The sequence below is a fragment of the Lycium ferocissimum genome, chromosome 5 (assembly GCF_029784015.1).
Source record: "Lycium ferocissimum isolate CSIRO_LF1 chromosome 5, AGI_CSIRO_Lferr_CH_V1, whole genome shotgun sequence".
Taxonomy (NCBI): domain Eukaryota; kingdom Viridiplantae; phylum Streptophyta; class Magnoliopsida; order Solanales; family Solanaceae; genus Lycium; species Lycium ferocissimum.
Window position 1 is genome coordinate 7,402,785 of NC_081346.1, and position 127,042 is coordinate 7,529,826.

At 35.3% G+C, this 127,042-nt stretch overlaps 9 protein-coding genes and 1 pseudogene across 12 annotated transcripts; 4 read left to right on the forward strand and 6 right to left on the reverse strand.

Moving 5' to 3' along the window:
- The first annotated feature begins 5,360 nt into the window (after positions 1 to 5,360).
- On the forward strand, positions 5,361 to 32,144 carry LOC132055738 (pre-mRNA-splicing factor ATP-dependent RNA helicase DEAH1-like). 2 transcript variants are annotated; one of them, XM_059447699.1, is made up of 27 exons: positions 5,361 to 5,604; positions 15,515 to 15,614; positions 15,686 to 15,819; positions 15,929 to 16,123; positions 16,246 to 16,323; positions 16,428 to 16,514; positions 17,608 to 17,641; positions 17,757 to 17,811; positions 19,194 to 19,253; positions 19,392 to 19,463; positions 20,087 to 20,150; positions 21,748 to 21,827; positions 21,965 to 22,032; positions 22,122 to 22,179; positions 22,387 to 22,444; positions 22,543 to 22,611; positions 23,610 to 23,678; positions 23,792 to 23,881; positions 24,504 to 24,590; positions 24,749 to 24,864; positions 24,952 to 25,018; positions 25,591 to 26,637; positions 27,173 to 27,235; positions 28,051 to 28,275; positions 31,181 to 31,243; positions 31,348 to 31,420; positions 32,047 to 32,144. In XM_059447699.1, the coding sequence occupies exons 2-27, from the start codon at positions 15,521 to 15,523 to the stop codon at positions 32,088 to 32,090; spliced, it is 3,150 nt and encodes a 1,049-aa protein (XP_059303682.1). In that variant the 5' UTR covers positions 5,361 to 5,604; positions 15,515 to 15,520; the 3' UTR covers positions 32,091 to 32,144. The 2 variants fall into 2 exon arrangements, with proteins under 2 accessions (XP_059303682.1, XP_059303683.1); XM_059447700.1 differs by lacking the exons at positions 5,361 to 5,604; positions 15,515 to 15,614; positions 15,686 to 15,819 and having other exon boundaries at positions 16,040 to 16,177.
- Positions 32,145 to 42,014: 9,870 nt separating this feature from the next.
- Positions 42,015 to 45,251, reverse strand: LOC132055739 (UDP-glucose 6-dehydrogenase 5-like). Its single transcript, XM_059447701.1, has 3 exons — positions 44,918 to 45,251; positions 42,999 to 44,116; positions 42,015 to 42,569 (listed from the first exon to the last, which is right to left on the reverse strand). The coding sequence occupies exons 2-3, from the start codon at positions 44,094 to 44,096 to the stop codon at positions 42,225 to 42,227; spliced, it is 1,443 nt and encodes a 480-aa protein (XP_059303684.1). The 5' UTR covers positions 44,097 to 44,116; positions 44,918 to 45,251; the 3' UTR covers positions 42,015 to 42,224.
- Positions 45,252 to 48,164: 2,913 nt separating this feature from the next.
- LOC132055740 (diacylglycerol kinase 1-like) lies at positions 48,165 to 55,393 on the reverse strand. Its single transcript, XM_059447702.1, has 8 exons — positions 55,186 to 55,393; positions 52,879 to 54,398; positions 51,830 to 52,196; positions 51,604 to 51,680; positions 50,237 to 50,356; positions 49,737 to 49,901; positions 49,245 to 49,382; positions 48,165 to 49,126 (listed from the first exon to the last, which is right to left on the reverse strand). Exons 2-8 carry the CDS (start codon positions 54,052 to 54,054, stop codon positions 48,977 to 48,979), a joined length of 2,193 nt encoding a protein of 730 aa, XP_059303685.1. The 5' UTR covers positions 54,055 to 54,398; positions 55,186 to 55,393; the 3' UTR covers positions 48,165 to 48,976.
- Positions 55,394 to 59,793: 4,400 nt separating this feature from the next.
- Positions 59,794 to 61,809, reverse strand: LOC132055741 (small ribosomal subunit protein eS19x-like). The gene is made up of 4 exons (XM_059447703.1): positions 61,652 to 61,809; positions 60,684 to 60,774; positions 60,401 to 60,584; positions 59,794 to 60,096 (listed from the first exon to the last, which is right to left on the reverse strand). Exons 1-4 carry the CDS (start codon positions 61,733 to 61,735, stop codon positions 60,024 to 60,026), a joined length of 432 nt encoding a protein of 143 aa, XP_059303686.1. The 5' UTR covers positions 61,736 to 61,809; the 3' UTR covers positions 59,794 to 60,023.
- A 9,783-nt stretch (positions 61,810 to 71,592) lies between these two features.
- On the reverse strand, positions 71,593 to 73,246 carry LOC132055743 (uncharacterized). The gene is made up of 2 exons (XM_059447706.1): positions 72,103 to 73,246; positions 71,593 to 72,023 (listed from the first exon to the last, which is right to left on the reverse strand). The coding sequence occupies exon 1, from the start codon at positions 72,987 to 72,989 to the stop codon at positions 72,309 to 72,311; it is 681 nt and encodes a 226-aa protein (XP_059303689.1). The 5' UTR covers positions 72,990 to 73,246; the 3' UTR covers positions 71,593 to 72,023; positions 72,103 to 72,308.
- A 3,700-nt stretch (positions 73,247 to 76,946) lies between these two features.
- Positions 76,947 to 78,518, forward strand: LOC132055742 (expansin-A4-like). The gene is made up of 2 exons (XM_059447704.1): positions 76,947 to 77,176; positions 77,839 to 78,518. Exons 1-2 carry the CDS (start codon positions 76,960 to 76,962, stop codon positions 78,456 to 78,458), a joined length of 837 nt encoding a protein of 278 aa, XP_059303687.1. The 5' UTR covers positions 76,947 to 76,959; the 3' UTR covers positions 78,459 to 78,518.
- A 13,581-nt stretch (positions 78,519 to 92,099) lies between these two features.
- On the forward strand, positions 92,100 to 94,495 carry LOC132055744 (expansin-A22-like). The gene is made up of 2 exons (XM_059447707.1): positions 92,100 to 92,984; positions 93,719 to 94,495. The coding sequence occupies exons 1-2, from the start codon at positions 92,822 to 92,824 to the stop codon at positions 94,336 to 94,338; spliced, it is 783 nt and encodes a 260-aa protein (XP_059303690.1). The 5' UTR covers positions 92,100 to 92,821; the 3' UTR covers positions 94,339 to 94,495.
- A 643-nt stretch (positions 94,496 to 95,138) lies between these two features.
- On the forward strand, positions 95,139 to 97,767 carry LOC132057524 (expansin-A23-like; annotated as a pseudogene).
- Positions 97,768 to 97,963: 196 nt separating this feature from the next.
- On the reverse strand, positions 97,964 to 100,413 carry LOC132055745 (uncharacterized). 2 transcript variants are annotated; one of them, XM_059447708.1, is made up of 3 exons: positions 100,246 to 100,413; positions 98,657 to 98,731; positions 97,964 to 98,557 (listed from the first exon to the last, which is right to left on the reverse strand). In XM_059447708.1, exons 2-3 carry the CDS (start codon positions 98,705 to 98,707, stop codon positions 98,216 to 98,218), a joined length of 393 nt encoding a protein of 130 aa, XP_059303691.1. In that variant the 5' UTR covers positions 98,708 to 98,731; positions 100,246 to 100,413; the 3' UTR covers positions 97,964 to 98,215. The 2 variants fall into 2 exon arrangements, with proteins under 2 accessions (XP_059303691.1, XP_059303692.1); XM_059447709.1 differs by having other exon boundaries at positions 98,657 to 98,728; positions 100,246 to 100,406.
- A 4,320-nt stretch (positions 100,414 to 104,733) lies between these two features.
- LOC132055746 (uncharacterized) lies at positions 104,734 to 121,024 on the reverse strand. 2 transcript variants are annotated; one of them, XM_059447711.1, is made up of 9 exons: positions 120,871 to 121,024; positions 117,656 to 117,981; positions 114,987 to 117,571; positions 114,755 to 114,897; positions 112,365 to 114,251; positions 112,171 to 112,219; positions 111,841 to 112,085; positions 110,791 to 110,898; positions 104,734 to 105,412 (listed from the first exon to the last, which is right to left on the reverse strand). In XM_059447711.1, the coding sequence occupies exons 2-9, from the start codon at positions 117,843 to 117,845 to the stop codon at positions 105,181 to 105,183; spliced, it is 5,439 nt and encodes a 1,812-aa protein (XP_059303694.1). In that variant the 5' UTR covers positions 117,846 to 117,981; positions 120,871 to 121,024; the 3' UTR covers positions 104,734 to 105,180. The 2 variants fall into 2 exon arrangements, with proteins under 2 accessions (XP_059303694.1, XP_059303693.1); XM_059447710.1 differs by having other exon boundaries at positions 110,791 to 110,901.
- Between the last annotated feature and the right edge of the window lie 6,018 nt (positions 121,025 to 127,042).

Consider the following 127,042-nt stretch of genomic DNA (forward strand, 5'->3'; position numbering starts at 1 on the left):
ACATATCATGCACTTCAACCTAAACAATAGGCAACTTAATCATACGCTTGGTACTTTTAAAGGCCACTCAACATATATTGTGATCTAGATAATGAGTGGCTTAACTTTGAGCTTACATGGCAATATCGATGCAATGTAATTAGCAATGCATTGTATTAAATGCTCAACTCTAATGTGATGATATTTAATAGGGATATAACAAGGATTTGATGTTAATGCAATAAGATATAATATATTGATGTAATGAGGTGCTCCGTGTTGGTGCAATGAAATGTGATTGATGTTGATGCATGATGCTCGATAATGTACGATGCAATTTTATATGTGTGTATCAATATAAACTGCTAATTTCCAATACATTGTGTTTTAAAGGGAAAAGGCATAAAATCCTCCTCCCCCAAAGTTGTCCCCAAAATTCATTTTAGGATTGTAACTTTACAGGCATATTTTCACCCCCCCCCCCCCCCCCGAAATCTCGTTCAATGTGTAATTTATACCCCATTAATAGATGACTGCATTCTCTTATGAGAGGAAAAAATGAAGCTTAGAACTGACTAACTTGTCCGCATGTCATTTTCTAGTTGATCATGATACAATTAAGTATACTTGGTATCGAACATTTACCTTTTTTAGCATTTCTTTTTTATTTGTCCCTTTTTGTTTTCTCTTTTTTTTTTCCTCTTTCTTCTCCATGTTTTCACCACCTCCACAACCGTTCACAATTCCTGTACATCAACTAGATAAGCATGGATATAAGCAGAGTTATTCTTCCTTCTCGTCGATAAGATTATGGAATTTTCTTTTTACATTCCAAATATCTCTAATTCACCGAAATCTTCACACTTCTCCGACCCCATCTCGCCGGAGAATGGAATTCTTGCAAGGCTAATGAAACCCAACATTTTTAATGTACCGGTGACGCCATCTGTCGAAAAGTCAAAATCTGATAAGCCATTGAGTTCATTTCTTCACTTATATCTCTTTCTTATTCAATCAAAGTGTTCCCTATATATTAGCCATCTATAGGAAACAAGCTTGAAGAACTTCTTTCGGATCTCTCTGCTATTGAGAATTGTAATTCCATTGGGAATTGCTCTTCGCTATGCATGAAACAATTAGGATTTTGGGTAGGTTTAAAAATGACAGTTTGATTCAGGAAATAGGGGTATTTGTTTGGGAACAAGTAGAGTAAAATTTGGAGTGGGTTTTGTTCATTTTATAATTATTTTTTTATGTTTGGAACATATTATTAAAAAAACTCATTAATGACGTGGCCTAATTAGGTAAGCGCATGGCTCAACAATACCCAGCTTTGACTTGATTTGGGCAAGGATAGGTTGAATGAAATTCGCTTGAAAGTTGTTTAAGCAAGTACTTAAACACCTGTAAAGTGCTAAAGTGAGTTTAGCGGACAAGTTTAGGGTATGTGCGTGGTTTTGGGGGGGGGGGAGGGGGGGGGGGTGAGGGGGGGATTATGTCTTTTCCTTCTTTAAAATACCTCTGATAAAATGTAAAGAAAATGGGGATTTTTCACAAATGACTACAATTTGAGTTTTTTTTAGGCATAGCTACACTTTTGCTAATTATATGTCGTAGCTACAGTAACATGTATTCAAATTCGACTGTATTTCGCTATAGTCAATTCGGGTGTATTCATTCGTAGTTACTTTTACACTGTATTCAACTTATTGTAATTAAATTTGGTTGTATTCAAACAAAATAAGAGCAAAAAAATATAGAGATATTCAGTTGTATTCAAATTCAGTGTATTTATTTGTATACAAAAAATCTCCTTCGAAATACAGGCAAAAAGTGCATAAAGAAACACTGAATTTTACACTAAAAAATAACGAATACACTTAAATACATTCAGATTTGAGATACAAGAAACAAGATACACTCAGATCGGAGATACAAGAAATAAAATACGCTCTGATGTGAGTGATATGCCGTGAAATTACGGCACATTTGATGCTAATTTCTTAGGCTTTTGTGACACTTTAAGTACCTTTTGTGTTACTTTTCTTGTGTTTGTGTCGTTTTGTAGAATAAGATGTTCGGAGAGAATAACGGATCAAAATGGAGCAGAATAGACCAAGGATACTGGAGAGCATGACCTGCGAACGGCTAGTCATGCCTACGAGACGCAGATGAAATGTAAAAGGTGACAAAGAATTTGAGAAATTTGGGGAATTGGAAGTAACATATGCCAAAGACCATCTGCAAGACGCAGGTTCAACCTGCGAGTCACATTTGATGCCGCAGATGATGCCACCCACATAGTGAAGTTGGCACAACTTGCGGAAGTTTAGTGTAACCCGCAACACCACATGCGGCTCGCATGCTATGCACTTAGGGGTATTTTTGTCCAAAGTTGGTGCACGTTTTTGGGATGTTATAAATACTTTCCTAGAGTTTTGTAAAAGGCATTCTCTATTCAGTTTTTGTTGTCTCTTAATATTAAAAGCATTTAGTATTTGTTGTTGAAGATTCTAAGGAAAATATTCGACTTTTTGTTATCATCTTCAACTACTTTCTGTAAATGTCATGAATATTTATCTTACTTTTGTTTTACATTAATGAATATCTGTAGCTAAACCTATTAGCTAAGGTTATGGGACCAAACGAGTTAGTTATGTGATCGGGTTTTGTAGTCAAACTTCATTTGCATGTTAAAGATGTTTTCTATTAACTCTTCAAGCTTGAACAACTTTTAATGGTGGTCAACATTATTTGTGCCTAAATACTTGTACTTTGCTTGGAAAAGAAAGTAAAAGTTAGGAAAAGAGTTAAATAGCAAGAATTTGGCACTTTAAACCCCATCTAATAGCTTGAGCTAGGAATATGAAAACTACTTGAAACTAAAATGGTTGTTTACATGTGTAACATTCTAAGGCTTAAAAAAGCTTAGTAATGATATTTACCAATTTGGTTGGAAGACTTTTGGTAAACTTAAGTAATCCATCGTTTACTACGTCTAGACATATAAATGAGTTGAATTGATACCCATTTGCATTACTTTCCTTTGGGACCACAACCTTAGTCCTTTTATTAATTGATTAAATTCACAACAAGATTTCTCTAGCAATTAGTGTGACAAACTTAAAATCAAACAATATTTATACTCCCTTCCCTAGCAATATAGACTATTAGTTGAGCATTACACTTGATAAGTACATTTCTTCGTCGCATTCCCTGTGAGATTCGACCCCAACCTCGTTGGGTTCTATATTTGACCAACGACCGCTTTATCTTATTTTAAACGTGTAATTTGGATGTATCAAAGGTGATACAAGAAATAAAATACCCCGGAGATCATCGGGGTCCACTGGAAGTCCCTGGAGATCACCATAGGCCACTGAAAGTTACAGAAAATTGCTGTTTTCGGTCAAATTTAGGCCTTACCGACCTACTCCTTTTCCGGTATGTGTGGTAGCTGCAGTTAGAACTCGCCGGAGAAGATTGAGAGGAAGACAGGAGGGTGGAAAATAGGAGATGGGCGAGAGAAAAGGAGCTGGGCGAGAGAGAAGGAGAACGAAAGTGAGGGATAGAGCACATAATGTTAAAGAGCGGAGAGGAGGAGAGAGTTACTTTATTAGTTACCTTGTGTAATTAAAATACAATATTTAGCTACCAGATGTAATTAAAGTAAAGTGTAGTTACTAAATGTAAATATCACTTACATGTTCTCTACCCCAAGTAAATTTCCCAAAGAAAATAATAAAAAATAATCGAGAAAAGCACATAAATGGTCCCTTAACTATGGGAGTAGGTTCAAAATAGTCCCTTAACTACGCACTTAACAATTTTGGTCCTTTAAGTTTGCCCCAAGTTAACAAAAATGATCCCTTAACTATGAGGGTTGGTTAAAAATATTCTTTTAAGCATGCACTTAACAATTTTGATCCTTTAAGTTCACCAAATGTTAACACTTTTAGTCTCCGACAAAATATTCATCGAATTCTGTTTGTTAGATTGACGAGAACTATGAAAAAAAAAAAATTAGCGAGAACTCACATTTAGAGGAATACATTACTAAAGAAAAGACTAAATACCTAGGGACAAAACCGACGGACGTTAGTTCGTTATGGGGAAAAACTAACAGATTTGATAATGTCAGAAAACAGTATTTCGGAACACAAAGACTGACAGACTCTGTCGATTAAAACCCAGGGAGTCCATCGGATAAGTAGAATACAACAGACTTTAGAAATAGCAGAAAATACAAAAGTTGTCATTACTAAAAACAAGCGAAAAAATGATGGACGGAAATCGAGGGACTATATATATGCATGTTATTTTTTTTTTTTTAATTTTTTATCGTTTTTTATGAAAACCAATGGACGTCCTTCAATTATTTCAAGGATAAATGCGTGAAAACTATTTTCTTGCAAAAAAAAAAAAATCACTATAATGGACGTATTTATTTTTATATTAGTTTTCGGTAAAAACGAGTCCAGTGTATTTTACTTAGCCGATGGGCTCCCTCAATTTTAATCAACAGAGTCCGTCGATTTTTGTGTTCTGACGCACTATCTTCTGACATTATCAAGTCTGTAGGTTTTTCCTTGGTTTTTTCATATAATCGACTGACGTTCGTCGGTTTTGTCCCGAGATATTTGGTCTTTTCTTTAGTAATGTGTACCTCTAAATGTGAATTCTCGCTAATTATTTTCTTTTTATTTTATAGTTTTGGTCGAATCTAACAAACAAAGTTCGATGAATATGTGTCGGAGACTAAAAGTGTTAACTTTTGGCAAATTTAAAGGACCAAAGCTGTTAAGTACATATTTAAGGGACTATTTCTAACCAACCCTCATAGTTAAGGGACCATTTTTGTTAATTTGTGGCAAACTTAAAGGACCAAAGCCGTTAAGTGCATAGTTAAGAGACTATTATGAATCCATTCTCATAGTTAAGGGACCATTTATGTCCTTCTCTAAAAAGCAATCATCAATATACTTAAGAGCGATTTGGTCCTTTTAAGTTAAGCATATTTGGCTTTTGTCAAATAGTTAACAATTGCTAATTATTAGATTTAATGGAAAATGTGAAAAAATGATTTCGCATAGACTCACATTAAAGGTGTCTTTTTTTTTTCTTTGATTAACTTTGATTTATTCTTGAAATCCGGTTGAACTTTTTAAGGTGTAATATCTGTTATATTTATCTATTTCTAATGTTTGGTGCAATTTTTGTTGTGATTTCCTCATGGTATTTTTTTCATAATTTTTCTTAAATTTAAGAGCCAGAATTTTTTATAAATATTTAAAAAAGACGAAAAATATTCACTTTCAACAAACTAAATTGCTCAAATATTGTTAATATAAAAAGGGTCACTAATCTACCCAAAGCATAATGTGTTAATTTTTATGAGGAAGTAAATCACACATTAACCCCAATACCTCAAGAGCATTGTTGGACAAGACTTGGATTCAGAGTTTCAAAATTTACAAGCCAAAAACCCTTATAGCGGTTCAGGTAGAGTCGGTGGACAACAAATTTAATTGACGGAACAACACCATTTCCGTTGGGCCGCCAATTTCAAAACACGCCGGACTTGGGTGAATTTCTTGCAATTTATTTCTCCCACGAAATCGACACGTAAGTTCCTAATCCTTCTCCAATCTCGCAATAGAGAAAATCCTAGTGCACTTGCTTCTTGTATGTGATTTTACGACCTAACTTCTTTGATGTCTCTACAATGTGATGGTGAACTCAACATGGTTCAAATAGTTCTCACTTTTTTTTTTCTGTATATTTACGTCAATAGTAGGAGAAAGAAAAAAAAGCAAGGCAAGAAAAGACTAACGTTTAAGTAAATTAGCAAATCTTTCTAGTTATTTCAGATAAGGGGTTTCAGTCCCGCCTACAACATTTAGTATCAATAACAACAACATCATACATATTGTATTCTCACCAGTGGGGTCTGGGGAGGGTAGAGTATCCTTAACCTAACTCGTGGAGATAGAGAGGCCGTTTCCGAAAGACCCTCGGCTCAAGTAACACATAACAAGGCGGTTTGAAAAAAGACAATACAGGTATAGCAAATACAGAGAAAGTGTAACACATCATTCAGAGCAAAATAATGCGATAACTGAAGCACAAGACATCGTTTAGTATCAATAGTTTAAAATACATGTTTACATGTAAATTGCATCGCGTAAACAAGTTTTTGATTTTCCGGCCTATAGTGTTTAGTGTTATCTATGGGAAATAACCTCTCTACCTTCACAAGGTAGGGGTAAGGTCGCTAGACCCCACTATTGGGATTACATTGGGTATGTTGTTGTTATAGTGTTTTGTGTTAGAGAGTGTTTGGATTGGCTTTTTAAAAATAGCTTATAAGCTAAAAGCTAAAAGACATAAGTTGGGAATACCAAACTTTTGGCTTTTAGCTTATTTTTGTAATTTTTTTGGACCTAAAAATAAGTGCTTAAAAGCATTTTTTATCTTTCCCAAACACCACAAAAAGTAGAAAAAGAGCTTAAAATCCAAAAAGCACTTAGAATAAGCCAATCTAAACACCCTCTTAGTGTATTTATGAACAGTATGTTGATTTTACCAGGTAGTAGTTTTATGTCTTTGTTATCTACTAATCCAGGTTAGTTATTCTAGAGAGGCTATAGTTTCGCTATTTGCAAAGACATTCTGAATTACGAGATTTGACCACTTGAAATGGTAACTAAGAAATTTGCTTTTGATTCTACTGCCTCTTCTTACGAGTGAGCTCTGATGGAAATTTGTTTGGTTTCCCTCTCTTTGAAATAGGGGTTTTAAAAAATTGAGTTGACATTTATTATTGGTTTCTTATCATGTTGATCTTTTGATTTTCTTAACATAGGGTTTACACTACCTTATGAGTCCTATGATGTGTTGTTCTGCAGTCAATTAGTATATTTTTCAACTGTGGTCCTTGATTTGTTGGCCTCACTTTGCTGGTATTTTTTCCTGTCTTTTTTTGCATGACAGCCATAGAATCGCTACTTCTGAGTATTTCATTGAATGGTTTTATGGCATTCTGATTGAAATTTTATTGCATAAAACCATGCTTATTCTCTGCCTGAAAACGTTGTTTTATTACCATACGTTCAACCCCCCCCCCGCGCCTACAGCAACAGGGGATTTGCCTTCTGGATCGAGCTCGTCGCACGGGGCTTGCCTAGTGCGGGTTATCTCTCCTGTGTGGTTTGCGGCTTATTGCATAGGAGCAGGGTTTACCCTGTGCGCACCCGAAGGGTAGCGGCTGCGGGTTTCCTTCTCATCAAAAAAGTGCACCTAAGTAGGCGTAGGCGGGGCAAATGGGTGGTTGGGTCGAGTTTGTGCGGGTTAAAAATGGGTCACAACCAAACCCGCCCATATTTATGTGAGTAAAAAACGGGTTGGGTGACTAATGTGTTGAATAAAAAACATGTTGACCCACTTTATACATATATGAGAAATCATTTTATTTTTAGTGAAGAATATATCACCCAATAAGAGATGTAAGAACTATATTGATCATAGAAAAACTTGGAAAATGAATTTATGTCAAAAGCGGTTGCAATAACTAAAAATTCACTTTTGGAATTGTAAAGGGTACATTTTAATTTAAGATCAAAATACTCTTTCCAGCATCAGAGTTACTCTTATACCTAAAGCCAATTTGCACTGGACATACATAACCGATGGATACAAAGAATAAGCAGTTTTATGATATCTACTATCTATAATATCTTCAGAAAATATTTTTATAAACAATTTGAACTACGTAAAAGATTATGGAACTTGTTGGACCAACATAAACAAGTAGAAGTAGAAACTGGTAAACACTCATGATGACTATTTTATATTCTTTATAGAAAAAAGGGAACAATATAATCATCCTACAAGGGTCAAGATTTCAGAGATGTTCAAAAGCTTCCTGCGTAAATGAAATATCACTTGGGCCAGCAGTGGGAAACTAAAACAAATTTGAAACTGCATTCAACCCGTGTTCAACCTGCATTCAATCCGTTTTTATCGATTTTATTGCGGGTTGAAGATGGGTTAGCCATATGGGTGGGATTAGAATATGGGCGAGTTGGGCGGGTCAAGAAAATATGGGTGAAAATTGCCACCACAAGGGTCTGTAGCCTGGACGTGGCATGAAACCATGGAAAACTAAGGGTCAAATCCCAGTGAAGGAAAAAAAAAAAATAGGTGATTTCTTTTTTCCTTCCTATCTAGCTAAGCCTTAGTGAGGAAATTTTTGGTACCTGTGTTAGTGGAAGGTAGGAGGTATACGGTCGGGTAGTCGAGATGCGCTAAGCTGTTGACAAAAAAAAAAGTATATTAAGGGGTAAAATCATCCGCAATTTTGTAATACCATTCTGTTAAATAGTTGCTTAATTTGCTTCTGCTGTTATAATACTCCCTCTGTCCTGTCCATTTTTACTTGTCCAGTTTGGAAAACCAAGATATAATTTACTATTTCATACATGTTTTATCCTTACTATTAGTTATTGGGTTGCAAACTTCAATGAATTGTTTTTTTTTTTTTTGAAACTGGTAACTTTTTCTATATTTCATATGTAGCAAACAGTACTTAGGTAGTACTGAAACCGTATTTACAAGAAAGTCTAACTTTTACTGCCCTCTCTTTATATTGTATCTAAAACATCAATTATATTGACAGTATCATTAGAGTAGATCTGATTGCACCAAAAACACAACAGCAAAATAAAGCTTAGCTTGATCTTCTGCACCCCATTCTCCACATTCTCAAAACATCTGGAGTTTCTCTCCTTCCAAATTGTCCACCAAATGCAAGCAGGGATAATTCTCCATCTAGTCCTGTCCTTTGCCTGTAAGCCTGTTTCCTCCCAGCTTTTAAGAGCATCTGTAACCTTCCCAGGCATGGTCCAGGAAATGCCTTTGAGATTAAGAATAATTCTCCATAGATGAGCTGTTATCTTACAGTGAAGGAAAAGATGGTTAATTGTCTCTGATGTTTCCTCACACAAAAAGCATCTGGAACATAAAATGAAACCTCTTTTCATCAAATTATCTTGTGTAAGAGCTGCTTCTTTAGCCAGTAGCCACACAAAACAGGCAACTTTGTGAGGAATTTTTGTTTTCCAGATGTGTTTCCAAGGCCAGTTGGCTATCTGCTGATTGGAATGATTCATCAACTTGTAAGCTGCATTAACTTTGAATAAACCCTTACTGCTGCCTTGCCACCATAATACATCTTCACCTGTCTGTAGTCCACTAAACTGCTCTAGTGTACTAAAGAATTCAACCACTCTTTGCACTTCCCAGTCATTGATATGTCTTCTAAAAGTGATGTTCCATCCTTGAGGTGTCCACATCTCTGCTATAGTCCTTTGCTGGTTTAGAACTATATTGAAGATATCTGGGAAGACCACATCTAATCTGCCAACTTCATGCCAATTGTCCTTCCAAAAGCTAGTTTTACTCCCATCAAACACTTTGATCTTGGAATTATCCCTCAACTCACTCCACAGTGTTCTAATGGATCTCCATAGGCTAACCCCAAATGGTGTAGTGACCTCCTTAGTCATCCATTTGTCTTCCTGTTCATACTTTGCTTTAATAATATTCCCCCAAAGGAGTTGATTCTCGTTGGTGAACTTCCACAACCATTTCATTCTAAGAGCTTCACTCTGAATCTTCAAGTTCTTGATCCCTAACCCTCCAAGATTCTTGCCAAAAGTGATTGCTTTCCACTTAACCAAGTGGTAACCTTTCTTTTCTTTGTTCCCATGCCATAAAAAATTCCTCCTGATGCTATCCAACCTATTGATGACCCCTGTTGGGATGGGGAACAAGGACATCATGTATGTTGGAAGTGCATCAAGTACGAGTTGATAAGAGTCAATCTGCCACCCATAGACAGATATTGGGTCTTCCACCTGGCCAATTTCTTTTCACACTTCTCAATGACATTGTTCCAAATTTCTACTGACTTAGATTTGGCTCCTAAAGGCATTCCAAGATATATTGTTGGTAAGGTGCCTACTTCACCACCCAGAACAGCAGCTAACAGGTCCATGTTTGCAACTTCATTAATAGGGTAAAGGAAACTTTTCCTCCAGTTGATATGCAAGCCAGATATTCCTTCAAAAAGAACCAGAATCACCCTAAGATATCTCAATTGATCCTCTTCAGCATCACAGAATATGAGAGTATCATCAGCATATTGTAAATGAGTCACCTCTAATCTGTCATTGCCAATTCTAGCTACATCAAAGCCTTTTATCCATCCATTCAGATTGGCTGTTTTAATCATATTATTGAGGCCTTCCATAGCAATCACAAACAGAAAAGGTGATAAAGGGTCACCTTGCCTGAGTCCCCTTTGTGCTTTGAAAAACCCCGCTGGAGAGCCATTTATAAGGACTGAAAAGCTAGCAGTAGAGATGCAGAATTTAATCCAGTGTATCCATTTTTGACCAAAACCCATCCTTTCTAGCAAGCTAAGAAGGAAACTCCAATTAACATGGTCATAAGCCTTTTCAATATCAAGTTTGCACAAGATACCAGGTTTCTTTTGTTTCAACCTAGAGTCAACTGCTTCATTAGCTACGAGGACAGCATCCATGATCTGTCTACCTTTAATGAAAGCCATTTGTTGAGAATCCACCAATTTTGAGATCACTCCTTTTAATCTCTCTATCAAAACTTTGGAGAACAATTTGTAGATGCTACCTATCAAGCTGATAGGCCTGAAATCCCTTAGTTCCTTAGCACCTTTCTTCTTAGGAATGAGAGCAATAAATGTTGCATTGAAGCTTCTTTCAAAGACTTCTTTGTCATAGAAGTTTTGAAAAGCATTCATGATGTCCTGCTTCACTATGTCCCAACACTTGATGAAGAACCCCATAGTAAAGCCATCCGGCCCAGGTGCTTTATCTATTGCACACAACTTCAAACACCTTAGCACTTCACTCTCATCAAAGCTACCTTGTAGAGAATCCTTATCCTCCTCAGTCTTATCTGGGCAATTGTCATAATGGCATGTAGGTCTCCACTGAGTAGTTTCTTTGTACAGTTTCTGATAGTAATCAATAATTTCCTCTTCTATTCTAGCTGGCTCCTCTGTTAATTCTCCTTGGATCATCAGTTGGTGAATATTGTTGAATCTTTTATGTGCATTTGCCACTTTGTGAAAAAACTTTGTGTTCCTGTCACCTTCTTTCAACCATAAGGCCCTAGATTTTTGTCTCCTTGAGATTTCCTGATTTTTTATCAACTCCTCGTACTCCATGAACAGTGCTGCCTTCTTTACAGTTTCTTCCTCTGTTAAAACTCTGTCTCCCAGCACCTCATCCAGTTCTGCCATTTGGCTTAACAGATTCTTCCTTTGATGACCCAGATTTCCTGTCTCACTTCTGCTCCAGTCCTTGAGTTTTGATTTGAGAGCTTTTAATTTACAAGCCAGTACATAGTCAGGCATGCCTGAAAAACTGAAAGAGCTCCACCATTCTTGGACTCTGTCATTGAAACCAGTTTTTCCTAGCCACCAGTTCTCAAACTTGAAATAGTTTTTGCTCCTGTTCCACGTGCCCCCCTCTAAAGCTAGTGGAATGTGATCAGATGCTAATCTTTGTAGGGGAATCTGTTTTATATTACTAAAACTGTCATCCCACTCCTCAGAAATCAGGAACCGATCAATTTTGGAAGCTCTATCTTGATTATCCCCTTTGAACCATGTGTAGTTACCATCTTCTAATTGTAGATCAATTAAGTTCATGTCTTCAATGAAATCAGAAAATTCCACCATACTCCTTGTTCTTCTCCTACAATTTCTTTTTTCTGAGATGAATCTGGCGACATTAAAGTCTCCACAAACAGCCCAAGGCCCTTCCATCAATCCCCGGACTGCACCAACCTCGTCCCACACTGTCCTTCTTTCGATGTAGTTATTTGGAGCATAGACCCCAGTTATATGACATGAAAAGTTCTGAAGTTGTGCTTCAAACTTGCACGTCAAAGTATAGCTGCCAATTTCCAAAACTTCCCCCTTCTAGCTTCTGCAATCCCACATCATCATGATACCCCCTCTAGTGCCACTAGCCTCCAAGTAAGCAAATTTGATCCATCTTCCTCCCCACACTTGTTTGACAATATCTCTAATGTCCCCCTCTAGTTTAGTCTCCTGGAGGCATATGATATCTGCCTTCCAGTCAACTACCAAACTCTGCACAATTCTCCTTTTATCCCTGTCATTCAATCCCCTCACATTCCAAGAAACTATTTTGAACTGCATGGATCCAAGTTAAGTATCTTGCTCCCCTTACTCCTTTCCCCCTTGCTCTTGAATTTAACATCAAAAGTAAGTAGACCTTTTAATTCTTGTGCCCCTTTGAATCTTGTCTTCTTGCACACACTGTCAGACTCCATCCTTCTAGCTTGTCTGCAACTATCTACTTGTAACAACAATTCCAAGGCCTCCTCTTCATGCCCCTGGAAATCTGCCCCTAGTAATTTGCCCAGTTTGATCATATTTTGTTGAACCCAAACTGATGTCTCCCTTTCTTTGTCATGAATGGCTTGTTGTTGCTGAATGAGAAGAGGTTCAGCCTCTTCTACTTCCCAATTTTCTATAGCTGTGATTGAATTTTGTTGGGCTAATTCCATAGTTTGATCTCCCATATCCCTGCTCTCATCTTCTCTTTCCTCCAAAGATTCTGTTACCCCATTTAAACCTTGAGAAGTTTCCCCAAAACCAGCCTCTGTTGTTATTGCAGTTATCTCTGCATTATTTACTTGATATTCTGCACTTTGAAGCTTTGCAGGCTCCGGCTTTTGAATGGAATAAGGTTCCAGTACTTCAACAAAGTGATCGCTGAAGAGATGTTGTGAATTGAGGCCTTGTAAGTCATTAAAAATGACTTGGCCTGCAAAGTCTGGCCCAAAATATTTATTAAAAGCTGCCTCCTTATTGGGCTCAACCTGCTGGCCCACTTCTGTTATTTCATTTAAGTCAACCACATGCTCCTCACGTGCATATGTTTTCAAAAAAACCTCAGCAGTAGAAGAAGTACCACCCACGTGGTCTCTGACTTTGAAATCCCTGTAACAAGGGGATTTTTGTACTTCAACGCAGTTGGTAACCCTATTCGCCTGATGGGTAAAAGCAATAACTGGTTCTTGCTCTGTTTCTTCTTCTCCGATGCCTCCTTTTGCTAATTCCGGTGATAATTCGTATCTTGTCTTGCTTTCCGGCCAGATTGGAATGTGGTGAGTGATTCCATTACGAGTTATGGACACCTCTCTTGGCATATTCCTCCCATCGTTCCTTACCAGAATTCTGGCCCATTTTAGATGATTCTTCAGCTCTGTTTCTTCTTCTGTTGCCATCCATCCTCCACACAACTCCGCTATTTCTTTAAAAATTTTCTGCGACCACAGATGAAGAGAAATTCCAACCGCTTTAATCCAGGGTTCCTTGATTTCAACAGAGTTTGAAATACTCCCCGCCATAGGATTCCACCATTCTAATTGCAACCAGAGCTTTTTCCAAAACCATTGCCCTTGAATGGTCCTCTCCGCCATGTATCTATTAGGGAATTCGAATAAGAACAAATCCCCGTACATCTCATAGATGTTCATCCCAAAAACATTTTTCCAAGTTGAAGTTGACCACCTTCTTATATCGGCAAGTGTGGGTCTTTCCTTAGCCTCTTCTCCAAAACACCCCACTAAACATCTCTTCAGAAGCCCTTTCTCTTGTCCTTCAGCTGCTTCAGAGATGACAATGTTTCCACTGTTACTAGTCACCTCTGCTTTACGAAGACTCTTAGTCTGCCATTTACTATTTTGTACAGCCTTCGCATACGGGTAGTTGGCCTCAGTTAATCTCGGGGGAGCAGCCAATGCTACTTTTTTGGAGCATTTAATATAGTTGTTGATCTTAAATGCTATCTCATTCCAACCTGCATTCAAGACTGGTTCAGGAATAATAAGTACTGATCTTCCTCCACCATTCAAGGACAGAATGCTCATGTATCTCCCATGCTCATTAAATTTCCTTGTGCAAAAGTGCTCTGAGTCCTGCTCTGAGAATTTCCATCTCCTAACCACTCTTTTCTGGTCCTTTGAAGCCTCTGTAAGAGTAAAGCAAATCCATTCCATGATCTTGCTGCTGATGGTTGATCTCCTCATCATTTTGCGACTTCTCTCCACCCATTCATACCATTCTGAGTTGCTGGCAGACCACCTGGTGATATCAAAAGATTTGAACCCAGCGTTAAAATAAATCCTGTTCTCCCCCATTCCAAAATCTGGAGAGAGAAGCTAAGAAAGAAGAGGGGAGCAACCACAGAAGGTGAGTCCCTGAGAAAAGAAGAGGAGAATGAGAGGAGAAGAAAGAGAAGAAAGAGAAGAAAAAGAGGTATCTCCGGTGGAAGAATACCGGAGAAAGAGAGATTCTCCCTCCTAGAGGGAAGGAGAGAGAAGAGTCTCGAAAAGAGTGCCTGAGAGCATTTTTTCTAAAGAAATAAAAATGAGTTTTTGGCTGCATAACTTTTTTTTGAATTCTAAACTTCAATGAATGTTATTGGCTGCATAACTTTTAAAGTATGTTTGATTGATTTCAATCATTAAATGACTTGGTAATAATTAGGGGTGATATAGTAAAATTGCCATTTTATTTAGGGATGGTACAACACGGGATTTGCCTTCTGGGTCTAGCTCATCGCATCAATACATGCCAAGTAAAAATGGACGGAGGGGGTACCATTATGTTACATAGTTGTTTAATTTGCTTCTAACTAAATGTGTGGCTTAAGTCACAATGTCAGGGAACATAGTTGTCCCCTTTTCTGGACATTGGAAATTATAAAATATAGTAGTTACTTTTAAGAAAAGTTAGTTATAAAAAAATATTAAACTGGTTTTGGCTTCTCTGTGTTTAAGGATATAACGTGTGCAAAAGGTCCCGTCTTTGACAACAAAAACTTCTCTGCCTGTCAACAGAAACGGAAAATGAAGAAGAAGGTTTTAAGTTAGTTCTTTGGGTCCAAAATACAGGAAGCAATTTAGGGGGAATTTTAGTTTCCACAAGTACGGGTCATACTCATGGTAGACAAACTGGCTTTGCATATTAAATTTGATTTCTAGCGTAGGTTTCTATTTATTTTGTGTACTGATATGTGGTTTAACTGTTATTTCTTTCAAAGTGGGTCCAATGCATAGCATAGTGTGTTAAAAGAATCATGATATTATCAGTACAAACTGAACGGTGTCATTGATATATTTTGTCAAGTCTTCATTCATCTCTATTTCAATTCTGCAAAGTATTTGATTTACTATTTTAGATTTCAATGACTCAGAAGAATTGACTAATAATGATTATTTAGAAAGATAAAAAGCTTATTGGTTTGTATAAAACATAATCAACTGTGGACATATGTAATGAACCATTTGCTAGATTTGTGTAATGGAGGGGTAGCAACTCTAGCAATGTTGATGCGAAGATGCATATTAAATCTAACTTCCACTGTTGTGTATCTGCTGTTTAATGCAGTAAAAGATGGGGACCGAATTGAGGACATGGGTTTCAGACAAATTGATGTCTCTTCTGGGGTACTCACAATCCACAGTTGTCTCATATGTTCTTAATCTTGGTAAGTCTTCTTCTTATATTTTAATAAACAATTGGCCTGGCAACATTGTTCATAATATCATTTTCATGCAGCTAAGAAAGCTTCATCAGCTGCCAATCTAACAACTCAGCTTGTAGATGATATGGGTATGTCGTCCTCCAATGAAACAAGAGTGTTTGCTCAAGAAATATTTTCCAGAGTTGAGCGCAAGACGACAGGGCCAAATGTTAGTTTCTCTTGCAATTTCAGTTATTTCACAGGGTTGGACTAGCCAGAACTCTTTTGGTAAAACGTTAGCTTTATCTTGTAACACTTGGTGCTTCTTGTTGCACCAGCTGTATTTACAACAAGAAAGGGAGGCTGCAATGTTGGCGAGGAAGCAAAAGACATACACACTTTTGGAGGCTGATGACGATGATGAGAATATTGGCGTAGAAATTAATTCTGTTCCCTCTCAGACTAGGAAAGAGGATTCCCGTAAAAAGAAGTTTAGGAGGAGGGTTGAAACCCACGGAGACGAAGATGATGAGGCATAGTGCTTATACTCTTCTTCTTCTTGATAGAATTCAGTTTTATTTCTGATGGTAAGCTGCTGTAGTAGTAAATCTTGTATTAACAGGTTGCTTTGTTTTGATTGAATATGACGGTGCAGGTAGTGAGGGATGAGGAGGATGAAAGAAGGGTTAGGAGACGAACTTCCCAAGACCAAGGTGACAGTGACAACTCTGAGGTACAGGTTATGGTGTATTGTTTTTGACTTTTTTGCCTGTTCACCTTCTCCGTACTCAGAACTCCCGATCCACTTGATGTTAACTTCATGTTTTGCGGTTGCAGTCAGAAGAAGAAATACTTCGGGACCAAAGAGAGAGGGAGGAGTTGGAACAACATCTCAGAGAGCGAGATGCTGCAGGGACTAGAAAGGTGAGCAATTTTAACATTGTTAGAACCTCTGTGTGGTTAGATACGAGGCGGCGCTCCTATGATTTGAATTTGCTGTCAGGTTTGTTTAGGTGGAGAGGAATTTTCAAGTATTTTTTGTTGCGAAAGTTGTATTCATCAGTACCAAGGTGATACTGGCTGTAAGATAATTACAAAAAGGCCTAGAATCTTACAAGGAATCAAAAGAATCTTGAAGTGATTCTGCATCTACTACCTGATTCTCCTTACACCAGAATTGGTTTAAGTTATTGGTAAATCTATCTATAGTTCAACCGTTTTAGAGTTGTAAAATTGAAGCGTGGATGCACTCTCGACATTTAGGGATTGGTCCCTTACAATTTAATTCATCTCAGGCTAACATTTGTGAGGATTCACCATTACACTTAGCCCACCGCAACCCTTGTCCTTTTTCCGGGCTTGGGACCGGCGATGTGAGCTAGCTCACGATGGTGGAGTTGAGCATCTGAAACCGCCAATTGTAGATAAAGTTTTTTTATGTGAATGTCTTTACTGCTTTAGTTGCTTTTAATTTTAAACTGTAAAACTGGGGCACATATTCACTAGGATTATATGTGTTTTATTTGCTTTCATATTCATCATCTTTAATGGGTTGCCAGTCTGAGCATCACATGCTTTGATTGTTTTTCTTTTAATTGTATCTTTGCAGTACCTTCTTGGTACTAGTCTTAGTAAAATATTTCATCTTATCAACAAAAAAAGAAAAAGAAAAGGAAGAAGCTTTAATTGTGTTTTTGCGTTGATATAGCTATTTCTTTGAAGGCCTCTCTTGATTAGTTGGACTTTTCATTTTGAAGGTGGTAAAATGGAAGCACGTATGCGCCGTGATTTCTGTGTTATTTTACTAGCATATACATCATTGTGATAGGTTTTAGTTGGAATATCACACACCTACTTGTGATTCTGCTTTTGACATATTTATTAAACTTCTTGTTCAAATCATCTGATATGATTTTCATCCTGTGTCCATTAATGAAGATCAAACTTCTCTGTTGTATGCCAAATTTATTTTTTCATTTATCTTTGTTCTAATGCTGTATTTTGTCTTCAATAACAGTTGGCAGAGCCAAAATTATCAAGGAAGGAGGAAGGTACTTTAGTGTAGATACAATTCTTGCTGTATATTTATGTGTTTATTTTTTTCTGTTCTTCAGTAGAAAGAAATAGCAGTTTATGCAAATGAACTCATACACAAATAAATGACAGAAGAGGCAATCAGGAGGTCTGATGCATTGGAGAGAGATGACATTGGATCTTTAAGGTTAGTCACTATACAATCTGGTTCAGTATTCTATTATTATCTTGTGTCTCACAAAAAATATTCTCGCTTTAGTAACCACATAAATCCATCCTTAACTTGGAATACCTCTTTTTTGGTTCTTTTACAGTTTTACTTGTCTATTTTATTCAAAGTATGTAATTGAAGTGTGTTTGAGTAACTAACCATAAAAAATGAAAAGAAGAAAAAAAGAAAAGGGAGGTAGAATAAATAGGTCTGTAGTTCCAATGTTGTCAGTCTAGGCCCTAAGGAAAACATGAATTTACTGATTGATAGATATGATGGCAAGGGATTTGAATTGGAGCCTTTTGACTTTCTTGGCTTAGAGTTTGGATGTCATTTTTTCGGTTATTTGAGTATTTCACTCTTAAAAAGGACAAACAATAGTTAGATCTGCAGTGCGATAGAAGTTAAATTTCAATTCAGGCTTATCTGCTGTTTGATAAAAGATGATTTGACAAGTATGTACAGATTAATATCACAGTTTGGCCAAAGTCATTTTTCAAATCATCCTGACTGTCTAGTTTTCATCAGAGGTATAAATGGAACAATAAGTTCTTTTAATATGGAATACGTCTGTCTGAATATTTTAATACTTCTTTCATTCTAAAGAAGTTAAAGAAGACGCCATGGCGTCGTTCTTCAAACAGCTTTTCTTTCTTTTTATCTTCTGAAGTCGACAACTTGTGGCGTTTCATCTATTGTCCTTTATTCTTACTTCATAAAAAAATAAAGAATTGTTTCATCTTCTGTCCTTTTTAATTCCCATGAATCGTTGAACTTCAATATATGAGAGTCCATATTTGAATTTTCCAATGCTTCAGGTGGGGGTTTTGCCCTCAGTGTGACCTGTGCCAGACAACACCAGTTCATGACAATCCCATCTCCTCTTACTTAAGTTCTTGCATTTCAGAGTTGAGAGGAGAGATAGTACTAGGGACAGAAAAGGACACATTGTAGTGTTTTGTACTAGAGAAATATGTTCCTTTTCATCCATTCTAGGGTCGATTAGGGATGCAGTTGAGAAGCACTCGGTGTTAATGCTTAACAAGGTCTTGTTGAAATAGTCTGACATTTTGTTGTTGATCGAATAACTCTCTCGCATATGACATTTTCTTAGGGAATCGCGTTCCACAGTTACGTTCACTATTTTTTTTCTGTGTTTGTTATTCTTTACCCCTTTGTGAAGAATGGGAGAAATATGATACAAATATACTTCAACAATTTGTTTCGGCAATCTCACAATATCTTCCTGAGCTTTGAATAATATCACTCATCAATCCTTGTGATTTTGGACATTGAGCGCTTCATTTGGCATTCTAACATAATTTACAAACTCTCATCCCAATTTCATTGTGATCCAGGAAAGTTTCAAGACAAGAATATTTGAAGAAAAGGGAGCAGAAGAAGCTAGAGGAACTCCGGTATTTAGATGATTGTACATTATAATTTACACCATCACTTATTATAAGGAAGTAAATTACATTGTCCTATATGATATAATCTAAAATTATTTCATTCTGGTTATTGGTCAATGTATAACCATATTTGTGGTATTCCAGAGATGATTTAGAGGATGAACAATACTTGTTTGAGGGAGTGAAGCTAACAGAAGCAGAGCAACGTGAACTAAGGCAAGGAAATACACTTCCCCCCTTGTTTTGATTCTTATTCTGGAACTATTCTTAATTTGAGATCTGTTTTTACTGATTTCTTCTTGCAATTGATTCTATAGTGAACTCACTCCGTGGAACTTGTACATTTCAAGACTTATTTCTTGCTACTAAGAGATAGCATGACATGTAGAGCATCTACTGTTTTGATATTGAATCCTAAAGTGCCTTGTATTTGTCATTCTCTTCTAGTAGCTTATATATGGATGGGTTGTACATGCTTATCATTCCTGCTTCATTGGAAGCCCTAATTCTAGTTAACGTGAACTCATGAAGTCATCTAGGGTTTCTCATCAGTTGCCTTTTTGTTATGAACTCGATTTTATCTCACTACTTGTTCAATGCTTGTGATAATATATACAAATTCCTGCGGTTATTCAGAGTGATAAAATTTCATCATTCCGTTATCATATGAAGATTCTGATGAGTACTCAGTGAATTCTTGTGAACATGGAGTTAGTGCCTTTCTGCATCTGCCTTTTCTGGTTTTTTGGTCTAACATTCTCTTAAATAGACTCTGGTCTAATGAAGATTGCTTTGTATATGCATATGCTGTTGTTTAATCAGGACCTATATTTTTGCAGGTATAAGAAGGAAATATATGAACTAGTTAAGAAGCAAACAGAAGATACTGGTGACATGGACGAGGTAATTTATGTTCTGAATATTTATCGCTTCCATGAACATGTTTCGTTCTCATCCGTTCCTTTTATTGTCTCCGCCATTCATTGCTTTGATTTCTTGTTTGTCATATTTTCTGGTATCCCCGTCGCTTTCCCTCCCCCACAAACATACATACAAAAAGCAAAAACGAAAAACGAGGAATAGCAGTTTCCATTTGTCTATTGTTCGCTATGAGTTATTTATTGCTTTGATAAAATAAAGTACATCTGGGTACTTCTCACCAAAGGATGAGCGTTCCTTGCGCTAATCTTCCTTTTATGAAAGACTCTCCTTTTTGTTTTACCCCCTAAGGATATTATTTCCTTATATATTCTCTTAAGGCTTGAGAATGATTTTGTACAGTTGAGGAATAGCTTTTTATCCCTTATTGCTTTTTGATGCACCCACGAGGCTCTTATATGTGTAGATAATTTAATGTAATTTATACAATGCACCCACGTGGTTCTTATCTGGATAGATGATTTAATTTCATTTGTGGAAAATGATATCTTTTTGTAAGGTTTTCTACTTTTTAATATACTAATTATTTACAGGTGTTTTTTGCCCTTCGTAAATAAATATTATTACTTCAAAAAATAAACTTCTCTTAAGACTTGAGTGCAGTTCAATTCAGAACATAAATGAAAATGCTTAAGTTCTGGATTTGTTGTGTGAGTTATATTTTTCCTTTCATAGTTCAAATATTGGATGATTGTACCTTGTCTCGAAGTCCTCCTTAGAAGTATCAAGAATTGGAAAAGAAAACCTCAAATATTGTTTTCGCTCTTTCCTTTTCTGAATATACTATAGGATGTTGGTTGGGGGCGCATGGTAATCTGGATTTTAACAATTAGTGGAAGCTTATAAGTTCAATTCCATTCAGAAAGTGAAGTGGAATTGTATTGTATCTTTCTACTTTTGGTGTAAGGAACATTGTATAGAAGATGTAGAGGAGATTTTTCAGTTTTTAGGATCCTTGTAATCTACTGTTTTCTGTTTTCTTCCTTTCTTTTGTCTCCTTTTGGTGGTTGCCGGCATTGCCCTAAATGTCGAGGAATGCAACAGTATCAATTTCAAAAAAGAAAAAAACAATTAGTGGAAGCTTATATTATTATTTATACTTGTTTTATTTTCTTATCCAATTTTTAATTACCGAATTATTCGTAAGATGGGTCTAAATCATTGGTGGTGGCAGAGCTAGGAATTTCAGTTAGGGAATTTAAAAAAATGTAAAAGTTGTCACACTTAAGATATGAACCTATGTCAAGGGATTCAAGAGTTTATATATATATATATATATAAATTGTTTTGATCTTAGTTGTACAGGATAATTTTTCAGCAAAGGGATTCAGTTGACCCCCTTCACAAAAGGTTGCTATGTCCCTAATCTTGGCAAGGTGAATTTGATGCTTTGTTACTTGTGCCACCAATCTGAAGAACATGTGGACCAATTTTAAAAGTATTTGAATAATGATTATAAAAAGTTGATTCCGGGAGACGAAATTTGAACTCTATGCCTTATTCCAGCTTATGTCAGTTTTCATATGAGGATTCCTTATGGTTGCTTTTGTTTTGAATACAGTATAGGATACCTGATGCATACGATCTTGAAGGTGGTGTAAATCAGGAAAAGAGATTTTCGGTGGCTTCACAGCGATACCGGTTAGTTATATTGACAAAGATAGTTATAACAGTTGCTCTAGCATACAGAGTTGTGCAAAAGTGTATGTTTCTTAGAGAGTCAATTTTTATTACTTAAGAAGTTTATATGGTCTTCTATCTTGTTTTGAAATTTCAAGGGATCCAAATGCTGCTGAAAAGATGAACCCTTTTGCTGAACAAGAAGCATGGGAGGAACATCAGATTGGTAATCTCTAATTCACCTAACTCAAAGGTTTTATGAACTTATAACTTATAAGTTTTCGAGTCTCTAAATTTGGAATCATCGCAACACAGGGAAGGCGACACTTAAATTTGGGTCAAAAGATAGAAAGTCAAGATCTGAGGACTATCAGTAAGTTCTAGCTTCCTGATTCTCTCTCTCTCTGTCTCCCCCCTCCTTTCCCATGTACGTGTACAATGTACATGCATAAAGGATGGTATGGAAGAATTGGCTTCTGTGCTTTACAGATAGTGCATTTTGCTTTATCGAGGATCTGAAGGGTAACATGTTTTCCACCTAAATCTTATTATTTAAAACCCATGAACTACTGTGGTGCAGATATGTTTTTGAAGACCAAATTGAGTTCATAAAGGCAGCAGTAATGGATGGTGTTAATGTATGCCTGCTTATTCAACCCTGTCGACATGTTGTTATGCTAAATCTTCTCTTGCTAGTTTCTTGATCATTGGTTAAAGATTATCTTTGGTTTGCTAGGTTGACCAAGAGCCTTCCACTGAGTCAATAGAGAAAACTATGGCCAAATCAGCTTTTGAAAAACTCCAGGTATTGATTTATCAGCATCATGCTGTGCAATAGAATCAGCACTTATGGTTTTCCACCATCTTGTTTTATAGTTAACTCATATGCGCAAGACTGCTAACATCGGTGAATTTCGTTTGTATATATATATATTTTTTTTGAACTTCGTTTGTATAATATCTTGTATGAGTACGATATCAGTATCACTGCTTTGTAAATCAAAACGTGGATGAAGAAGATTGGTGTAAGTGTAGATATGGATAAAATGGAATGCACAAGGGCTTCTGCGTCTAACTAAAAAGGGACATATAGGCCTAACAACAACATACTACAGCAACTAGTGCTGGTCTCTCCTTTCCTTCCTGCTTAAACCGTTTCTTATCTCTTTGGCTTTTTTTTTTTTTTTTTTTTAAATCGGCCTTGCAGAGTCTTTCGTTTTCTTTTACTATGATGTTAGATTAAGTGATCATGAAATTTATGCTTTCTTTGGATTTATTTCATAGAATTTATCATGGACTGTCCTTATAAAAAATATATATATCCTGAACTGTATCATCTCCGCAGCTACTTATTCACTAAAAAGAGGTCCTGTAATTACGTATCTTTTTCTTAAAGAAAAAGCACAAATTTACTCTATGTATGAGTGTGTATTATATGTATAGCCCATTTGAGAGTTCGCGCAGTTTTTTTTTTTTTTTTTTTTTTTCGTGCTTTGCAAGGTGGGAGTTACTAAGGGATTGCATTACCACATTGAGTGAGATTTTTTATATTGCCAAAATGGTGATTCTCTTCGTAGAATTCGGTGGATGGAAATTGATTACGAAGGTCTGCATCTATAAAGTACTGCCTTATCTGCTAGAATCCTTTGCGTTTGCTCTCTGGCTTTTGCACATTATTGTGACCTCTTAGTTTTCATTGAGATCAATTTTGCTAGATTGACCACGGGTTGCACCTTCCTATTTTTAATGGTTGATTTGTTGAAACTCATTTATACTAATCGTCTTTCATGGACACCTTTTTAGGAGGATAGGAAGACACTACCAATGTATCCCTACCGGGAAGATTTGCTCCAAGCTATTAATGATCATCAGGTTAGGTTGGTTGCATCTGTTTTTACTTTTCTTTGGGGTTCTGAGGCTAGTTATGATGCCATTTCTACCTAGTTTGTTGTGTGGACACTATAAAAAATGGGTGCTTGCTGCAGGTTCTTGTTATTGTTGGAGAAACGGGCTCCGGGAAGACCACCCAGATACCACAGTATCTGCATGAGGCGGGATATACCAAACGTGGGAAGGTATGGACCTCTCTTATATAGAGTATATGCCACCCTCCCAAAAATAAAAAGGATGTTTTCTGTTTTTAGGGGCGGGGACTGTTTTCTGAGATAGCATTAACTAGCTTACAAAGGGATGTGTTGGAATTGAAAGAGAACGTCACATAATTAGTATATGCTTCCTTACAACTCCTATTTGATAGGTATGTATGGATTATTCACATAAGCACCAAGAAAGTGGTTCTAGGAGTCCAAGAAGTCCACCATGTAGATAAAATCATTTACACTTATTAAGTTACCCCAATGAAGCAATTTTTTTTAAGCGTCTAAAGTCAACATAGCGTATTGCTTTTGTATTCAACTCAAATCATCTGTTGTTTCTCTTTCTGGACATCGAGAGTAATCAGAAAGGTGTCCTCCAGAAAGTTCTTATATGCTTCCTGACTCTTTATTCCTGGCCGCTATAATTTGACGTCTTTTGTATTGCCCATGGAACTAGTTGTGATTTTCTTGGTAGTGATCTTATTTCAAGGCAATGCTATCTCCTTTACGTTGAAGCCATTCAACGCCTGTTCTTAGCGATGTAGAAATGTGATCAGATATATTGTCTATAGGTGCTGAAACTAATATTTGCTTCTCATAGATTGGATGTACTCAACCTCGTCGAGTTGCTGCAATGAGTGTTGCTGCACGTGTTTCTCAAGAAATGGGTGTCAAACTTGGCCATGAGGTATGCTCTAAATGATATGTTTGCCGCTCGCTCTTTTTTAGCGAATATGTTAAAGCTGTCTTATTCAAATGATATTTGCACCTTAAAACTTGGAGGAATATTTTGTCAATCTTTACATCAGTTGACCAATAAGTAATGATTAAATCCATCACATTCAGGTTGGCTACTCTATTCGGTTTGAAGACTGTACCTCTGAGAAAACGATTCTGAAATATATGACTGACGGGATGCTGCTGCGAGAATTCCTTGGTGAGCCAGACCTAGCAAGCTATAGGTTTGTGCTGTAGTAAATGATCTTATTGTTATCCTTACCTAACTCTCAAACCTTTTGATCTCTCTAAACAAGTGCCTGGCTTTTCAGTGTCATCATGGTCGACGAGGCACATGAAAGAACACTTTCAACGGACATTTTGTTTGGCTTGGTTAAGGCAAGTTTTCCCTAGTTTAAAGTCTTTTTTTTAATTGAGTAGCCCAGAGATCTTAATATGATTGCTAACTCTTCGTAATAATTGGGAGTTACCCTTTGTTTAGAAACTGGGAAGCAGCCAAATTGCGAATTCCTTCCTTGTTTGTTTGTCTAAGAAGGTGTAAATACAATTATACAGAAGTCTTGTTATTGAATTCGTCCTAATTTTCACTACATTTCAGGAAGAGAAACGTGGAGGAACTTTAATTAAAAAACTTTTCGTAGAAAGGCTTTTACACGGGGCTCTCCAAAATTCTCACTTTGATGCTCAAGGATTTTTTCTCAATCATTCTCATACTTACTTTTAAAGGAAACAGGCAGCAGAAACTGTTTCTGTTATTTTTCCTTCCCTAGTTTCCAAACAAATGATTAACAATTTTATGGTCGCTGGTGGGGTTTTATGGATTAGTGAACTGGGATGGAGTGTAACAAATTTGCATTAGTCTCTTTGTCCTTCAATTGCAACCCTAATGAGGTGTGAAACTGCATCCCCATGGTCTTCTTGTTGCTAACAATCTACTTTCTTTATCATAGGATATTGCTCGATTTCGGCCTGATCTGAAGTTGCTAATATCAAGTGCTACTCTAGATGCAGAGAAGTTCAGTGATTATTTTGACTGTGCTCCAATTTTTAAAATTCCTGGAAGGCGGTTTCCAGTTGAGATACACTATACGAAAGCTCCCGAGGCCGATTATTTGGACGCAGCAGTTGTTACCGCTCTTCAGATCCATGTAACTCAACCACCGGGTGATGGTGACATATTAATCTTTTTGACTGGGCAGGAGGAGATTGAAACAGCAGAGGAGATCATTAAGCACCGGATAAAGGGTCTGGGGACAAAAATTGCTGAGCTGATAATTTGCCCAATATATGCGAACCTGCCAACAGAATTACAAGCCAAGATATTTGAGCCCACTCCTGAAGGGGCTCGTAAGGTTGTCCTGGCTACAAATATTGCTGAAACATCATTGACAATTGATGGGATTAAATATGTTATTGATCCGGGATTTTCTAAGATGAAGTCTTACAACCCTCGGACTGGAATGGAGTCATTACTGGTCACTCCTATATCAAAGGCGTCTGCGAACCAACGTGCTGGTCGATCTGGAAGAACAGGTCCTGGAAAGTGCTTTCGGTTATACACTGCATATAATTACATGAATGATTTGGATGATAACACAGTTCCTGAAATACAAAGGACCAACCTTGCAAATGTTGTGCTCTCTCTCAAGAGCCTTGGGATTCATGACTTGCTGAATTTTGACTTCATGGACCCCCCACCAGCAGAAGCTCTACTGAAAGCACTGGAATTGCTCTTTGCCCTTAGTGCGCTTAACAAGCTTGGCGAGTTGACTAAAGTTGGTAGAAGAATGGCTGAGTTTCCTCTAGATCCCATGCTGTCCAAGATGATTGTTGCCTCTGACAAGTACAAGTGCTCTGATGAAATAATAAGTATTGCCGCAATGCTTTCTGTGGGGAATTCAATCTTTTATCGTCCAAAGGACAAACAAGTCCACGCGGATAATGCTCGGATGAATTTTCATGTGGGCAATGTGGGAGATCATATCGCTCTGCTAAAGGTTTGTTGCTTAATGATAATAACCTGTTATCGGACGATCATATTCCTGGTTAGTATAGATTTCTGTAGCCGCATGATATTTTTTTTGCATATCTGCTTCACATTGATATCTTTCCTTGGTCAATCCTGCCTCCAAAGTACATCCACATATAGACAAAGTAGAAACAAGTGCATATGGCAGACTTGCCTTCAAGAGGTAGTTTTCTGCGGTCGGAGGTAGGCATGACAAAAAAATTTGAGTTGAAAGGTAAACCAGAATAAAGAAATATCTTATATGATCAGGTGAAAATAAGTGCTACCGTGTAGGTGTATGTTTCTTTTGGTGTGGGGGTGAGGGTACATCTGTAGGATGTTAAGGAAAACACGATGTCTTTATTGAAATTCAAAATAATTGCTATGTCATGAGAATACACTATCGTTATTTAGTTACTTGAAAACTTAGCTTGCTGCCTTTATATGAACAAAAGAAAATACAATAGTGCTGCTTGGGTGCATGTTAGAAAAGGTAATCTTCTTTATCTACTGTTGTTTTCCAGGTCTACAGTTCCTGGAAGGAAACAAACTTTGCAACCCAGTGGTGCTATGAAAATTACATCCAGGTTAGTATGAAGTTCTTGTTTTACGCTGAGATAGTTTCTTCTTTTTCTTCTTGGAAAGGAGACACCAAATAACTGAATAAAATGCATGCAGGTTACTATCATATTTTTGTTCTAAGCTTAGGTAGCTGTCTTCTTTTCCTTGTTGGAGGAAGCCATCTAGCCCGATAAAATGCATATTGAGCTACTCCCTCCGTCCCATTTTATATGAAGGTGTTTGACTTGGCATGGAGTTTAAAAATTAAAGGAAGACTTTTGAAATTTGTGGTCTAAAACAAACCATAGAAATTTTTGTGGCTAGAAATCATTTGAATAAAGGTAAAAAGGTGAATTTAAAGCTGAATTTTTAGTAAATATAGTTTGGGACGGACTAAAAAGAAAAGAGTGTCATATAAATTGGGACGGAGGGAGTATGACTTATGATTCTGGTGGTTCAAAATATTTTAGGGATACCATGTTTTGTTTGAAAATTCACCAGTGTCATTAGAAGACAATTTCATCTACGGGGCTTTGACTAAAAAGGGCATACAGTATTTTTCAATTCTTTAGATTTTATAATAATGGATTGAGACAGGCTTGAATGGAGCGACACAGACAATGAGGATTCTTATAGCAAACTCCGACTTGCTTGGGACTTGTGCATATTTGTTATTGTTATTGTTATTGTTGTATCATAAACATGGCTACCGGAAGGAACTGTCGGACTGCAGCTTTTATACAAAGGGGGTTTGGGGAAGGGATTGTAACTTTAAAGTATGACTGAAGTTGGTTCATCATTGTTACCTATAATGTCTAATGAAACCGTTTTAACTTTCCAGGTTAGGAGCATGAAGAGAGCTAGGGATATCCGAGATCAATTGGAAGGCCTGCTGGAAAGGGTGGAAATTGCGTTGACTTCAAATGAAAATGACTATGAAGCTATAAAGAAGGCCATAACATCAGGATTTTTCCCCCACTCTGCAAAACTACAAAAGAATGGATCTTATCGAACTATTAAACACCCCCAGACAGTTAACATTCACCCCAGCTCAGGTTTATCACAGGTAAAGGATTTTGTTTACTAAGAGAGAGAAGAAATAGAAAGAGAAGATGTTGCAAGTTATGGCTAACGACCATTTTTAGTTAGCTTCATCACTTTACTTCACCCAAGATTTGGTATTCTTGTTGGCAACTTAACAGTTGAGATGCTAATACAATTTAAAAGTTAGTGATTGTAGATCCCAATAACTAAAAAGTGTAGCATGCCTGAATCGACCACCTATTGAGCTTATTTGGTAGCACATTCATGGTTCCTTCTTAGGATAAACTAGTCTTCGGATGATCATACCTGAGAACTGATAATTCTGTGTTGTTCGGCTAATTATGACTCAATCTATCAACGAGGTCTTATCTCCCCCATCCCTCCCACTTCAATCGTTCTAGTTCGTTTTTGATGAGGTAAATAGTTCTATTAATAATTGATAATGGAAAAGCTACTGTATAAAAGCAATACTAAAAGCCAGAGAATCTACAACGTAATGTGATCCTCTACGATAACATCGAATCTTCTTGACAGATTGGGATGTCATGTTCACCAAGAACTGGGATCGAATTTACATACTTGTACACTACCCCGGGTGCTTCAGGTTGTCTTCCTCCTTTCAAATTTTCAGCTGGGGAGTGCTTCTTTCATTGTACCCTTCATCACGCACTGCTAACCATCTCAAAATCTCACACCACAAACGAGTTAGGTGGTCCACATTTCACGTAAACATTTGCGCTGACATATGCAATTTGTCTTTTCTTGAATGCCCAAAATAGTGCCTCCTTCGTCGACAAGTAAAAGAGTTGCCCTGGCATCAAGACTAGTAAGTGTAGAAAACTCGATTGTCCCCCACCAACAGCCTTATGATTATATGGTTTTATTGAAAGCAATCCATCTCTTACCCCCCTCATCTCCAAGAGTTGATTCTGCTTCCACCCCCTATGATGAAGGTTATGTTATTGATGAAGTCTTCCTACCCTTTCACATTATTCCTCCAAAGTCCGTACCTAAAAGGGACTGATTTTTTTGGTCATCCATTCCTCTTCAAAAAATTTGTACTTTTCAGCTATCACCTCCCTCCATAGAGCGTGCTTTTGAAGCTTGAACCTCCATAACTTTTTTTTTTTTTTTTTTTTTTTGGATAAGCCCTTGCTGAAAACTCGTAGATATTTCACCCTAAGATACTTCTGTTTCTTTGGAGACGTAACGTCCTCCCCATTAAGTGGGAACTTCCTAGTCCCATTTACCGAATTCTGTAGGAAATTCCTCAACCTTCCTAATTTACCTATGCATCGATTCGTGAAGCACTTGACAAAGTGTTTTTAATTAATATTTGGTTCCCCATTGGACATGTACTTCTTTTGTTATTATGCCGGTTTCTTCTTAACTCTCAACCACCAAGATTCATGCTACTTGGTCTTTATTGGAAGCGCCCAAGGGTAGGCCGAGATAAGATATCGGAAGAGTTCCAACCTTGCAATGGAACACTTGTGCTTAATTTTCAATATTGTTCACTTCATCCCATCAAAATGATCTACACTTCATGAGGTGATCATGAGACCTGACACTGCCTAGATCCAAATAAGACCTAGCTAAGGTAATTTGTCTGGTTTATGTCTGCATCACATGAAACTTAAGCGTCTATGAACAAGAGATCCAAAAGCCTCTCTATGTGAAGCTCTTCAAGTAACCACCTTAAATGTAACTCTATACATCACTTTACTCAACACTTCCATTAATAGGATGAATGACATGGGGGGAGAATGGGTCCTCCTGTTTCAAGCCTCTCCAGCTCCAACGAATTCATACAAGCTGCTATTCACTAGGATCAAGTATTTGACCTTTAATATGCGGAACTTGATCTATGTTCTCCTCGTATCTGGAGTCCATCTTCATATTAAGAAGTCCAAGAACTTCCAATCACATTACTATAGGTCTTCTCAGCGTTTACTTTGCACTAGTTTCTTGGCACTCCCTTCTTCCTTCTAGGTCGATCACTTCGTTTGCAACCAAAGCCGTGTCTGGGATTTTCTTCTTTTCATCGAACTTATCCTGAGAGATGGACACTCTCTTGTTCAACAACTTATTATCTTGTTGATGCTATCACTAAACTTATTGGCATGTAGTCATCGATGTATGTTGCTCCCTTATCTTCCCATGTGATAGTTATAAAGGATGTATTGAGGCTTCTTTCAAATTTTCGAGTCTCCTAAAATGCAATAATGGTCTCCATACCCTGTCCTTTGATTGTATGCTAATGCTGTTGGTAGAAATGCAAGGTGAATCCATACGGCCTCGGTGTCTTGTTACTTGCACAACTCTTTACTGCCTTCACCACGTCTTCCTCATCTCACTTTCCAACTATACTCCCCCTTTATCTTCTCCTATATGATTGAACATTAGCCCCCCCAACTTAGCTCTCCAGCTCATCTTCTCTTTATACAACAAATATTTGTAGAATAGCTCTATCACGCTGCTTAATTCCTCGTCTATCTCATATACCCCTTCACCCACTTCCGCCGACTCTATGAAGTTTAGCCTCTTGTTTGACACTGCTACCTATAATTGAGTCGATTCCCAATCACAAAGCACTCGATTTTTATCTCCCACTTGTCTCTTAAGTTATTTCCAACGTAACCAGCTCCTTATTCTCCTCTTCCTTCCTTTCTTTTTCCCTCACCCCTTTCGCCTTTTCAACTTCTCCCTTCTGTGGTAATACTTGAGAGCTGGTAATTGTGTGTTTTGTTAGTTAATTATGAGCGGCTCAACCAGCCAATGAAGTCTTATCTTCCCCGGCCCTCCCATTTCAATCCCTCCGTGCTTTCAAATCCTTGCTCATATTTGTTGGCTAGACATGTAATGTGACCTTGATGATAATAGTAACTTCATGAAAATCATTGCTCTTTCGCGCTTGCACGTTGTAGGTTCTTCCCAGATGGGTTGTTTACCATGAGCTGGTCCTGACGACTAAGGAGTACATGCGACAGGTTAGTCCGTCAGTTTTTCTCTTTCTTTTTTGTTTCTTATTAGGGTTATTAGTGCTTTAGCTGTATTGATTCACAGAGATTGTAATGGGGGGTTGTCCTGGCAGGTTACTGAACTCAAACCAGAATGGCTTGTAGAAATAGCTCCTCACTACTATCAGTTGAAAGATGTTGAAGACTGTAAGTGCTCTTACTCTCTTTTATGGTCGGGGGTGTTTTTGTTTGTTATTTTCAGTTTCTGTTGGTGTGGCTGCTTTATTGGTTCCTCACGGCACACTATTAAGACTACCCTCCCATCTCATGTTGAGGGACCTGCAATCCAACCTGGACGTTGGGTTTAAGCAAGGGACTAGTTGGGGTCGTCTTTGTTTTCAATAAAATATTTGTTGTTTCCATTGGAGTTCTAAGACTGCACTTGTTCAAATAACAATTTTTTTTTTTTTTACAAAAGTAAATGAAATATCTTGTGACACTTAGAACCTCCAGAGTTGGATCCAATGAGCCTTGCTGAACTAGAGAGTCATCCGATGGAGTCATAGTCCTTGGAAATTTAAAATGCTTATGTGCTTGGTGCATATTAGTGATTAAAATATTCAAAGGATAATTGTTGAAAATTTAAATACTTATCAGCGGTATCCTCTTGATGCATTAGGACCAAAATTTTTAATGTTGAGGCAATTAAAATTATCATATTTTTTGGAGGTTTGGCAGTTGAATTTCCTTTAAGAAAAATATGATTCCGTTGTCCCATTTGTTCTATTCAAATAACCTACTATTGTTGCTCGGTGTTTTTATGCCTTATGCAGCTAGCTCAAAGAAAATGCCTCGAGGCAGTGGCCGTGCATCTTAGGATCAACCCCTTTCTTCTTTTGCAAAGAGCGGTGTCAAGAGAGAAAAATATGATTCCGTTGTCCCATTTGTTCTATTCAAATAACCTACTATTGTTGCTCGGTGTTTTTATGCCTTATGCAGCTAGCTCAAAGAAAATGCCTCGAGGCAGTGGCCGTGCATCTTAGGATCAACCCCTTTCTTCTTTTGCAAAGAGCGGTGTCAAGAGAGTGGCTTATGCTAAGACTTGGAAATTTGCCCATTGTACTGCTCGGCACAAGGATTCTGCTAACAGAGAAAGTCCATGGACATTAACTGATACGATTAGATAGCTGTATATACGATTATGTAGATGCTTCATATATATTTTTTTTTCATTTTTGTAGATTTACGGCTGTAATTCTCTGTATGTGCCTCTTTCTGGTTACAGTAAGTTGCACGGGGGAAGCAAAACTGTCTAATTAATGAGCTGCACCCCCTTTTAGTGATTGATACTTGGTGAAGAAAATACCATGAGTTTGGTTTGATTTTGAGTTGACCAAAGAGAATACTGGTAATTAATGAAGAAAACTATTCCTGTTATGCGCTACTTTAAACAAGATTATATGTATCTTTTCCCGTGTAAGCATCACATTGGAGTTATGGAATAGATTATACGAGGTGTGCAAGTATTTGATTGTAATGCAGTCATATTACAGGAGTGTAAGAACCAGACATCCTTTCTCCTTTTCCCCACTAACGAGTTTCAGTTGCCCCTTTTCTGTTTTCAATACGTCAATGGGCGCCGGTTCTCCTCCTCCATGAAGACACAGAGTGTTCATAGGCGACATTCGTAATAACCAGAACAAAGAACATGAAACTCGTGTTGATGCAGAGCTGGGCAGTAGTTGTAATTGCTCTAAGAACGAAAAGGTCCCATTTTTGCAATTCCCAACTCTCTTCACTATGTATACAAGTGCCATGAGCTTTTGGGTTAATATTTGTAAACATTTGAATTTGACGCTGATTCCTGTAAGAGTAATTGGAGTTTCTGCCAATATATGGCTGTCACAACTTTCATTTGGTTCTGTTAGAGCATCTCCAGCTCAAAGATCCCAGCTCTTTTGATATTCAAGTTCAATTCATTTAACCCCCAAAGGTCAAAAGCCAGAATGATACTCTCTAGATTCTGCTTTAGCTTACAGAAGTTGAGGGGTAAAGTGCGTATTAGACCACAACAAACAATACAATCTATCCAAATTAAATTTTCACAGAACTATACAATACAATGTAAAACGATGGGAAGTAAAAATGGAAACAAAGTTTAGGTTAAGTTTCACGTACTAAAATTTTCAACAAGAAATTGTTTTTCTGCTTGAGTTTCTTACGCAACAACGGGCATATCCTTGAGCCATCCCCCACCACGTTACGCAACAACGGGCATATCCTTGAGCCATCCCCCACCACGTTAACTTGCTTCACTGACAAGGGCATTAGCTGGACGTGATTTGGATGATCCCAGTCGAACTTTTTCATTGAGGGATCTCTTAGTATGTGGATAGTTCGACAAAATTAGCCAATGAAAACATAACCACATTTTGACCCATGAGATATTTTGTCAGATTTTTTTTTTTTTTTCTATTTGATGTTATATAGCCATAATAAAGAAAATAAAATAGTTTTTTTATCTACTTAAAAATTATAAAAGGACAAACAAAGAAATTAAAACTTGGTAAGAATTGGACAGGTTAGGTTATGACCCGCTTTTTAGCCCATTTCAGCCAAATAACTTTTGGGTGGGTATTGACGTCTATGTATTAACTCAGCCCATTTGCTTAAATTCAACCCAACCTGCTCATTTGACACCTTACCTGTGGATCATATATGCTCAAGTGAGCATTGTCTTCCAACAAGTCTTTGCAAGCATCAATTGCAGGAGTTTCCCTAGGGCAATTTGCAAAATTGCCCTTCGCTGGAGGTGGTCTTTAATTTTTGTCCCTCAAATTGGTGGTTTTGAATTTTAGCCTCTAGGCAGAATTTGCGCCTTAAGGTAGAATTTGCAAAACTATCCATGCAAATTCTGCCTTAAGGCCAAGGTAAAATTTGCATGGCCAGATTTGCAAAATTCTGCTTTGCTGTGGCGGAGATTTAAGCAAAAAGAGCAAGAAAATTAAATACCACCAATTGAAAAGAAACTTAAAAACGCACTACCTACTAAGCAAAAATTAAAAAATACCCTGCAATGAAGGACAATCCGCGCAAAAATAAGGTTTCCCTAGTGTCACCCGTGTCTTTTTTTAAGGCGAATCCAAGAACAGTAACCTTTCCTCCGCAGTAAATTAACCTGTTACTATGACATATCACTTACCATTTATTCTAGGATATCAATCAATATTATTAAATTAAATTACTATTAAACTCTTGTTATATACTATATGTATCAGGAAAAGGGTAATTAGATGATGGAAAAGGTTGGCAATGTTGCGCAGTCTTCCAAAGAAACAATGCAGGAGCTTTATTTCCATTTTTTATTATCTATTTGTTTTGCACATTAATCAAATAATTGACTCTCACGTCTCTCTAATTTACTGTAATCTATGTGGTTTTAATGTTATTCTATAGGCGGGGCCACAAATGAAGGCTATGACCCAAGGAGCAGTAGATGCAGTTAGAAACGCTACTGGCATGAACAAATGAAACCATTCATCTCACATCACAATATCACAGACATCTTCGTCCAAACATCAATTAAGCAGCCAGTTACTTTTTTTTCAAAAAGAAAAGTTGAACTTTTTTTATTCAGACATGTTGCCTGTGGGAATTAGTGAAGTTTTTTCACGGATTGCCCTTCAAACGCACTGGTCTTTAATTTTTGCCTTTGCTGCTCATTTAACGAAAATTTATGACCAACATTTAGAGTTTTTTTTTTAAAAATTTTTTTTAATCTTCTGAAACTGAACTTTTGCTTCGCTCGGCTTAAGTTCTGTAGGAATTAAGTTATACAGCATAAGTTGTGCAGTATTTTCGGAATTTGTTGTAGTGTTCAAAAACTGGAGTTATGCTTTTTAGAGCATCTGTTCTTTATCTTTTTTGAGTTGAAAAACATGCCTATTTTGGTGGTGTTTGATGTGTTTTTGGTCATTTTTATGTTGAGTTTTGAAAGTTTTGTTGTATCCAATATTTTTGACTTAAAGTGACCACCCCGAAATAGGGGCATTTGTGCGAATGACCCAGAATTACTTAGACCATACTGGTGACTGCTACAGTTGTTGTATGCAGGGTATGTGACACCCCACAAGTTAACTAACGCTGAGTCAGGAGTTTTTCCTTTGGATCGTTACAACGCTCGTTGAACGGTTGAAGTAGAACTAAATAGGTAAGAAGTAGAAAGCGCTATATCAATCCATCTTCATAAGAGACAATATGAGCAAAAGATAGGAATCCCTAAATCCCGCAGAAAAGAACTCACTCAGGGGGGGGTGCTTACTTAGGTGTGGTGGCAAAATCAGCCCATAAAATCATGACTTGCCCAACCCACTTAGGTTTGGGCGGGTTAATAACCCGCTTATTTTGTTAACTCACGGTATTTTGATCTGCTTACTTGACCCTTTCTTTAAAAGTAGGTTGATACGCAATTAAATCAAATTGACTATGAAATTTTATCAAAACATTTTAGTTTTTTTTTTTTTTTTTTTTTTAATTATTTGATATGTTATATACATCCATAATATAAGTAAAAAAGTTTTATTAGGTACTTAGGTCCCATCAAACCTTCTATAATTGGATCATTTGTGTCTAGAAAAATATAATTAATAGTGCAAGTTTTAATGAGATCCTAAGGTAGTGGAAGGAAGCGCTCGTGCGTGTGTAGTTGAAACGGGTTTACGGACGGAGCAGCGGCGCAGACTGAATTTTCACCAAGAAAATGAACATTTATTATATATACTAGTTTCTATCAATTGTACATAGATGGTCAGTCTATCAAAATCTCGCACTGGACATTTGTGTGAAAGAAAAAATTGAATTTATGAAAAAGTTATTCATATAAATGTAAGAATTAATGTGGAAGAAATTGCAATGATCTTCTCTTTTTGGGTAATTAAGAGAACTTTTGTTACCAAATGAAAGTATTTATAGCATAATTAAAAGAAAAGAACACTGGACATATGATCCCCAATAGATGAGCAGAACTAGCAAATTACCAACAACTATTCTAATACCCCTCAACTACAAAGCTACCTCAACTATGACAAAAGTTCAGTTCTTGGAGCTTCCTAGTTAATCTAGGCTTAAAAGAGTGAAGAACACCCCATGGATTATCATCTTAACCATTGCAAGCATAAGTAGAACTTGTGTTTTTATTATTTCTTTCTTGCACACATAACACATGCACCCAGCCATAGACATTTTGACTATTTCAGCATTAACATTCTTTCCTCTGTAATGTTGGATTAGCCCAAGTTAGTTCCTCACTGCATGGTAGAGCGTGCCTTGTAATGCCTTTCTATTGAAGAATTTTGTTCCATATAGCAGTTGAGACCTAACAACTAAAAAATAAATGTGTCATACTTTCAAATTACATTAACCGTAATACTTGACATGAAAATGCCTCGACATCGTCTGAACCTTTGTAAATAATGTTTTTTGTAATGTTCCCTTATGACACTTGGTTGTTTCGTCATGACCAAAACTCTTGTGTTAGTTGTAGGGATGGTATACCAAATATTAGCATTCTAAGAGAAGAAACACACAAGAAATATAATGAAGTAATTTGGAAATGAATACCAATAAAAAATTGGGTAAAAGTTTGTCCGTGCCAGATGTTTACACAAAGGAAATAAATACATGACACATGTCTTCACAATTATGAATATCACTAAACCAGAGTTAAATAATATACATTCTTCCTTTAATTTTTCACTTAACCATAATAAATTAATATGATTTGACGTAACCTGAAACAGTTTGTGATGAGGATTGTGGAATAGGAATTTCCTTTTTTATTATTATTTTTTTTAAAAGTAGGATTTTGAATAGCTTAAATAGCAAAAGAGAAGGAATTGTGTATTGTAAATCCCAACAAAAAAGGTTTTACTTTGGAACTTAGTAGTTCTAGTTGCTTAAATCCCAACCTTTGTTTTTTTGAGTTTTCAATAAGAAGTCTATTTCATCTGAGTAGTATTTCTTTAAAATTTTGTTTATATATATATATATATATATATATATATATATATATATATATATATATATATATATATATATATTTTTTTTTACCATAATAACCTCGCTAATTTATATTAAGATCCATGTAAAAGGGTACAAAAGTCGTTCAATATTAAAAGGATATTTTGATCAACCAACATTTATATTCGTGCTTTTATAATAACTAGTTTTTGGACACGTGCGTTTCATGTGTATCCCATGCTAATCAGTATCAATATTTTAAAGGGAAAATTTCAGAAATGTACAATTCGCTGACTTACATTGCAAAAATATAGCCCAAAAACACTTTTATACAATGTTATACACTTATATATAAAAGACATGTATATTATGTATATAGGAGTATGAAAATGTATAATGTGTAGGTATATATAATAAAAGATATAAATATACAATATTATACACGAAATTACGCACTTATACACAATTATACAATATTGTATAAATAGGTATAAACATAGATCTGGACTGCCTTTGAATAAGAATTGTACTTTTGTACAAGACAGATACATTATGTATATAGGTGTATAAAAATATATAATAGTGTATAAGAGGTGTGTATATGGGTGTATACACACCTCTTATATACTATTATACAATATTATACAAAAACTAACTCCAACACCACCAACGACGGAGCAGCAGCCACCAGCCATCGCCGGAGTTCCGTTCTCTGGCAAACTCCAACACCACCAACGAAGTTTGACGAGCAACAATAGACTTTCTCCCTCTCCATTCATCTCTATCTCTCGCTAGACAAGATCACGTCGGAGCTCCGATAAAAACCACCAGCCACACCACCTTACTCAGTACCACCAGATCTGAGTGGATTTTCCGATGATCGAGAGAGAGGAGGCGTGGCAGAGAGAGAGAGAGAGAGGAGGCGGGAGAGAGAGAGAGAGAGAGGAGGCGGGAGAGAGAGGAGGCAGAGAGAGAGAGAGGAGGAAGAGGAAGGGAGTCATTTTTTGTAAGATTTTAAAAGGTGGGTCAATTTTAGTAGCATTGTTACCCTAATTAACATACAGTGTAATTATTCCTATTAAATCATATTAAAATATTTGTGCATTGAATTACGCGAAATTTGAAGGAAAAAATGCGAGCTAAGCTTGAAGTGAGGATGCTGATTTAAATATCGTTATTACAAAGCTCGAATTACTTTATTTTTTATTTAGTTAACAGTAAGGTATAACTTTACTCAAAGGAAACTAAAAGGTGAACACTATTATAGTTTCACTGTAATAGAGTTGGATGGGAAGATAATACGAAAGTTAAACAATAAATTAATATATCCAATAACGATCACAATGAGCATGAACACTATATAGTACTAATATTTAAAAAGTTCTCAAAGGAATATAAAAAGAGAACTAAAATAGAAAATGGAAGTCAAGGAAAATCGTTTCCCACTAACTAAAGGAAATATTATTCTATCTTTGTTGCATAAGTTGGCTGAGCCGGAGCGATACACCAAACAATCAATTTTTAAGGGAAAAGGTATTCAATGACTAACGTATTATTGGACCCAAAAAAAAAAAAAGGGGATTACCAACTTCGGTTTTTCTATAATATTTTCACTTTTACTTGTGCCACTTTTTCACTATCGGAAACAACCTCTCTACCCCATAAAGGTTGAGGTAAGCTATGCATACATCCTACCCTCTCCGGGCACACTTGTGGGATTACACCGGGTATGCTGTTTTTGTTATTGTTTTACTTGTCCACTTTTAACTTTGCACGTCCCGTAAAAATTAATAAATAAAATATGTGTTCTACCCATAATACTCCCATTAATAGGTGTATATATAGTCTCAATAGACTGGGAAAATGATTTGAAAATGAGTAATTAATATTAAGTGTAAAACAAGAAAAACAAAAAAAGTTTGTCTTTCTCTTGATATGCTAAAGTGGACAAGTAAAAGTAAAAATTTATTTTTAGTATAGTGGACAAGTAAAAGTGAACCGAGGGAGTAGTTAATATGTATACACATATATATTGTTTTGTTTCCTATTTGAATTATGGCTTTAAATTTTTGCATGCATCTATGTCATGTTAAGACATTGCTTTACCACATTACCAAGGCCTGGCTCATAGATAGGCAGCTGATCACTATTCCACGTTGTGATTAAAAGATGATCAGTCATGAAATTAACAGTAAGAACAAATTGAAATGTGAATGCAAACAAACAATCACACATTAGGTTACGAAGAACTAAATCAATCTCTGATTTCACTTACAGGTTTCTCCAAATGGGAATCGCATCTAGAAACCTTTCTTTCAGATACTCAAGCATTGAACTCTCATTTCTGTCTGTACTCTGTTGGCACTTGGCACCACATCTGCAGAAATTGTGTAAAACACAGTAAATCATAATTGTATGCAGGCATATTGTTCACGATAACGCTACAACTGATGTAGATCTCAACATAATATGTGTAACAAATGCATAAATCTAGTACATCGCAATTGTTTGCTGTAACAATATGGAACTTCGTAGTTCAAATTGGAGGTGTTTCCAGAGAAAGTTACTTTGAGACTGAATCTAATTCCTTAAGGTAAATCTGGCATTTGAGAGATCATGGGATATTGGAATGTACCAGCAGTAATCTTCGAGTCAATCAACCATTTGTTTCCCTTTTGTAATCCATTCAGAACTAACTTTCCAATGCTATGCCTTCTTTCTCCTCTTTGGAGACTTCTGCTAGTGGAGCTCATTCTGTGCTGAAGAGACCGTGGGCGTCTTTTGTTGCCTCATAAGCATCCCAAACCACATAAACTTGCTTCAAAACAGTAGTGCTCATTGGCTGGAGGTGAGTCGTATGATCCCAGTAAAAAAAAAAAAATTCATTGAGAGATCTCTTTTAATTTGATCCTCAAAGGCTTGTGGATCAAATATGCTCAAGTGAGCATTCCCTCCCAACAAGCCTCCAATTAGAACGCGGTCTAAATGAAAAAGATCCTGAATTGCAGTTCCCTCAGCAAGAAACTCTGGATTTAAGAGGATTTGATAGTTGATTTCCCTTCTGTTATGGATGAGTATTTTCTCAATTGCCTTGGCTGTTTTCACTGGATCGAACAGTTGATTTCTGAACAACGATCGTGTCATTCTTGGATACATCTGCTATCATCCGGGCAGAACTCTCCCAGTATGTAAGATCTGCAGCTTTCCCAGCACCAAGTCCTCGAGTCTTTGTTGGGGTGTTAATTGAAACAAAGATGATATCTGCATCTCAACATTAGTGCTGAAGAAAAGGTTCTTTCCTCAGCATTGCTTCACCACATCATCAGGGCCTGACTCATAGATAGGCAGCTGATCACTATTCCACATTGTGATTTGGGAAATCGAGATACCAACAACAGCTACTTCAATTGAGGGGCACTTGAGGGAAATGACTGCCATGGTTGGTGGCCCTCCAATGCAATAGATCGTCACCGATATTGAAGGAAAAACTAAGATCAGGAAGAAAATAGTTCTTCAGGGTACTCGGTATTTGTTTCACTAGTTATGATACAATCACACGCATACAAAAACATGAACTGTATCGAAATGACCAGAGTCCGTGATCGTACCTGAGTTACAGAAGATGTTTCAATATTTGTAGAAGTTCGCAGAGAACGTTAGGAAGAAGACTGTTTTGTATATATTGTTCTTACGAAAGGAAAAGTTACAGTTAAAGGACAAGAGAAGCCCTATTCAAACAAGGCACTTATTGTTTATATGAGACACCTATTACTAATCGCTGTATTATTTTCTTCTTTTTATTTTGTTCATTTTATTTATAGGGTTGACCCACATGGGTGACCCTGAATATTTCCTTGACATATATCTTTTCTTGCAATATGAAACCTGGAACAAAGTGAAGAATTATAATTCAGGACTGGTGTAAGAAATGGGTCATTGAGCTTGTATAGTATCCTATTTATAATCTTAATGAAACTTCAATTCTCCACGTGGGTTTTTTCTGTTGGGATCGGCTGCAAAGAAACAGGAAATCTAACCTACACAGTTCTGTTGAATTCTGTTTAGATTTCACCCTTACCTTTAAAACTTGTGTTACTAAAACCAGAAGCGACGTGTTGGATCATACTAAGAGGAATCATATTCCAAAGAATCTCTCTTCTTTCCAATTAAAAGATATCTCTTCTCCCAGTGTCCTAACAGCCTCCAGGAATTTGGCATTCATATGTGAATAGATATATTGTTAACTTTAAACTCCAATGGATTCTTTTTCATTTGCTTTCTGACCGTCGGTGAAAAGGCCGCATCAACATGCTCAAGATGTGTCCATGCATCTGGTTTCTTTGTTCCATTGTCCTATTAAAATAACATGATGCTAATATTCCTTATGCAGCAGGATCAAAGAAAGTGCCTTGGGAAAATCATATCATAATTTCAGTAAACCTAAGTGATAATCATATCATGTTCGACTAGTCTTGCCAGTTCCCAGCACCTGGCCGAGACTTAATATATTCTTTCTATTTCATCCCCTCTTCAATTTATTTGCAAATGTGTATTGACGTTTGCCATTGCTGGCTTCTGGAAGATACGACTACCCAACTGATTTACATTTAACTTTTTAGGGGCAATGAAGTCTGGAAATTTTGGCAAATATAGCTAAATATACTAGCTTCTCTTTTGCTCATCTTTCTGTAAAAAGTAAAGATCTTTCTTGCATCCGATGTTGGCAATCAAAAAGGAGAAAGATTCTGGAGTTATAAAATTTATCAAGAAGAAAATGCCCAAGTGACCAAAAACAAAGTGCTTTTTATTATTGTACTATAGGGTGATTATATCATGAGTTGGGCAAACAACAATTTGTAATGAAAGAGAAATAATAAAGAGATACATATGTTCAACCATGCTAATTGGAAATAAGTAGTTTAAGGCCTGACTGGGGGAAAAAAGAATTGAAAGAATTGGATCTTCCTCTCATTTCTAGTGCTTCTGAAGTTTCTTATGCCACAGCTGGCATATCCTTGAGCCATGCATCCAAAGGTTTCCCAATGGAGTAGACAATGAACCCGATTTCTCTGAGCTTCTCTGCATCAACAACGTTCCTCCCATCAAACACGAATGCAGGCTTTTGCATGTTGTCATAAATCCTCTTGAAATCAAGCGTTTTGAATTCATCCCACTCAGTGAGAATGCAGACACCGTGGGCATCTTTTGTTGCCTCATAAGCATCCCAGACCACGTTAACTTGCTTCACTCCAGCAGGGCTCATTGGCTGGAGGTGAGTTGGATGATCCCAGTCGAACTTTTTCATGGAGAGATCCCTTTGTATTTGTTCCTGAGTGACCTGTGGATAGGGTGGCAAAATTAGCCATGAAGACACAACCCGCCCAACCCACCCGTTTATTAGCTCAGCCTATTTCCAGGCCATCAAAAAATTGGGCTAATATGTATCCCAAATTGACCCATGAGAAATCTTGTCAAAATATTTTCAAAAGTTTTTTAATTTGATATACTATATACAACCATTATAAAGAAAAAAATTGTTTCTTAGGTACTAAAAATTATAAAAGAACAAAACAAAGAATTTACAACTTAGTAAGAACTGTGCAGGTTGAGTTATGACCCACTTTTTAACCCATTTCAGGTCAAGTAAATTTTGGGCAATTTCAGGTCAACTAACTTTTGGGCGGGTCAATAACCCGCCCATTTATTAACTTAGACTATTTTGAATATAGCCCAAATTCAGCCCAACCCGTCCATTTGATACCCGTACCTGTGGATCGTATATGCTCAAGCGAGCATTGTCTCCCAACAAGCCTTTGCAGACATCAATTGCAGGAGTTTCCCTAGTGTCACCTGTGTCTTTCTTGAAGGCAAATCCAAGAACAGCAACCTTCTTTCCAGAAACTGTGTTAAACATTGAGGCAACCATTCGGTTAACAAAGCGGTTCTTTTGGTAGTCATTCACCTTAATTACTTGTTTCCAGTAATTGGCAACTTCTGTGAGGCCATTGCATTCACATATGTAAACCAAGTTAAGGATATCCTTCTGAAAACAAGAACCACCAAAACCAACACTAGCATTGAGGAATTTTGGTCCAATTCGGGTGTCCTTACCAACAGCATTAGACACCTGTGTAACATCAGCTCCAGTAGCTTCACAAAGTGCTGACATGGCATTAACAGATGAAATCCTCTGAGCCAAGAAGGCATTGGCAGCGAGCTTTGACAGCTCGGCTGACCAGAGATTGGTGCAGATGATTCTGTCTTCGGGCACCCAATGTGCATAAACTTCTTTTAGGGTCTGGATTGCCTTTTGCCCTTCAGGGGTGTCTCTTCCTCCAATTAGAACGCGATCTGGATGAAAAAGATCCTGAATTGCAGTTCCCTCAGCAAGAAATTCGGGGTTCGAAAGGATCTGATAGTTAATTCCCTTGCTGTTATGCGTGAGAATTTTCTCAATTGCTTCAGCTGTTTTAACCGGAACAGTTGATTTCTCAACAACTATCTTATCGTTCTTGGATACATCTGCTATCATTCGAGCAGCACTCTCCCAGTATGTAAGGTCAGCAGCTTTTCCAGCCCCAAGTCCTCGAGTTTTCGTTGGGGTGTTAACCGACACAAAGATGATGTCAGCTTCCGAGACATGTTTCTCTACTTCAGTGCTGAAGAAAAGATTCTTTCCTCTGCATTGTTTCACTACGTCATCAAGGCCAGGCTCATAGATAGGCAGCTGATCGCTATTCCAGGCTGTGATTCGGGAAACAGAGATATCAACAACAGCCACTTCAATTGAGGGACATTTTAGGGCAATGACTGCCATAGTTGGTCCACCAACATATCCCGCTCCGATGCAACAGATCTTCACCATCTTTTCCAGCAGTATGAAACCTGGAAAACAGGGAAAAGGACTAGATTTAGGACTGATAAAAGTGGGCTATCAAGCTTGTTTGCTCTATCCTAGTTATAATCTTAAACAGAACTTAATGCTCCAGTAGTCTCCACATGGTCCATTAGTAGGATCTACTGTAAAGAAACAGGAAATCTATCCAGCAAAGAGCTGTATTAGTTCTGTCTAGATGTCATCTTTGCATTTGAACTTGTATTAGTAAAATGGGAAGGAAAGAATTGCTTCTATTAGAGGGGTCATATTCCCAATGATATCTTTTTAATATGTCCAATTAACAACCACCATCTTCGCACAGTGCTAATCAGTGAATACGACTTCCATACATGAATCCTCTGCTTAAAGTTATATAAAGAAAACTGGATAAACTTCCATAGAGAATCCTCTGATTAAAGTAATATAAAGAGAACTGGATAAACTTCCATAGAGCTTTTCCTTTTCTTTTCTTTTCTCTTTTCCCATACTCCAGTAAAAGGGTCACATCTACATGCTTAAGACGTGTTAATAACTTTTAGAAAGCATCATGCAATGCACAAAGTTGATACTTAAATTAGGAGTTTTGCATATACTTTAGCCTTGCAAGCATCATCCAATGGACAAAGTCTATTGCATATGTTACCGACAAAAATTATGCAACGATCTTATTAGCAATGCACAAGAATACACAAAGAAACTGAAATAAAGAACGAAAAAAAAAGGGCAAACTGAGACGGTATTACACAAAAATTGAACTAGAAATCCTGCAAAGAGAAACAAGAACCATAAACCACTTAAATAAAAGTTACCTCAAGGATTTTCCACTAACTTTTAGACAAGGAAAATATCCCAAGAAGAAAGATATGTCTTGATTCTGAAATCAAATGTTGTTATAAAAGAGACTTGAAGTGCTTCAATGATGGTTCAAAGACTTGGAAAGACCACTTTATATAATGTAAAAGAGACTAAGGGGTGTAAGCCAATGGACTCTCAAAAACTAAGTAAAGTGCCAAATGTAAGATCTAAAGTCTGATTTAGAATGTTCAACACGTTTTCAAGAGTAACTAATAAGGAAATTCATTTTCCCATTTTAGTAACTCAGTAATACTTTACACTTGGACTAGTTTCTCACCACCACCTCAATCAAGATTCAGTATTGAATGAATGCGTCTAAAAAAAAACTATTGAATGAATGCTTTAAAGCTCTTACCAACTTTTTCTGAAAACATTGTACTTTTATCACATTACAATGGGAAAAAAAGTAGAATGAATTGGAAAGGTTTTTTTTTCCGTGGAAAGGGGTTCAAAAAAAGTAAACAAAGGAGTATGACTCTTGGTTTTCTATCTAAGTCCATTTACCAAAAGAGAATAGAAATATTGCAGGTTGTCTCTTTTCGTATAGCTATTTAGTACATGATCATCTTTTAATTTTGATAGTTGCTTAGTAAATAATTCTCTATTTATTTTTATTGTAATTTATGGCCCTTTTAGACTATAGTTATACCTTTTGAGTAAACTGAAAATATTATGACAAAACGTTAGACTATAACTTAAAATTTTGTAGATGTTAGACTACAATCTAATGTTTTGTCGGTCCATGGACTATATTTGCACAACTTGTAAAAATGTGAAGAAAAAAAAAATCTAAATGGTGATCTAAATTAAAAATAAGGAAAACATCTTAATGGTGACCTAAAAAGGGGATACTTGGGTAAATTAGCCGAGGAAAAAAGATACATTTTTTATTTTGACAAATATCTTTTACTGGAAACTCAATTTCCAAGAATGGATTTTGAACAAAACCCAAGTCTCACAAGCTGTAAAAAAAAAAAAAAAAATTCCTTATTTTAAGGAACCAATTTTCAAGTAAAACAGGTTGTTAGCAGGTGGAATTTTCATGTGAAAATGAGGTTGTAACCCAACAAGAAAATTGTTTTTGACTGACACAGTAACAGAAACAGAATAATGATAAAGAAAGTTCAAGAAATGGTTGTTCAGAAGGGCATTGAGTGTGATTAAAGAAAGATTAATTACAGCTAAAAGCATGTATTGGTACATTAAGTATGGTTGAGTTTTAAAAATAAAAATAAAAGAATAGTCCAAAAGCTTGCTTTGAAGGCAACAGAGCTTGAGATCAACGTGCTGGTACCTGAAAAAATGACCTTAAAAAAGGTGGTGCAGAAGCTTAAACTTCACTACAAGAGAAATTAATTTTGCTTCTCCTTTTTCTTTTGGGGTGTGGAACAAATGTCTCGATTATTATATTTGGGAGTTATTGTTTGAAAAAAAGAAAAGAAAAGGAGAGTATGATTATCACCAAAAATTATGATGATCACCAAAATGTTCAGTGGAATAGATATAATTTTTTTTTAAATAAAAAATCCTGATGTTTTAGAATTGGAGTTAATAGACTGATGGGCTTCAAATTTCCAAGTAATTAGACCAATAAAGCAAAAACATGAAGACCTTAGATAGATGAACTTATATAGAAAAGCCAAGTGTTAGTTTGCAAATCGCTTTCTCCTTCTTGATTAATAACACATGGAAAACGCTTTATTAACCGTGGGATAAATGCTATAATAGCTTCATTTTCTTTAGACAATCGTCCCTTTGAAGACATTCGATTAAAAAAAAAAAAAAATTACACAATTAAATCACGTCAATTATAATGACTATTGGTGGTGTCTAGATATATTACATTGCACCTTCAAATGCATTTAATCGGTAACATATCAAAGGTATAGATTTTGTTACTCTAAAAGTGTGTTTGGTATAAAAGAAAATGTTTCAACGAAAAATATTTTTTATAAAAATAAGTTATTTTCTTACTTATTTGGCGACTGAAAATATTTTTCAAAACTCCAGTTTCAACTACTAGTAAATCTTCTCGACAGCTTTTGGATTGAAATCGTATAATAGGCGGCAAAATTAAGGATTTGACATTAATGTACATTAGTTCCCGTTGGGATCTGGACATATGATGTTTATAATCTTTCTCCATATTATGAATATAACCAACTTTTTGTTTGCCATTGTACCTAATTATTGATGATAGTCCATGCGACTATAATTAGAATCTTGAAAAGTTTGAGTATTTTAGTTATTTATGATCTCCATATCAACGTCTTATAATGGCCACTAAAACGAAAAAGAAAACTCAAGTTAAGTAGTCCTTTATTTACGTTTAGTACCATTTGGCTAAAAATATATCTTATACACTCAATTGGTCCGAAAATTTTAAATGGACACTTCTTTATTTTATCTACTACTCTTACGAGATTAAAAATTAAATTCAAATAATTTGTGTTTTCATAGTTGTGTTTCTGATTTTCAATCCAATAATCAGGCATTTTTTTTTACTTTTTTTTTAGCGTGATGAATTATTAAAGCTTTGGCCCTTTCTTGGGATCAAGTTATTCATCGTATTCGTATGGAGTTGGTCTAGTTGAGTGTGTTGATAAAACGTATGTAAGAATGCACCAATTTTTCTAGTAATATAAGAAAATAAAAGAAAACAGTGTTATAAATTGGTCAATATATAAAAGGAGAAGCAAAACGAGAAGTAAAAGAAACGGCTGCATCTGCATGTGCCAATTGCTTTAGCTTTCAAGAACAAGCTATGGCGTTGCAGAGTTCGACTTTAATGGACAAAATTTTACCACTCATTTGGTAAATTTTAAATACTGATATTCACTATAGTATTCTTATTATTATATTGGTTTAATAACTGACTTGCCTTAGTTTCTGCGATTGTTAAATTAAGTCAATCGGTATCGTAAGACTATTTTGATTGACTATGATGTCATGTCAGCTTGGATATTTTATTGTGAAAATTAAACTATAGGCAGTTTGACTTCTTCCAAATATTGAGAGGAGAAGATGTTACGAAACAGGTTGCTCGATATTTGTTAAGATCATAGTACTCTGCCCCACTACCGAGCTATCCTTCCCATCCTTTTCTATTAACCATGTCGTCCATACAGTCTTGTCAGTATCAGAGTCAAAAATTTTACTAAAGGGATATCAAATTATAAAAAAGGTTGACACACACAAAAATAAGAGGAGTCAACAAATAATATTTATAGATAAAATTAAAATTTTAACCCAACTAAACGGTGTGATTTTGACATAAGGTGATCCCGCCACTACTACTTCTACGTACTTCAATAAATTCTGTTACCTCCAACCTGGATAGAAATCAAGTAACTCTATTCATCCACGCATAAACAAATGGAAAGAATCAGTTAGTATTTACCTCTGTTGGAATTCGAATCCTAAATTTAAAAATTCTCCACCTATTTCATTGAATTGGTCAAGCTACCCGCCTTTCCCTAGCAAAAGGTGGCAGTTTGAACACCATTTACCAGAAGATACCATTTATATAGATGAAATACTGCTTCTCTACATATAAAATATCAGATTTTAAACACAAAATTCCTAAGTTCGCTACCGGTACCGTGGTCCAACCCCGCATATTAAGCCTCAACCCGGCGGGACATCTCCAACTATTGGGATGTTTGTTTGTGGGGCGTATATAGACATGTCAAAGCTTCCAAGAGAGTCTTGCTCACAATTTATTTACAACTAGAGGATGAAACTCTTGGAGCACATCCGACCGCAGGACCACAAGGACACTGGTTCAACTATCATAAAATATGGCAAAACAGGGAGCCAAATTCGTCTAAATCACTTGAACGCTGACTAGCTTCGTATTCAAACGAGCAATGTCTAATTTCCATATATTTTACACGTGAAATGAGAGAACCTGAAAGAGGGGGAGGGGTGGGGGGGGGGGGGGGGGGGAGGGGGGCTTTTATACAAAACTTTGGATTAATTGCTGCAAACTACCAAAATTAATGTGTCGGTGCCTAAGAGAGTCTGATTGCCATTTCTTGAAGAAGTGCCCGCTTCTGTGACGCATCGATCACTTGACTAGACTCGGCATTCTCAAGCACATCAGCAATTATTGCTGCTGCATGACCTAGAGGTTCTTCTGCTGCTCTCTTCAGCATGAAAGCCTGTAATTCAGCAGCACGGACAAATTTCAGATACTGTAGCAATTTAATAGACTCGATGACAAAGCCCGAGCCGCCCAGTCGCCACCCAAAAGAAAACAAAAACAAAAGTCTGATTGACCTGTCCGTGATGTGTTATTGTCAATGTACAAGGTTGCTGATACCAAGGTTCTCCATCTATTTGAACAGGAAATGCAGCAAAAAGTTGAATTTTGACCGATTGACCCTGTGCAAGCCTCCGAGCTTTGGAAAGTCCCACCTGTTTGCAAGAGCAGTAACCTTATTATAACAAGAGAATGCAATCAAAAAGCAGCTGAAGATCAAATAGCCACATCATGTCAACACAATGAATCAGGAACATGTTCTCCGCTAGAAGTAAATGACAAATAACCATCAGAGAGTTTTTTTACCAATTAGTATACATCTGCTGCAACTCTTGTCAGAGAATCACCAGATGCAATTAGTGGATGTCTTCAGTAAGGATATGACCACATAGCATAGACAAATGCCTAAGGAGAAGCTACTTTAACACACTTGAAATTTCTCCTTAAGAGAAAACAGCTTCCACAGTACCATGAAAATTATGTGGTGTCTGAAATTGTTTTCTACATACCTGAAGCTTCCCAAGATGCCAAGTCCCAGAAATGCTAACAACCTCTAGCATCTTATCATGCATGGATTGAGGATCAAAATTGTCATAGTGTTCATCTTCATTCTGCCACAAGTCTACTCCACCCATGTAGCTTCCAATATTAGCTACGAGAACACCTTCTGCATCCTAGAGATCAAGTCAGAAAATTGTAAGTCATCATTAAAGATGAATAATCTTTTGATTACTGAAGTGGTTTCAAGACGCGATTACTCGCTAAACACCTCTAAGAAAATACTAAATTATCCACCAAATTTCCAAAATAAACTTTTGTACGTTTTATCCATGAGGAAAGATTTCTTACTGTTTCCAAAGAGAATAATACTTTTGCAACTTCTATAAGAACTATGAAATTTAGAAAAATAAAAGCTGAAGTAAGAAATCAAATATGAAATGATTAAAAAGTAAGCATTCACAGCTCAAATGTATTTTCCACAAGGACAGTTAAAGCCTTTTGACACCACCTCGGGAACTTCAATCTCAACACCGTCAACCTCCACCCTAACTTGCCATGGAAAATCCGCAAATGTCCAATCCATGATACTCCTGGCACCTTCTCTGGCATAAAGGACTTTGTTCATGAACTGCAGCATTGTTGCAAAGAATTTCAGCCATGAATGCATATAAAATAAAAAGACTACAACATGGAAATATAAACAATGCAGTTCACTACACAGAAAGAAAACAGAAAACCACCATAGACGGTCAAATCTCAACATAACAAATCGGCATTCACAAAACCACGTTAGCCAGTACAGGCCTTTGACTACCCAGCTCAGTATACAGACTAATAGGCCATGCTTAGACTTAGCTTTCTGGTATACTCTTGGTGTAGAATTTATTTCATCTTCATGGAGGAGGGTGGACTGGGCTTGCTATTGAACTTTTTCCAGTATATCCTCATTTTTCTAATGTTACGCAAAGCAATGTAGATGGGCTGCTCTGCACTTCATCTTAGTTCACCTGGATTTATTATCCAAACCCTATCTGCTGCACCGAAGCAAAAAAGAACAAAATATCCAGGATATAGCAGAGCAGCAGTGCATCAGTGACTTCTCTCTTGAGGTGCCCATCTAAGGTCGACACATATTAACACCTTTTTGCCTTACATCAATACTTGAAATGTGTCCCTGCGTTATCTCATGCTGCAGACTATTAGATATTTAAAACCTTCTTCAGAAGGAAAATGCTAACTGGGCCTGTCGGTGCCTTCAGTAAATGGACATGTCAAGAGATTACCAAGTACATATAGTTTTCTGATTACCAAGTAAACAAAGTACACGTTTACTGACTATTTCATTTCCAAATGCAATAGAGGCGTAGGACAAATATCAGTAAGAAATATGGTGAAATTACCAAGAACCTGGCCGCACGAAAGCCTCTCAACAGGAACTAAGAACACTCTGAAATTATAGCATAGAGGTAGTCAACAGTAAAGCTCACATGGCAGCTATTTTGTTCGTTTTGCCACAACCCAACACTAATTTTATCATGATGTTATACGGTGATACATGAAGGTTTATCATCAGTATATCAACTATCATATCACAAGTTTGAAGCTACAGACCTATTCTTTGTCAAACAAAATTTGACAACCCAATTTTGTGTTCAGATGCTCTTGTAGATCATATTTTAAGGTTTACGTAGCAGCTAACATGTTTGTTCGCAACCCAAAACCAATTTATTATGATGCTACACATGAAAGTTCATCATCCGACGTATCAGCTATCAAAGCAAAAGTTGAAAGCTACAGGCCTATTCCTTTATCAAACCAAATCCACTAACCAGATTATCATGCTTCACGTGATCTTATAGAACAAAATCTGCATACCTGATTGTAGAACTTCTCGGGATTTTCCTCCCTCATATTATGGATTTCTAATGCAACCTTTGCATCACAACCAACCCCTGGAACATCAACAGGGGACACTCATCAAATTTTGCAAGAAAATAATAATACAACATAAAATTGGATATGCGAGACACTGATCATAAGATTCTCTAGTGAAGCAAATTTAACATATCAACTGCTGTCTAGAGAAGATCAGTCACCATACCAAGGTAGTTGTTCAAGAACTTTGGGGGTTGAAGCAGCTTGCCCTGTTGGTTTAAGATAGAAACTTTCCATCGATCAAGGATAGTTACGGCTGCTTGTTCTATATCATGCAAAAGTGTGCAAAGACCACCTTGTCTCTCAACTGAACCTAAACCACCTCCCCAGGAAAGAACTCGAGCCAGATCGTTTCCCGTCCCGGCGGGGAGTATTGCCACCGGTGGAGGAGAAACATAGTTTTGTTTATCTATGGCGTTCAAAACCCAGCCAACAGTTCCATCACCTCCACAAACAAGAATCCGGAAGTGCGGCACCCTTCTGAAAAGATGCAGACCAATTTCCGGTCCTTCTGTTGAACTCAACTCAAAGACCTAAGCAGCATATCCATGGGAAATCACAGATCAAGACATTGGTTCGCTGGACAATATTCATGAATCTACTGAAAAAGCTAAACCACATAAAAAGTATTTTAACAGAGAAGATAAGTCGCATGTTTATGACGTTCATAAGGCACAATCAAGTCGCATAAAAAGGAAATTAGCAAGCCAGCCTCACTGAAACCTGGTAACCGGAATAATATAATTATAATAAATACCATATTTGTTCCTTCTCCTTATAGAGATCTGCCTCCATTCACCACAAGACCAAGATTAAAAAGTTAGCTTCGACTTACAACTATATTAGCAGTATGAAGATATCTAATGCGATAAGTGGATTTCTTAGTTATGTGTTTAGATAAGTCAATCTTTAATAATGAAACATTATTAGGTGGCACAAAATTCACAATTGTCCATCGAAATGTGTCCAACACTTTGAAAAGCATGGTAAAAAACAGATGACACATAAAATAAGACTCATGATCTTTTCCAGCAGCTACAAGCTACCTAAGCCATTTAAAAGACAGAAGAATCAACTACAACCTATGGCGGTAACATTCCCTACATGTAATCATTGTGCTGACTGACATGCTCTACACATAGATAAAAGATAGCAAGAATAGTTCACAAGATGGATGCTAAAAGAACAGTGACTAGCTAATGAACTTCACCTCACCTGCACTGGATTTAATAAAAGGTTCAACCGCTGCCTAAGTGAATCTCCTCGTTGGGCTCCACTTTTCTTGTTTATGAAAACTAGCAAAGGCCTGGCATCTGGAGGCAAATCAGTCAATTCGTATTTCTGCCCTATTAATTGAGATTCATCCTTCTGATTAATGGATGAACTCCTCTTGAAGCTGGGTATAGATATCATCTTTTTCACACCACTGTCTTGCTGCTGATCCACACCCTCTCTATTTACACCATTATTGCAGTTTTCATCTATTCTACAATTACCATTCACTTGATGAGTATCAGCAGTGCATTCAGCCGTTGTGTCCCCAACAACATCACCGTTGCTTGTCTCTGCAGAGGTCCCACTCCCATGTTTCTGATTACTGTGTTTGTATTTCATGCTTTGACTTATTAAACTAGCACGCACTGAAGATGCAATCTCATTGGCACCTTGTGTGATAGAATTCAGCAGTCCGCCCTTGTTAAGCTCTTTCACATAAAGTGGCGATAGAATAAGCCTTCTGAAAGGGCCCAGGTCACAAATATCACCTGTTTCGTTGAACATATTGGCATGACAATCAACATGAACTAGGCGCTGACACCACAAGCAACACCATATAGGGGACCCACCAAGAAATGAACTTGGCTCTTCACAGTAGCTGCAGAAATAAGATTCATCGGGTTGATCAGCTACCTCTGTCCAGCGTACTGCCCACTGATGTATCACATGCGGATGTCCAAACATAGATACACATTTACAATCCTTATGAGCACTCGATGAGCAACTCAGATGAGCGGCTGCACCACATATGCTGCAACGATTAAAAAAACTTTCTGAAGCAACAAGTGGGCCAAGAGTCTGAGATGGAGAAATGGACTTTAAACAGACACAGCAATTTAAACTTTTCCCTCGAGAAACAGTTTCCAAAGCCCAAGTATGAGGAGCTGCAGGGACCTTATTCCTTGTTTTCGGGTTTTTCTTTGACCTGGCTATGGCTTTCATCCAACTACCGTTTAAGTTCCTTCTCCACTCGAAAGCTGTGTAAAATATAGTTAAAATTCCTACTAAACCAGCAATGAAACAGGAGAGAATAAACAGACGGGACGCCACCATATCAGAAGGATTTTTGCTGATCCAGCTAAGAAGTGGAAACTCTGATTCTCTATACTCTTCCATTTTAAAGTTCTATATTTCCATTTAGTACTCAACTACCCGTATGCTAGTAAACTATGAACCCAGACAAGCATTAGGCTATGAATAACAGTATCATGCACCTTCTTAACACGAACACAATCTAAGGCCATACTGGCGTTAGAATTCGATGTCGAGTTTCATTTTTCCCCAATTAAGCCAAACATATTAGCTTACTATCCAGTATAAGCCCAGCCAACAATACTTCGAAACCTTCGTCCAAATATGAGGATACTTCACTTCAACTCATCTTTGAAATCCTGCTTATTCACTATGACCCTGGAAGGCCCCTAAACCTTTGAATCAACACAACAAGAAACAAAAATAACCTGCAAAAGATGAGAATAACATCTTTATCAGACAGTGCCCAGAAACATTCCACTAAACCTTAGCTGAGTTCATGTAACATTAGCCTATCTTTGGCAAAAGGGATAAAACTGCACATGTATACATTTACCAAATTTTAACTAGAAAGTAAAACCATTATACTGCACAGAATATCAATTTGTTTGTTTGGTTTTGACTCGGCATGAAGTTTAAGAAAATAAAGAACACTTTTAAATCTTGTGATCTTAAACTAAACATAGATGGAATGTACCAAAACGCCCTTTAATCTTGTGGTTCTAAAGATGCCAGGTAGAAAGTTAGAATTGAAGAGTTTGCCAAAAAGGGAAATTTTAAACGAACTAAAAAAGAAAGTAAGACAAACAAATTGAAAGGAGTACAAGTTATAAAACATATGCCAACTTTTGCACACTGAAACACATCAAACGAAAATAAATATACTTCACAACTACTCTATCATTAGCATTGAAGCAAAAACGCCGAGTTAATTGTTTGATCAGAGAAAAATGGCTTCGAAAAAACAATGATAAACAAATCGGTGTAGCGAAAAGATATAGTAACAATTTTCAGACGATATCCCTTAGAAATGACAGCAAAGCAAAAAAAAAAAAAAAAAAAAATAGTTATACTGATATTATGAATGAACCGACAATCACGAAATGGCTCAACGCTCATTTCGGACATAAAAGACGAAGAAAGTAACATGAATACGTGATCATAGTTTGTGAATAATATGTCAATCTAATCAGCAAAACCATAATGAATCCTTACCCTATAAACGAAATTAAAAAGTGGTGCTCTGTTTATTCCTCTAACAGAATTGTAGCTGCAAAACCCTAGGCCAAGTAGGAAAAATGGAGAATCGTATCAAAGTAAAGCAGAAAAGCAAAAGCCGTAAGTTTGCTTTAATCAAATGTAGAGTTTAAGCCTTCTTTTATTTTCCTTTGTTGATTGATTCGTTATTAATCAAGTGTTAGGCAACGGCTTAATTATGAATTTATACAGGTTTCTAGAAATCTTTATGGATATATTCCTAATCCTACGTCTAGAGGAAGGGCGACGCTTCGGAGATTAACAGGCCTACACGTGGATTCTCTCAGAGGGTGCCGACTCTGGTGGGCCCATGTCCAAATTGGGCCCTACTTTATGGATTTATACTGAAGCAACACGTTGGGGACACGGTACCCATCACCTACGCTAAGCCCATCGCCAATTTTTAAAAAAAATTCTCCAAATTCAATTTTTTGAATTAGATTTTATTAACCCAGTGCTTTGACAGAATAAAATTAAATCTCATTAACAATAGAAGTTTTGGATAAGCCTGACATAAAAATGTTGAAAGAACATTTACTTGCGGCACGGGTCCAGTTTGGCATAGCGATTTTGAGGTCAAAAATGCTTCTTTTTTTAAGAAAAAATATTATTTTTTTGGGATATTTAAGGTGTTTAGTTAATTAGTAAAACTGTTTTTAGGTAGAAGTAGAAGCAGTTTTTTTGCGATTGGGGAGAAACAGAAAATTATTTCTTTCAAGATAAAAATATCCCTATCATAAATACATGTTTACCAAGTATATCCCTCATTAATCCATTAATTTTCTAATTAATAATTCTTTGTGTTGAATTTTAATTTGTGCAATGATTTTAAATTTTATTTTGGTTGTAGTTTTTTAGTAAATTTAAATCACCGTGTTGGTATTATATCAATATTTAATATTTTTGTAATTTATCTATGTATTATACTAATTGAAAATTTAATATGTATTTTCAAATTTTAATTAAATAAAAGTAAAAACTTAATATGAAGTCTTTCACAAATAGATATTTAAAATAATTTTGTCTTTGTAAAATAATCTTAATAGTAAGTGTTCATTGATAATTGTCCTTTTTCGTAATTTGACACACAAAAACACTTTTTAAAAAGATTAGTCAAACACAATCTAGCTTATTAAAGCGATCACAATGACTTTTCAAATTAATTAGCGAAACAATTATTACCAATCACAAAAAGTATTTTTTTGAAAAACGCTTTTAAAAAAAGCACTTCTCAAAATAAGTAGGTTTTAACCGCTAAGCCAAATGGTTTTAAAGTTTACGACTCGAACATGATGATCCACAAAATAAACGTTTCTTGTTTGTTTTACAATTCAATTAGAAAAGAGGATTTAAAAATTGAGAATATAATTTTTGCAGCTGCCTTATTTGAAGATGGATATTTAATCGGTACAATTTTTTTTTTTTTTTTTTTTTTTTATACATGTTTATCACTTTGTGCAATGCAGACATACGATATCCGAAGTTAAGCTTGGCAAATTCTAACTTCAGACAAAACGGGTGAACTTTTGTCGTATGTGCCTAGGCCATGCAAAAATCCCTTGAACTAGCCATAAAAAACTTCAGACTAAATATTTGAAGTTAGATTTTATCGAGACTAATTTAAATAGTCGAACCAAAATTGATATATGTGCTGTGTGCACTACCCCTTAAACAACATTGCCGACATGACTCGGTTGATATATGCACATCTACGTCAGAACTTACACGTTAAGAGTGTCAAGATGTTGAAAGAAAGTGGCAACAGTAAGAATGATAATAGAGTTGAGAGCATTAAGATATCTTTAGTAACTCTCAGTGAAAGGAGAAGAAAAACTGCATATATCTTTAGTAGCATTACGAACTATTTCCTATTAGAAAATACTAGGTGTTTATTGCATCTTGTATTTGCAATAAACTTTGGTCTGATTTTTTTAAAAAAAAAAATCTTATTGTTAATTCAAACTCCCTGTTTCTTGGTTTTAGGAAACGTAATTCAAACACCGTTCTTGATTTTAGGAAAGGTTATTGAACACTATTCCAAACCCAATGAGCCCTAAGATCTTGCCAATATTATGTCTAAGGAGACTATAAAACAACAATCATCACGCTAGGAAACTTCCCAGAGATTTCTGATGTATGACAGCCAATAATTTTATATTTTTTCCCGTCCTCAACTCCTAATGACGCTTCATGTAATATCTTTCAGTAAAATGTCTTTCATACGTTAGAAAAATTATCACTCCTTTTCTTTTTAGTTTATCTTAAAAAATTATCTCGCTTTTATATTTAGAAATAATTTAACTTTATGAGATAATTCTGTGCTTGAAATATCTAAACTGTTTTGAATACACACATTTCAAAAAAATTTCTTTATTTCTTAAATTTTATGTCAAATCAAAAGAGAATAATCTTTTTGAGACGAAGAAAGTAAAAAGCAGGGGCATATCTATTATTATTATTTAGGGGCGAATCTAGCTCCTTGTATGGGGTTCCTGGGAACCCCCATACATTCATGTGGATTTGATTTCTGTATTGAAAAAATCAGTAAATATAAAAAAAATACAACTTGAAAACCCACTAACAAAGTGTGTTGTTGATCTCTTGGTAGAGAAGGAGTCCTTTAAGCTTTATTCCTATTGGTCAAGAGTTCAATTCTCCTTGGTCACCATGTAGGTCATTGTTTTGTCTCTTTTTATTGTTTAATTTGAGATAGGTGGAAACCCACAAACTTAAAATTCTAAATCCGCCTCTATCTAATTTCGTTTTGCATTAACACAAGGGAAAAGGGTCAAATATGCCCCTCTACTTTCATTTATTAGCTAATTTTACCTTCCGTTAGCGATAGTGAACAAAAATACCTCTGCCGTTACCAAATTGACACTTATACCTCTATTTGGATGGAAAATTCAAATCAAACCCAATTTCCAATTTCATTTAAAATTTCTCACTCTTTTTGTTGATCCGCCCCGATCCACTAATTAAACACAGCCCCCGTCGAATCCCCTCCATTAAGTAATGCTCTAGTATTATTCAATACTATACTAGATTGAAGCCACGAGTCCAATAGAATTTTAATGGCCTAGATTACACCTCTCCAGCCTCTATACCGAACCCATCTCATAGAACTCCCTTAAAGAAATACATACCCATTATTATATCCTTCATCATGTACAATGGCGTATCCTATTCCTGCATTTTTATTGTAGCTTGCAACAGCAATTTGCCTCTCTTTGTTTCTTCAGAGAGCAATTTGTTGAAGTACAGCTTTGTGTTTTTCTCCTCCTTATACGCAATTTCAACACTGAAGGTATTAATGCATGAAGACCCATGTTATTTTCTTCAGAAGATCGATCTCGGGGAGATTTTGTACTGCTATTCAGTAGATTACAGAGAAGAAACAAGATATGTTCTTTTCGACTAGATTACCCATAATTAAAACTGCCTTTTAATAGTGCTTTTCGTAAAGTTGCGTTAACACATTTGGAAAACTGGAAAGCTTAAATATAGAGTATGAATTGGTCATTTTCCTATGAATTGAATTTTGAATTTGGGGTAAGAAACTTTCTGTTTACTCTTTCATTTGGCGAAGAAGGGAGATTTAGGAAGCTAACGGGAGGAGGGGGAACATTGTAGAGGATGGAAAGGTGTAATCTAGGCCATTAAAATTCTATAGGACACGTGGCTTCAATCTAGTATAGTATTGAACAATACTGGAGCATTGCTTAATGTAGGAGATCTGACGGGGACTGTGTGTAATTGATGGGTCGGAGCGGAGAGTGGGTAATTTTAAATGAAATTGAAAATTAGGTTTGATTTGAATTTTCCATCCAAATAGAGGTATAAGTGTCAATTTAATAACGGCAGAGGTATTTTTATTCACTATCACTAACGAAAGATAAAATTAGCTAATAAAAGAAAACAGTTATATTGGACATTAAAATTCTATTGGACACGTGGACATTAAAATTCTATTGGAAAGAATTAAACTTCCCGCTCCCACTGTACGGTAAAAACTATCCAAACATACAAAAAGCTCTAAGGGGTCGTTTGGTAGGAGGTATAAGCTAAGATATCCCAACACTAATTTTTTATACCATATTTAGTAGAAGGTATAAATTTATCCCTTGTACCAAACAAAGTATAAAATACTTCCCATGATATAAGCTAGGATATACCTTCTTATACCACTTATCCTGAGACTATTTTATACCATCATAGTCCCAAGATATGGGATAAATTAATCCCAGGATTATAATCCCGAGATAATTTTGGCCATGCACCAAACGACCACTAAGCTAACAGGAAATTTTTCCTCAGAGAGGGGAAGAGAATCAAAATTGCCACGACTTTAATTATCACACAAATTTTGTTGATTTTCACAACTCTCACAAAAGAACTTATGATTGTACTTACCTCGCACCAAAACCATTTAACCACGACAAAAATCACTTCTTCACCGATTTTTCCATGTTTAAATAGTCAAAGCATAGAGCACGAGTTATGATTTTTGAAAGATAGATGATTTCCTTTCAGGAAACATTTTCCACCAAGCAAATACTCCGAAAATAGATAAGGAAGCCATGCTCAAATAGACAGCAATCTTAAGTAACATCTTAAAATACTGACCGGACAAAACTAGCATACTGATGCAAAAAAAGAATCCCAAAATGAAGATAATTGGCAAAACATGCAGAAAAAAGGTTCAACAATACGCTACATCTATATAGGTCCAAGCTGAAATTGCAAGGTGGAAGCAACTCATGTATTCATAAAAAAAAAGGCAGCTTTTTCATCTCTTAATTGGCAACAGTAATTCTTCCAGCAACTTGGTCAAGATCTCTCTGACCGTTGGATGTGATTCTCCTTCCTCTGTAAAAAGGAAATAACAGATATAAATCAGAATACTTATCAGAAACACAATAGCACAATCAAAAACAAACAATTTCACAAATGTGTTGCTTTCATATACATTTTTCACTTTACATCTATTTTATCAGGACACATAGAAGAACAAAAAATACAACAAGTAACCACACATAAACCATCATTAAATAACCACATTATTCTACTCAAAAGACAATCCGAGGAGTTCTTCCTAACCAAAAGAATTCCATGCCCTATATCAACACCCAAACACAAGAAAGATGCATTTGATTGTGAAAAGAATACGTACCCCTTGGGTTCAAAGTCAATTATGTTCATGGTCTGCAATTGCTGAAGAATGTGTCGTGCAACTGAACCGCTGCTCTTGCAGAAATGGCGTGGACGGCTGCCATTCCTCTGGTTACCACCATAGATTCTTCGGAATCCACCAACACCAATACCTCCTCTCAAATAGATCTTTCTTGCCATAGAAGCTGTCAATAAAATTCAAAACATGGAAGAAAAGTCAGTAAACCGAAATTCTGATTCACATGAATCCATTCTTCAGTGTGGGGAGATAATAAAACACATACCAGCCCTAATGTAGTACCAATCAGGGTCGTATGGGGCAAGCTCTTTCAGTTTTCCAGTCTTGACAATGTCAGTCCACTCTGGAAGCTCCATCTACAGATATGGAATTTTAATAAGCAGCAAACGAATAAGATCATTGTGACTTTCAACCTCCCATCAAAACCGACATTCAGCAGCAAGCTAGTTCAAAAACTAAACAACAAAACACTGGAAGGGGAAAATAAACAGTCTACTAATAATAAGGGCAGACACACACTCCCCCTACTGATCACAATGTATATACACTTATTACAGGACTATATAATAATCTTTGCCTTGACTTAAGAGGAGGAGCTAGGGTTCCAACTTTCTGGGTTCAACGTTACAAATTCAAGTGCTAATAACTGGATTCTAAGTTTACATATCCAATTATTTTGTTGTTGTTATTGCTTTCACTTCCACATTCCCTATTTCAAACTGCTTTGAAATGCTTTAATTGAGCCAAGCGTCCACCTATGGGATTACATTGGGTATACTATTGTATAATCAATGAATTTCTTAATAAGCGTAAAGCAAAAGCTAATGGGTTCTGCTGAATCAGTATTTAGGCTTTCACATCCGCATCTGGCTTACACAACAGCAATCTCATTCTATCACCCTCAGACTACATATTCTACAGTAACCAAACAAGGTATACACGTACGTGTGTTAACCAAACAAAATCAGAAACATCTCGTATATTTACAACAAGCCTGGCACTCCAAAAACAGGAATAATTAACACATAGTTTGGCATGATTTTAGAGAGTATGGTCACGTTATTGTTTAATGCAGATTTGGCCGTACAGTTATCTGTTTATTAGACAACTCCAATACACATGTAGAGAACACGCAAATGAGATATAAATGATCAAATTAAAAAGCATTAACCTAACACACAAATTTGTAAACTAGACAGACTTAATCTAATGAATATATATACAAGTACATACCTTGCCGGAGCGCTTGAGATGAGCGGCATAAGCCTTGACGAACTCATGGGGTGAAACATCCTTCACACTTCTCGCTGCCTCCATGTTTTTGCCTTCTACTTGCGGCGACTCTCTGCTCAGCGAGGGTTTGTAAGATGTCAAGAAGGACCAGTAGGGTTTATATTTATATTTATATTTATAAAAAATAAGGATATCGACCCAGGCCCTAGCTAATTGGGCTTCAACGAACAAAGCCCAATGTCTTTCTATTACTACTTACTACTAACATTTCTAGTTTACGCAAATACTAGTATTATTGTATTGGTAAACCACCATTTTGACTTGTTTTAGACTATATCTTTCAAAAGTTTTCCTTTCTTTTTTAAATTTCATGTCTAGTTAAGCTATATCACATAAATTAAGACTTAGGGAGTTATTATTATTTTTAAAGGCTGTGCAAATATAAATTTTAAAAAATTACTCCTTCCGTCCCAAGATTTGACACCGTTTAAGTTGACATAAAGTTTAATAAAGGAAGTAAGTTTTTGAAACTTGTGGTCTATAGCAAATCTTGGATATTCGCATTGCTATAAATCATTTCTTCAAAAATAAAAGGGGAATTTTAAGATTAAGTTGTTTCTAATTATAGAAAGATAATATTCTTTTTGGGACAAACTATAAAGAAAATGGCGTCACATAAACTGAGTATTTTTTCTAGAAAATGTTAGACTCGTGTCTTATTTTGCTCATATTGCTCCACGTTACAAACAAAACATTAAACTGTGTCCAATATTTATTGCAACTTGCAAAATTTTAGAAAGTGGTCTAGTATTTTTTTCATAAAATTTTCGATTTCATCAAAAGAAATCTTTTGACCGTCATTTAAGAGATTCATAAATTACACCAAAAGAAATCATTATTTATTAAACAATTATCCAGAAAGACGAACCGGCCAAAAATCTACGGGCTTCGCCTAAGGAAAAGGCCAATCTGGTCGTCAATCATCACGGGGTCATTTGAACTTTTGGCCCTATTTTGTGCTGGTCTTTAATTTTTGACCTTCAAGTGGACTGGTCTTTACTGTTTGTCCTTCGGAATCGAACTTATGCTTAAAGACACATAAGTTACGCATCATAATATTCACAAATTGTGCTAGGCCCCTTAAAGAACTTATACCCTGCTATGCATAAGTTTAATTTTGAAGAGCAAAATTTAAAGACCAGCCCATTTGAAGGACAAAAATTAAAGACCAGTCCATTTGAAAGACAAAAAATTAAAGATCGGTCCATTTGAAGGAAAACCGTGCAATAACTTCGTTATCACACTCCAATTGCAATTTACATCCTTGAGCTTAAAGCAGTGAAAGTTTCAACCCCGTCCTTTCAGGTGTTTTATACTCATGTAAAATTGTATGTATATAAATTAAGCATGAAAAGATAGATATATCATTCCTATAAAATATAATAGACGAGACTTGAGATTATCATATCATTCTTCATTAAGTTTTTTCAAATAAATGTTACATTTAAAATTAGAAATAAAAATTTGCCACCAAAAAAGTCACTTACTAAAAGTAAAAAGGATGACAAGGATAGAACATTCCATAAAGAAATGTCTTGTTTCTTTTTCAATTTTGTTTCTACATTATCGTTTATGTGCATATCCAATTTGAAGAAGAAAGTGCAAAAATTGTCCCAGAAAAGAAAGATTACCACATGTCCAGCAAACACCAAGTGGATTGAATGGATTAAGTTGGGTTGGTTACACAATAAATAAAATAAGTTGGCTTGGTTACACAAAATATAACCGGAAAAAAAAAAAACAGCACACTAAAAGTAAACTTGTCGATTTCTTGATTAAGAAATTACTAGTGAAGTAGCCCGCGCTTTGCACGGTACAATCACGATATTAATATATAAAGGATATAATTGATATCATTACAAATTTACTCAAGACAGAATAGATTAAATTTCTTATGTATTACATTTAGTAATTAATTTTATATTAAATAAAAAATTATAATATCTTTTATTAAAAGTTAGACATAGATGAACTGAGTTTTCCATTAGCAGATGTTTTATAAATGAAAAAGTATACATATATATAAATTTTATAGATATTTGTTTTGAAAACCATTTTGACTTCAAATCTAGATCAAATTTTAACGTTTTAATGTTAATTTATTTTTAACACTTACTTTTATGTTTTTCTCTATTTTTCATTCTAAATTTGATAACAACAATAAAAGAAGAATGAATGGAAAAAATAAAATCAAAACTGAATAAATATAATCCAAAATTCAGTGAGTTAAATCATAACAACCTCGTCTATATTTAGTCCTGTCTGTTTTCCTTTTATTTTTCTCTCTTTGGTTTTTATTTTCTTTCGTAATTCCCTACTTGCTCATTTTCCACAAACGTCAAATTCGTTTATGCACACGGGGAGCAGAGCAGTCTAAATTCAATATGTAATTACAACCTTGGGACTCTTGATGTCTTGTACAATAGTAGTTTCTAATGGGATTAGTTTTTCTTAGGTAAAATTGAAAAGTTTAAGTTTTTTTTTTTTTCTTTTTCCAATTAGATATTTGTAGAAGATAAAATCATTGATTACCACTATTTTATGAACCATCACTTAAACCTAAAATATGATTGAAACGTGTATCTACGATAGAATAGCTAAATTATTTCAGCAAAATATACATATTATCAAATTAAAAGGTCTAATTATAAATAAAACAATTTTAGTTTTTCAAATAGTTATTGTAACAGTTAAAAGTTAAGGGATATATTATGAATGAAATAAACAGATGTCACAACTTTCCATTTCTACAACTCCACCTTTGTCTTCCTTCTTTCATTATTTTCTTCGTTGCTCAATTAATTCTTGTCTTCGCGTATATAGAGAATAATTAACAAAAGAAAAGATAGGAAACCGAATATCATAGAGATAAACTCCCTCTTCAATGTTCCTTTTGAACATAAAATTACATCGAATTCACATAAAGACAAAAAAGAATACAATAAAGTATGGAATTGCATTTGTAACTTTTTGAGATTATAAAATTACGTCAAGAAACCTTAAGAATTGTCTTGTCTCTTCCATCTTTCAACAATATCTTACTCCTGCTTGAATCATCGAAAAAACTTAAGGAAGCTCCTTTAAGGTTTTCATCCTAAAAGCGGGAAAAAAAAAAGATCTGGTGCATTATATATTTCGATAAAAGGTAAAAGACACAGAAGCATTGAATCATAGTTCCTAGACTTTTGCCAGAGCATGGAAAAAAAAAAATACAACAATTTAAAATTCGCAATCGCCAAAATTAAACAGAAAGATTTATGATAAACAAATCAAAATAATTATATTAGAAACAAAAAACGACAATGTAGGAACCAACAGAAAATAAATAATATTACTCCCTCAAATCGTCGGAAGAACAAAAGAACACAATATTACTCTATTATATGCAAGAATTTAATTGGGTGAACAAACTGAAAGTGTGTGAAAGATTGTTTGCAACCTTCTTATTTCCAACTTAAATAGTTGAAGAATTCATGCTCTATTGATTAAGAATTTAATAAAAACGGTTACAAAAGAGAAAGCTAAAGAAAACGAACGGCTAGAGATGGAGAATAAGGTGTAGTTAAAATAATTAAGAGGTGTAATTAAGAGAATTAAGATAGTCACTTTTGAATTATTTAATGGATAACATATTGATTTTAAAATGAGAGAAAGTTCAAAAAAAAAAGGAGAAAAAAGATAAATGGTATTCTAGGCCATATAGGGGTGCCACATCACTTTGTCTATGCGTAGCTTTATATTATATATAGATTTTCTCGGGTAAATTTCACATATGGTCACTTAACTATCCCTTTTTTTTTCCACAAAAGTTACTTAACTATCGTTTCTAACACAAAAGTCACTTAACTTTGAGTATACTAACACAAAAATCACTAAACTACTTTTCGGTGTCACTAAACCACCTTATAGTGATAACTCAATATTTACCAATCATATTTACTAATCATTTGTATTAAATATTAATCTGCAAGTTGGTAAAATATATTTACCAATCATGTTTACCATGTGGGAGGACTACATTAAATAGTAGTTACAATACTATTCATGTTAAATTTTTCTTTTTATTGAACTAAAGTTTGATCAATTGATATTGTATTTTTTAGAAAGGTCTTCAAGTCGCGTATTAATTTTATTATGAACTGTGATTTACTCATTTGGTAAGATTGTATAAGAATTGAGAAAATTTTGATGGTATTCACAACTTGTGGGGTTTATGTTTATAAAAAAACTGCAACTTAAGAAATTCAAATTGCATGTCCAAACATGATTTCATCTCATAATTTCATCTCATGGTCATGTCCAAACGGCTCCCTAGTGTCGTGCGGTAGAAATAAGTCATAGCTTTCAATTTGGGTCGTCGCGTGCCTTGCAGGGTCGGGTCGATCCTTCATTATATTTTTTCAACAGAAAAGAGCCAAATATACCCCTGTACTATTAGAAAAGGGCCAAATATACCCCTCGGTATATTGTGGGTCTAAATATACCCCTGCAATTATATTATTGGCTCAGCTATACCTTATCTCTGTTAAAGTTGTCCACTTTGGACATCCTATCCTACGTGGCACTGACATTTGATGAGATGGATGCCACGTGGCATTGCCACCTCATCACCCCTAACCCATTTTACTCCTTCCCTCTTTCACCACTAAACTTTTCACCTCATCCACCATCATTGCTATCATTACCGCCATATAGTTACAGCTGTAAAGGACTTACTATTGAAATGAGAAAAACAAAAGAGCTTCAAGAAGATTCGGAGCAATCACAACTAGCAAATCGCAATCGCGCGCTCACAAATTTAATTGAAGAAAAAAAGAACCTGCATTAAAAAACAAATTTAGCAAACATGTCAAAATACAATCACCTTATTGTATCAAACAGCAGAAAATGAAGTCAAATAAAATCATATTTACGACTTTTTTACTTGTGTGTGAGAAAAATTAATTTACTATTTATGCCACGAAGTCACCAACAGCAAACAAGAAAAAATACGAATTTTACCAAAAAGGATTTTGCGCTTCGTTAGCTATGTCACCATCTTGGTTCTGATTTTCGGTTTTTAATGTGCTCCCTTTGAGATAGGTTAAACAGTGATGGGATGTACTACTTACTCCGTTCTCTTTCTTCCATGGAAAACAAATGGAAATATCACTATGCAATTACATATCTGAAGTATAAGATAGATAAAAAGAGAGAGAATTAGAGGGTAAATTTTTTCTAGAGTTGTAACTATATGGCGGTAACGGTGGCAATGGTGGTGAAGGGGATGGTAATTTTAGGGGATAATACTCAAAATACCCCCCAACGTTTGACCAAAATCCCAACTACACACCTAACCTTTGCGGGGGTTCTATTACCCCCCTGGACAAATTTTTTCAGTAGCAAAATGACCCTTTTTGCGATGTGGCGAGAGAGCGTGAATACACCCCGCTGACGCGTGACGGCCTTTAAAAATGCGCATCGACTGTTTTGGACGCCAACTAAGCCGCCACATATGATGCTAAGTAGATAAAATTTGAACTCCCTCCATTTTTAGGCTACTTCATCTTCATCTTCACCCTATTTAATATCCATCCCCATTTTTTGTTGTCAAAATAATATCCATTATAAACGAAAATCTCAATTGAAGAAAATCCACATATGATTCCGAACAACTTGTTAAAGAATAACTTTCCACCATAAACGAAAATCGAAAAAAAAAATGAAAAATACAAGAAAGAAAAAGGAAAAATCGAAAAAAAAATAAGGATGAAAAATCTAATCTTGTTAAAGAAAATCGATTGGAAGTTGCTTGTTTGGAGTTGCTACTTGTTGCTTGGTTGGAGTTGTTTAAGCACTAATTCTTTGAGTTGATTTGGGGAGAAAATTAAACTCCATTGCTAAGAATTTGGAGAAAGCTATGAAGAACACCAAATGGGTTTCTCTAAATTCTTGATTGTTTAATCAAATTAATGGATGAACTTTGTTCTATTTGGTGTTAGGAAGCTTCCTTTCACATTTGGGTTTGTTTGGATTAGATTTGAGCAAGTTGGTGTGATTTTTTTTTTCAACTCCTAATGAAGATGATGATGATGATGATAATGTTGATGAAGATGAAGGAGAATTGGGTATGGGTTTTCGGATCCTTAATAAAAATGGAGTATGGAAAATTGAGAGATTTTTTTTTTTTTTGAAGAAGAAGAGAGTAGATGGATGGAGGAAGGAGGAAATTAATAAAAAAATGGGGCAAAATTAAACACGTGGCACGTGGTCCGGGCGCGTGTGGACAACCGCCATTTAATATTTGGGGGTTGGCGATTGGATCGCCACATCGCAAAAAAAGGGGCATTTTGATACGAAAAAAATTTGTTCGGGGGGTAATAGGACCCCCGCAAATGTTAGGTGTGTAGTTGGGATTTTGGTCAAACGTTGGGGGGTATTTTGAGTATTATCTCGTAATTTTAGTCGTGGAAGAGGGGAGGAGTAAAATGGGTTAGGGGTGATGAGGTGGCAATGCCACGTGGCATTCACCTTATCAAATGTTACTGCCACGTAGGATAGGATTTCCAAGGTGAACCACTTTAAGGGAGGAAGGGTGTATTTGAGCCAATAGTATAACGGCAGGGGTATATTTGGACCCAAAATATAACGAGGGGTATATTTGGCCCTTTTCCAATAGTACAAGAATATATTTGGCCCTTTTCCGTATTTTCAATCTAGTTATAACCTAAAAGTGCAAAAACATAAGTTTTTACAAGATAATAATACATAGTGTTTCTAACTAAGTTCCAAGTTCAAAATTAAATTATCCCTACAATTTTTTTTAAAGGAGTACAACATATTGCAATTAAACGCATTAAAAGTAGAAAATCCTCAAAAAAATTCAACCACACATACAGCATATCTAATACTATTACATCATCTCCTACATGCACATTATATTTCACTTGTGGTAAGATTATCTTAACATCTTTATTTTTATGCGTGTTAATTAGTTAAACACTGAGGAATAACTAAATAATAATATGATGGGTTATGTTAGTAGAATTTGAATTTGAGCTATTGCTTTTATTATGTTTAGTTCCTTACTTCCTTTCAATTTTTATATATTTAATTTATCATTTCTTAGGGAAATTAAGTTGAATGTACATTGAGGCATTTAGTTTGCCAATTTTGGCCCACCTATCCATTTCTTACCCCCACTAACCATTTCGCAATTTGGTTAGCAAGTCTCCCACGTGACCTCTGTTTTTTGGATCTATCTCTCCCATCATCTCGTCTCGCCCTCTCACCTTCCTTCTCTTTTGCTTTTTACACCTTTCCCCCCGTTTTCTCCCATTATCTCTCTTTCTCAAAACCCTTTTTTTTCGAACCTCTCTGTCTCTTTTCCCACGAGATTCTCCATCAAAATTAGGAAAAAACTTCTAGAGTTTTCTCTTCTCCGAAGACTATTTTTTTTATATCCATAAACATCAAATAGAAATATTTATATCTGTCTTTCTACTTCTCTTACAATAACCCATTTGGGTTTTGTTAACTATAAGCTTAATCTTTATTTGCTTTGATTTTAGGCGGAATTTTTTAGGTGGACTTTTTTTCCTCTCTCCCTTTTGCGATGCAATCTGATCTTTATCACCGTCTCATTTGATGATTACTTTTTTATTAGTTAATGGCTCTACCTCTATCTTTCTTCTTCATATTTCATTTATTAGTCAGGTAGTCCTTATGAAATTCTGCACAAGTAATAATACGTTAATGTAACATAATAAAAAGTTATCTTACACTATTATTTATACATTATGTATGGTGTATAAGAATGTATATGTAATATATAGGGATAAAGTACTATTACCCCCTGAACTATACTCTAAATTCCTACGACACACCTTTTCTTTCCCTGGTCCTATTACCCCTCTAATCTATTTTTTTTCCTTAATTCTTTGCACCTTTAACGTTGACGTGGACCAGTGCATGCGAACGCATATGTTAAGCGAGTAAGGAGTTAAAAAAAAGAGGTTATAGCGAATGGGAATGATCACGTGTCACTCCCAAAGTCCATTTGAAGACTACTTCGCCCAAAACACACTTAATTTCATCAACTCCATTGCAGATTTTCACCCATTTGCAAGAGCTGATTTTGGTGGCAAATTTTGCCATTTTCGATCATTTAAGTTAATTATTGTGTAAATTCTTAATCTTTTCTCCCTCTCATGTCGAATTTCAAGTTTAGGGTTTGAAATTTCTTCCCCAATTTTTGTGTATGAAATGTTAGGTTAGGAATGGCGAATAGCTTGTTGAATAAGTTGTGTATGGACGAAGAAGATGGAAATGCTCAATGCCGAAGTGCGATGCAAACATGGCATTTTGCTGAAAATGCATACTTCTTGGTCTGACCGCAATCCCGGGAGGAGATTTGGTCTTATCCTCACTAAGAGTTTTGTGTTCATGTTCTAATTTGGTTGATAAATTTTAGTGTTAGTGTTAATTTGAAGTGATTGTATTCTTTAAATTTCAGGCCACCAATAGCAAGTTTTTCAAATGGAGAGAGATAAGCAAAGTGTTGATGAAAGATCAAAGTTTATTATTCTAAGATTGGTAAACAAAATCAAGGAGTTAGAAGAAAATTACGAGCGTGTTAGGTTGCATTTAGCTGAGCTTGAAAGTTTTAAGATGCAGTATGATAATCTCAACATGAATTCACTTGAACTTGAAGATTCAAAAGAGGATGAAATTCAGTTGGATGAGCTTGAAAGTCTTACTCTTCAATATGATAATCTCAACATCAATTCGATTGAGCTTGAAGATTCAAAAGAGATAGGTGATTTGAATGAGGTTGAAGTTTCAAAAGAGGAGAAGAATGATTTGGATGAGCTTGGAGATTCAAAAGAGAAGAGTAATTTGAAAGAGAATGATATGAATGAAAAAAAGAAAAGCAACTCGTGTAGGTTTAATAGAACAATCCTTTTGTTTGATGGTTTGTGTATTTGTTGTGTATCTTAGTGGTTTAATCCAAATAGGCAACTTGAAGAAAAATCAAATGAAGTTGCCATAGTACTAATAGAACCTCATTTTGGTTGTTGTAATGGAACTTCAATGATCTCGGATGGGCTAAAGTTGGATTTGTTTTGTTGTAAAGTACATTTTGGTATTATAATGAAGCATTATTTTGGTATTTTAATGGTGGTGTTGTAGCTAGACTTGTTTGGCTTATCCTACTTTTCTTGTTGGTATTATTTGAGTAAATTTTGGCAACTTTCTTTTGTTATTGTTTGAGTAAATTTTGGCAACTTTCTTTTGTTATTGTTTGAGTAAATTTTGGCAATTTTCTTTTGTTATTGATTGAGTCAATTATGACAGAATAAGATCACATATTGCAACAGATATTGTTTCAAAATGTTGAGGTTTTGTCCAAGTATTTTACATTAGATTTTGAGTCAAACATGCACCAGATTTTATTTCAAAATGGACCAGATTTTGTCCAAGTATTTTACACTAGATGTTGAGTCAAACAAGCACTAGATTCTGCCCAAAAACTGCACCAGTTTTATTTCAAAATGGACCAGATTTTGTCCAAGAATTTTACACCAGATTTTGAGTCATAATGCACCATATTTTGTTTAAAACTGCACCAGATTTTGTGTCAAAATGGATTAGATTTTGTTCAAATATTTTACACCAAATTTTGAGTCAAAACTACACATTTTGAGCCAAAACTGCACCAGTTTTTTTAGCTAAAATTGCACCAGTTTTTGAGTCAAAACTGCACCAGTTTTAACATCAACTTTTAAGTCAAAATCTGATTTGTCAAAATCTGAACATAAGCAACACTTAAACATCAGCTTCAATCATCAAACATCCAGTACATAAAACTCATATTCAAGACCACATAAAACTGCTGAAAACAGGAATTCAACATTGCATATAAATACCAGAATTCAGTACCATTTCTTACAAGAAAATATAGTTTCATAAATAAATAAAAAATGGTACATCTGAATACCTTTTACGAACATGAACAAAACAGTTGCTTAAAGTCTTAAGTAGCTTTGACATTAACAAAATACAGTACTTCTAAATTAACAAAATCAACATTTAATATCAACATTATAGCTTCCACGGGTCTCTTGGCAATGAAGGAGTGGTACTTTGACTTGCATTGTTTGAACCATTAGCCCTTGCTTGATCTCTAATCTCTTGAAGCTTTCTAGTTGTGATTGATTTAGTTACTTTCCACTTCTACTTGTTGGTTTGAAACCAATATCACCAGCCTACACGAGTATCTTATTATCTTTCTTGGTCCAAGAGATACAATTCTCTGACTTGGCAGTCCAGGCTACAAAAGAATATTTAATAAGTTGAATTTATTATAAGAGAACAGTATATATAATGTAATGTAATATATCTATACTTACATTAAAAGCTGTGACCCCATTCTCAGCTTGAAACACACCTATTCCCACCACTCATGGCCTTTATATGGGGTTGTTGTTGCCACAACTTTTTTCTTTCCTTTATTTGTAGTAGCTGAACTAGGTGCATTAGATGAACTAGGAGTAGCAGATGTTTGAGAACCTCTAGTTCAAAAACCAAGTCTAAGTATTTTTGTTTTCATATTCTACTACTGCCCAAGCAAGTGGAAGCATTTGGTTATTCCAATCTTAGCAATAGCAACTAGTAATTGTCCCCTACTTATTCCTTTCAAGAAACAACCATCTATGCCTATGCATTTCCTAACATGCATGAATGACTGCTTGAGTGCACCAAAACAGATGTAAAAAGCTTCAAAAACTGGCTGACCAAGTTCATTAGCATCACCAAGCTTCACAACACAAGTACTCCCAATGTTTGTCCTTAACAACTCATCCATATAATTAAGAATTTTCCCAAACTCAAGAATATGATCACCCACAATCTCCTTCAACACTCTAGCTCTTGCTCTCCTGGTTGTGGTCTTGCCAACATGTACTTTAAACTTCTTCCTAACCAACTCTTGCAACTTAAACACTCTTATGTTTGGTTGTTCAACTATTCTTTTTCTAAAGACAACAGCCAGGAACTTAGAATTGCACAAGTAATTTTTGGTGGACTTCTCACACTTGTGTAATGGAATATAAGTCCTGATGACAAAGTTATTAGTTTCATTATCAAGGCTTGCATACAAAATCCATTTGCAATTCTTTTTGCAACACCTCACTCTTACTCTAGTTGGCTCATTAACAAACTTTTCAATCTGCACTCTTCTCTGAACTGCACACTTAGTAACTGCATCTCTAAACTCATCCACACTCCCAAAAATCATACCTAACCGCCACACTATTTTCTTACAAGTTTTATCAAATCTATCACCCTTTGTAGCAGTTTTGTATCTAGATTTTGAAAGTTTTAGCTTCCTCCTTTCCACATCTTCAAAACACCATTCACCATCATCAGATCCTAAGCTAGAATCATCAGAACATGGGTAATATCATTCATCACCCCTAGCCTCCCTTCTAAACATTTTTTTCTTGTTTCAGTCTCATCAAACCCCAAATCTGGTCCAGTTACATAACATGGCACTTCTTCGCATTCAGTGAATTCTCTCCTTATTTTCCTCTTCGGTTATTTCTTTTCTCGATCTAAGCTCTATGTACTCCTCATGTACATCACTGAAGTAATCATCTTCTCCAAGTATGTCACCATTTTCAGAAATTAGACTACCATCAGTTGATTCATCAGATCCCTTTACTTAAAAATCACTAATTTCAGAATATGATGGATCTAGTGGATCTTGAGTATTTGGATATACTACTTCTAATGGAGGAATAGTGTTTGGGATCGTCTTTGTAGATGAAGTTGCAGCATTAAAAGCATCCTCACCGACTTCAATATTTTGACTACCACTTCTTTCAATGGTCCCTACCCCTTTATTAAAAGTTGCATTAGATTCCCCCTCAGGCATGTGCACATATACATCCAAAATCTGCCCACTTTGCAAAAGTCTAGCAACACTAGAAAGAACCCTATCATTGTCAATATCTTCTAAAATGCCATTGTTAGGTGGCCGAATACTATATTTGCAACTTGAGTTGTACCCTAGTTCTTTAATATAGTCCTTCAACTCAAAATAGGAAAGTGTACCCACTACAACATTAACATATTCACTTATTACCCCACCAACATATTTTGGTTCATCATCATCTCCAAACACTGAGTCCCCACCATGATACAATCTAAGAATTATGAATGTAAACCCACTAATAACTAACTGCAAACAAAGATAAATAACAACAAACTAAGTAATCGAAAATTTTGAAAATTCTATTTTTGATTCGGCAAACTCGCAAATCTTAAAAACCCTAAATTAACAAAACCCCAATTAAATGTAGTAAAACTAACCTTTGGACTAAATGCAAACTTAGCCTTCCAACTGACCTTGAATTTACAAATTGTAACACCGAAGAAATCACAACATTATTCTTGTTTTGAACTGGAGCGAAATTGACCCTTTTGGAATGAAGAACTTAAGATGCTAGATGTTTTTTTCCACTCTATAAATGCTGAATTTTAAGATTTTGGGATATAATCTTCAATGATCGAAGAGGGTTTTTTATCAAATGATTTTTTGGTTCGGGGTGAATTTTTGATCGGCTAATATTTTGGGAAAAGTATGGATACGATTTAACCAAGGTAAATAAATTAAAAGGGAAAAGAAAGTCGACTTGAGGCCCACAACGCGTGATCACACAACAAATATAATTGGGATAGTGTATAATAAGCCTCCACGTCGTTAAAAGCAAAGAATTAAAAGAAAAAAAAAAAGTTTGGGGGGGGGGTAATAGACCCAGGAAAGAAACGTGTGTCGTGGGAACTTAGGGTATAGTTCAAGGGGGGTAATAGTGCCTTATCCCTAATATATATGTAATGTATAACGGTGTATAATATGTGATGTATAATAGTAGAAAAATGAAGAGGGTTCTATGGTAGCTCAGAAAAGAAGGTAAACCACATATACATTATGCATATAGAGTATATGTAATGTTTATCTATAGCCTTACAGAACAGATATGTTATCTTTACTCCTATGTTCCTTTCACTATGGTATTTCTGAACAAGTTCCTGGATAACAAGCCTAAAGGTTTTCTTCTTAATGAGATCAATATTGATGATAGTGACGATATTGATGATAATGACAATCTTGATGCTAGTGATGATATCGATCGTGACGTTGATATGGAGTCGGAACTGCTAACTAGGATGAATGGGCTAACTATGGATATGATGCCGGAAATAGATCGATTTTATATCACCCTTCAATTCGAATTAGCAAAAGCAATGTCTCCTTGCATAATATGAATTCTAAACATTCATGGTCTGGATGTGAATGAGTCGAATGACTTATCCCTTGGTCTATTAATGAACCATCTCTCCGGGGATTGTGAAAGATGTTCTACTAGAAATATTCTTGTTATTGCTTCTACTCATATTCCCCAAAAAGTGGATCCCACTCTAATAGTTCCGAATAAATTAAATACGTGCATTAAAATATGAAGGCTTCTATTCCACAAAGAACGAAAGCACTTTTTCACTCTTTCATATACCAGGGGATTTCACTTGGATACACCGATGATACAGTAGGCTATATCAGCTACAACCTAAATGCGTGGACCGTATTATATATATTATCTATACATCGATGATACAATGAGTTACGTTGACTATAAACTAGATGCGTGGGCTGTATATATGGGTTATTTCCCCTATTTTTTTTGTAAAATTTGAACCTCAACGCAACCCAGCTTCACTCAAGGCCCAAGGTTTAAAGGTCAGCGAACTAACTTGGATCGAGCAAAAAGTCTTCGATTTTAAACGAGTTTGGAAAGAAGTAATTACACGGTTTGCCCTTCAAATGGACTGGTCATTAATTTTTTGTCCGTCAAATGGGTCGGTCTTTAGTTTTTGTCCTTAAATTAGACAACTTTTATTGCAACACCTGCTCGATGTTTTCAACAAATAGATATTACTGATCTTTTCATTATTTTCGTAATATATTTATTTTGCCTTTATTTGTTTAGTTTTTAGTCTTCTCATCTGTTTGTCTTTTTTAAGTTTTATATTGTTGACCATGGGATGCTCATTTAATGTTGTTGAATTAATATAACTAAAAAGTTCGAATATCTAGAAATATTTCTAACTTCGAGTATTTCATAATTTATACTAACATCTTGTAAAATTGAAGGCAATTAACAATTACAAAGAAATTGGCATGATTTGGCTCTCTCAGTTGAATTAAAGTATTAGAGACTTCCTAATTGAAATAATAATACAAGTGCTAATTCTTTGATATTTCACCCATACCCACAACTGTATATGTATCATTTTTTTTTTAATTCAATCATTCGATTGAAAAAAATAAAAATTAAGACAAGACAAGTTCTTTTTCCTCTTAATTATATGAAAGTAAAATGAATTTCAAGTAATCTCTTTACCAGAGGAATTTAGATGTCTTGGGCTCTTACAATTTGAATTGAAGAAAATGACCTTTTCAGATCTTTTATATATCTTTTCAGATCTCTTATGTGTAACAAATGTTCAGATCTCTTACGGTAACAAACGATCTCTTGTAAAAAAATAAAAAAAAAATTATAAAACTATATATATATATATAAAAAAAAAGGGTTTAGAAAAGGCTAACAACCATATTCCCTTTTTCCACTGATATTGACAATCTTATGCAATCATACCTTAAGATGCTTTAGTTGGCCTCCTCTTTTTTTTTTTTGGTTTAATTAGTCGTAATCACATTTCTGTAAATGATCTGATTATATTAATTTACAATCAATTACATTAAAGACCCAAGATTAGAAAAAGAAAAAAAGAGAAAGCTAGCTACTTATAATGCTAACCAATTACTTAAAATTTCTACTTATCCTACTTTTCTCATTAAAATACAATACAAATCAAGTAATTAACTCACCCCCATTTGTTTTAGCAAATTAAAACTGATGCAAATTGCTTATTTATGGCACTTAAATGCAAATTATAACTAATTGGAAACTAGGGAAGACTAGCTGGCTATAGTAGCAATCTACAACAATTGCAAATTATTTTATTTATTGCATTAATGAACCAAAAGTAATTTCCTTATCTCCAATTCCAAATCATAACTACAGTTCTATCATGAATGTAATTTTCCCTTTTTTTTCATGGCCTTATTTATTTTCCCTCTTAAGAGAACATGTTCATATTTAGTTTCATCTTGGGGTGTGGGCTATAAATATGATGTCAAAGCAATGCATTATCCAGGCAAATCAGCTAGTTTAAAAGAATTTTTTTTTAAAGCCAAAATGGCCAAACACCAAAGTTTCTTCATTTTGTTAATCACCATAATTGTTATTTGTTTAGTTGTAGCATTTGAAACCAAACTGGTAGAGGGAGATTTGGATGGCAATGGATGGAAAAATGCCCATGCTACATTTTATGGAGACATGAAGGGTGGCGAAACCATGAGTAAGTTATACTTGTACCTTAATTCTTATACATGTTGTCCCTCCGGCATGATGTCGAGTGTGTGTAAAGTAATATTTTACCTATATATTTAATAAAATTTTATATATGCACCGTACAAATTTTCAATGAAGCATATTCAACTGACCACCCTTCACTTTATATGGTTATGCCACAGTATTGAGATACGGTACACTATATAGACCAAAAATAAATTTACCATCACGGGCAATCTATTATAACCCTCCTCCTTTATCCAGGATTAGGACCAATAAAACGAGCAAGCTCACACTGACAGAGGTTTTATTTTCATTTTTTTTTCATTTTTACTTCTATTTTAGTTTGTATAATATTGGTATGAATTTAAATGGGAAATATGGTCAGTAGATTTTATATAACCGATCTTACCTGGTTTGAAATTGAAAAATAATTATTATTGTTGGAATAAATTTACCTTCCAAAAGAAAATAGAGGATCAGGAGTGCCTTTTATCTCCACTTCCGCTAGTAGCATAGTGGTTTGGGTGATTGAGTCACTCTCGAGAAAGTGAAGAGTTGGGTTTTAAAAAGAGAACTCACATATATGTATAAAATTATTTACAACTTTTAGTTTTCCATAACATACATATTAACATTTGTAACAAATTCATTTGGATATTATTGCAGAGGGAGCTTGTGGTTATGGAAATTTGTTCCACCAAGGTTATGGCCTGGAAACAGCAGCACTAAGCACAGCACTATTTAACAATGGTGCAACCTGTGGAGCTTGCTTTCAAATAATGTGTGCCAATGCTCCTCAATGGTGCAATAGAGGCGTAGTCATAACTATAACCGCCACCAATTTCTGCCCTCCAAATTACACAAAAACTGTAGACATTTGGTGCAATCCTCCACAAGAACACTTTGATTTATCAATGCCTATGTTCTTGAAAATTGCCAAATATAAAGCCGGGGTTGTCCCTGTAGTTTACAGAAAGGTCAATTGTCACAAAAAAGGAGGGCTCAAGTTTGAGATCAAAGGAAATCATTATTGGATTCTTGTTCTTGTGTACAATGTGGGTGGTGCTGGAGATGTTGTCAATGTCAAAATCAAAGGATCTAAAACTGGATGGTTACCGATGTCACGAAATTGGGGCCAAAATTGGGAGACTTCCGAGAAGTTGCTAGGACAGAGCTTGTCTTTCCAAGTACAAACTAGTGATGGTCGATGGGTTCAATCTGATAATGTTGTTCCAGATAACTGGCAATTTGGTCAGACATTCGAAGCCAAGAATAATTTTATTTGATGATGTATTGTAGAAAATAAGTATTCTTGAATCAATGTAGTCTAAATTTCTTTTCTCCAATTAATTCTCAACGTTATTCATACGGTTGGTAGGGGAAAGAGTCCACCCATCACATTTTAATAATCAATCAGCTCTTTATCCACATACACAATTAAATTAATAATTAAGCCTTATATCAAAAGTTGTATAATCAGTGAAACAGAAGATAATGAGTAACTCTGGAAAAAGAAACCATCATTGCTTTTTTTGAGATACAAGAAAATCCAAGTTTTTGGTTGAAGATCCTCCTATTTTGATGCTATTTCTAGCCATTTCCTTCATTTAAGTGTATTTGCTCTAATGCTGTCATCGGATAACAAATCCTCCACTTTTCGCATAATTTCATATCTGGAAACAATCTCCTTCTCGTCTGCATTCAACGATAGACCTATTCTCCAACCATAACGTATACAAGTAAGTCTGTGTATAAAATTGATTTCTAAAATAAGTCCAAAGGGTCTCCCCTGCTGGCACTCCCCATTGTCGAATTCCAACCAAAATTAGTCTTGAAATAGGCAATTGAAGGGTGATCCAACACCAATTTCTTGAGCAAATATCATTTTTGCACAGTGGTTAAACTTAGGATAAAATACTGCTTCCCCAACAATGAATGAGAAACGAAGGAACAAAAAAAGAAGCCAAAGGTGTGTTCTAGTGGTAAATGAAGCAGACGAACCATGAGGTCTCATGTTTAAATTCCAGCGAAAGCTAGAACTCTAAGCAATCAGTACTTGAATTGGTGGAGGTAGCAGGCCCAAGAGCTAGCCCCGACACCACCATCATTAAAGAAAGGAAGGAACTAAAAGGGTTACTCATAACCAATAAACAAATAGTAACTAGGGACACATATCCAGAACAAAAATTCATATCATCTTGGTATCACAGCGGAATAGGAAAACTATTCTGCCGTCTATAACTACTATCATCCCTTGGATCTTCATATAACCTTAGTCGTTCAATAAAATAAACTCAAAACTTTCAGCCACTTGAACATTCTATCTATTTGATCTTCCTAATTCTGCGATTCTTCAGAACTGAGGCAAAAACTAGCTGCAAAACACAAAAGGAACATCATAACACTTTTCTAGTCGGAATTAGAGATAAGCTTCACCTGTTATTGCCAAATGCTTGAGCATGACTTCTGGCAAGAATAACCATCAGAGCACCAATTCCAGCAGCCATACCAGCTCCAAAGCAGAAAGAGGGCATGTGAACAACCGATCTTCCTTTGTTTTGCATCATTTCCCAATGCAATTGAACATAATCTAGGTGCCATAAGCTCATGTGTACAGCCAATGTCATTCTCACATCAGAATCAATTTGAGTGCTGATAACTTGTAAACACGCTGGACAAGAAGCTTTCAAAACCATTCCGTCTTTCTTTATACCGACTCTTCCAGCAACTGTTATCGCTTTATCTCGCAATGGCTTTCTGAAGGGCCTAGAAATCCACACGAGAATTTTGGCTTCAGAAGAAGGATAAATTGCAATAGTGCTAAACCTGCTAATAGGCAAGACTTAATGGCGGATGAAATCTCAATTACAGTAACTGGCTTACCATTATAAGCCTACGGAGCCGCCGCCACGACATACTCAGCTGCTTCCTCGTCTTCTTTCTTCTAGGACCGAACTACTGTGAATAATTAAAAGGAAAGTTGATGTTGTCTGCAATGATACTTCACAAAAAGAAATAAATAGAAGCGAGGTCCTCGAAAGGATGAGAATCACGAGGTCTCAGGTTTAAATTTCAGCGGAGACAAAAATACTAGGTAATCTTTTCTCATCTGTCCACACCTTGGTGGACAGAGTTACCTAGTATCTATGCTGGTGGGAGTTATCAGGTACTCATGGAATTAGTTGTGGTGCGTGCAAGTCACCGGACATCACAATCATAATATATAAATAAATAATTTGAAGTAACGTATCACGAAAAAATATCAATTTGTGTTTCCAGGCAGTTAAAGATAGCCCGATTCGTGATTCTAGTTCTGATAAGGAAATTTTTACATAGTTAAACACAAACCATAGAGAATCCTAGTCATAACGATAAACTAAACCAATGTTTCACGGTTAAATAAGGTTAAGAAGGATTTCAAATAATTTATTCATCATTCTGAACAATATCAACAACAGCAAAATATTGAAGCATTGGGTAAAAATTAATTAAGGGATATTATACATTGCTCTTTCACTAAACTACGTCACCATTCTTCTGATAGCAACCCGACCCAATCGTCCGACTTCAACTTAGAAGTCTAGTTTCTCCATATTTCTCTCTTTTTCCATTTCTTGAGCCGAAGGTCTATCGGAAACGGCCTTTCTATCTCTCAAGGTAGGATTTAGGTCCTGTGTACACTCTACTCTCCCCAGACTCCACTTGTGAGATTAAAAAAAGAAAAAAAAAAAGAGAAAGTCATTCTCTTCCATCAGTTTATGCTAACCAATTACTAAATATTTCTACTTATCCTACTTTTCTCATTAAAACATAATATAAATGAAGTAATTAACTCACCCCCATTTGTCTTAGCAAATTAAAACTTATGCAGATACTATTAGCACTTAAATGTAAATTATAACTAATTGGGAAAACCAGCTGATATAGTAGAAATCTACTACAATTGCAAATTATTTAATTTATTGCTTTAACGAGCAAAAATTAAGTAATTCCCTATCTCCAAATCACGAAAACAGTTCTTATCATGAATGGATTTCCCCCTTTTTTTTCATGGCCTTAATTATTTTCCCTCTTAAGAGAATATGTTCCTATTTAGTTTCATCTTGGGTTGGTGCTATAAACAAAGACGAATTTATGTATAAAATTTGGGTCACCTGAACACATGGCCACTCAACTAAACTCGATATATTGCATGTATAATTCTGAAAATATATCTAATATTAACTGAAGGAACACATGGTCAAACCTGGCCGAGTGGAGCACTAGTTAATATATATATATACACACACTTCTATGTTAAGACTGTTATGATATATACCAAAAAAAAAAAAAATTAAAAATTATCATACCAAAATCCTCCTCCTTTACCCGGACTTGCGACAGGTAACGAGAGCAAGCTCAAACAAGGTAAATTTTTTATTTTTATTTTTATTTCTGTTTCAATACCCAAAGTTCCAGTTATACACCTTTCCTTTTCGGGGGTCCTATTACCCCTAAACTTTTTTAAAACGGACTAGTTACCACCCTAAAACTGAATATCTAAACTCTTATGGGAGAGTAACATACACTCTCCTTGCCACGTGTATATTTTTTTTTCTTTTTTAATTCTTTTAGCAAACGTGGCAATTTTAAAAAAAAAAATTGAAAAAACTGAATTTGTGTAAAAAAAATGAAAAATGGATTTGAAAATTTGATTTTTATAAAACCCGTTTAAAAAAAAACCCTGAAAAACTGGATTTTTTAATTAAAATATATGGAAAATATTTTTTTTTTAAATATGGAAAAAATATTTTTTTTTAAATATGGAAAAAATAATTTTTATTAAAATATTGAAAACTGGAATTTTTTAAAAATGTCCTAAAAAATCCAGATTTTCGTGATTTCATTTTTTTAGGACAATTTTTTTTTTTCAAAAAAAATTTGGATTATTTTTTAAAAAATATGGAATTTTTTTTTTTAAATATGAAAAACTGGATTTTTATAAAAATCTGGAAAAACATTTTTTTTTTAAATGTGGCAAACCCGTTTTTAACTAAATATGGAAAAAATTGAATTTTTTTTTCATATATAGAAAAAAATAATCAGTTTTCCAGATTTTTTAATAAGAAAACTCAGTTTTCCAAATTTATTTACTAAAAATGAATTTTCCACATATTTTTAAAAAATTACAATTTTCCATATTTTAAGAAAATACAGATTTTTAATTAAAAAAAATTAAGTTTTCCACCTTTAAAAAAAAACAGTTTAGAAAAAAACTTTAAACTTTAATGATAATTAATTAGGTCTAATTAAATGTGAAGTACCCAATTAAAAAATGACACGTGTATAAGTTAATCAAATTTTATACTTCTTACTCTCCCAAAAAGAGTGAAATACACTCTCCTTGCCATGTCAGCGCTTAGGATGATATTTATTATGTTTTAAAAAAGTTTAAGGGGGTAATAGGACCCCCGGAAAAAAAAGGTGTAGCGTTAGAACTTTGGGTATAGTTCAAGTGGGTATTGATGCCTTATCCCTTTTTATTTTGTATAATGTAGCCTTTGATTATTTTAAACGGGAACATGGTCACATAATCGATCTCAACTTGTTTGGAATTGAGTACTAGTTATTGTTGTTGGAATAAATTTACCATCCCAAAGTAAATAGAGGATCACGGAACTTCCAGAGTTGACGAAATGTTTTTTAGTGAAATGTTTTTTATTTCAATTGGTTTTTACCACCGATTGGAAGGATTTTCCACTTTAAAATGTGTGATATGTTATAAAATAATAAAAACAAGAACAAGAATATTGTAGAGAAAGAGAGAAGAGAGGGGAATTCTTATTTCTCTTGATAGAGATTGATTTACAATGAAGGAAAACCTCTATATTTATAGGGGAAAAGTGACTTGATCCCAAAGTCACTAACCCTAATATTTCTCCTAAAGATAGACATCCATAATTAAATAATATTTATAACACCCCCCCCCCCCCCCCCCTGGATGTCTATTTGGTAGATAATGTGCCTCGTTAAAACCTTACTAGAAAAAATCCAGTGGGAAAAAATCTAGTGAATGAAAAAGAGCATACATTTCTAATAATACGCTATTTGGTTGCCTCATTAAAAACCTTATCAGGAAAACCCAATTGTGACAAAACCTTAGCTAAGGGAAAAAGAGTTCAACGCGTATTAACTCCCCCTGATGGGTACATCACTCCAAAACTTGAATCTTCGCATTCCAATCATGTGCACCATCTTCTTGAAAGTTGTAGTTTGTAGAGACTTGGTGAATAAATCAGTCATATTATCGCTAGAACAAATCTCTTGCACATTGATATCACCATTCTACTGGAGCTTGTGTGTGAACAACAACTTTTGTGAAATAAGCTTTGTGCTTTTATGAATCCTCTCTTTAGTTGGGCTATATATGCTGCTGCATCTTCAGTCTTTGAATAGAGTTGTATTGTTGAAATCAGTCAAAGTGCATTCGTGACTTGCTTTATGAATAGATGTTATCTTTATATGATTTGACTGTCATGTAGAACGACATCGTATGACTATAATCCCTCACAGTCATAGCAAAATATATAAATGCATCAATTGCATAAAGATATGGCACTTCAGGACCCAAAAATTCTGCAAGTTTCTCATTTCAACTTCTTTCAAAGAGATAATCTATTTCTTTTGAAAACTCTTCAAGGGTTTCAATAATTCTCAAGTAATCAACTTGCACCAAAAAAATGACAGATTTTAATTTCCACAATGACGTAAGGATAAATAGAGTTATTTGTGCCCTTAGTCAGTAATTATTCATTAAGGTGATAAAATCGCATTCACCTTGCTTAATTTAATTCATATAAGAATTATGAACAAATTTCTGCAACTTGTATATGCTTCAGGCATTTAAAATTCTTCAGGAATTTTCATATAATTTTGTCAAGTAATTCATATAGGATGTGACAACATCTATTTCTATTTAAATGATATGACATCTTCTGGTGTCTGGACAGCAGGTCAAATAAGCTTTATGCTTACCAAGATGCGTCATTTCACTTGATAATAATTTCTACGTCAGCATGCTTTAATAAACGTAGAATTTAGATCCTCACAATCTTTTACAATATTGCGCTATATTGTACCAAATATATCGTCGACGATATATCATTTGTATCGGTTCTCAATGTGACATAACTTATTGAGATCTCATCATTTCCATTATTTTTAGGTACCTAGATCTCTTGTGAGATATCATGAAGTATTATGTTGTAGGCTCTTCAAGAGCACATTGCCTCCTTAGAATGACCATTGATCATTTGCTCCTCTTTCTTTTCAATGATTATTGCTTTTGGAACCGATTAGTCTACCACGCTTCATGCATGCTTTAGACTCTGTCCTTCAGGGACATGAATTTAATAGGAGCCTTTTGCAGCTGAAGTTAGAAATTAATTTTGGGTCAACAAATGCTTCTAGCATTTGAGTTGAATTATCTTTTGAATGAGGATCATACTAATGATATATAATTCATAACGTATTCCTCAGCTGCTTATTCTCTCCCCCTTATGTTAGAAAAACTAACATACATCCCATTTTCCTTGGGGGAATCCATCTTTATGCATCATGGTTGATTAATTAATCATATACCACACATAAAAAACTGTTAGATGGAAATATCTGGTTCTTAACCTTGAACCAATTATGAGGGGAGAATTTATCACAATTTATTGGTCTGAAGCATACAAGTGATGTTGTATGCAATATATCATATCTCAGACTAGCACTTGAAGCTTTGTTCTCATAAGCAATGGTTTAGCTATTTAGGGAGGCATTTAAAACCAAACCAGCTTGGATATAAACCAGCATTATAAATATGGATTGTCTTGATTACATAATCTAAAAATTGTGCTCTTAACTCAATTATTTTAAGCAAGTAATTTTGTAAATGTCAAACTGCAGGTTGACTATAAATGCACATATGACCGTCTTTTCGGTGCATCTATTTAAGACATCACATAACAGGTGAACGAGCCCATATTCACCTTTTATATTTTTTCAAAATTTAGGAAATTCAATCCCAACATTAGCCAGTGTATTCAACTTATCATGAGGACAAGCAACAAAAATAAATTCTTGAAGAATCTTCTAGTTCTTCAATATATGTCCAAATACTCAATCTGCAAATCATATTTGAATCGGGATGGCCAAAACGCTCATGCCGACTAACAAAATTTATTTGTACTAGTAAACTTTAAGTTTACCATGCCATGTTTGTTTTAGTAAACTTCTGGTTTACTATGACATGAACTTCTGTTTTGTATCAATAAACTTCTGGTTTATCATGGCATATGATTTCATCATGCTTATATTTGTGTAGTACAATTTGGAGAATAGAGAGGGTAACTTTTCACATACATATGGCTTACACACTATGATTTTGAAGATATTTAGTCCTCCAATCATTTATAGCTTCAATATGATAGCCATTTACTTTAGTAAACTTCGGGTTTACTACTTGTATTTCGATCATAAGAACTTTGTATATTACAATCTACAACGAATGACATAATACTATATAAGCTCTTCAAGAGCCTTTAATTTATTCTCCACAATCACATATATTGGACACTACTAGTACCATGATCTTCTAGATAAATAACTAGCTCTTCTGGAGCCCTTAATTAATTTTGTACGATCAAATATTGCTTAGACACTGCTGGTGTCATGAAAGAAAATTTGATTAGATCTTTCCGATGTCATATAAGAAATTAGTAAACGAATTTACATTTAAAGATAATAAATTCATAAATAATGAAAAGTAAACATTATGTTCTAAACTTCAGTTTTTCAAACATCCCCTTCAGGAAGATTCGCTGTTAACATATGAATATTTTGTATCTTAGCAGTAACCACATAAATATTACATCCTTGGTCAAGAAAAATATATGAATTTGTTATTTCCTTCGGGGGAATCAATAACAACCAATCATGCTATATCAATGTGATTATAATAGACATTTTTCTACAAGATGTATTTTTATCTGCCTTGGAATGATTCATATTAAAAATATTTAATATATTTCGACATATGACAAGAAAGTGCGGCAATGTCTTCATACCACAAAATAACATGTATATCTCTTGTTATTTGCTCTTGACAAAGTATGTGGGATAGTGGACTATTCAAGTAGGAATGCAGTTAATTTTTATGCATGACGGAACAACAAATATCAAAATATTTAGTGAAAAGCATAGTCCACTTTTAATTCAACTCAACTGTATTCATCTAAGATAAATTTTGATCCATTACAACAAAGACATAATAATCCGACTACAATTAGATGTAACTAGTAATTTATTAGAAAATTAAATGCAATTTGATCTGATCTATCATATTCGCTTACTAAACTAATAAAGATGTTAAATGCTACATGAATAGATGATTACTCAAACTATACTTTCAAAACCCATCCCAATTCGATAGAGGTAAACATAATGCAAAGTCCTTCATCGAAAAGTAAAGGCAAAATACATCAAAACCCCCCTAAACTATACCCGAAAAGTCATTTTCACACTTAAACTATCGTGGCGACCCATTACACACCTAATATATGAAAAAGTGATATTTGTTACTCTCTTATATAATATGACCGATTCTTACTTGTGAGAGTGTACACACTCTCTCCCCACATCAGCGCCACGTCAGTCCACATCAGCGCCACGTCAAAAAATCCTTTAATTTTTAATTTTATATTTTTTTCCTTTCCCCTCCTCCCCCACCCTCCCATTCTTCTTTATCCCCTCCTCCCCCACCAATCCGCCACCACTACCACATCAACGGTGGCAAGAACTCCTTTCGCCCTTGCCATTCTCCACCACCAAGAATCAAAGCGCGGATCATATATTTAATCACCCACCTTCAAACCCACCACTAATATCATTTCAATCACTAGAAAATTCAAGCTATACAAATTAAATTCAAAATGCTCTCTTTGCATCCAACTCGCTCATATATTTAAATATTCACCCAAATAACCAATAATCTACACAAAGAGACAGAGACAAGCATTATGAAAGAGAGCTCTCGGCGGGGAGAGAGACGAGCAGTCCTTGCCATTTTTTTTCTTTGAAAATAGCTTGATGAAATTTGTTCTTTTCTTTTTTTGGCTTGTTTTCATGTACTGATGCAAAAAAAATTGAAATTGGATATTTTGTTTAGATGCTGGGATTGGTTGTGGATTTGGGGTAGGATGGGGTTTTGGAGGTTTGCTTCTTTCTTTTTTGAACTTTCCATTTTGGGTTATGGAGGAAATGAGGGGAAGAGAGAAAAACGGGATGGGTGGGGTTGGAAGAAAGGGACGGGTGGGGGAAGGGGTGGGGAAATGAAGAAGAAAGGGACGGGTGGGGGGTGAGGGTGGGATAAAAAAATATAAATTTGGTATTAAAAAAAAAGAAAAATGAATTAATTTTAATTAAAACGCGCTTATTTTTTAGTTATTTTTACATTTTATGCCACATCAGCTCTCAGGGAGCAAATAATATCACTTTTTTATATATTAGGTGTGTAATGGGTCGCCACGATAGTTTAAGTGTGAAAATGACTTTTCGGGTATAGTTTAGGGGGGTTTTGATGTATTTTGCCAAAAGTAAAAGACCATATTAACATGCACATATACCTATATAATATCATAAAGCAATTTGTAATGTTATCACCATAAGAGGACAAATCAATATACAACTACTCATTATATACCCATAATACTCAAGAGATTATCGGCTCAAATTCGCATACTTTAAGGATATATTATCACTTGGGTCGTATAATGTTTTTCATTTCAACAGGATCAAGCTACTTGTTGTATGAAAATGTCTTAATTCACATACGGAACTATTGGTTAATGACTTGAAAAGATATGCGTCTTTTAATGATGTTGACAAATAGGTGCAAAAAAAATTAATGCTGATAACTGGTAAATATTTTCTCCTTTCACTTGGCAGAATGAAACTAGTAAAGTTCAAAACCTTACTACTTCGGGAGTAAAGTTTAAGACTTACTACTTCAAGAATAATTTCTAAAGTTTTACTGCGGCAGGAGTAAATTTTAAAATTCTACTACATCAGGAGTAAACTTTAATCTTTTACTACTTCATGAGTAAATTTCAAATTCTTACTACTTCGGGAGTAAATTTTGATTCTTACTACTTCAAGAGTAAATTTCAAAATTTACCTCTTCGGGAGAAAATGTAAAGGTTTACGTAAAATTCAAAAATTTACCTCTTTGGGGGAAAACGTAAAGGTTTACCTCTTCGGGAGTAAATCTCAAAGGTTACTACTTCAACAGTAGAGAATAACATATTCAGAATATTTCTTCTGAATTATTCTACCTCTTCTGGAGGTGAGACGTGATATTTTCACAACCAAGAGCACGTCTGTATTTATAATCTTTACTAAATATCATCACATTCACTTCAGGGAATGGATCTGTATTTGTAACGTTTATCAAACGTTCTCATTCTTCAAGAATGGAACATAATCATCAAAGTGTGCCTTAACCTTATAAAATTATGATTGCTTAAAACTTCTTTTAAGATATTGCTACTTTAGGAGCAAATTAAGGCACATATATAATGTAGAAATTTTTTTCTCCAACATATTTTTAATTGCAATCACAAGCCTACAAAAATATTACCACTTCCACGTGATTAACAAATTTGATTACAATAAAGCACGTGTAATATGATCACTTCTGGTGTCATATTATTCTTTCAAATTTGAATTTACAAAATTCAAGACCTAATCCCTCCAGGATTTTTTTTGTCCTTTTCAAGTAATAGTTAATCCAATTTCCATAACAGTGGGTTGAAACCTATTTTGCGGAAACAGTAAACACGTTTGTCGGATAAAAGTTCATCCAAAACAACCGCACAATTAAATAATTATGTGTTGTACAGCTATTCTAAAATTGATAGCGTAATTTCATCGACCTAAAGTTACTAATGATTACTTATTTTCATATTTGATGCAAATCAATTAAGAAACAATCGGATGTAACCATCACATGCTTGCTCGTGTAAACATAGAAATTGTAGTGATTAGATGATATATGAACGTACCTACTGTTTTTTCAGCAATAAAAGGAATTTAAAAAATCTAGCGAATCATGTTATTATTTCCGTAACAGAGAAACTGTTCATACCTGGGTCTGAAAGAACATTGACTAACTCTATTAGTAAGAACATACCTGATTGAAGTGGATATCTCAATTGGTTAGAGGCTCGTGCTGATAACGTGTTATAAAATAATAAAGCAAGAACAAGAATATTGTAGAGAAAGAGAGAAGAGAGGGGAATTCTTTATTTCTCTTGATAGGGATTGATTTACAATGAAGGAGAACCTCTATATTTATAGGGGAAAAGTGACTTGATCCCAAAGTCACTAACCCTAATATTTCTCCTAAAGATAGACATTCATAATTAAATAATATTTATAATATGATCTTCATTTTCTCTATTTCCGGGTTTGCGTCTTTTTAACCTAACATAAGGTTGGAGATAAAGAAAGAAAGAAAGAAATAGTAACTATAGTGTTATAGGAACATTTCACCTGTGCATAAAAAAGTACTTGCAACTTTTAAGTTTTTGGATTCTGTACATAACATACACACTAGTAACATTCTGTAACAAATTCATTTGAATACTTTGTAGAGGGAGCTTGTGGTTATGGAAATTTATTCCAGCAAGGTTATGGCCTGGAAACAGCAGCACTAAGCACAACACTCTTTAACAGTAGATCAACCTGTGGAGCTTGCTTTCAAATATGTGTGCCAATGACCCTCAATGGTGCAATAGAGGCGAGGTCATAACTATAACCGCCACCGATTTCTGCGCTCCAAATTACACAAAAACTGTAGATATTTGGTGCAATCCTCCACAAAAGCACTTTGATTTATCAATGTCTATGTTCTTGAAAATCACCAGATATAAAGCAGGCGTTGTCCCTGTAGAGAAATATAGCAGAAGAAAAGTAAATCGGAGAAACCTTCTGCTAGCCCAAGATCGTTACTAAGATTGGAAGATTCAACTAAAGAAGAGGAAGCTTTGGAAAGGAGAAAGAAAATTTTAGATAGGAGAATTTGGTTATGGCAGAAAGGCTTTCTTGAATTACTTGAATTACTTGGTTACAAATGATCAAGTCCACTCCTATTTATACTTGTCTAAGGATGGTTCTAGACATTCTTCTAGATACATCTATAAGAAAAATCTAGCAAACCTTATCTTCTTGCAATACTCTAGACTATCTAGAAATCTCTTCAAGATATTTATCCAAGATACTATACTAGGCTATTCTAGAATCATTACTAAATATCTAGGATTTTTTGTAGTTCCAAGAAATCTACTTTATAATTTCACAGTCCCGGTTGTTTACAGACAAGTCAATTGTCACAAAAAAGAAGGGCTCAAGTTTGAGATTAAAGGGAATCCTAATTGGATTCTTGTTCTTGTGTTCAATGTGGGAGGTGCGGGAGATGTTGCCAATTTCAAAGTCAAAGGATCAAAGACTGGATGGTTACCGTTGTCGCGAAATTGGGGCCAAAATTGGCTGACTTCTCAGAAGTTGCTAGGATAGAGCTTGTCTTTCAAAGTACAAACTAGTGATGGTCGATGGGTTCAATCTAATAATGTTGTTCCTGCTAACTGGAAATTTGGTCAGACATTCGAAGCGAAAAATAATTTTATCTGATGATGTATTGTGGAAAATAAGTCTTCTTGAATCAATGTAGTCTAAATTTCTTTTGTCCAATTAATTCTCAATACTTTGAGTCGAGATTGAGTGACAAAGATGGAATAGGCTCAGTGTTATTCTTATATTAATTTGGGAAGAGACCACCTATAACACATCACCATTCAATTTGCTTCACTTATCCACACACATAATTAAATTAATAACTAAGCCTTATAGCAATAGCTGTATAATCATAAGAAGCTGAAGATAACGAGTAACTCTGGAAAAAGAAACCATCGTTACTTCATTTGAGATACAAGAAATTCCAAGTTTTTGGCTTAAAATCCTCCTGACACTTGTGCTGTTTCTAGCCATTTCCTTCAATTTAACTGTATTTTAAAACAAATCCTCCACTTTCCGCGTGATTTCATATCTGGAAATGATTCCCTTCTCGTCTGCATTCAACAATAGACCTATTTCCGAACCATCACGTATACTAGCCTGTGTATAAAATTGATTTCCAAAATAAGGCCAACATAGAAAAAGCGACTCCCATGCCTACACTCTCAATTGTCGAATTCCAACCACAATGATTCGTGAAACATGCAATTGAAGGGTGATCCAACACCATTTCTTGAGCAAATATCATTTTTGCACAATGGTTAAAATTTAGGATAAAATACCGCTTACTCGATAATGAATGAGAAAGGAAGGCAAAGGTGTGGCCTAGAGGTAAATGAAGCAGGAGAACCATGATGTCTCATGTTCAAATTCCAGCGAAAGCTAGATCACTAAGCAATCAGTACTTGAATAGGTGGAAATACTAGGAGATCTCTTCTCATATGTCAAACCTTGGTGGACAGAGTTACCTATTTTCTGTGCTGGTGAGTGATAGTAGGTACTCATGGAATTAGTTGAGGTGCGTGTAAGCTAGCCAGACACCACACTCATAATAAATAAATCGAAGCAATGTATAACGAGAAAAGATCAATTTGTGTTTCCAGGCTGTTAAAGATAACCCGATTCGTGATTCTAGTTCTGATAAATAAATTTTTACCTTGTGAAACACAAACCACAGAGAATCCTAGACAGAACAGCCATCGAAACCTATGTTCCACACTAAAATAATGTTAAGAAGGATTTCAAACAATTTATTCATCATTCTAAAAAATATCAACAACAACAAAATACTGAAGCATTGATTAAAAATTAACTGAGGGATATTACACATTGCTCTTTTACTAAACTACTTCAGGATTCTTCTAATAGCAACCTGACCCAATCGTCCGACTCAAACTTAGAAGTCAATTTTTTTCCATATTTTTCTCATTTCCTTCTCTTGAGGCAAGGGTTTATCGGAAACAGCCTTGCTACCTCTCAAGGTAGGAGTAAGGTTTGGTACACTCTATCCTCCCCAGACTCCACTTGTGGAATTAGAAAAAGAAAAAAAAAGAAAAAAAGAGAAAGTCATCCTCTTCCATAAATTAATGCTAACCAATTACTAAAAATTTCTACTTATCCTACTTTCTCGGTAAAATATAATAATGAAGTAATTAACGCACCCCCATTTGTTTTAGCAAATTGAAACTGATGCAGATTGCTTACTTATAAGCACTTAAATGTACTTATAAGCACTTAAATGGAAATATAACTAATTGGGAAGACCAGCTGATTTAGTAGCAATCTACTACAATTGCAAATTATTTAATTTCTTGCATTAACGAGCCAAAATTAAGTAATTCCTTTATCTCCAAATCACAAAAACAGTTCTTACCATGAATGGATTTCCCCCTTCTTTTTTATGGCCTTAATTATTTTCCCTCTTAAGAGAATATGTTCCTATTTAGCTTCATCTTGGGTTGTGGCTATAAATATCATTTCAGAGCAATGTATTATCCAGGCAAATCAACCACAGGGTTGAAACTAGTTTTAAAGAAATTCTTTTAAAGTCAAAATGGTCAAACACCGAAGTTTCTTCATTTTATTCATCACCATAGCTGTTATTTTTTTAGTTGTAGCATTTGAAACTAAACAGGTAGAAGGAGATTTGGATGGCAATGGATGGAATAATGCCCATGCCACATTTTATGGAGACATGAAGGGTGGCGATACCATGCGTAGGTTATAAACCTTAATTCCTTGTATATGTTGTCTCTCCACCGTGGTGTCTAGACAGTGCCCAAGTTAGAAATTTCATTAAAGATTTCCGAATATATATATATATATGTGTGTGTGGTGTAAATTTTCAATGAATGTTGTTCAATTGACCACCCTTCTGTGTTAAGACTGTTATGATATATAGCATAAAATAAATTTATCATACCAAAATGCTTCTCCTTTATCCAGACTTGTGACTGGCAATGAGAGCAAGCTCACACAGTGTATAATTTTTATTTTTATTCTTATATCTATTTCTACTTTTATTTTTATTTTGTATAATGTAGCCTTTAATTTGATGATTTTAAACGGGAAAATGGTCACATAATCGATCTCAACTTTTTGGAATTGAGTACTAATTATTGTTGTTGGAACAAAATTACCATCTCAAAGTAAATAAAGGGTAACGAAACATGCTCAATTGGTGAAATGTTTTTTATTTCAATTGGTTTTTACCATCAATTTGAAGAATTTTCCACTTTAAAGTATGTCTTCTCCATTTTCTCTATTTTTGGGTTTTCCTCTTTTTAACCTAACCTAAGGCTGTAGATAAAGTAAGTAAAATTGAAATATGGTGTTATAGGAACATTTCACCTGTGCATAAAAAAATATTTGCAACTTTAAGTTTTTGGTTTCTGTTCATAACATACACATTAGTAACATTCTGTAACAAATTCATTTGAATACTTTGCAGAGGGAGCTTGTGGTTATGGAAATTTATTCCGGCAAGGTTATGGCCTGGAAACAGCAGCACTAAGCACAACACTCTTTAACAATGGATCAACCTGTGGAGCTTGCTTTCAAATAATGTGTGCCAATGACCCTCAATGGTGCAATAAAGGCGCAGTCATAACTATAACCGCCACCAATTTCTGCCCTCCAAATTACACAAAAACTGTAGATATTTGGTGCAATCCTCCACAGAAGCACTTTGATTTATCAATGCCTATGTTCTTAAAAATCGCCAAATATAAAGCAGGTGTTGTCCCAGTTGTTTACAGAAAAGTCAATTGTCACAAAAAAGGAGGGCTCAAGTTTGAGATTAAAGGGAATCCTTATTGGATTCTTGTTCTTGTGTTCAATGTGGGAGGTGCTGGAGATGTTGCCAATGTCAAAATCAAAGGATCTAAGACTGGATGGCTACCGATGTCGCGAAACTGGGGCCAAAATTGGCAGATTTCTCAGCAATTACTAGGACAGAGCTTGTCTTTCAAAGTACAAACTAGTGATGGTCGATGGGTTCAATCTGATAATGTTGTTCCAGCTAACTGGAAATTTGGTCAGACATTCGAAGCGAAAAATAATTTTATCTGATGATGTATTGTGGAAAATAAATCTTCTTGAATCAATGTAGTCTAAATTTCTTTTGTCCAATTAATTCTCAGTACTTCGAGTCGAGATTGAGCGACAAATATACTCGGATGGAATATGCTCAGTGTTATTCTTATGATAATTTGGGAAGAGACCACCTATCACACATAACTATTCAATTTGCTTCACTTATCCACACACATTAAATTAATAATTAAGCCTTATAGCAATAATTGTATAATCATACGAATCTGAAGATAACGAGTAACTCTGGAAAAAGAAACCATCATTACTTCATTTGAGATACAAGAAATTCCAAGTTTTTGGCTTAAAATCCTCCGACACTTGTGCTGTTTCTAGCCATTTCCTTCAATTTAACTGTACTTTAAAACAAATCCTCCACTTTCCGTGTGATTTCATATCTGGAAATGATTCCCTTCTCGTCTGCATTCAACAATAGACCTATTTCCGAACCATCACGTATACTAGCCTGTGTATAAAATTGATTTCCAAAATAAGGCCAACATAGAAAAAGCGACTCCCGTACCTACACTCTCAATTGTCAAATTCCAACCACAATGATTCGTGAAACATGCAATTGAAGGGTGATCCAACACCATTTCTTGAGCAAATATCATTTTTGCACAATGGTTAAAACTTAGGATAAAATACTGCTTAGTCGACAATGAATGAGAAAGGAAGGCAAAGGTGTGGCCTAGAGGTAAATGAAGCAGGAGAACAATGATGTCTCATGTTCAAATTCCAGCGAAAGCTAGAACACTAAGCAATCATTACTTGAATAGATGGAAATACTAGGAGATTCTTCTCATATGTCCAAACCTTGGCGGACAGAGTTACCTAGTATCTGTGCTGGTGGGTGATAGTAGGTACTCATGAAATTAGTTGAGGTGCGTGCAAGCTAGCCGGACACCACACTCATAATAAATAAATCGAAGCAATGTATAACAAGAAAAGATCAATTTGTGTTTCCAGACTGTTAAAGATAGCCCGATTCGTGATTCTAGTTCTGATAAGTAAATTTTTGCCTTGTTAAACACGAACCACAGAGAATCCTAGACAGAACGATAATCTAAACCAATGTTTCACGCTAAAACAAGGTTGAGAAGGATTTCAAATAATTCATTCATCATTCTAACAAAAAAACAACAACAAAATATTGTAGCATTGAGTAAAAATTAATTAAAGGATATTATACATTGCTCTCACTAAACTACTTCAACATTCTTCTGATAGTAACCCGACCCAATCGTCCGACTCAAAGTTAGAAGTTAATTTTTTCCATATTTTTCTCTTTCCCTTTTCTTGAGCCAAGGGTTTATCGGAAACAACCTCTCTACTGCTCGAGGTAGGAGTAACGTCTGGTACACTCTACCCTCCCCAGACTCCACTTATGAGATTAGGAAAAAGAAAAAAAGAGAAAGTCATTATCTTCCATCAGTTAAGGCTAACCAATTACTAAAAAGTTCTACTTATACTACCTTTCTCGGTAAAATATAATAATGAAGTAATTAACTCAACCCCATTTGTTTTAGCAAATTAAAACTGATGCAGATTTGCTTACTTACAAGCACTTCAATGAAAATTATAACTAATTGGGACGACCAGTTGATATGGTAGCAATCTACTACAATTGCAAATTATTTAATTTATTGCATTAACGAGCCAAAATTAAGTAATTTCTTTGTCTCCAAATCACAAAAACACTTGCGACTGGCAATGAGAGCAAGCTCACACAGAGTATAATTTTTATTTTTATTCTTTTTCTATTTCTACTTTTATTTTTATTTTGTATAATGTAGCCTTTGATGACTTTAAATGGGAACATGGTCACATAATCGATCTCAATTTTTTTGGAATTGAGTACTAGATTTTGTTGTTGGAACAAATTTACCATCTCAAAGTAAATCGAGGCTCACGAAACTTGCTCAATTGGTGAAATGTCTTTTTATTTCAATTGGTTTTTACCATCGATTTGAAGGATTTTCCACTTTAAAATGTGTTCTTCATTTTTTCTATTTTCGGGTTTGCCTCTTTTTAACCTAAGGTTGGAGATAAAGAAAGAAAGAAAGAGTGAAATATGGTTTCACCTGTGCATAAAATAATATTTGCAACTTTAAGTTTTTGGTTTCTGTTCATAACATAAACATTAGTAACATTTTGTAACAAAATACTTTGTAGAGGGAGCTTGTGGTTATGGAAATTTATTCCAGCAAGGTTATGGCCTGGAAACAGCAGCACTAAGCACAACACTCTTTAACAGTAGATCAACCTGTGGAGCTTGCTTTCAAATAATGTGTGCCAATGACCCTCAATGGTGCAATAAAGGGACGGTCATAACTATAACCGCCACCAATTTCTGCCCTCCAAATTACACAAAAACTGTAGATATTTGGTGCAATCCTCCATAAAAGCACTTTGATTTATCAATGCCTATGTTCTTAAAAATCGCCAAATATAAAGCAGGTGTTGTCCCTGTTGTTTATAGAAAAGTCGGCTCAAGTTTGAGATGAAAGGGAATCCTAATTGAATTTTTGTTCTTGTGTTCAATGTGGGAGGTGCTGGAGATGTTGGCAATGTCAAAATCAAAGGATCTAAGACTCGATGGTTACCTATGATGCTAAATTGGGCAGCTGGCAGGGAAGAGCTTGTCTTTGCAAGTACAAACTAGCGATGGTCGATGGGTTCAATATGATAATGTTGTTCCTGCTAACTGGAAATTCGGTCAAACATTCAAAGTAAAAAGTAATTTTATCTGATGATGTATTGTGGAAAATAAGTCTTCTTGAATTAATGTAGTCTAAATTTCTTTTGTCCAATTAATTCTCCAACACTTCGAGTTGAGAAATTGATGTTGGATCACATGTTAATAATCAATTGGCTTCACTTATGCACACACATAATTAAACTAACAACTAACAATTAAGCCTTACATCAAAAGCTGTCTAATCATACGAAGCTTACGATAACGAGTAACTCTGGAAAAAGAAACCATTATTATTTCATCTAAGATACGATAAATTCGAAGTTTTTGGTTGAAAATCCTCCAATTCTTATGCTATTTCTAGCCTTTTCCTTCAACCTAACTGTGTTTTCTCTTATACTATCATGTGATAACAAATGCCCCACTTTTCGCCTAATTTCATATCTGGAAATGATTCCCTTCTCGTCTGCATTCAAGGATAGACCTATTTCCCAACCATCACGTATACAAGTCTGTGTATAAGTTTGATTTCCAAAATAAGGCCAACATAGAAAAGGGACTCCCGTACTTGCACTCCATTGTCGAATTCCAACCACAATGAGTCATGAACCAGACAATTGAAGGGTGATCCACCACCAATTTCTTGAGCAAGTATCATTTTTGCAGAATGGTTAATACTTAGGATAAAATAATGCTTCCTCAACAATGAATGAGAAAGGAAGGAACAAAAAAAGGAAGATAAAGGTGTCTCCTAGTGGTAAAATGAAGCAGGTCTCATGTTCAAATTTCAGCGAAAGCTAGATCACTATCAGTACTTGAATTGTTGGAGGTAGCAGGCGCAAGAGCTAGCCCGGACACCACCGTCATTAAAGAAATGAAGGAACTAAAAGTAACTAGGGACACATATCCAGAACAAAAATTCACATCATGTTGGTATCACAGAGAAATAGGAAAACTATTTTTGCCGTAACTACTATCATCCCATGGATCTTCATATAACCTTAGTCGTTCAATAATATGAACTCATAACATTTAGCCACTAGAAAACTCTATCTACTTGATCTTCGTAATTCTACAATTCTCCAGAACTGAGGCAAAACTAGCGGCAAAACACAAAGATCATCATAACCCCTTTCTAGTCGGAATTAGAGATAAGCTTCACCTTTTGTTGCCAAATGCTTGAGCATGACTTCTGGCAAGAATAACCATCAGAGCACCAATCCCAGCAGCCATTCCAGCTCCAAAGCAGAAAGAGGGCATGTGAACAACCGATCTTCCTTTGTTTTGCATTATTTCCCACTGAAATTGAACATCATCTGGGTGCCATAAGCTCATGTGTACTGCCACTGTCATTCTCACATCAGAATCAACTGGAGTGCTGATAACTTGTAAACACACTGGACAAGAAGCTTTCAAAGTCATTCCTTCTTCCTTTACAGCGACTCTTCCAGCAACTACTATCGCCTTATCTCTCAATGGCTTTCCAAATGGCCTAGAAATCTACACAAGGATTTTGGCTTCAGAAGAAGATGAATTGCAAGATTTGCTAATAGGCATGACTTAGTGGCGATCAAATTGAAGTTGGAGTAATTGGCTTACCATTATAAGCCTACAAAGCCGCTGCCACGACATCCTCAGCTGATTCTTCATCTTCCGTCTTCTAGGACTGAACTACTGTGAATAATTATAAGGAAAGTTGATATTCTCTACAATGATACTTCATACAAAGAAATAAATAGAATTGGAGGTCTCAAGTTCAAATTCCAGCGGAGTAAAAAATACTACTTCCTCTGTCCCAATTTATGTGATACACTTTCCTTTTTAGTTTGTCCCAAAAAGAATGATACACTTTTATAATGTGAAATAATTTAACTTAAAATTTCCCCTTTACCCTTAATGAAATGATTTAAGGGCACACAAATATCTGTGACTTGTTTCAGACTACAAGTTTCAAAAGTCTTCATTTCTTTCTTAAACTCCGTGCCTAGTCAACTACATCATATAAATTGGGATGGAGGGAGTAAGTGATTTCTTCTCATTTGTCCAAGCCTTGGTGGATAGAGTTACATGGTACCTGTGTTGGTGAGGTAACAGACACCTCATGGAATTAATCGAGATGCGCGCAAGCTCCCGGACACCACAATTATCAAACAATAATAATAATAATAATAAATCGAAGCAATGTATCACGACAAAAAGATCAATTTGTGTTTCCGGCTGTTAAAGATAGCCCGATTCGTTATTCTAATAAATAAATTTTCACCTAGTTAAACACAAACCCCAGAGAATCCCACACAGAACGATAATCTAAACCTATGTTTCACGCTTAAAATAAGGCTAAGTATTTCAAATAATCTATTCATTATTCTAAAAAATATCAACAAAAAATAAAAGGCATCGAGTAAAAATTAATTTAAGGATATTATACATTGCCTCTTCCACTAAACGACTTCACGATTCTTTTGATAGCAACCCAACCCATTCGTAGGACTCCAACTTAGAAGTCAATTTTCTCCATATTTCTCTCTTTTCCTTAGCCTACATTACGCCAAAATTGAGCAATTCAACTGTAAAAACCCACATTAGGCACCCACGGGTGTAGCCTAGTTGTCAATGAAGTAGGTTGGTCTCAGGTTTAAATCCCAGTAGAGACAAAACACTAGGTGAACAGACACATATATCTGTTCGTGAAAGACCATGACTATTCATGAAAAGTCATCTCTTAAGTTCTATAAATATAAGGACACTCTTGAAGTAGAATAGAAAAATTTACAGGAATAAACACGGGCTTTGTTGCATCCTAAAGGGAATTGCTTGTATTGTCCCCAATTTATCTCTTTGAGGAAAGTCGATTCTTCCACACCTCAAAGCCATTTCTTCTTCGATTATATATTCCTATTTTTCTAACAGTATCCCGTGAAATTAGTCGAGATGCCACAAGCTGGCTCGGACACCAGGTTACCAAACCACCCCTCCCCACGTTAGCACTACAATGAGCAAAAGTACTGCAACAGATTTAAGCAGTTAGAGAGTAATTTCTTCCGTTACTTTCTGTAAAAATTAAATTGCAATTTTTGCAAAAACAGTTGGAGAATGTACAATGCACATATGGATTTCTCTAGCAAGTTCAAAGGAATGCACATATATGTACTTTCGTGTGTGTTAGAGCTAAAAGGACAGAAGGGTACCAGGTTGAAGCAGCTTAGCCGGAAAAACCTCGTTGACGATATTTGAGTTTTACCGTATTTGTCGAATGGAATTTAATTTTTTATATGAAGAGAAGAATTCTTTCCAAAGTAAAATTGGGAAAGTTGTCTTGGTGACGAAGGAAATCAACCAGGTCAATATGGGCTATAAACACCTTTTGACTTATGTAAAGTTTGGTTACAATCAAAAAGTTATAAATTGAGGGTAAATTTCACATGCGGTCACTTAACTATCACTTTTTTCACAAAAATCACTTTAAGGTGTCATTTGATCATAAATACCAAAAACAAATTCACTTTTTTTAGAATTTTTGAAGTTGGAGTTGGAGTTGTGTTTGGACATAGTTTTTGAAATTGTAGTTTTTGCTGAAATGTAGTTGTAAAAAAGTGAAAAAAGGGAAAAAAAAATTAAAAAACAAGTTTTTCTTGTTTTTGGTATTTCGGAATACAACTTCAAGTTGTATTCGGAATATTTATGGCCAAATGCCCAAAAGTAAAAAAAGTGAAAAAAAAATTCGAAAAAAAGTGAATAATTTTTATGGCCAAACGGCTACTAACTATCATTTTCAACTCAAAGTCACTTAACTTTGAGTACACTAACACAAAGGTCACTAAACCACTTCACGAAAAGTACACTTAACTATCGTAAAGTGGTTTAGTGACACCGGAAAGTGATTTAGTGACTACTCATAGTTAAGTAACTTTTGTGTTAGAAACGATAGTTAAGTGACTTCTATAAAAAAAAGTGTGAGTGGTCATCTGTGAAATTTGCCCTATAAATTGGCTAATCTCAATTTATGAGTAGTTTTTAACTACTTTTAGTTTAATCAAGATTTTTAAATATATTTTTCAAAACACAACTCCTAGCTTCATCTTCGTTTTGTGTACGTCGTCCATCCTTTTCCGTACCATAATACTTGTAAATTTATAAAAAAAAAAATAAAGAAAAAAGATTAAAGAGTATTTTAGTTATTTTATTGAAGAATAGTTTATCAACACTTTTTACCAAACTTATTAACTACTTAGGAATGCTAATTTCAACAGTTATATATATCCAAGTACATAATTGATTCTTTTATTAAAGTGATTTCAACATTTAATGCTTATCAAAAAATATACAATCAGCTAACTCAAATGGGCTCTAGAAAAGATTAATGCAGGTTTGAGGGCAACGTCAAACCTCTTTTATAAAAACGTTGTTTATTCGAATATTTTTTAACTATTATAGCGAAATGCTATTATAGTTAAAACATACTATAATATAACATCACTTGAAAGATGATTCCAAAAATAATTAGTTGTTCTAATGAAATGCAGCGAATGAGTGTTTATAGAAATCCTACCGTATAACTACAAAGAACTTGCCATTAGTAAAGAAAAATTCTGGAGTGCCCTTCTTTTATTTTATTTTTAACCATATATGATATTATAAATCTATGCTCTATTATATTACCCCATTCCATTAGGATAACATGTCAGAAATTTCTCCATTTACAGAGTTAGAACCAAAAATATCAAAATATCTGATTAAATATAAAAGGTCTCATTCATCTCACAGTATCGCATTCGATATATGTTTTTCTACTACTTTTATCAATTGACTACAGTTAATTAGTAAACTACTCAGCGGTCACCATGTGTTGTTTATATGGCAATAGATCGGTTTCAAAAAATTTAACTTGTCTCTTATACTAGTAAAAAATATTGAAAAAAAATTACAATATTAGTTGAACACTTAATTTGACAAAGAAAGTAGGGGTGTACATGGATCGGGTTGGTTCGGATTTTTTAAATACCAAACCAAACCAATTGCGTCGGGTTTTTAAATTTATACACCAAACCAAACCAATAAAATTTGGGTTTTTCAACCTCGGTTTTCTCGGTTATTCGGTTTTCTCGGTTATTCGGGTTTTTTTTCGAATAATCTTGATACAAAACATATAACTTTTACGTCAAATATTTCTTTAGTCCTAGTAAGATACAACTATGTAATTAAGGTGTTTCATAAGAAAATAACACAAAATGTGAGAAGAGTGATGACATTGTATTAAAATATTCAACAAAAGATAATAAAATCGGTTAAAATAAATATTGCTAATTAATAAGCCATAAAGAAAATGACCATAATCTAAAAATACTAAGTCATGCTAAAATAAGTACGGCTAATAAGTATTAATTACATGACAAGAAAAAAACTTAAGTTCTGTATTTTCACTCTTTAAATCAATTATGCAAAACTAAATGATAGATATCCAACATTATTGTTATTTCTATGGGTAAATTGAAATTCTTTTGTTAGTATTAGTGTTGAGTTGGTTTTGGTTTGGACTTTATATGAGTTACTAACATCCATAGGATATAAAACTTATTCACATTCAAAATCCTAAGTTCAAGCTTGAATAATATGATAATAGATGAAAAACTATGAAAAAAATTAAGAAATATTTATAAATTACATTACAAATAAATATTTTTATGTATAAAATATTTTAAAAATTGAATACATGTAATGTCGGGTTGGTTTGGTTCGGTTTGACTTTTTTTTTAGCTAAAACCAAACCAAACCAATTATGGTCGGGTTTTTTTCCAACACCAAACCAAGTCAAACCAAACCACTAGTCGGGTTTTTTTCTCGGTTTGACTCGGTTTATCGGTTTGGTGCGGTTTATCGGTTTACTTTGTACACCCCTAAAAGAAAGTATCAAATTAAATTTTCGAACAAACTTACTCAAACTCTTGCACGTTTGCAAAACAAATAAAGGCATAACATTTATCTTATATTTTACAAATTTATTACTACTTAACAATAGTTAATATTTTTCAGAAAAAAAAAAAAAAAACAATAGTTAATATTTGTTTTGTAGAGAAAACCCAAAATGATCCTTGAGTTGGGCTCAAAATCAAAACTGTCCACTAAATATGATCGTAGAACACCATTAGTTCTCCGAGATTCTCCACTTCCAAGATGGATTTTCTTTGTGTTGTGTCCATGTAAGAAAACATTTCCTTTAATGGGGACATTATAATCTCTCAAGTCAAGGGGAAAACATGTGTACTTTAGTTCTACTAAAAAAAATTGTGTATGCATCCTTCTCATATCATAACAAATAAGTAAATGTGTTAAACGTTATTAGTCGGCCGTGCCTTGGTAATCCATTTTCAAGGGAGTGAGCAAGTGTAAGATGCAAGAACTAAAACATTATTCTGAGCTGTTAAAATTTCTGCTCGTCTTCCTTTTTTCACATGCAAATATATTCTGTTGCAGCTTAAGAGTTTTTGGCTCTCACCGTCACATTGATTAAAGGACACTGTGAGGTGGGTCATTTATCTAGGGCATATGCCTCTCAAAAAGTAACTAAAATGTGCGAAAACAAACTCATCGTGAGCGTAATAGAAAGTCTGTGACTGTAAGAACGACTGGTCAACATAGACAAAAATTGTTCCGAGAATTCGGTATGAAAGGACTCTGGCTCACCAAATCAAAGGTACGACAAAGACAACAAGATAATGATTCCGACGAACTCTTCTCAACTATCATTAAACACCTCGATAATCACATCATGGGGTTGAACTTGAAGGTCATGAAGGGGGGTTTGTTACCCAACATAAGATAATTCATTAATACTCAATTTAATGCAGGTAATATTTAGCACCGTCGACCATAAGCATTAACTATTTTGGTCATACAACAAACTAAACGTTGCATTAGTTATGTTTGAATTAATTTTTCAAATTCTTCCTGCAAAAGACTGTACAATTTTATGCCAGATTTATGCCTATTATTCTCCCCATTCCCTCTAACCAAACCACAACTTAAGACCTACATTAGTAAACTTACGAACAGTTTACATTGGTAAACTTACACAAACGTTGTAAAATTCTGCACGAATTTCTTTATTAACCGTTTACAGTAATATTTATACCAACATAACATAGTAATCTCAAGTAGATGAAAGGAAACGATCCCATGCTATTTCAGTGCTAAGTTGTTATTCCAAAACTTGCTTTTTGAGAGTTTAATCATACATTACCAAGGCACCAACACGGCATCGAAGATGCAATGATGCAGCAACCTGAATTCTAGTAAATCCAACAGTTGATCACGTTATAAACATTTCACAGAATTCACATGGCCTGAATGCAAAATGAGCAAACTGCTTTCCAGAAGTCATTTTAAGTAAAATGGATCATTTTATACACTTTTCACCTTCTGTAAGCAACCATACAGAACAAAATGTTAGGTCAAACCCATCAAAAATTTGTTCCCATTCATACAATGTAAATTTCAGAGCCTGGCTCGATGTGCAACCATTCCCTGCCTGAAGCAGAACTGACCAGAGAAAACCAGGACATTGACATTGCTACCAGCTGTTACGGGTTCTATTAGTACAAAGAAATCCTTCTTTGTGGGGTCTGCAGGAAAAGAGGAGGGGATTTTTTTTTTTTTTGTTTGGGGGGGGGGGGGGGGGGGGAGGGGGGGGGGGTTGTTCTGAGTATTAAAAAGGTACAAATAGCCAACACAACAACTTCGCAACTGTTGACATTCACATTTACCTACTAAGATGAGCCTAGGCATCATATATTTACCTAGAAGATAAGAAATTGTAGTACACTACACCTGATTTAATTACCATTACATTCACAACACTGAACTAACTACATATGGACATCTCTCTATCTCTAACTATGGAGAGAGACACATGGAACGAACCACATTTCTTGACAATTGACATAATTGGCCTACATGCAAAATGGACTGCCTATATTGCATTGAGGGACCAATTAGAGACTGTTCTTTCTGCAATTGCGCCGTGCTCTTTGTGCTGCTGCTAGTGCCAGTACATAATTAGCAACAAAACTTCCAAGGGATTTGGAGCTATTGGATTGATGGCGAAAAAATATTAACTAAACTAATGATCATAGTGAAAGACATTGCACCCTAGTTGGGAGATTTTTAGGCATTGGGAGTGCATTAACGTATCTTTGCAGAAAAGGTTTATGGCTATGTGCAGCAGCATCTGTTGAAGATGACTCAGCACCACTAGATTGCCCCCGACCATGAAACTTTGCAAATCGATAGAAGACTGAGAACTTCTCCAGATCTTGTCCTTCCACTATCACGTCTAATACTGACGCTCTCTTGTTCAAACTGCACCATAGTGGCAGCAAAATCAGAACCATGTGAATTGACAAATGTCTTTGTCAGGTAAGCTTAGCAAGCCCATTTTGTTTGGAAGAGGGGGGAGAAGGGGGGGGGGGGTTGTTGGTGTTGTTGGAGAGAGAGAAGCATATATATAAATCTCAACACAAGAGTAACACAAATCAAAGATGAAATGAACTCCTAAAATTAATAGGGAAGCATTATGGGGCAGTCACTGAGGAAAAAAATAGCAGTATTGATTTTCTCAGAATAGACTAGATGGCTTCATGCACATGCTCAATGGTGGCAATTTTGACAGATGAAACTATCAATGTAGCCAAAGTGAAATGAACTCATAATATTACTCCCTCGGTTTCATTTTATGTCTTAGTTAGACTGGACCAAGTTTCAGAATATAAAGACTCTTGAATTCTATGGTCTTAAAGTAACGGTGTGTATAATATACCAAAAATACCATTTGAATCTTATGGTCGTAGACATGCCATGTCATTCCATTATAATACGGGAATCTCACTAATGGTAAAACGCGAATGTTGAAACTAAAAAATTACTAAATATAGAAAGTGACATTCTTTTTTAGACAAACTAAAAACGGAAGCAAGACACAAATTGAAATGGAGTAGTACAAAAGCATTGTGGAGCTTTTTTAAAATATAACAAAGAAAATCTTTGAAGGCCAATGGCGCACAGTTAAACTCAGTGAATAATGTACCCACTCTCTACCCTCTCCACTTAAATACCAGACCTATGTTTGCCACAGGGTTTGAACCAGTGACATGCGCCTAACCCACACATCACGCCCTTTGCACTTACTACTGGACCAAAGCCCAGGGGAGCAAATATTAGGATAATAGCAGTGTTGATTTCCTACTAAAAAGTGACACTATTCATTTATGAACCGGCAAACAAATATGCACTTTCTGGAAGATTTAGTCCAAATTAGCACTATTTCTTCATTTGATGGAGTGGGAAATAACGTCAATGGTGATAAAAAGAACTATTACTGATCATCTTTCCATTTTCGAAGATGTGCTAAATCATTAGAGAAGATGTGATTTCCAATTAAACAAACCTCCATGTGTCCTTGAAATTTAGATCTAGTTGATAATCTATCTATACACAAACAGGGGCGGATTTAGAGGGTGTTCCTGAACACCCTCGGCAAAAAATCACATTGTATATATAGGGTAGATTTTCTGTGTTTATGTACATATATCAACTTTTGAATACCCTGACAAATGCAAAAGGTTAGCTCAAGCGGTCCAGGTTGTTTAAAATTGTCTCTAGAGTCCTAGGTTCGATTCCTAGGGGCAACATTATTTTTTATATTTAGCTTTTCTTGTTTTTCCTGAACCCCCTAAGTGAAAATTCTGAATTCGCCACTGTACATAAAAGCACGAAGCCACTTAGCGAAATGTGGTTAGCTTTTTTTACCCATTAAAAGTAGCTTTCACACTAGACAAAACAGTCATTTAATTATTTCATTAATGTTGAGGTCTTTAAAATCAACTAAGTTTTAGATATTAAATTTTTCCTTAATTGAACTACTTAATAGAAAATTCCTAAATTTAGGACTTCAATATTAAATTAGACTTCACCTTATAAAAATTATTTCCTTATAACATAATTATATTATTATTTGTGAAAATTAAATGGTATAGCCTTCTTGCCCATGTTCTTCCATGAAGTATTTGTTTTCACTCCCATGTAGTACAACTCCCTCCGATCCATATTTACATGATGCTTTTATGATTAGTCTAAAATAATTATTTTTTACATAATCAAGAAGGTATTAATTATTACATATTATTTTATCAAATTTATCCTTATTTTAGATGAGTGAATTTTTACATAACCAAGAAACCATATTAAATAGGTACTATTTAATTAAGGGTAACGTAGTGAGAACACCTCTTACTTTACTACTTTCTAGGCGTGAGTGGATTTCTTAAGAGGTGTGCCCAAGCTAAAGGAACTATATAATATGGACTGGAAGGAGTAATTATCTAAGTTACAAGTTTAATCTGGTTGGTATTTGATGTTCTCCAATAAGGACGTCGATATCAGGAAACTGAACGACAATACAAAGAATATTGAAGGAAAGTGGTTTATGACAAGGAAATTCCAACACAAATTAATTCTGCATAATTTTGATTTTCTACATCAGTTTTTATCATTGTATTTTAATAACATAAGAACAAAATAGAAGGAAAGTTTATTTATGACTATTCGCTATTCACAAAGTTCAATCTGTATGTGTTTCTTTAAAAGCTTGACTGTTATTCTAAAATTTTGATTCCATAAGTATTTCTACAATATTTTTCTACAAATAGTATCTATTAATAGGTTTTAGAAATAGTAGTTATTTGTTTAATAAGGATTCTTAAAATATTTGAATTATTATTATTAATCTAATTTAAGTGTATTATTTTATTGCATAATATATGATGATTATATAATATGATACTAGCTTGGTTTTCATATTATTTCTTGTATTTGCTAGACTACACAAATTTAAATGCATCCCAAAGTAGAAAAATAACAAATACAGATATATGTTGACCAATATATCTTGATTTAGAAGACCGATAACCACAAGACTGAAGAATCTCTGCGACCAATATAAAAAGTCTTAAAATTAAAAATCTTACTAAGTTCCTTTATTATTTGAATAATGTAACATAACAATTTGTAGAAGACAAGTAATACCGAAAAAAGGAAAAATCCTTAGAGAATAAGTAAAAATGTAGCTTAGTATGAAAAAAAGAAAATTTCATTAACAAAACAAGTAAAATTTTATCTATTACCTGTTGTATACTTAAAAAGGAAAAGGGTCAAATTTACCCTCCAAGTATGGTTTATAGTTTAAATTTGCCCTCCGCCAATGTTTGGGATCAAATTTGCCCTCGCCGTTAGGATACTTGACAAATTTTCCCTTATATGGATGGAAGTTTGACTTGGACTCCACAACACAAAAAAATTAGCCACGTCAGATCCATGTAGGCTCCACGTACGATCCCATACCCAACTCAATCAATTAATTCCACTATCTTCGCTTTGAATAATGAACGTAAAAGACTATGCAGTCTTAGTATTGATGATGAAGAAAAAGAGTGGAAATCAAGAACACAACAATGGAGAAGAAGCAAAGGATGAAACAGAGCTACTATGTGACGAGTCATTCTGTGAAATTGTGAAGAAGAAGTTATCTCGGATGCTTCTTCCAAGATAGTGGAAATCATCAAAATTCTGAACAAAATGATCAAAGTGTAAATCAAGAATCAGGACAAGATGATCAAAGTGGAAATCAAGAATCAAAAGAAAATGATCAAAGTGGAAATCAAGATGATGATGGCGAAGAACAGAACAGAGAAAATGAAGACTACGACGAAGAAGAAGTTGTTGATGATCATCTGGATTTGGCGATTTTAGAGTCCATCTATGAATACAAGTGGCGATTTCCAAAATCCACACTCCGTAACTCTACACCGCCACATCAAGGACGCAATTCCCGGCTTAAAAATCCCCCGATTGAAATTAACGAAAAAGAAATCATTTCAGGAAAATTTCAATCTGCGGGAAATGGAAGGAGATAATCCAGATATGGACCGACCCATTGATAAATTAAAGAAATCTTCAACTGGTGTAACCAAATATGGGGTAACTTGGTTATGGGTTAATTAAGTTGGGTATGAAATCCTACGCGGATCCGACGTGGAGCTTACGTGGATTTGAAGTGGCTCATTTTTTTTTTTTTTGTGGAGTCCAAGTCAAACTTCCCATCCATATAAGGGTAAATTCATCAAGTATCCTAACAGGGAGGGAAAATTTGATCCCAAACTTTGACAGAGGGCAAATTTAAACTATAAACCATACTTGGAAGGTAAATTTGACCCTTAGCCCTACTTAAAATTATTATTTGACATAGAATTATAACCACTTAATTCTATATAATTTAATTATCTTAGTAAAAATAAAAAAGAAAAATAGATAAAGACTAAGTAGAAAATCATAACTGAAGTCGATAAATGTCGATAGGCACCCCTTTGAGTTCCTTATTCTTAATTATAAATTTATAATCAGTCATATAATTAAAATCAACTAGTTTATATAATTCAATTATCTTAGTTTAACAAAAAAAGATAAATACACTTTCTGTGAAAAAATGTTTGATTATAGGTGTACAATAGTATGTTCATTATGCTTTAATCAAACACTCCTATAAAATTATGTACCAAAATGTAAATACACGCACTAATAAATACTATAATTAGATATAAATTATTTCAATGTCCACAATTTTTTATTTTTTTTTGAGACATGGGAACCCGCAGCCGCTAACCTTCGGGTTCGGGTGCGCATAGGGTAAACCCAGCTCCTGTGCAATAGCTCGCAAACCACACAGGAGAGATAACCCGCACTAGGCTTTTCAATGTCCACAACTGGTATTATACTTTTTAGCACCACATCAAATTATGGATATACTTTTGAACTGATACTTAAACGATAGCATACAACTTAGTAATAAAGTATACATAATTTATTACTGTAATATTTATATAATTTTTAAAGTCTTCTACTTATTAATACAGATAGACACGCAAAGAGCGACTACTTAAAAGCTGAAATCTGTATGCCAGAATTTAGCATTTTGTGCAGTTCTGCTTTAACTAGACAGACTATTTCTATTCATATTACAGAGACCGCCAAATACAGAAGTGAACATGAGAAAACATCAGCGTAAAGAAAATGTCAAGGCTCAAATGTAATTAACTTATGAAATATCTCCTGAAACCTGAACCTATCTTCCATTCAAACCTATTCAAATGCAACAAGTAAAGACATCCCCGATTTCTTAGATGGCTCAATTCCTTCAACTATTTTTCTTTCCCCCACCCCCACCACCCCCCCCCCCCCCGCCCACCATCACTAAAAATATAAATGACTAGGTGTGTGTGTAGTATAATAATTCAGACAAACTCGAATCTTTTTAGTGATGGAAGCTGAGCGGGAGAAGGAGAAGACGAAGGGCTTGGAACGTGGTTCCACTTGCATTAATGTGGATTGTTTGGAGAGAGACAAATAGGAGAGCTTTTGAAGGAGTAGAGTCGAGTTTCTCTCAGTCGAGGAGTAGTCTCCGTTCCCTTATTTTCTTTTGGTGCTCTCAAGAAGTTCCTTGGTGTATAGATGATTGGGTGGAGTTTGTAGAGAATCATATCTCCTTGTAGATTCTTTACCTTTTGGAATACCGCTCATATACGGCCAGTTTGGCCTTGTTTATGAATGAAAATACATTAACTTGATCAAAAAAAAAAAAATTAGAATCAAATAAAGACAAAAGCATAAGCGAGATATGAACCATTTACCTCACAAAGTCACTTTCTAACTTGCTTGCTCTTCCCATTAACTCGTCCACAACTCTGGAGAAGTGAGGTCTATCATCTCTCTCAGATGCTTTCCGCTTGTCAGGAAGACTACTAATACATCAAACAAATTATTAGGACCTCAACAACAAATTGTAGATGCAAACTAATCAATCTCAAGTAATAAGTAGAGCATCAAAAAAAAAGCAGCTCAAATGTGGACTTCTCAAGGCTGGGAACTTGTATTAAGGAGAATGTTGAATGATTGGAAGGTAGCTAGGTTGACTGAATTCTACAAGCAGCTGGAAGACTTTAAAGGTTAACAGATGGAGGTGGATACATTGTGGTGAGTGGTGACAGGGGCATAACAGTGGCAGTTATAAGGTGAATGCAGCATACAAAATTTTGAATCAATCTTCTCAGCAGATTATTAATTGGCCATGGAAGCATATTTGGAAAATCAAGATACCCTACAAAGTAGCTTGTTGTACTTGGATGTTAGGAAAAGATGCTGTCTTGACCCAAGATAATCTCATTCAGAGAGGAATTTCACTTTGCTCAAGGTGCTATCTATGTGGGAAGAATCTGAGACAGTTAGCAATTTATTCTTACACTGCAAGATAACAGATTAGCTATGGAAGACCTTTATTAATCTCAGAGGTATATCCTTGAAAATGCTCAAAAAGACTATTGAAGCTCTTTTATGTTGAGATGAGGCTGGTGCTGGAGCAAGAGACAGAGGTAGATGGAGAATTATCCCAGCATGTGTTTGGTGGATCATCTGGATGAGAGGAATTCCAGATGTTTTGAGGATGAGGATAGTGGTAGCTCAGTGCAAAAGATCAAACCAAATGGTATCTTGCTTTTCTGTTTTTTGTGTAAACAGAACTACACAGAAGACACTGAATCAATCCTTGAAATTATAGAATCTTGCTAGGACTACAGAACAGTTTTCTCTTCTAATTTTGCTCATTGTAAATATGGTTGCAGTACAACCTTTGTACTGATATTATGTAACAATCTCCCAAAAAAAAGGTAATAACTAGAACTTACAGTTCTTTGCCATCTTGAGGCATATTGGTATCAGCATCCGAGCAAGAGACCATGCCGCATGCATCCCCTAACGCCAATCTGGAAATGGAGTAAGCCACACTCTCATACTCCGATTTAGCATCTGCAGAAAGAACTGCTGCAGGCGGAGGATAAAATAGTTGCTGCATAAGCTGAGTGGTCAACAGAAGCCTTCTTCTAGCTTTAAGCCTTGGTGGCCCATCATCAATAGAATCAATTTCTTTAACCTGTTATCAGAAGAATAAAGGATATCAGAAATGCAACGGCAACCAAATTACAAATAATAGGATTATAGTCGACAACTCAAGCGACCTTTTCAGGAAGCCTATTAACTGCTTTGGCCCACTCTATATCCGCCAGGCTGCCAAAGGAAAAATTAACATGCATCAACAAACATGCTGTTAGAAATAACATAACCACCAAAGTGAAAACAACAGATGGAATAACAGAAGCAGCCAAATAGCTTAAAAGCAAAGGTTTTATCAAAGTTGTTGCACAATAAGAACCTGATTGTCTGATCGCTACATAAATCCAGAGAAATTTCTTTGTACCAAGGAGTGAATTCAGATGTAGTACGTTTCCGCTTTTTCGGTTTCATGATTGGGTGCTGCTGATCAACGTTCATTGGCAACGTTTGTAGAGAAGAAAAATGTTCAGTTGCAGCAGAGTTGGCAATTGAACTTTGCCCAACATTACCAGTTTGACTTCTATCAGCAGTTGCATGGATTACTTTCTGAATAGAGTTAAAAGCATACAAACCACTGGTAGACTTTGCAGGAATGAAAGGCTGTTCTGCTGCCTTCATGGCAGCAGCAGCTCTGTGTGCATCATACATCTGTAACATCTGCCCATTTTTGAAGCTTCCGTACTGATTGAACCATGATGGTGGCATATGTGGACTAATCTGAGTTTGCTCAGGCTGAACACTACTAGTATTGCTGTTAAGAGAGCCAGTCTGAGAATCATCCTGACAAAATGCAACATCCTGAGGAGTCATCCTTCCTCCATGTTGAAATGATACACTTCTCTGCAAATCATCTGGCCCAGAGAAGTTCAGCATTCTAGAATCACCAGAAGGAACTTGCTGAGTAGCTGCACTGCTGTCTGGTACCCTCATTCTTTTGAGGGCCATATTGCTTGGGTCGGTCTCCGCGTTTTTCATGGTCCACATTTGGTTTAGTAAGGAATAACTTTGATTAGGAAAGCTGTTTGGTTTCAGTGATCGGCCAAAGGCTTCAATATCTCTCTGCATAGAGGAATTTGCAGGAGATCCTTCGCGGAGATTCTTGACAATAGATTCTCTACCCTGTGAATCGTTCATCTCCTGCACTAAGTCCACATTTTCCGTACGTACTGCCTCAGAAGTATTCTCCTTATCTTGCAGTTCTTCCCCCTCGATAGAATGCAGAGAATTCACTGAACTACGACCAAGCTCAGACATGAAAGTCCCTCCTTTGTTGGCATCTTGATCACCTTGCCTCTCTGGAGCAGATAATGATGACTCCATAATATTCATCTGATTCTGCTGGAGAATATGGGAAGGATTCTTGCTATACTGACCACTAAAAAGGTGTGGTGGTGGTGGAAAATTGGTGTGCATATTAGTGGACTTGGAAGATGCACCCTGCAGAGATATCCCAGGCATTAAAAAAGAAGGGGAAGCTGACACTGGCTCCTTGGACGAAGCTCGATTAGTGGAGACGCTTCCATGGGGACCATTAGCATTACTTAACTGAGAATTGCCCATAGAGAGCGGGGGGCTATATGGTACATTGCTAGCACCATCCGGCAAGGGTCCTCTGCCAGAATCTCCTTTTTCTGTTGAATGGGGTTCATCAAAAGATACACCAATAGACTGATTTGTTGAGTCTTGCCCATTTGCCCTAACCATGTGGGGATTTTGAAGCTGATTTCTAGAGTAAGTATGACCAGAAGCTGATTCAAATGCTGAAGAAAAGTTCCCAGACATGGTGTGCATATCAGTTCCATTAATTGTACTTCCTGGAATTCTTGTGTTATGCTTAGACTCTTGCTGTAAGAGGCCAGAAGGGGCAGGGAATTGAGCCTGATGAGGACAGAGCATCTGCCCCCGACTTCTCTCTCTAATCTCAGCAGCAGCATGGCTTGACTGTGAAGAGCTAACTGCTCCAGCAAGACCTTGAGATGACAAGAGATGGGTTTGGACTGAGATCTGCTGCGATGGAGGGCCAAGTTGAAGACCAAAACCTTGAGAGGCCGAAGACCGACTTCGCCGGAGGTGTCCAGCAGACCCATCAGAATTTTCGGCTTCAGGCGCATCAGATGATGCTTTATGTTCATAATTGCTGAAGTAAGCTGTAGAGCCACGCTCTCTCGACGGGTCCACCTTCTGAAGAAGCTGCAGCATGTCTGGACTGAAATGAGAAAACCAATCAAAGCATCAGATCTATACAGCATGAAGAGATTAAAAGATTGCAGCTGAAATGTTCCGAAGAATCATCTAAAGTTATGACAAATAATTTCTTAGTGATTTAAGATATCGCTGTGTACCTAGGAGATTAACTAAGCATTTTGGGAAACATTTGAGTCGAAATTGGAAAAATAGCGGTTGGAGTTCAAGTTGGAAAAAGGTTTGTGGAAGTCAAAGTTCTATTTGGACATAGTTTCATTTAGAAAAAGAAAAATTTGTGAAACTCAGATTTCTGAGGGGAAGCAAAGACTTTAGAAACATTACTTGAAATACAACTTCAAACTATTATTTCAGCTTTCATGTTAGTTCAAATGACATTCAACTTGAAACCCAAAACTTCTAGCCAAACTTCAATTTGGAAATAATCATTTCAGTATTTGAATACTGAAATAATTGTTTCCTGGCCAGACAGGCCTTTGTAAGTTATGACAATACTGAATTGACAACCTAGATTTTGGAGCCGAATTTGGTGATAGCCCAAAAGATCTGTTTATCAGTGTAGACATATTAGATCCACCACCAGGAAAGCTGCCACCAGAGTGCACCTGGCCATAGCCTTTTCCATCAGCCAGCTCATCAGATAAACCCACCTGTAATTTACGAAACATTCCCCTTTTATTACTGACCAAAGGTTTACAGAACTTAATAGAATTATACTATCATATATCAGATATAACACCTTTTCCAATTCTGCCTGAATATTAGGAACCTGAGCCAACAAAGACTGGCCATGGTGGGGATTCTGCTGCAACATAGGCTGAGAATGAGTAGGGTGTTTCATTCCACACGTAGGATCTGCATCCTTATCCACGTTTCCCATAGGATGATACTGAAACTTGTTAGCCCGAGAATTTCTCCGACCAACATCATTAGACAACTTATGCTTCCCAGTGGGCAGAAACCTTGAATCCTTAGCATCTGTTAATACATTATCCCTAACACCACCAGCAGAAGAATGAGGGGATAAGTTAGAGCGATGGCTGTCATTCGAATTCTCCTGTTTATCACTGTTCTCCATCTCATGCATTTTACCCTCTTTGTCGCCAATATCCAGAGATGAGTGCAAAAGCTGGTTGTCCTCAGAAACATGATGTTGTAAGACCTCCCCTTTGCCGACACTAGATTTTACCAATGGATCAGCATTCTTCCAATAACTAGATTGATGATTATTTTGGAAAAATTGACTGGTTTCCTCGCCACTCCTCATGGTACTTGAGTTTGGTGTTGCGGCAGAACTATGCAAGCAAAAGACCTCCGAATTTGCCTGGGGACTACCCACAGATGATTCTGTGCGTGCCATAGTAACTGTAGTATTACGGCCAGGATCAGAATTCCACCCAGCACCCCTATGAACAACTTCACCTTGAATGAATTTCTTCTGATTGTAATCTTGGGAACGTTTAAATGGATTCTCTCTTGAGACACTCACTGCATCTCCAGAGGGCATTGCTGATTCAAGAACACTCCAGCCAGCTGATTTGTTGTGTTGTTCCCTAGCTCCACCAAGCTCGGGTGCCAAAGAAGTAGAAATGTTTTTTAAAATCATTTCCCTGTCAAGAGGATTTGAAGTCTTCTCAACCATCTGGCAACCTTCAGCTCCTAACATCTGTGTTTGGCCTAAATTAGACAACTTGTTTCTTCCATCTGATGACGGCAAAAGTCTCTGAGAAGAATTTGATTGCAGGCCCTTGCCTGGCTCAAATGGAAACCTCTGACCCTGAACATTGTGATAGCTATTTCTCATATCGGGGCTACCAGAGGGATGAACAGAAACAGAATTTAAGGATGAGGCTTGGGGCAAATTGTCTTCGGCATAAGTTGTTTTATGTCTCTCACTGTTGTATGTCAAGTTCGGACTCCCGCAGGGAATTTCAGTACTATGAAAATTCACACCAGTCCACTGCTCCTGTAGACCAACATCACTGCTAGAAATTTCTGCAACAGCAGACTGCATAAGAGCACTCCAAGTACCACCTTGGATAGAAGGAGTCCCATCTAGCAATTCAGCACCATCAAAAGGATTACCACCTTCGCCGCTCATAGGGCTCTTGCCAAAGGCGGCCCATATATTATCATCTGAACCAAATAAAATTCTTTCTTCAGTAGGATCCAATCCAACTTCGTTCTGTGAGGAAGAAGCTCCCCCGGCTGCTTCGTTCTGTGAGGAAGAAGCTCCCCCGGCTGCTTCCTCCTGTGAGGTATCTGAAGGAACAGCTATATCCTGTCTGCCACAGAATTCCTGTAGAACTGATGCTTTTTGCATAGCATCAGCTTGCTGAAGGTTACCCACATCCACTGCATTAGATAGGGTTTGGCTTGGAGCATCTCCAAATACATTTTCAACTTGGAGTCTCTGTCTAGAGAGGAAAATCCCATCCTGCGCACTGACTTGATCTGCTAATGGAGCATATTGATTAACTGGAAATGAACTATTAAAAGTTGGCATTGGCTGCACTGCTTGCTTATCTGTCACCCCTTGTGAAAATTGGTTTAGAGATGGTCTTGAACTAGGAACAGGAACTCCATATAGAGATTGATCAATCTGTTGAGGAATCAAACCCATTAAGCGCTGTGCTTGGCCATTATTGGTGGGAAAGAGTCCACTGGAGGACCCTTGAAGTACTGGAGAACCACGCTGTGACCAGTTTGTGTTGCCAAGCTCATTTGCCCAGGTATGATTTAATGCGCCAGAATCCGCAGTACCATTAACTAATGCAGAGGAATGTACACCAGATGCTAACTTAGGACTGGAAGAAACTTGATTTAAAGTATTTTGTTGCCTTGCTTCTAGTTGATGAAGTTGCTGCTGTCTCTGAAGTTCTTGCATCTTCATGAACATAACCTGCTGTTGAAATTGTTGCATGTCATTAATCCCAGACTGCTGCCGCTGCAAAGAATGCAGCATGTTTGATTGCTGATGAGAGATTTGCTGACCACCAAAAAGATCGCCACTCACAGGACTATCCGAAGTTTCTGATCTAACAGATACTCTTGTGTGCTGCTCAGGACCCAACCATTGCTGCGACTCAAAAAAAGATGAGCCTCCTGAGGCTATATTACGTTGATCAGAACTAGTATCCACAGCAGGAAAGTTTGTTTCATCCTGCCTTGTCTGGTAAAACTGATTACCATACATGTAGCCATTCAAATTTGGCTGCTGGCTTTGTGACTGATTTTTAGCAAGCTCAGGCCTCTGAATTGGCTGCGCAAAATTTAAACCATGCTGCCCATTGAATGGGTAACTGCTTATTCCTCTTCCAGCGTCTGCATGCAGGAAAAGTAAGAGATCAATCACAGCCATTCACCAAGCTATTAATAGTTTTGAGAGCACACGACATGTTAAATTACCAGAATTCTGCAAATTGTAATTTTTCGTGTTGGAACTCAGTACACCTATCTGTCTCTGACTTCCAGCCCACATATTGCCCCTTGAAGTTGGCCAATTGACGTCCACTACTGGGGAATTATGCTGTACTTGTGACAAGCTGTCTTGTGCAAAAAAATTGTGAACACTATCTCCAAATTCATTGCCAGGCATAGATGATTTTCCAGAACCTTTGCGTGTATAATTTTGCAACTGAATCTTCTACTGTTTGGCATTACAATCAATGTACTATCAGAACATATACATATTCACTTTGGATAACTATTCTCAGCTGTCTGTCTTGAAACTCCTGCAAGATCATTCAAGTTTTCATTAAAAGTTGCAAAATCATGCTGTAAGTGCCACATTGTCAGGTTCTTCATGATATTATTTGAGATGAAAAAGGTGGTCTGGTGTAAGAATTGAACATTAACATTAATGAACTACTTCCATGCACCATCTATATAAACTACAAGAAGAGAAATAAGTGCAGGCATTGAAGCTCAACGCTATCCTTCCACACAAATCAAAGACACGACCTAAATGGAGGACCAAGAGGACATGACATAAACAAAAGAAAGAGAAGAATCGGAAATGATCAAAGATTGGATCAATATAAAGCGTTTAAATGAGACTAACAAGCTCAATACACCATCTAAATTTTAAGGCAGTCCACTTTTCAAAAAAAATCTCCCCGATTGTACCACACAAAGGGAAGAGGTGGAAATATGTGCCCTTGTTTTTTTTTTTTTTTTTTTGTGTGTGTGTGGGGGGGAGAGGGGGTGATAATTTAGCACTCAGATGATGTGAGTTATTTGGAGAGGAAGAAATAGGAGAGCTTTTGAAGGGATAGAGGATGAATTTTGAACAATAGAAAAGTAGCATTTTTTATTTTTTTTTAGTAAATAGAAAAGTAGCATTTCATCCCTTATTTCTTTTTGGTGCACCCATGTGGTTCCTCTTTGTATAGAATATTGCATATGTCAGGACACCTACAGAATGCAGCACAGGTCAAGTTGAAAATGAATCCTTATGATTAGTAAATTTGTGATGCTTGTTCTTATTTACCAAGGTCATGTAGTCCCAGTAAAGTTAATGATATAGCACTATAAAATTATTGCTCAAAAAAAAAAAAAAAAAATTGCTCATGTGACCGCTTTGTTTTGCATTATAAGGAACTCAAACCTCTAATCACAATAGTAACATCACACCATATGGCACTACCCTCTCATGGAGACCCTACAGCTCATTCCTCGCTTCCCTCTCCAACTATCTTCACTTTTGTTTACCCTCACAACAAAAGATACTGACTTTAGAAATTAAATCTACCAGTGCCACCACATTGAAGAGCAACACTACTTTTCTAACTATTAAATGAAGATAATATCTTAAACTCTGTTCTTACAATATATCCTATTCCAAGAGCTCCTTTTCTTGTTTTTACTTTTGATAGATTCCAACAGTTAACCATAATTATTACCTCAGAAGAAAACTAACCCTAAAGTATCACAAATTTTTCATAACGTAACTAACTTTAAACTATCACAGAAGTTGCAAAGATGATTCCGTACTTAATGTGCTAACCATCCGCTCACATTGCACTTTGCCACTACCTTACTCATCACAGTCAATACAAAGAACATATATAAATTCCAAATTGTGTGTTGGAGAGTCTAATTCTAAAAAGAGGTATCATTTTTAAACAACTCTGTGTATTATCTAAAAAAAAAAAAAAACTCTCAGTTAGCATCATAATACAGAGATTTACTAAACCAAGAACAAAACTGATAGGACAAACTGATAAAGTCACTAACTTTAAACTATCACAGAAGGTGCAAAGATGGATTTTATACTAAATTCCCACTTAAACCTACAGATTTGTGCTAACCAACCGCTCACATTGCACTTTAGCACAGCCTTCCTCATCGGCTAATCACAGTCAATACAAAGAACATATATAATTCTAAATTGTGGGTTAGAGAGTCTAATTATAAAAAGGCATCATTTTTAAACAACTCCGTGTGTTATCTGAAAAACACTCAGCCAGCATCATAATACAGAGATTTACTCAATCAAGAACAAAACTGATAGGATAAGCTGTTAAATTCACTGTACCCAGGCCGGTAAAACCAAGGACAGTAAAAAAAATAAAAATCGAGTCCATCCAATTAAAAACAGTGCATTCCACATAAATTAGGGCTCATCATAAGATTTTTGATAAAGTCACTAACTTTAAACTATCACATAAGTTGCAAAGATGGATTTCACACTTAATTCCCACTTCAACCTACGGATTAGTGCTAACCATCTGCTCACATTGCACTTTGGCATAACCTTGCTCATCACAGTCAATACAAAGAACATATATAAATTACTCCCTCCGGATCAGAAAAAGAGTCCACTTAGCCATTTGCACACCCCTTAAGAAACTACTCACTCCAAGAAAAAAAAAACATGTAAATTGACTAAACTACCCCTAATTAAATAGGCATTGGGATTTGATCATATAACAATTAATAGGGGCAAATCTGGAAAGATAAGGTTAATTGTTTCTTGATTTAATAAGTGGACACTTTTTTTGACCAAAAAAAAAGCTAAGTGGACACTTTTTTTTTATCTGGAGGGAGTATAAATTATAAAAAGGCATCATTTTTAAACAACTCCGTATGTTATCTTAAAAACACTCAGCTAGCATCATAATACAGAGACTTACTCAACCAAGAACAAAACTGATAGGACAAACTGATAAAGTAACTAACTTTAAACTATCACAGAGATTTCATACTTAATTCCTTCTTTTTCTTGAAATGGTAAAAGTTTTACTTAATTCTCACTTAAACATACATATTAGTGCTAATCATCTGCTCACATTACACTTTAGCACAACCTTAATCATCACAGTCAATACAACGAACATATATCAATTCCAAAATTTTAGGTTAGAGAATCTAATTATAAAAAGGTTTCATTTTTAAACAACTCACCCTCAGCTAGCATCATAATACAGAGATTTACTCAATCAAGAACAAAACTGATATCACAAGCTGTTAAATTCACTGTACCCAGGCCGTCAAAACCAAGAACGGTAAAAAAAAAAAAAAAAAATTAAGTCCATCCAATTAAAAACAGTACATTTCATAGAGATGTATAAAATTAGGGCTTATATAAGATATAGAACAAAAATGTTAAGCAAACATACCCAAATGTTGAGTTTGATAACAATGGAGCTCCGAACCGACCCGTTAATTATCGGAATTCTAGGGTTTTGAATCGGCGATAGAAATTGCGGTGCTGTTGAGAGAGAAGAAAGAGCGAGAGAGAAATTGAAGTGTCCCTAGAGAGAGATAAAGCAATCGAAATGAGATTTTAACTGAAACAGTCCCTAAACTTTGGAGGAAAAGTTTCATTTGGTCCTTGAATATTCACATTGTGCATACGTATGCTTTTAAGTTCTATTTTGGTGCACTTTGGTCCCTTATGTAACTGCCAAAACCAAACGGAAGTTGACATGCTTAACGGAAATTAGGTCACGTGCGAGCATATCTAACAAAGTTCAAGAGCATTGTAATATTGATGTTTATATCAATAAAAAATAATAGCGATAAATATTAAGATAAATAAAGGTGTGATATGTGTTTGCATATAATTTTTTTTTACTAATTATGGTTAACTGATATAGATTTCTATAATATTAAATTACTTAATTATGATGAATTGATAAAATTTGACGTAGACATGCGATGGAGGTAAATTTACGTGACTCTTTATCTAAATATATGAGTGTTTGTCTTTATTTTCGACATACATAAAAAAAAATAAAAAATATATATATATATATATATATATATATATATATATATATATATTTTATATGCACTACCAAGTAAACTTTCTTTTGCATCAAGGCTATTGCAACTCTCATACATGATAAAACATGAACGAGTGAATCATAATTATTGAAAACTAGTGAAATGTTGAATTTGTTAGGCGTTCTTAGACTAAATTTAAGAGGCATTATAGAGTTAATTTTTTGTGTTACACACAGCGCCAAAAAAATTGATAAATTGATTGTTGCATTTTCATAAGAATATTTTAAAGTGAGTTGTAAAAAAATACCTTGAAATGCAAGCAGCAATAAAGTGCAAAAGAATGTTTGTTTTAAGAACAATGGGCCAATAGAGCAGTTGACGATGAACTCTATGACTGAATTGCAAACACAATTTAATTGATAATGAATCGGTGTAGTAAACTAAGTATATCTATCGCACGTACGTAAGCTAACTACATTAAGTTTACATTTAACAAATATTATTTGAGTCGTGCACACAATAATGTTTGTTTTTAAGAACAATGGGTCAAACTTGAAGTTATTTAAACAACTTAAGGAGTCATTTAAACAATTTAGATAATTGTCTAAATAAATTGGGAATTTACTTAAACAACTCAAAAAGTTATTTCAACAACTTATACAGTTGTTTAAATAATGAACTAATCAGGAAAGTTGTTTAAATAAAACATGGTAGCCGTTTAAGCAACTCGAATTGTTATTTAAGAGTTGTTTAAACAAAGTAAGAAGTAAATAGCTACGTATAATTGTTTGCAAGCAGTATCATCATTTTAATAAGTAAACAAAACAACAAATCTGTGTATCAATATCATTAAAAAAAAATATATATATATATATATATATATATATATATAATGTATATCGTATTAATAAAACAAACTCAAGCATTTATATCCTTAAAAATATTAAATGTAGTCAGAGTAGCTTCATTAAAAACAATACTAAATGTCACGCCCCGAACCATGGCCTGGGCGTAACACAGCACTCGATGCCTTGCTGCATGTGCCCGAGCGAACTACATGATTTGTTGAATCAACATAAGGCATGTACTGATGTGGAATATAATATAAATATGCATGGTGTGAGTAAACATGAGATTAAATAATCATAAGTTCTGAAAATACTATTATATCTGACATGACATAACTGACTAGTCTATGAAACCTCTAAACGTGAGTCTGACTGCTAAACTGTTTACCGAGACAAGGCCCCCAGCATACTGTGACTGCATAACCAACATAAACATGAAATATAAATAATTACAAAACCCCGAATGAGATAGGGCTCACTAAAAGCTAATACGAGCAGTGTCCTAACGAGCAGTTCCGTTGTCTTGTAAATCACTACCTGCATCGTGAAATGTAGGCCCCGGGCAATAAAATGGGACGTCAGTACATTTGAATTGTACTAGTATGTAAAACAACGGAATGAAATTAACATGGCACGTGAAATAATAGAACTGAAACTGTAAGCTGAACGTGAGCATCATCTGACATGAATAAATTTATAACATGTACATATGTATATTTGTATCTTGTGGGAGAGCCGTAGTATAACCGACAACATAAAATCACCACGTGGGTAAATGGAGTCTCGGTACTGCCCGACTAATACAAATACTCACCACACCTTGCTGTGGTATGAGACATAAGCATGACATAAAAGAATCAAATTCAATTGTCTGAAGGTGTCATCCTAATCTGGGTGAATCGACCCTCACCCTGCGTTGGCATATGTAGTTTCAGGCTGTTTGAGCCTTCTCGGTAAACCTATGCTACTCCCAAAAACATGAACATGGATATAGGTGGCATCTGAGCCTATGGTTTGTATAGCATAGCTTGTAAGTATGACTTGTAGACATGAATCGTAAACATGGCTTGTAAACATGATTCGTGAGTGTAACATAGAATGAATATAAGTTTATAGTATAACTTGTATGAAAACATGGAAAGCATGTAGATTTTCATGAAAATAAGCACTACAAAAAAATGGGTAATTTGCGGAGGTTGAAAGTTGCAATTCGCGGAGGTTTTAGCCTCCGCTAGTTGCTAAAAGAGGCTAAAACCTCCGCGAATTGCAACTTTCAACCTCCACAAATTACCCATTTTTTTGTAGTGATAATAGTTCATATCTTGCATTTAAGAACCCATGTAATGCAAAGCATGGGTGTTCATGGATTACGGACGAATTCCCAATAACCAAAATGGAATATCAAGAATACAATAATAAATTATTAATACGAACATGGTATGTCATGGTACATGTAACTTAGGGTCATCACGAATTAGAGTAGAGACCCTAGGTTTATAGAGCTTCGTATTTTCATGGATGAACGTAAAGTGGGGAAGAACAATGATGTTCCCACACGTGGATAGAAACCCTACATACCTTAATCGCTCCAAAAATTTGAGAAAAGTCTATATCTTGAAGAACAATTTCAAAAGCTTGAATCTTGAACCTTGAGATGGGTTTTCTTGGAAACCCTAAGATTGTAGTGTAGAATCTTGTTAAGAATCCATGTATAAGTGTTAGAATTACTTAGGGATACATGGGAGAGACTTACCTTGATGTGGGAGGACGAGAAGAGGAGAGAAAAGTTGTGCTAGGGCTCGGAGAACTGAAAAATGGAATAAAAATTTGGAAAAACGTGACTTTAATGAACCTCGGGGCTGTCAACGTTGGCATCTGCGCCGTAGATGGACTTCTGAGGTCGCAGATGCTAAAGTGTATCGAAAACAGAATGCTGGAAACTTCGAGACTGAATTTTTGGCCCAAATGCATTGGGAAATACATCGCAGATGGCCATCTGCATCGCATTTCGCTTTCTGCATCGCAGACGCTTATCCGGCGGACTGTTCTGCGACCCTTCAGTAAAACGGCCATAACTTTTTGTAAAGATGTCCATTTGACCTCCATAATATACCGTTGGAAAGATATTTCAAAGATCTAAAACTTTACGAGGAAGTTTTCCCAAATTCCTTATAGATTTTCCCTAATACTCTCTTAAAGTGAGATCTTGTGCAAACTCACTTGCAAACAGAGCTAGAGTAGCGTCCGACTTTACTTTGCCCAAGGACTCTTCTTATGACTTGATTGATTTTCAAAACACTTCCTATACTCCTCATCTTGGTTCCATTATGTTCCCATCATAAGGGTCATACCTTAGCCCGAAGATACGAGGTGTTACACTAAATACCTTTTTTATATCTGAGACACCAAATAATTATTCAGAACTCATCGAAAGTTAGAACGGAAGCAACAATATTGTTGTTTGTTGTATGAATTAAGTTTTGACTCGTGACCCCTACTATAAATTTGAGGTGTTTGACCAAAAGATCTCCTCACCTCTTTTGTGTTAAGTGCTGTCATTCTATGATTTTTATCTTCATATTCATTTACGATACTGTATGTACGCATTTAGTAAGAAAAATCAACGAAGTGGTGTCATGTGACAACGCCTGATTGTAGGTAATCTAGCCCTGCAATTTAATTTTTATTTATTTTTTATTGTTTGATCCGATTTAAACAGCCAGCAAGTCGTTTAAACAATCACCTGGTTTATTTTTTTGGTCTACAAAAAGAATTCTACCTTGAATAATATTTTGAATTTTATATTTTAGGGACTCATAATTTTTTAGGGTCTTTAGTTAAATGAAGTCGAATACCATTAACTATCAATACAAAAGAAAGGTTTATTTTACTTAACATTTAAAATTCGAGTTTTTTTCTTAAAAAGCACTCACGTTGATTTAATTTAATTTACTAAACATTTAAAATCCGAGTTCTTTTTTTCTTAAAAAGCACTCACATTTATTTTACTTAATGCAATAAGTAAACAATTGTATGATCAGTTGTTTAAACATATAATTGGTCGTATTTTGTTAAAGATATGCTTACGATAATTTTTTTGGAAATGGGAGTAATAAAAAATGCATTACAAACTTTAATATGGTTGGGATGTTGATTGATGTTGAGTAGTTGAATGATATTCATCCTTGTACAAGATAACACTATACAGACATGTAAGATCGCCGCTCTACATTTAATAAGATCGCCGCTAATAGATGTAAAGACAGTCGCTTTCCAAACTTCATATCTTAAATTAACGCATAATTTAATTGATGTAAGTTTAATATACTTTTAATTTGACAAGTATTCATTGCGCGTTGGTTAATCATATTAAAATTATACTCAACTAATACTGCTTGTGTCCCGCTCAGAGAATAATGTTTGTTACTTGAGTTAATTACTCAATAGTTAACTATCCATATAATTTGGGTCAATATCGATGACTTCTCTTACTCATCGTAAATTTATTTTGAGGGTGCGAATCAAATTTCTTATTGGAGTTGATCTACTTAGATCTAATTTATTTTTACTGAAAAAAAATCATTTAATCCGTTAAACATCTATCTTGTACACAAGTGTGAAGTCTAGCTATACTCTATAATCATTATGTGATTCTCATTTAGAAAAAAAACATTGTCCGCTTTTTACTATTTATTTTCAATATTATATATATGTATATGTGTGTGTTGCAAAGAATTTGATAAAAAAATATTTACTATGGCACAAAATGTGCCATGTTTACTAGTTTATAACTTTATATTTAAACATATTAACAAGCATGAAAATATTTAATGATCGAAGTAAAATGACAGTGACACTTATAAATTGACATTTATTGGGGGTGTCTTTTTCCTTCCGTCAAAAATCGATTTTGCGGTATAGACGCTTAGGACTTCCCTCTCTGTCTCCCTTTTAAAAGTCATTTCCTTCGTTGAAAAGCACCCCCGAATTTCAAATTTGAGTTGGAGTGCTAGACTATCAAAATTAGACTAGACTTTCAAAATCTAATACTGATAAATTTTACTGTGGTCTGTGGAATGATGACAGTGAGTTCGGTGGCGGTTGATAAAATTAATTATTTTGGCTTTTCTGGTGTTGGCAGCTTCAATGGTTATGTAAGGAAAAGAATAAATAAAAAAGAAAAAAGTAAATTTATTTTATTTATGACGTGATACTGATGTGGTAGGCTCGTGTGGAGCACTTTATACCATGAAAGTAATATTATACTTGACGGGGTGGTATTAAATTCACTTCAAACATGACTAGAGGTATTTTGTGGTATTAAATTCACTTCAAACATGACTGAAGCGTATTAGGTGGTCGTAAAGTATCGCACGTAAATGACTTTTTTGTACAAATGCAAAAGGCATTTATGACTTTTCTCTTAAATTTTTTGAGACAAGTATATGAAAAGAAATTGTGATTTATTCAATGAAAAAAATTCTAAAAAACAAAAGCTCAAAGTCAGTTCAAACATTTTTGACCATCTTGTGAATAAATCCAACTCAGATTTTAGTGGGACCCACAGTTTGTTTCGCTTTCGGACAATCTCCGATACCACAAGACACTAGGTCTCTTTGCAAAAAGATCTCTTGGAGTCTTCAATTGGGAAAATTACATCAAGAGTCTTGGGGAATTTGGGGAAAAACCCCCATTTAACATCAACAAAAAAGGG

What these genes read in the sequence shown, in the direction of transcription:
- LOC132055738 (XM_059447699.1), top strand. Translation starts at nt 15,521, where the DNA reads ATGGGGACCGAATTGAGGACATGGGTTTCAGACAAATTGATGTCTCTT. An exon ending in CTCATATGTTCTTAATCTTG is followed by an intron (nt 15,615 to 15,685) that starts GTAAGTCTTCTT and finishes ATTTTCATGCAG; the next exon opens with CTAAGAAAGCTTCATCAGCT. An exon ending in AAGAAGCTAGAGGAACTCCG is followed by an intron (nt 19,254 to 19,391) that starts GTATTTAGATGA and finishes GTGGTATTCCAG; the next exon opens with AGATGATTTAGAGGATGAAC.
- LOC132055743 (XM_059447706.1), bottom strand. Translation starts at nt 72,989, where the DNA reads ATGATTTTTGGGAGTGTGGATGAGTTTAGAGATGCAGTTACTAAGTGT.
- LOC132055741 (XM_059447703.1), bottom strand. Translation starts at nt 61,735, where the DNA reads ATGGAGGCAGCGAGAAGTGTGAAGGATGTTTCACCCCATGAGTTCGTC. An exon ending in TTGGTACTACATTAGGGCTG is followed by an intron (nt 60,585 to 60,683) that starts GTATGTGTTTTA and finishes TTTTATTGACAG; the next exon opens with CTTCTATGGCAAGAAAGATC. An exon ending in ATTGACTTTGAACCCAAGGG is followed by an intron (nt 60,097 to 60,400) that starts GTACGTATTCTT and finishes TCCTTTTTACAG; the next exon opens with AGGAAGGAGAATCACATCCA.
- LOC132055744 (XM_059447707.1), top strand. Translation starts at nt 92,822, where the DNA reads ATGGTCAAACACCGAAGTTTCTTCATTTTATTCATCACCATAGCTGTT. An exon ending in GAAGGGTGGCGATACCATGC is followed by an intron (nt 92,985 to 93,718) that starts GTAGGTTATAAA and finishes AATACTTTGCAG; the next exon opens with AGGGAGCTTGTGGTTATGGA.
- LOC132055745 (XM_059447708.1), bottom strand. Translation starts at nt 98,707, where the DNA reads ATGAAGAATCAGCTGAGGATGTCGTGGCAGCGGCTTTGTAGGCTTATA. An exon ending in GGCTTTGTAGGCTTATAATG is followed by an intron (nt 98,558 to 98,656) that starts GTAAGCCAATTA and finishes ATCCTTGTGTAG; the next exon opens with ATTTCTAGGCCATTTGGAAA.
- LOC132055742 (XM_059447704.1), top strand. Translation starts at nt 76,960, where the DNA reads ATGCATTATCCAGGCAAATCAGCTAGTTTAAAAGAATTTTTTTTTAAA. An exon ending in GAAGGGTGGCGAAACCATGA is followed by an intron (nt 77,177 to 77,838) that starts GTAAGTTATACT and finishes ATATTATTGCAG; the next exon opens with AGGGAGCTTGTGGTTATGGA.
- LOC132055739 (XM_059447701.1), bottom strand. Translation starts at nt 44,096, where the DNA reads ATGGTGAAGATCTGTTGCATCGGAGCGGGATATGTTGGTGGACCAACT. An exon ending in TGAGCATATACGATCCACAG is followed by an intron (nt 42,570 to 42,998) that starts GTACGGGTATCA and finishes CCCTATCCACAG; the next exon opens with GTCACTCAGGAACAAATACA.
- LOC132055746 (XM_059447710.1), bottom strand. Translation starts at nt 117,845, where the DNA reads ATGCCTGGCAATGAATTTGGAGATAGTGTTCACAATTTTTTTGCACAA. An exon ending in AATTCGGCTCCAAAATCTAG is followed by an intron (nt 114,252 to 114,754) that starts GTTGTCAATTCA and finishes TTCTCATTTCAG; the next exon opens with TCCAGACATGCTGCAGCTTC. An exon ending in TGTAGCGATCAGACAATCAG is followed by an intron (nt 112,220 to 112,364) that starts GTTCTTATTGTG and finishes TTCCTTTGGCAG; the next exon opens with CCTGGCGGATATAGAGTGGG.
- LOC132055740 (XM_059447702.1), bottom strand. Translation starts at nt 54,054, where the DNA reads ATGGAAGAGTATAGAGAATCAGAGTTTCCACTTCTTAGCTGGATCAGC. An exon ending in GGCATCTTGGGAAGCTTCAG is followed by an intron (nt 49,383 to 49,736) that starts GTATGTAGAAAA and finishes TCTTGCAAACAG; the next exon opens with GTGGGACTTTCCAAAGCTCG. An exon ending in CAATAACACATCACGGACAG is followed by an intron (nt 49,127 to 49,244) that starts GTCAATCAGACT and finishes GCTGAATTACAG; the next exon opens with GCTTTCATGCTGAAGAGAGC.